This window comes from Acomys minous, assembly GCF_964271855.1.
Source record: "Acomys minous genome assembly, chromosome: 20".
NCBI classification, from domain to species: Eukaryota; Metazoa; Chordata; class Mammalia; order Rodentia; family Muridae; genus Acomys; species Acomys minous.
The window spans coordinates 22,896,251-23,032,030 of NC_140502.1; the positions used below are offsets into that span (position 1 = coordinate 22,896,251).

Here is a 135,780-nt window from a genome sequence, read left to right on the forward strand (position 1 = left end):
CGCTCAGAAATCCTGCATCTGCTTCTACAAAGCTCAGGGCCGAGGGTGGCCCCATTCGTTTCTCGGATCTCAGCAACGACCTATCTCTTGGAACCCTAAATGGAGTCTGTGACCCCCCACTTTACAAGTCCCTGGGACTTTGCAGCGTGGAAACCCGAGTTTGTGGTGGGGGGGGGGGGAGGACAAACCATCTTCCAGAATGGAGAGACAGCTCAGCAGTTAAGAGCACTGATTGCTCTTCCATAGGACCCAGGTTGGATCCCCCAGCGTCCTCAGAGCAACTCTCACAACCTCAGGTCCAGGAGACCAGCCGCCAATGCGCGCGCGCGCGCGCACACACACACACACACACACACACACACGCATACATGCTGGCGAGCGCTCACACACATGAAATAAGAATTCTTTTTTAAAGTCCTCCGTGAGTCGACATCATTGACTCTGCCTCCTCACCCACCCAGGGCACAGACGTCATCACACTTCTTAACACGGTGCACTACGACTCCGACCAGTTCAAGACGCCTCAGGAGTTCAACCCCGAGCATTTTCTGGACGCCAACCAATCCTTCAAGAAGAGCCCCGCCTTCATGCCGTTTTCGGCTGGTGAGAGACGAAGCCGCTCTTTTGAACCGTGTTTCTAACATTGCTTTCCAAACCCTCTCCATCTATCCCATCCCATCCCATCCTTAACTCCATCCATGGTTTGGCATGCAGAATTTTCCCTTTTCCAGTTTGGTTCCTTTAAGGTGGAAACCAATTACTCTAAGAATGACCATGATCAGACTTTCCACTAGGTGGCGCTGCTGGTCCTGGTTTTTCTTAACTCTACCTTGCCAGGCTGGCTCCCGCCCCCTGCCCACCCCACCCCCGACACCCCCATGTCCCCACCTCACTCCCCGCCCCACACTCCTCCAAGGAAGGGGGCAGGGAAGCGAGGAGTGGGGCGGGAATCCTAGTAACTCAGTCCTGGGAGGAGGAAACGAAGAATAAAGTCGGATACGTTGCCTTTTGTGGGCCAGATTCTGCCTCTGAGAAGGGACAGTGCCTGAGAGTTGGGTTCCGTACCCAGATCACACTGGGTTGCACCCCAGCTCCGCCCCAGCTGTGGTAACGTTCTGATATAGGATTTGACCCAGGCAGGTCGCACTCGTAATTGGCAGCTGCCTGGGCTTCGTTCCCCTCAAAAACTTTAGCTGCCTGGTGTCGGACCCACATATTTTCCTCTGTGAATACGGGGGGTGGGGGGTTGCAGCCCACACACCCTCTTACCCCACCGCCCCTCTCGGCCCCTCCCACTCACACAGGCCGCCGACTGTGTCTTGGGGAGCCGCTGGCGCGCATGGAACTCTTCCTGTACCTCACCTCCATCCTGCAGAACTTCACGCTGCATCCGCTGGTGGAGCCTGAGGACATCGACCTGACCCCGCTCAGCTCCGGGCTGGGCAATTTGCCAAGGCCTTTCCAGCTGAGTATGCGCGTTCGCTGAGTCCCTCTTCCAACAACGGCTCTGTCGCGTGCCCTTCCATCCCCAAGCCCTGGGCCCGCCACATACCTGTGGATCCTAGCTCGTATTCATAGAAAGAACAGCACAACGGAGGCGAAATGCCCGCCTTTACACCCGCGGAACCTGCTCAGTAATGCACCCTTTTCCAGGCTTTTTGTATCATTTCCTGGTTTAAAAAAATTTTTTTTTCTTGATAGTAGATTTGTATCTGACTTGGCTGAATTAAATAATGCGAGAGGAAAAATCCTTTATGGCAGTGGTTTTCAACCTGTGGGTGGTGGCAACCCCTTTGGGGGTCGAATGACCCTTTCACATGGGGGTTTTAATATCAGATAGTCACATTATGATTCATAGCAGCAAAACCGCAGTTATGAAGTAGCAACAAAAATCATTTTATGGGCTGGAGAGATGGCTCAGCAGTTAAGACCACTGGCTGCTCTTCCAGAGGTCCTGAGTTCAATTCCCAGCAACCACGCGGTGGCTCACAACCATCTATAGTGAGATCTGATGCTCTCTTCTGTCATGCAAGTGTACATGCAGATAGAGCACTCATATAAATAAATAATAATAATTTTTTTTGTTTTGTGTTTTGAGACAGGGTCTCTCTGTTTAGCCGTGGCTATCCTGGAACTCTTTTTGTAGACCAGGCTGGTCTCCAACTCACAGCGATCCACCTGCCTCTGCCTCTCGAGTGCTGGGATTAAAGGCGTGCGCCACCACTGCCCGGCAATAATAATTTTATGTTTGGGGTCACCACAACATAAGGAACTGTATTAAGGAACTACATCAGGCAGGTTAAGAGCCGCAGCTTTATAGTGACCGGAAGAGGAAGTCTGGATGCAGAGGGTGGGTGGAACATCATCCTAGGTCCCGCCCATCCTAAGCCGCTCCTGGAGTGACCCACGCAAAGTCAAAGACCTGCCTGGGCTACAGAATCAGTTAAAAAGCCAGTGTAATTAGGCCTTGTCTCATAGTTAATTTTTGGTTAAGTGTTGAAGCTATGTCTCACTGACAGAAATCTTACCAGCATGGATGACGACGTCCTTGGTCCAGTCTCCAGAACTGGAAACGAAGATGCTGGGGAGGGGGCGGGGCCAATGTTTTCTGGAGACCAGCTGGAAAGGGAAAGATGGGGGGCGGGGCCTAAAGACAGAGGCAGAGAAACCAAGAAAGAGGGGGAAGGTCACCAGGAGCGATACCAAGCAGGGGCTTGTGGGATTGAAGCTGGAGATCCCGAGAGGCTGAGGAAGAGAAACGATTACAACCGCTCATGCGGGGCCTCCTAAGGATGCTTCTAAACGATTCCGTCAACTCTCTCTATGGAACAAAGAAGTATTGTTATTACACATTTGCCGGGGCAAACGGAGACTCGGAAAGGTGAGGTGGTCTGCCCAACATCACACAGTCAGAAACGAGCAGAGCTGGGATCTGAACACTGATTACGGCCACAGAGACTGGCGTTCTAGCCACCGCCTTTGTGATTAACCGGAAGATGCAGAGGGACAGAAGAAAGTACTGCCAGAGATGAGAGGACGTAGGGAGATAAAGATAGATGGGGACTAGAGAGTTGGCTCCGCAATTAAAAGCATTTGCTGCTCTTCCCAAGGACCCCGGTTCAAGTCCCAGTACCCACATGGCCGCTCACAACTGTTCACTCCAATTCCAGGCGCTCTGACATCCTCTTCTGGCCTCCACAGGCACTAGCCATACATGTGGAACACAGACAAAAATTCAGGCAAGACAGCCATACATATAAAAAAAATCTTAAGGCCCTGTGGTGGTGGCACACGCACTGGGGAGGCAGAGGCAGGTGGATCACTGTGAGTTCGAGGCCAGCCTGGTCTACAGAGTGAGTCCAGACAGCCAAGGCTACACAGAGAGACCTTGTCTTGAAAAACAAAAACAAAAACAAAAAGACAAAAAAAAAATTTAAGAAAGAAAGAGAATGGGGAAGAGGGAAGAGAGAGAGAGAAAGAAGGAGAGAGAGAGGGAAGGAAGGCGAGGGAGGAAAGAAGAGAGGAAGGCAGAGAGGGAGAAGCAGCCATGTGGTGGTACCCAGTGGCCCATGGTGGTACCCAGTGGCCCATGGTGGTACCCAGTGGCCCGTGGTGGTACACAGTGGCACGTGGTGGTACACAGTGGCCAGTGGTGGTACACAGTGGCCAGTGGTGGTACACAGTGGCCAGTGGTGGTACACAGTGGCCCGTGGTGGTACCCAGTGGCCCGTGGTGGTACACAGTGGCACGTGGTGGTACACAGTGGCACGTGGTGGTACACAGTGGCACGTGGTGGTACACAGTGGCCAGTGGTGGTACACAGTGGCCCGTGGTGGTACACAGTGGCCCATGGTGGTACCCAGTGGCCCGTGGTGGTACCCAGTGGCACGTGGTGGTACACAGTGGCACGTGGTGGTACACAGTGGCCAGTGGTGGTACACAGTGGCACGTGGTGGTACACAGTGGCCAGTGGTGGTACACAGTGGCCCGTGGTGGTACACAGTGGCCCGTGGTGGTACACAGTGGCACGTGGTGGTACACAGTGGCCCGTGGTGGTACACAGTGGCACGTGGTGGTACACAGTGGCCAGTGGTGGTACACAGTGGCCCGTGGTGGTACCCAGTGGCCCGTGGTGGTACACAGTGGCACGTGGTGGTACACAGTGGCACGTGGTGGTACACAGTGGCACGTGGTGGTACACAGTGGCCAGTGGTGGTACACAGTGGCCCATGGTGGTACACAGTGGCCCATGGTGGTACCCAGTGGCCCGTGGTGGTACACAGTGGCACGTGGTGGTACACAGTGGCCAGTGGTGGTACACAGTGGCCAGTGGTGGTACACAGTGGCCCATGGTGGTACACAGTGGCACGTGGTGGTACACAGTGGCACGTGGTGGTACACAGTGGCACGTGGTGGTACACAGTGGCCAGTGGTGGTACACAGTGGCCCATGGTGGTACACAGTGGCCCATGGTGGTACCCAGTGGCCCGTGGTGGTACACAGTGGCACGTGGTGGTACACAGTGGCACGTGGTGGTACACAGTGGCACGTGGTGGTACACAGTGGCACGTGGTGGTACACAGTGGCCAGTGGTGGTACACAGTGGCCCGTGGTGGTACACAGTGGCACGTGGTGGTACACAGTGGCACGTGGTGGTACACAGTGGCAAGACAGCTGGGATAAGCTAGGTAGGTGGCTAGGATTCTGCTCAGCCGAACCATCTAAGGTTTAAAATATTAAAAGGCCTCTGTGTCTTTATTTGTACAGCCGGTGGCTATGGAAGTCCCGCTATACAGGAGGATCACTAATTCAAAACCTGCTTGGCTACAGAGTAACTTCAAAAGCCGTCCTGGACAACGTAGTGAGATCTTGTCTCAAAAAAAATAAATAAAAGGGTCTGGAGACTAGGTGTGGTGGCCCATGTCTTTAAACCCAGAATTCAGGAGGCAGAGGCAGGCAGATAGCTGTGAGTTCAAGGTCAGCCTGGTCTACATAGTGAGTTCCAGACCAACCAAGCCTACATAATGAACACCTGCCTCCCACCCACCCCCTACCCCCGGGTTAAAAAAAAAAAAGGCTTGAAATGTTGTTCAACAGCACAGACCTTGCCCAGAATCCACCAGGGTTAGGGGCTGGTGATGTGGCTCAGTGGTCGAACACTTGCCTAGTTCTAAATCCAATTCCTAGAACTGAAGGGAAAAAAAAAACAAACACCACCAACGAAAAGATAAGGAGAAAAGAGAAGACCACGTGTGAGAGACTGGACAGACAAACACAAACCGTGCATGGGTGTAAGTGGAGTCTTCAGCATATGTGTCACGGTTGCGTGGCTTGGTGTTCCGTGGCTTGGTGTTCTGTGGCTTGGTGTTCCGTGGCTTGGTGTTCTGTGGGACGCCCAGCAGTGGGAGTTGTGGGTAGGGGAGTGACTCTTTTGCCTGTGCTTGGGACCCTTTTCCATCCTACTGGGTTGCCTCATCCAGCCTTGAAATGGGGGCTTGTGCCTAGTCTTATTGTAACCTGTTATGCTGTGTTTGGTTGATATCACTGGGAGGCCTGCTCCGTTTTGTTTTGTTTTGTTTTGTTTTGTTTTGTTTTGTTTTAAGGGAAATGGAAGAGGAGTGGACCTTGGGGAGAGAGGAGTTGGGGAGAAGGACTGGGAAGGGTGGAGGGAGGAGAAACTGAGGCAACACATGAGAGGACAAAAGGAAAGAAAAAAACCACACGTGGAGGTGGTGAGATGCAGGAAGAGAGCCTCCCGCTCCCCACCCCCTCACAGGCCAATTCCTTTGCGTTGTGATTCGTCCCTGTAGGGGTGGGGGAGACAGTCTCAGGCATGAAGCTTCACAGCTTGGTACTGACCCTAACAACCCGACACCTTGCTGATGACAGCATCTCTCCTCCCAAGCTGCAGGCACAGAGGCATCTGGCTCCCAGCCACAGGCAGCCACGGAGGCAGAGAGGCCTACCTTGAAGAGAGTCTCCCAAAAGCCAATCAGGAGTCCGGGGGACATGGCCTGCAGAGCCTGAGGCCAACCTAGGCGAGGGCTGTAGATAATCCTGACAGGGGCATTGATTTCCTAAGCCCTATAGGGAGATCACAGGATCTAGCTCAGAACTTGAACAGGCATGAAGCGGCCCGAGGAGAGATGACAGAGGAAGAAGACAGAGATGACATACGGAGATGCTAAAAGAAAAAATAGAGAGAACAAGGCGTGATGGTACACATCTGAAATCTCAGCACTCGAGAGGCAGAAGCAAGTGGTTCTGATCTCAAGGCCAGTGTGGGCTACAATAGTGAGTGAGGCTTAGTCTCAGAAGCCAGCTTTGCTGGTACAGGCCTACAACCCCAGATACTTGGGAGGCTGAGGCAGGATCACAGCCAGTTCACAACCGAACTGGGCAACTTAGTGAGACCTTGTCTCAAAACAAAAAGTGAAGGGAAATTTTTAAAAAGCTGAGCCCATGCCTAGAATTCCCCAGTGAGGGGCTTGGGGGTGTGGCTCAGTGGTAGAGCCTCCACCTACAATCCCCTAGTGAGGGCCTGGGGATGTGGCTCAATGGTAGAACCCCTGCCTAGAATCCCCCAGTGAGGGGCTGGGATGTGGCTCAGTGGCAGAGCCCCTGCCTAGAATCCCCCGGTGAAGGGCTGGGATGTGGCTCAGTGGCAGAGCCCCTGTCTAGAATCCCCCAGTGAGGGGCTGGGGCGTGGCTCAGTGGTAGAGCCCCTGCCTAGAATCCCCCAGTGAGGGGCTGGGGGTGTGGCTCAGTGGTAGAGTCCCTGCCTAGAATCCCCCAGGGAGGGGCTGGGGGCGTGGCTCAATGGTAGAGTCCCTGCCTAGAATCCCCCAGGGAGGGGCTGGGGGCGTGGCTCAGTGGTAGAGCCCCTGCCTAGAATCCCCCAGTGAGGGGCTGGGGGTGTGGCTCAGTGGTAGAGCCCCTGCCTAGAATCACCCAGTGAAGGGCTGGGGTGTGGCTCAGTGGTAGAGCTCCTGCCTAGAATCCCCCAGTGAGGGGCTGGGGGTGTGGCTCAGTGATAGAGCCCCTGCCTGGAATCCCCCAGTGAGGGGCTGGGGCGTGGCTCAGTAGTAGAGCCCCTGCCTAGAATCCCCCAGTGAGGGGCTGGGATGTGGCTCAGTGGCAGAGCCCCTGCCTAGAATCCCCCAGTGAGGGGCTGGGGGTGTGGCTCAGTGATAGAGCCCCTGCCTAGAATCCCCCAGTGAGGGGCTGGGGGTATGGCTCAGTGGTAGAGCCCCTGCCTAGAATCCCCCAGTGAGGGGCTGGGATGTGGCTCAGTGGCAGAGCCCCTGCCTAGAATCCCCCAGTGAGGGGCTGGGGTGTGGCTCAGTGGTAGAGTCCCTGCCTAGAATCCCCCAGTGAGGAGCTGGGGTGTGGCTCAGTGGTAGAGTCCCTGCCTAGAATCCCCCAGTGAGGGGCTGGGATGTGGCTCAGTGGCAGAGCCCCTGCCTAGAATCCCCCAGTGAGGGGCTGGGATGTGGCTCAGTGGCAGAGCCCCTGCCTAGAATCCCCCAGTGAGGGGCTGGGATGTGGCTCAGTGGTAGAGCCCCTGCCTAGAATCCCCCAGTGAGGAGCTGGGGTGTGGCTCAGTGGTAGAGTCCCTGCCTAGAATCCCCCAGTGAGGGGCTGGGATGTGGCTCAGTGGCAGAGCCCCTGCCTAGAATCCCCCAGTGAGGGGCTGGGATGTGGCTCAGTGGCAGAGCCCCTGTCTAGAATCCCCCAGTGAGGGGCTGGGGCGTGGCTCAGTGGCAGAGCCCCTGCCTAGAATCCCCCAGTGAGGGGCTGGGGGTGTGGCTCAGTGGTAGAGTCCCTGCCTAGAATCACCCAGGGAGGGGCTGGGGGCGTGGCTCAATGGTAGAGTCCCTGCCTAGAATCCCCCAGGGAGGGGCTGGGGGCGTGGCTCAGTGGTAGAGTCCCTGCCTAGAATCCCCCAGGGAGGGGCTGGGGGCGTGGCTCAGTGGTAGAGCCCCTGCCTAGAATCCCCCAGTGAGGGGCTGGGGGTGTGGCTCAGTGGTAGAGCCCCTGCCTAGAATCACCCAGTGAAGGGCTGGGGTGTGGCTCAGTGGTAGAGCTCCTGCCTAGAATCCCCCAGTGAGGGGCTGGGGGTGTGGCTCAGTGATAGAGCCCCTGCCTGGAATCCCCCAGTGAGGGGCTGGGGCGTGGCTCAGTAGTAGAGCCCCTGCCTAGAATCCCCCAGTGAGGGGCTGGGATGTGGCTCAGTGGCAGAGCCCCTGCCTAGAATCCCCCAGTGAGGGGCTGGGGGTGTGGCTCAGTGATAGAGCCCCTGCCTAGAATCCCCCAGTGAGGGGCTGGGGGTATGGCTCAGTGGTAGAGCCCCTGCCTAGAATCCCCCAGTGAGGGGCTGGGATGTGGCTCAGTGGCAGAGCCCCTGCCTAGAATCCCCCAGTGAGGGGCTGGGGTGTGGCTCAGTGGTAGAGCCCCTGCCTAGAATCCCCCAGTGAGGAGCTGGGGTGTGGCTCAGTGGTAGAGTCCCTGCCTAGAATCCCCCAGTGAGGAGCTGGGGCGTGGCTCAGTGGTAGAGCCCCTGCCTAGAATCCCCCAGTGAGGGGCTGGGGTGTGGCTCAGTGGTAGAGCCCCTGCCTAGAATCCCCCAGTGAGGGGCTGGGGTGTGGCTCAGTGGCAGAGCCCCTGCCTAGAATCCCCCAGTGAGGGGCTGGGGCGTGGCTCAGTGGTAGAGCCCCTGCCTAGAATCCCCCAGTGAGGGGCTGGGATGTGGCTCAGTGGCAGAGCCCCTGCCTAGAATCCCCCAGTGAGGGGCTGGGGGTGTGGCTCAGTGGTAGAACCCCTGCCTAGAATCACCCAGTGAGGGGCTGGGGTGTGGCTCAGTGGTAGAGCCCCTGCCTAGAATCCCCCAGTGAGGGGCTGGGGCGTGGCTCAGTGGTAGAGCCCCTGCCTAGAATCCCCCAGTGAGGGGCTGGGATGTGGCTCAGTGGTAGAGCCCCTGCCTAGAATCCCCCAGGGAGGGGCTGGGGTGTGGCTCAGTGGTAGAGCCCCTGCCTAGAATCCCCCAGTGAGGGGCTGGGGCGTGGCTCAGTGGTAGAGCCCCTGCCTAGAATCCCCCAGTGAGGGGCTGGGGGTGTGGCTCAGTGATAGAGCCCCTGCCTAGAATCCCCCAGTGAGGGGCTGGGGCGTGGCTCAGTGGTAGAGCCCCTGCCTAGAATCCCCCGTGAGGGGCTGGGGGCGTGGCTCAGTGGTAGAGCCCCTGCCTAGAAGCCCCCAGGGAGGGGCTGGGGACGTGGCTCAGTGGTAGAGCCCCTGCCTAGAATCCCCCAGTGAGGGGCTGGGATGTGGCTCAGTGGCAGAGCCCCTGCCTAGAATCCCCCAGTGAGGGGCTGGGGTGTGGCTCAGTGGTAGAGCCCCTGCCTAGAATCCCCCAGTGAGGGGCTGGGTGTGGCTCAGTGGTAGAGCCCCTGCCTAGAATCCCCCAGTGAGGGGCCGAGTGTGGCTCAGTGGTAGAGTCCCTGCCTAGAGTTTACCAATGAGGGGCTGGGTGACTAAGTCATAAAACCTTTGTCTACATTATGCGGGCTCTAGGTTCAATGCCTAGTACTGGGGGGGCACTAAAAAGATGGAGACAAGAAGTCACAGGAGCCAGGCAGTGGTGGCGCACGCCTTTAATCCCAGCACTCAGGAGGCAGAGGCAGGCGGATCGCTGTGAGTTCGAGGCCAGCCTGGTCTACAAAGCGAGTCCAGGGCAGCCAAGGTTACACAGAGAGACCCTGTCTCGTGGAAAAAAAAGACAGAAAGAAAGAAAGAAAGGTCCTATAACCTTCCCACGCAGCACCACCAGCTGGAGGCCAAGTAGTCAAACACTTAAGCCTCTGAGGTGCGTTTGATATTCAACTTGGTGAGATGTATGGTCACTTAGGAGACATCCAGAGATTAGCCAAGGCCCGAATGTGATAGGTGTCCCCACAGGCTGAGCTCCTACACTGAGTAAAGGGGGAAAGAAAGTGACAGAGCACCAGCATTCATGTTGTCCCCCTCCCCCTTCTCCCTCTCCGCGGCTGCTAGCATCATGTCCCCCACCACCAGGCGCTGCATCTCGGTCACGCCCCTGTGGCTAACAAGCCTGGTCTGAGACGGAAACACACTCTGTGCGAAGGAAATGTTAAATCAGAACACGGCTGCTCTGGCAAGAGACCACACCCAAAGACCTTCTAGGTCTGTGGGATCCTGCTGGAATGCAAGCACGCCTTTCATCCAGGAGGCGGAGGCAAGCAGATCTGAGTTCGAGGCCAGCCTGGTATGTAGAGCAAGTATCAGGTAAAGAAAAGCTTAGGTCAAGGCGTGGTGGTACAGGCCTTTAATCCCAAAAGAAGGTAAAGTTAGTTTAAAAGGAAACACCCATGTTTGGAAGTGATGTCTAATTGAGTAGCAGAAAAGGTGATGAGTCAGAGAAGATTTGACAGACTAGGACACGCCCAACCCTCACAGGAAGAGAGAGGAAAGGGAAGCTACTTAAGAGGCAGGTCTTTTGTTTTGTTTTTAAGATTTTGTTTATTTTATGTATGAGCACTCTGTCTGCATCTGCAGGCCAGAAGAGAGCACTAGATTCCAGTGTAGATGGCTGTGAGCCACCATGTGGTTGCTGGGAATTGAACTCAGGACCTCTGGGAGAATAGATAATGTTCTTACCCACTGAGCCATCTCTCCAGCCCCAAGAGGTAGTTTTATAAAGAGAGGAGGCAGTTTTTACCAGGACAGTAATAGAGAGATGGGTTGCAGAGAGAGAGAACTCAGGTGAAGATAGAACAGGCCAGAAAAATGAGAAGAAGCCAGGAGATAAGAGCACATTGCCGAGTTAGTTTGAGGCCAAGCTGAACAATTCTGGGCCAAATGAGAATCCAGATTAAATAAATCAGCTGGGAGAAGAGTTGGAGCCAGAACAGCTGAGTTGAAGCAGCCAGCCCAGAGCTCAGAAAGAAGAAAAGGTGAGCTTATTAAGCAGGAAGTCTCAGAGGGTGAAAACATTCTAGGCCTAAGTTAGATTGTACAGGGGCTAGAAGCTTCCAGATCTACGCCTAGGTTAGCAGAAGGAGGCAGTTTGCCTCCCAGACAACAACTGAGCTAGGAGAATAAAAGTTACTGTTAAAGCTCTGCATCTAAGATCACTCAGACTGTTGACACACGAAGGCCAGAAGAAAACGATCCACCCAAAAGCTATTTCCCACTCTAGGAAGCTGCGGGGGAGGGGGGCCTTTTTTTTGTTTTGTTTTGAGTTGGTTTTTGTTTTGTTTTGTTTTGTTTCGAGATTGGGTCTCTCTGTGCAGCCTTGGCTGTCCCTGGACTCGCTTTGTAGACCAGGCTGGCCTCGAACTCACAGCAATCCTCCTGCCTCTGCCTCCCAAGTGCTGCCATTAAAGGCATTAAAGGTGTGCGCCACCACTGCCCAGCCAGTTTCTGTTTTTTTTCGAGACAGGGTTTCTCTGTGTAGCCCTGGCTGTCCTGGAATTTGCTCTGAAACCCAGGCTGGCCTTTAACTCAGAGATCGGCCTGCCTCTGCCTCCCAAGTGCTGGGATTAAAGGCGTGCGCCACCATTGCCTGGCTTGTGCTAATTACTTCTTAAGATCTGAAGGCTCATTTTGTTCCTGTCTGCTTCCCCCCAGCCACCCACCCACCCCCGCCACCCATACGTCCTTGTCACTCTGTTGAGGTAAATCCATTTCTTCCTTAGCTTGCTTCTTCCCAGATGTTTGGTCACAGGAACAGGAAACCTAATACAGAAAGTCAGTCCCAAGGAGCAGCGTTGACGCCATGACAAACTGCGACCTGTGGCTCAAGCGCCTTGAACTGGTTTGTGGGAGAAATATGGAGCTGGGCCACCCCAGCGGGGGGGGGGGGGGCAAGGAGTTGGAAAGACCAAAATGCTGAGAGAAATGCAGACAGTAATGGGGGCTGAGCTGACAGAGTTTTGTTACCAAGTTATGGTGTGGGGGTGTTGTTTGGTGTAATAAGCCTGGCATGGTGGCACACACCTGTAATCCCAGCACTCGGGAGGCGGAGGCAGGCAGATCTCTGTGAGTTCGAGGCCAGCCTGGTCTACAAAGTGAGTCCAGGACAGCCAAGGCTACACAGAGAGACCCTGTCTCAGAAAGAAAGAAAGAAAGAAAGAAAGAAAGAAATGTATATAAATATGTATATATGTATTATGTATATGTGTGTATATATGTATGTGTTTATATATAATATAATATACATATATATAATATATAATATATATGTATATATATTAGTGGTAGTGATAGGTTTACTCAGTGTGTCCGCATATGGAAAGAGGAACAAATAAAGGCATCAAATCCCCCGAGTCCAACAAGAAAAAAGGTGAGGGAGGCAAAATGTTGGCGCAGTTAGCACAGCTAATGGGGCCAAGGTGTGGTCTAGTTCATTGCCGTGTCAGCTCTCACTCTCTGAGGCGGCCCTACAGAGGTCCGTGCCACCGGCATGCTTGACAGGAGGGCTTGCCGGCTCCTGCTCCAGGCGCAGCCTCGCCCTCGGGAATGATCACTGTTGTTTGAAGGAGGATGATCCTGGTGGCAGGGACGCCAAGGTGACCCGTGAGAAAAGGTGAAGGGAAAACGACATCTCTGCGTGTCAGGCAAAGCAAAGGAGGCAGGCACGGCACGGAGGCGGCCAGGTCAAGCTCCCTCCCTGTTTTTACTCCCCTTGTAAGCCAACCTGGAGAGCAGATGCTCTTTAGCAGAAAGCGGTTTCTCAAGGTCTGTTTTGTATGCTTCAGAGGGCAAGAGAGGATCTGTGGGGGGTTGGGCTAGGAGCCGTTTGCATTACATTCTGTCCTGGTTAGTTTTTTTTTTTTTAAGATTTATTTATTATGTATACAGTGCGCTGCCGCCGTGTACACCTGCAGGCCAGAAGAGGGCGCCAGATCTCACTATAGATGGTTGTGAGCCACCATGTGGCTGCTGGGAATTGAACTCAGGACCTCCGGAAGAGCAGTCAGCGCTCTTAACCTCTGAGCCACCTCTCCAGCCCAACACTTGTTCTTAGAGAGGGCTCAGGTTTCATTCCCAGCCTTCACATGGCAGCTTACAACTGTCCACAACTACTGTTCAGTGGGATACAGTGCCCTCTTCTGACCCAACTCCCAGACACCAAGCGCACACATGGTTCACAGGGATACACGCAAGCAAACACTCACACACAGATAAAGCAAATGTCCAAAAATAAAACTGAGCCAGGCGGTGGTGGCGCGCGCCTTTAATCCCAGCACTCGGGGAGGCGGAGGCAGGCGGATCGCTGTGAGTTCGAGGCCAGCCTGGTCTACAAAGCGAGTCCAGGACAGCCAAGGCTACACAGAGAAACCATATCTTGAAAAACCAAAAAGTAAAATAAAATAAATAAAACTGGAGAGATCCAGAAAGGGAAAGAGAAATGTTGGGGGGCGGGGTGAAAGAGAAGAAGAGAGAATTAAGACAGAGGCAGAGGCGGATAGAGATAAGCAAGGGGGAGACACAGAGATTAGAGGGAGACTGGAAAATGAAACAAAGCCGCCGCAGAGACACTCCCGGAAACCAGCCAGCCGCAGCCCCCTACCTTACCCCCAGGTCTGGGCTCTCTGCCAGGCAGGAAGACTGGATCCAACAGGCCCGGGGAGGGGCAGGAAGGTAGACCACATTCCCGGACAGCCTGTCCTTAAGAACCGACGGCCCCACCCAGGGGCTGCTGCGGACCTGAGTGGGTCTCCCCCTGCAGCTCTTGTGGCCCCTAGAGCTGCTATGTTGATGTGGTCTCAGAGTTGGGGGGGGGGTCTCTCGGGAGGGCTCTGGAGACCAGGTGATGTGCTGACAGACTTGCGACCTTGACAGGGCATGACAACCATAGCCTGGTGATAGAGTTGAGCCCAGGGCTAGGGACTAGGTATAAGCAGAGGTGAGAAGGCGATCAGAAGCTACAAGGTTGGTAGGGAGCAGGAGCCTAGGGAATGGCAGCACGCTCCGGAGGTGGGGGGCGGGGTGTGAGGTGGGGGGGGGGGGAACACAGGGACGACATGACACAGATAGGAACAGCACACGGGCTTCCCAGAGCAATGGAAAGAGGCAGGCATGGTGGGCAGGGCACTTTATTTTTTACTTTATTTTATTTTTTCCCTTCAAGACAGGGTTTCTCTGTGCAGCCCTTGCTCTCCTGGAACTCACTCCGTAGACTAGGCTGGCCTCGAACTCAAGAGATTTCCCCCTGCCTCTGCCTCCCGAGTGTTGGCATTAAAGAAGGTGTGCGCCACCACCTGACAAGAGCCAATCTTTTTAAGGAGGAGGGGAGAGCGGCTTGGTGGCTAAAGACCACTGGGTGCTCTTCCAGAGGACCCCGGTTCAATTCCCAACACCCGCATTCGTTGGTACCGCCAGTTCCAGAGGGCTCTGATGGTGGAACACACGCGGTGCCTAGACATACAGGTAGGCAAAGCACCCATACAATCAAATAAAATAAGTTCTTTATAAGACATGAAGAAAAGCAACAGATGTGATTTAAAACAAAACAAAACAAAACAAAACAAAAAACTCCCAGGTACGAGTTCAGGAGCCGCCGACACAGGCGCGCCAGGCCAGTGACGTTAGTGGTGCTTTCAGAAAACCAGGAGTGTGTCTAGGAAGCGGGAGGTGCCCCTGTCTGGCATTTGAGGGTATGGTTCAGAAATGGCTAGGGAACTGAAGAGAACACATAGCCCTACAGGTATTGGGGGGGAGGGGGGAGGGGGGGAGGGGGGTGTTGGGAGGATGTACCTGGCTGAGTATCTACATGAAAATGGCAGGCTGGAGCAAACACACACACACACACACACACACACACACACACGTATTCCTAGGGGCAGGGTGGGGGACGTGGGCTTAGGCGTTCAAGGAACAGAGTAGAGCCCCAGACTCTTGCACCTCCCACACTGGTCTCCGCCCTGCTATTCCCCGCCCCCCGCTCCCCACCTTAAAATTGCCTGCAAATTAAACCGCTGCCAAGGGCTCCATGCATAGATCTTGGGCACGATGGTGCCCTGTGTGGCCGCGCTGCTACTGCTGTTGCTGCTGCTGCTGCTGCTGCTGTTTGTGTGGTGGGGCCGGGTGCTCCGCCGATCCCCCACGCGGAAAGGCTTACCCCCTGGGCCCGCGCCGCTCCCATTGCTGGGGAACTTGCTGCAGCTACAGTCTGGACGCTTGGACCATACACTCATGCAGGTAGCGTCTACTGTGGGTTTGGCTGAGCAGAACTCTGCATTTGTAAAGTTGCGACTGTGCCCAGAAGAGGCGAGTTAGAAATCCTGGGTCACTGAAAGTGGAGAGCCAAAGAGGATGGGGGGAGGGGGCTTGACTCCTATGTCTGACGGAGGAGGGTGGGGCCTGGACCCCCATATCTGAGAGAAGAGGCCTAGACCCCCAGTGTCTGAAAGCTGAGGCCTAAACTCCAGGGTCTGAAAAGGAAAGAAGGGGTTTAAGAGCTCCTGGACCTGTGGAATGAGAGGCTGAAAGGGGAAATTTTGGGGTCTGCGGAAAATCAGAAGCCTGGACCACTTCCTATAGCTCTCCAGCCGCTGGGGCCCAGTGTTCACCGTGTGGCTGGGTCCGCGCCCTGCAGTGGTGCTGTGCGGCTACGGGGCGCTGAGGGACGCATTGGTACTGCAGGCAGATGCATTCTCCGGCCGCGGGGCCATGGCTGTCTTCGAACGCTTCACCCAGGGAAATGGTGAGGCCCAGGTTGGGTGGAAGTGAGTCCCCTAGACCAGCTAATTGGATCTAAGGGGCGCGGGGGGGGGGCGGGGGGAGCAAAGTGGGAGGGGCCTAATAGAGAATACGGCTAATGAGCTAATGAGGGGGAACCGTTAGGCGTGGGGTTCATTGCAGGTTCGCAAGGCAACCAACAGAGGGCTAACTTGGTAAGTTCTAGAGAGCAAGCACTGGTCAGGAATCAGGCCGACAAAGGCGGGGCTCGGGCTGTGTGCACTCAGCTGAGGTGGCTGGCACGTGGTCTGGGATAAGAGCAAAGCTATTAAGAAGTGGTCCTGAGAGGAGCCAACTCTGAGTTTTGGTTCCCACTGTAGGCATAGTGTTTTCTAACGGGCCGCGCTGGCGCACGCTGCGCAGCTTTGCACTTGGAATGCTGAGGGAGCTTGGCGTGGGTACCAGGACCATCGAGGATCGCATCCTGGAGGAGGCGGCGTGTGTGCTGGATGAATTTCAAGCCACCATGGGTGGGGCCTGGCAGGGAAAGCATAATACCTGATGGGGGGGGGGGAGACGACCCATGGACTGCCAAAGCGCTTCCGGTGTAATGCAGATCCAAGGGAGCTAGGTGGGGGAGGGGCCACAGCTTCTGTGTGAGGGCGTCAAAAACCATCTTCTTCAGAAGTTTGAGGGAGGTGGGCCCGCTGGCGCAGGCCTGTTAATTCCAGCATTGGGGGGAGGTAGAGGCCGGTGGATCTCTGTGAGTTCGAGACCAGCCTGGTCTACAAAGCTAGTCCAGAGAAACACTGTCTCAAAAAACAAAAACAGAAACAGAGGTGTGGGGGTGAGGGTCTCTGCTGCAGATCTTACTGGCCTCCCCTGTCCCTTTTAGGGGACCACGGTTTTATTACCCAGAACTGCTCTCACCTCCCCAGGAGCTCCATTTGACCCCCGACAGCTACTGGACAATGCTGTATCCAATGTCATTTGTTCTGTGGTCTTCGGAAAGCGCTATAACTATGGGGACCCAGAGTTCCTGAGGCTCCTGGACCTCTTCAGTGACAACTTCTTTCTCATGAGTTCCCGATGGGGTGAGGTGAGGCGATGGGCTCTAATTTCTCCCTTTTGGGCAGAGCCTTGTGCAGAACCCCGAGGGTATAGCCCTACCCACAGTGGTTGTAGACTTAATGACGAAGTGCTACAATTTCTCCACGAGGAAACCACGGCCTTGTCCAAAGCCCTACTAAGACTTTCAGCACTGAGTGGGGCGTGGTGGTGCACGCCTTTAATCCCAGCACTCGAGAGGCAGAGGCAGGTGGATTGCTGTGAGTTCGAGGCCAGCCTGGTCGACAAATCGAGTCCAGGACAGCCAAGGCTGCACAGAGAAACCCTGTCGGGGGGTGGGGTGTGGGGGGGGGGAGACTTTCAGCAGGGTGTGGCAGAACATGCCTTTAACCCCACTACTCTGGAGGCAGAGACAGGAGGCTAATTTGAGGCCAGCCTGGTCTACATATAGAGATCCATGCTAGCCAAAGCTACATAGTAAGGCCATCTTTAAAAAAAGAAAGACCCCCGTCTCTCCAGATGTACAATATGCTCCCATCCTTCATGGACTGGGTCCCCGGCCCCCACCACTGAATCTTCAAAAACTTCCAAGAGCTCAGACTCTTCATCTCGGAGCAAATCCAGTGGCATCGGCAGTCACGACAGGCAGGGGAACCCCGGGACTTCATTGACCGGTTCCTCGACCAAATGGATAAGGTACGAGTCCCTGCTGCCTTGAATCCTGCCCATGCTGCCAAGTAGCAGGCATCAGAGCGCCTGCCTCTGTCCTCAGAAACAGCAGGACCCGGAAAGCCATTTCCAGGAGGAGACGCTGGTGATGACCGCGCACAATCTTTTCTTTGGTGGAACCGAGACCACAAGCACCACTCTGCGTTATGGGCTCCTCATTATGCTCAAGTACCCTGAGGTGGCAGGTCCGGGAACTGGGTCCATGCGCCCTATCACCCCCACCCCACTCTACCCCACCCCACCCCACCCCGCCATAAGCCTGAGTGAGGAGAGGGTGGCTGGGGTGGGATCTCAGTAAAGCAGCACACTCAGTTTCTGATGACCCCAGCCAAGGTACAGGGGGAGCTGGATGCCACCGTAGGTTGGGCTTGTGCCCCGAGGCTGGAGGACCGTGCCCGCCTGCCCTACACCAATGCGGTGCTGCATGAGATCCAGCGCTTTATCAGCGTGCTACCACTGGGGCTGCCACGGGCTGTCACCCGAGACGTACACCTCAGGAACCATCTCCTGACCAAGGTGCACAGGGAGCCTGGGAATTCTGCACCCGGGGAAGGGACATAGTGTCCATTCGGAGATAAAGGTTCAGGGAGGCCTGACAGAGTCCAGTGGGCTCCTCTCCCAGGCTCTTAGTGTCACCTTAGGTGTGCAGCTATGTGAGAGCAGCTGCAAGACCTTGAGTTGGGTGCCAATCACAACACAAAGGGTCTGGGTGGGCACTCAGAGTCTGTGGCTAACAGTGACCGTGTGTACCCAGGTGGGTAGGCAGTCAGTCTGTGGCTAACGGTGACTGTGTGTACCCAGGTGAGTGGGCGCTCACAGTCTATGGCTAACAGTGACCATGTGTACCCAGGTGGGTGGGCACTCAGTCTGTGGCTAACGGTGACTGTATGTACCCAGGTGGGTGGACGCTCAGCCTGTGGCTGACAGCGACCGTGTGTACCCAGGTGGGTGGGCGCTCAGTCTGTGGCTAACGGTGACCATGTGTACCCAGGTGGGTGGGCGCTCAGTCTGTGGCTAACGGTGACTGTGTGTACCCAGGTGGGTGGGCACTCAGCCTGTGGCTAATGGTTACTGTGTGTACCCAGGTGGGTGGGCACTCAGCCTGTGGCTGACAGCGACCGTGTGTACCCAGGTGGGTGGGCGCTCAGTCTGTGGCTGACAGCGACCGTGTGTACCCAGGTGGGTGGGCACTCAGCCTGTGGCTAATGGTGACTGTGTGTACCCAGGTGGGTGGGCACTCAGCCTGTGGTTAATGGTGACTGTGTGTACCCAGGTGGGTGGGCACTCAGCCTGTGGCTAATGGTGACTGTGTGTACCCAGGTGGGTGGGCACTCAGCCTGTGGCTGACAGCGACCGTGTGTACCCAGGTGGGTGGGCGCTCAGTCTGTGGCTAACGGTGACCATGTGTACCCAGGTGGGTGGGCGCTCAGTCTGTGGCTAACGGTGACTGTGTGTACCCAGGTGGGTGGGCACTCAGCCTGTGGCTAATGGTGACTGTGTGTACCCAGGTGGGTGGGCACTCAGCCTGTGGCTGACAGCGACCGTGTGTACCCAGGTGGGTGGGCGCTCAGTCTGTGGCTGACAGCGACCGTGTGTACCCAGGTGGGTGGGCGCTCAGTCTGTGGCTGACAGCGACCGTGTGTACCCAGGTGGGTGGGCGCTCAGTCTGTGGCTAACAGTGACCGTGTGTACCCAGGTGGGTGGGCACTCAGCCTGTGGCTAATGGTGACTGTGTGTACCCAGGTGGGTGGGCACTCAGCCTGTGGCTGACAGCGACCGTGTGTACCCAGGTGGGTGGGCGCTCAGTCTGTGGCTGACAGCGACCGTGTGTACCCAGGTGGGTGGGCGCTCAGTCTGTGGCTGACAGCGACCGTGTGTACCCAGGTGGGTGGGCGCTCAGTCTGTGGCTAACAGTGACCGTGTGTACCCAGGTGGGTGGGCACTCAGCCTGTGGCTAATGGTGACTGTGTGTACCCAGGTGGGTGGGCGCTCAGCCTGTGGCTAACGGTGACCATGTGTACCCAGGTGGGTGGGCGCGCTCAGTCTGTGGCTAACGGTGACCATGTGTACCCAGGTGGGTGGGCGCTCAGTCTGTGGCTAACGGTGACCGTGTGTACCCAGGTGGGTGGGCGCTCAGCCTGTGGCTAATGGTGACTGTGTGTACCCAGGTGGGTGGGCACTCAGCCTGTGGCTGACAGCGACCGTGTGTACCCAGGTGGGTGGGCGCTCAGTCTGTGGCTGACAGCGACCGTGTGTACCCAGGTGGGTGGGCGCTCAGTCTGTGGCTAACGGTGACCATGTGTACCCAGGTGGGTGGGCGCTCAGTCTGTGGCTAACGGTGACTGTGTGTACCCAGGTGGGTGGGCACTCAGCCTGTGGCTAACGGTGACCGTGTGTACCCAGGTGGGTGGGCGCTCAGTCTGTGGCTAACGGTGACCGTGTGTACCCAGGTGGGTGGGCGCTCAGTCTGTGGCTAACGGTGACCGTGTGTACCCAGGTGGGTGGGCGCTCAGTCTGTGGCTAACGGTGACCATGTGTACCCAGGTGGGTGGGCGCTCAGTCTGTGGCTAACGGTGACCATGTGTACCCAGGTGGGTGGGCGCTCAGTCTGTGGCTAACGGTGACCGTGTGTACCCAGGTGGGTGGGCGCTCAGTCTGTGGCTAACGGTGACTGTGTGTACCCAGGTGGGTGGGCACTCAGCCTGTGGCTAACGGTGACCGTGTGTACCCAGGTGGGTGGGCGCTCAGTCTGTGGCTAACGGTGACCATGTGTACCCAGGTGGGTGGGCGCTCAGTCTGTGGCTAACGGTGACCATGTGTACCCAGGTGGGTGGGCGCTCAGTCTGTGGCTAACGGTGACCATGTGTACCCAGGTGGGTGGGCGCTCAGTCTGTGGCTAACGGTGACCATGTGTACCCAGGTGGGTGGGCGCTCAGTCTGTGGCTAACGGTGACTGTGTGTACCCAGGTGGGTGGGCACTCAGCCTGTGGCTAATGGTGACTGTGTGTACCCAGGTGGGTGGGCACTCAGCCTGTGGCTGACAGCGACCGTGTGTACCCAGGTGGGTGGGCGCTCAGTCTGTGGCTAACGGTGACCATGTGTACCCAGGTGGGTGGGCGCTCAGTCTGTGGCTAACGGTGACTGTGTGTACCCAGGTGGGTGGGCACTCAGCCTGTGGCTAATGGTGACTGTGTGTACCCAGGTGGGTGGGCACTCAGCCTGTGGCTGACAGCGACCGTGTGTACCCAGGTGGGTGGGCGCTCAGTCTGTGGCTGACAGCGACCGTGTGTACCCAGGTGGGTGGGCGCTCAGTCTGTGGCTGACAGCGACCGTGTGTACCCAGGTGGGTGGGCGCTCAGTCTGTGGCTAACAGTGACCGTGTGTACCCAGGTGGGTGGGCACTCAGCCTGTGGCTAACGGTGACTGTGTGTACCCAGGTGGGTGGGCACTCAGCCTGTGGCTGACAGCGACCGTGTGTACCCAGGTGGGTGGGCGCTCAGTCTGTGGCTGACAGCGACCGTGTGTACCCAGGTGGGTGGGCGCTCAGTCTGTGGCTGACAGCGACCGTGTGTACCCAGGTGGGTGGGCGCTCAGTCTGTGGCTAACAGTGACCGTGTGTACCCAGGTGGGTGGGCACTCAGCCTGTGGCTAATGGTGACCGTGTGTACCCAGGTGGGTGGGCGCTCAGCCTGTGGCTAATGGTGACTGTGTGTACCCAGGTGGGTGGGCACTCAGCCTGTGGCTAATGGTGACTGTGTGTACCCAGGTGGGTGGGCGCTCAGTCTGTGGCTAACAGTGACCGTGTGTACCCAGGTGGGTGGGCACTCAGCCTGTGGCTAATGGTGACTGTGTGTACCCAGGTGGGTGGGCGCTCAGCCTGTGGCTAACGGTGACCATGTGTACCCAGGTGGGTGGGCGCTCAGTCTGTGGCTAACGGTGACCATGTGTACCCAGGTGGGTGGGCGCTCAGTCTGTGGCTAACGGTGACCATGTGTACCCAGGTGGGTGGGCGCTCAGTCTGTGGCTAACGGTGACTGTGTGTACCCAGGTGGGTGGGCGCTCAGCCTGTGGCTAATGGTGACTGTGTGTACCCAGGTGGGTGGGCGCTCAGTCTGTGGCTAACGGTGACCATGTGTACCCAGGTGGGTGGGCGCTCAGTCTGTGGCTAACGGTGACCATGTGTACCCAGGTGGGTGGGCGCTCAGTCTGTGGCTAACGGTGACCATGTGTACCCAGGTGGGTGGGCGCTCAGTCTGTGGCTAACGGTGACTGTGTGTACCCAGGTGGGTGGGCGCTCAGCCTGTGGCTAATGGTGACTGTGTGTACCCAGGTGGGTGGGCACTCAGCCTGTGGCTGACAGCGACCGTGTGTACCCAGGTGGGTGGGCGCTCAGTCTGTGGCTGACAGCGACCGTGTGTACCCAGGTGGGTGGGCGCTCAGTCTGTGGCTAACGGTGACCATGTGTACCCAGGTGGGTGGGCGCTCAGTCTGTGGCTAACGGTGACTGTGTGTACCCAGGTGGGTGGGCACTCAGCCTGTGGCTAACGGTGACCGTGTGTACCCAGGTGGGTGGGCGCTCAGTCTGTGGCTAACGGTGACCATGTGTACCCAGGTGGGTGGGCGCTCAGTCTGTGGCTAACGGTGACCATGTGTACCCAGGTGGGTGGGCGCTCAGTCTGTGGCTAACGGTGACCATGTGTACCCAGGTGGGTGGGCGCTCAGTCTGTGGCTAACGGTGACTGTGTGTACCCAGGTGGGTGGGCGCTCAGTCTGTGGCTAACGGTGACCGTGTGTACCCAGGTGGGTGGGCGCTCAGTCTGTGGCTAACGGTGACTGTGTGTACCCAGGTGGGTGGGCACTCAGCCTGTGGCTAACGGTGACTGTGTGTACCCAGGTGGGTGGGCGCTCAGTCTGTGGCTAACGGTGACCATGTGTACCCAGGTGGGTGGGCGCTCAGTCTGTGGCTAACGGTGACCATGTGTACCCAGGTGGGTGGGCGCTCAGTCTGTGGCTAACGGTGACCATGTGTACCCAGGTGGGTGGGCGCTCAGTCTGTGGCTAACGGTGACCATGTGTACCCAGGTGGGTGGGCGCTCAGTCTGTGGCTAACGGTGACTGTGTGTACCCAGGTGGGTGGGCACTCAGCCTGTGGCTAATGGTGACTGTGTGTACCCAGGTGGGTGGGCACTCAGCCTGTGGCTGACAGCGACCGTGTGTACCCAGGTGGGTGGGCACTCAGTCTGTGGCTGACAGCGACCGTGTGTACCCAGGTGGGTGGGCACTCAGCCTGTGGTTAATGGTGACTGTGTGTACCCAGGTGGGTGGGCGCTCAGTCTGTGGCTGACAGCGACCGTGTGTACCCAGGTGGGTGGGCGCTCAGTCTGTGGCTGACAGCGACCGTGTGTACCCAGGTGGGTGGGCGCTCAGTCTGTGGCTAACAGTGACCGTGTGTACCCAGGTGGGTGGGCACTCAGCCTGTGGCTAATGGTGACTGTGTGTACCCAGGTGGGTGGGCACTCAGCCTGTGGCTGACAGCGACCGTGTGTACCCAGGTGGGTGGGCGCTCAGTCTGTGGCTGACAGCGACCGTGTGTACCCAGGTGGGTGGGCGCTCAGTCTGTGGCTGACAGCGACCGTGTGTACCCAGGTGGGTGGGCGCTCAGTCTGTGGCTAACAGTGACCGTGTGTACCCAGGTGGGTGGGCACTCAGCCTGTGGCTAATGGTGACCGTGTGTACCCAGGTGGGTGGGCGCTCAGCCTGTGGCTAATGGTGACTGTGTGTACCCAGGTGGGTGGGCACTCAGCCTGTGGCTAATGGTGACTGTGTGTACCCAGGTAGGTGGGCACTCAGTCTGTGGCTAACGGTGACTGTGTGTACCCAGGTGGGTGGGCGCTCAGCCTGTGGCTGACGGTGACCGTGTGTACCCAGGTGGGTGGGCGCTCAGTCTGTGGCTGACGGTGACTGTGTGTACCCAGGTGGGTGGGCGCTCACAGTCTATGGCTAACAGTGACTGTGTGTACCCAGGTGGGTGGGCGCTCAGCCTGTGGCTGATGGTGACTGTGTGTACCCAGGTGGGTGGGCACTCAGCCTGTGGCTAATGGTGACTGTGTGTACCCAGGTAGGTGGGCACTCAGTCTGTGGCTAACGGTGACTGTGTGTACCCAGGTGGGTGGGCGCTCAGCCTGTGGCTGACGGTGACCGTGTGTACCCAGGTGGGTGGGCGCTCAGTCTGTGGCTGACGGTGACTGTGTGTACCCAGGTGGGTGGGCGCTCACAGTCTATGGCTAACAGTGACTGTGTGTACCCAGGTGGGTGGGCGCTCAGCCTGTGGCTGATGGTGACTGTGTGTACCCAGGTGGGTGGGCGCTCAGCCTGTGGCTGACGGCGACCGTGTCCCCTCCCAGGGCACATTTATCATTCCCCTGCTTGTGTCTGCACACCGGGATCCCACCCAATTCAAGGACCCTGACCACTTCAACCCCACCAACTTCCTGGATGCCCATGGCAAGTTCCAGAACAGTGATGCCTTCATGCCCTTCGCCCCAGGTCTGGGCCAGGAGGGAGGGGATCCAAGAGGCAAGCACTGGGGGACTGGCAGGAAGCACTCGCTCATCCCACACCTGCACCCACATCCACAGGAAAGCGCATGTGCCTGGGTGCTGGCCTGGCCCGCTCAGAGATCTTCCTCTTCCTCACTGCTATCCTGCACAAGTTCTCCCTGCTCCCCGTGGGAAGTCCTGCCAACATCAACCTTACTCCACAGTGCACTGGTCTGGGCAACGTGCCCCCGACCTTCCAGCTCCGCCTGGTGGCCCGCTGAGGTGGGGCTCCACTAGTGTCACCTCCGTGCCCTGATCTCCTTACCTGCCCTAACTGTAGCATAAATCTCTTTACAGAGACAATACAGCGTGTGCAGCTCTGAGGTAAACGTTTATTCCTTGGCTGGCAGGACCTCCATACCCATGCTCTTCACTACATTTACTCTGCCCGAGCGGTGGCAGCCCAGTCCATAAAGTGCCACAGCTGAAGGGGTGGGGAGTCACTTCACATTCCAGGCTGGAGGAGTGGGGAGGGGGTGATGTGCCCCCCACAGACCTCGGCCAGCAAGAGGCCGTGACTCACCTCAACCCCAAATCCTGCCTCCTCTCATCATGCAATGGACCAGACACGGCAGGCCACAGGCCACAGCCATACTGACCACCGCCTAGATGCACCCCAGCCCCACTCATGGGGAGCAGAGGTCTCTCCTTGTTGCTGTTCGGATGACACTTAGCACCTTCCACAGCACACAGTACAGAGGCAAGCCAGAAGCAGCAGCAGTGGCAGGGAAGGAGCGGGCACTGAGGCAGGAGCTGCTGGTCCGTGCAGCTCTGGGGCTGGCCATTAGGTGGGTGTAGTCGGCTGTGACACAGGTACTTGGACACCTTTCTGTCCCGATGCTGAGGGTGAGAAGACAAGAAACTGTGAGTCACTAGGCAGGGACAGAGAAACCCGGGAAGATGAGGAGAGCGCTAAGGAGAGAATGGGGCTCAGGTTGGAGGCAAAGTAGGCAAGACCTGGGGGCGGGGGCTGATGGGAGGGCTGTGGGCGGGGGCTGATGGGAGGGCTGTGGGCGGGGGCTGATGGGAGGGCTGTGGGCGGGGGCTGATGGGAGGGCTGTGGGCGGGGGCTGATGGGAGGGCTGTGGGCGGGGGCTGATGGGAGGGCTGTGGGTGGGGCTGATGGGAGGGCTGTGGGTGTGGGCTGCTGGCAGTGCCTGCCTGCTGTGGCAAAGGCCCTGGGTACCACTCAGTACCGGGGGCAGCACACAGGGACCTGGAATGACAAAGGAAGGCAGGTACCTAGCTGATACTTGTCTCTGGCTGCTGCCCGCTCCTTGGCATCAAAATACCAGACAGTGATGGCGTACCTGGGAAATTGGGCAGTCAAAGATCAGTTTACTGCAATTCTAGTTGCCCCTTCCGGCGACACATCCACCCTCGCACGTCACTTGATTCTGGTTCCCACTCAGGCCCTCTCAGCACCTCACTGCTCCCCTGCCAACTCTGGGGGTTGAGGAGAGTCTGAGAAACTTTTGGCACAGGGGAAGCAGCTGGGCACATCCCTAAAGGTACAGGTCATACCTGGTGGCATAGGCTGGTTTCACCTCATGTGGGTTCCGTCGGTCAGACCAGAAAATGAGCAACCGGTCAAAGAGTGGCTCGATGTTGGCTACCACTGGCCGACCCTCAGGGAAGATCTGCAGCAGGCCGCCATGCACCTGGGGGCAGGCCAGATGAGGCTGCAGTGAAGCCTGCAGCCACTGCCTTAGACGGCACACACGCGGCCACCAGGGGGCGCAGCGCCAGCACACATCACTCCCTCCCACCACTCAGGCACTCCAAATGAATGACAGCCCAGAGTCTACATTACCATGGAGATGGGCAGGAAGCTACTAAAGACAGGAAAAGGGGGAGAGTGTACAAGTCTGGGTGGGGCTAAGCAGGCGGCACCATTCCCGGAAAAGAGGGAGGGCCCACAGTCAGCTAAAGAGGAGCATGCAGACCTCACAGCCCTGTGAGCTAAGAGGAGCTAGACAAAATCCAGCGGGAACGTGAGCACACCGTCCCAACCCCACACCCTACCTTAACATCCCAGTTCTGATTCAGGTAATAGATACAGGTGATGCAGCGCCCATCGCCGTGGGGATTGTCAACATGCCTCACGTACCCAAGCCCGTTGCCTGGGTAGCACGCCACCATGGCCTGGGAGAAATGGAGGGAGGTGGTTTACTGAGACCAGGGGCACCTTGACGAAGCAGGCTCACCATTCCTGTCCCTGGTCTGTCCTTTATCATCTTAGGTTCCGGGAGCCACACTCCATCCTCAAGTTCACCAGAAACCTCAGCTCCCACCTCCATCCCCACCCCAGAACCAGAGCGACTCAATGTATAAATGATGGATGGTGGTTTTTAGAGTGATCTAACCCTAGCCAGCTGACTCGGTGCACAGTGCACACCTGTGATCCCAGCACTTAGCAGGCAGAGGGAGGAGGACACAGGTTCAAGGCCAGCTTCAACTACTCCATGACAACACAGGCTCTCTTGCTGCATTTTGGGATATGGGGCAATCCTAATGTGAAGTCATGCTGACTTGACTACACTTGACTTCAGAGGCTCCAGCCGCACAGTCTGTCCCATACACCCTCGTCAGGAGCCTGACCTACAATTCCAGCTCCAAGTGTGCTGCACTCTGCTGGCAACCTCAGTGCTTGAGGAGGCCTCAACTACCCCACTGTAATACGGAATTGATAAACACCTTCCATTCCCAGCAGTAAGTCCTCTGAGAACACAGTGTTCTGACATCTCAGAGGCAGGCTCCCATCGCCGCCGGGCTTGGTCTCTGTGGGCACAGGTCTGGCTAGAGTTCCAGATTTCCCAGCCTCTCAACCAGGCAGCCAGGGCCCGAGGATATCTGTTACCAGGGAGCTCACAGGGGCCAGGTCTCAGTGTGGCCGAGTGAGCTGTGGCACTGGGGAGGTAAGTCAAGTTCCCCACTCCAGGTAGCACCACCTGACAGGATGATGTGGGACATCTGCAGTGACACTGTGCCTGTTGCCACAGAAACAAGAACTGAAGCACAAGCTGAAATGACCCTTAGAGAAAGAGTCCCGTGCCACCCCACTAGAGTTAAGAGTGCATAGTAAGCAAAGTGGAGTGGTTAGCACGAGAGCCCTTTGGCTTTTGCCTAGTCAGCCACCATCTTGACCCTGTCACCCTAGTAACTACTCTGCAAGCTAGAGCTCCTTAGCAAAGGCTCAGCTCTACTTTTGGGTCTAGCCTAGCCCAGCAAGACAAGTGTAGAAAAACAACCACACACAGCAGTGTCTGCTGCCAAAACAGAAGGCTTACCCAGCACCGCACACGCGTCAGGTTGGCTCAGTCCTACATCCTCCTCCCAAGGTTCTTCTCAACTAATGCCAAGGTCACCACCATGGATGTCAGAGCCCTCTGTGCATCCCATCTATATACCAGATCCAGCACAGCCCCACCTGGGGAAGCAGACCATCTAGGGGTGCACGGCAGTAGTGAGCTTCAGTCCAGGGGAACAGTAGGAGAAGGCCCCAGGGAAAACCTGCCCTCTAAGCTCAGGAGGGCACGTCTTCTCTGCCTGGCTCCCGCACCTGGGATGGCACTCTAAGCAACCACTCACTGGGAGGAAACAATGTGGCTATGGCTCTGGTGGCTTGGAATCAATGAGTCACTGATTAGCGATGGGCAAGGCCTCCTGAGCTGGGAATCCAACCAGGGCTCACGCAGGTTCTGCACACTGACGGGGACGGCAGGCAGTGCTGTACTCCCTCTAATCACCACACAGCACCACATACCCAAAGCAGGACACTTTCCCACCACAGGTGCCAGGACCGCCAACCTGCAGGCCCTGAGCCTCCCTCTGCTCTAAGCCTCAACACACCCACCTCCTCCCCATCTCAACGCCTGCAATCCTGCCTACACTACCATGACAGGTCCCAGAGCTTAGCACAACTGACGCCATGTTAGAGGCACCATTCTGACCACACAACCTAGCACACAGGCCCCAATACCTGCAAAACAGGAACAAAGATGCAGTCCAGAGTTGCAGGCAAGTCTCTAAAAGTGCTAACCTTGCTCTTTTGTTTTGGCCTCTGCAGCTCTGCCTCTCGCTAACTGACGTGTGCCAGCCAGGAAACGTGTGTTGTGCACAAAAGACAAAGAGCCGTAAGGCTCAGGGCTGCATGATCTGGGCAAGTTCCTCATGCAGCTGCCAGCTGCAATAAAGACTGCCTGTGGGGCTCTAAGAGCGTCTGTGTGGTGGGCATCTCACTACACTAGCGCCCAGGATTCAAGCATCTAGCTGACTGTCCAAGAAGCCCTGGGCCAAGCCAGGGTACCCAGGCTGCTGCCTGCCATACCAAAATGCTGCTCTCAACTGCACCCCTGAGGAAAAGCGTCAACCACAGGGACAGCAGTAAAGTGACAAAGGAACTTACTCTCCATCCTTCTCCCCTCAAAGGCAGGGAGAAAGGATCACTCCAGGATGCTGGAGTTACTGCTTCTGGTAATAATGTGCCAAGGACCCTACCACTGCCACACACACCACAGCAGAACCCAGTGACTCGACCAGGGGCAGGCCATGCTTCCAAGGGGCAAACCAAAGCAGCTGGACCCTCCCTGGGGTCCCTTCTGCTCATCCTTGATACCAGAGAGTCAATGCCACCAGCTACAAGTCCACAAGAAGAAACAGGGACAGAAGGGAAGCAGAAAGAGAGGAGCTCCACTCAGGGTGACCTAGGCCACTGCCTCACATCAGCACCTCAACACCCTTCACTCTACGACACAAGCAGGGAGCACGTATGTGGCCTTTACCCCGAACCTAGGAGAGCACGGAGCTGCTGTGTAGAGACTGGGCTAGCCCCCTCCTCCCACCAGCCTGACCTGTTCTTACGTCCCCACGGGAAAGGGCCACTTAGAAGAAGCTGACTCTTCCCTGTCCCCAATCCCAGCTCAGGTCATGTCACCGACCACATGCAGATGGGAGGAGGAGACACTGGAGATAAAACAACCTATCCTTTCAAGCCCTTCCCACAATGCTCAGGGAGCCAGGCTTTCCCAGCCTCTGGGGCTGCAGAGCTCCGTCCGGCTCCTGGGGCACTCAGCTCTCCTGGCCTCCCCACTGACTTCCCTCCTGAGGGTGGATACCAGGTTACGGCTCCTGAGCCAGGGAAGCAACACTGATCCTGCCCACAGAGGCCACAGCAGGGAGGGGCCAGCGCTGGCTCCTCAGCTATCAAGTAACGGGAGGGAGAGGGAAGTAGGACAAGTTCCAGCTGGGGTGGGGAGGAAACAGGCCTGGGCCCTGGGGGGGAAACCCTGGCCCCCGAGCCAGCTCCAGTCTGAAAAGAAAGCTGGCCTGAGAGGCAGAACTCAAGAAAGGACCCCAGAGACAAGGGAGGGGACCATTAGGAGCACAGCCTCCCGCTCACAGGGCAGAACACAGCCTACAAGATCACCAGCCAGGAACCACGGCTGGCCAGCAGCAGGTACTCTCAACAGACTGTATCCAAATGACACCCAGCCTCAGACTTACACACTCTTCCGTGAAGAGAATGGTTATGTCAACAGACCAGAAACGCCATGGAGGTCACTGGCCAGTCAGGGCTCCTGACCCCTGGTTCTTGAGCTGACAGCTGGAGGCCTGTGAGGCCCTGACGACTACCCACAAACTCCAACCGAATGTACACTTTCCCTGAGAAGGTCTGTGGCCTTTGGCAGAATTATCTGAAAAGCCTTGACTCCAAAAACATCAAGGACTACTTACTGTTCTGCAACAAGGAGGATTGGAGAAGGAAAATATAAAGGCAGAGGGTCAAGGAAAGAGATCAGAGAAAAGCAGGCAGGAGGTGACGGCCGGTCAGAGGGTGAAGAGCAGGGACTAGGGCAGGGAGGAGTGGGAAAGCTGGGACCAGTGCTCTACCTGGGCCAGCACACTGTCACCCACTGTCACCTCCAGGAAGCTGCTCCTGATGCAGATGCCAAGAGTAGGCTCACAGAGCAGAAGGGAGGCCAGGCCAGGTGCTCCACGGGACACGCAGCACCCCATCCTTGGCCGAGGCTACCTCAACTCTGCCACCCTTCCCTTCACCTTCCGGTGCCACCGTCTGCATGCCAGCAGACAGAAACAGGCAAAAGCCCGTGGGCCTTAACTACCTTTAGTCTAAGACAGGTTAGTGGCTCTTGGTCTCCTAAGGTCGAGGACCGCTGCCACTCGAGGCTGAACTTCTTTTTCAAAAGTCAAAAGTCAAAGCCCAGTGGGAGGAGACTTGAATCCCCAGAGACAGCCCCTCTGGTGGGGCTGTCTAGACCCCCCCCCCTTTTTTTTTCTCTTCAGGGTTTTTCTGTATAGCCTTGGCCATCCTGTACTCACTTTGTAGACCAGGCTGGCCTCGAACTCACAGCGATCCACCTGCCTCAGCCTCCCAAGTGCTGGGAATTAAAGGCAGGTGCCACCACGCCCAGCTTCTGCCTACACCCTTCTACATAACCCCAGAAGCTTGTCTCCAAACCCACATGCCAAAGCATTAGGCACTCACCAAAAAAGTGCCTTACCTTGGTGCGCCCATTGATGACGTAGTTGCCCAGACGCCCCGCACAGTGGCGGATTACTGAGTCCACATGAGCCATGAGGGCACCGATGCTGCGGCAGCCTGGCTCGTGGCCTTCTACCCAGGCAATCTGGTCCCCGCGGATGCTGCGCGGTGGAATCGCCCGCTGGCTCACTAGCTGCCCATCACGCAGACGCCCGCCCCACTTCAGGGCCTCCACCTCGGCCAGCACACGGCTGCCCAGTGTCACCCCCAAGAAGTTGTCCTTGACGCAGATACCATAGTACCGCATGCAAGGCACAATATAGTCCAGGGCCAGGCGCTCAGGTGCAGAGGGCTGGGCTTCGTCCCTCAGCCTAGCACTTGCCTCGCCACTGCTACTGGTCGTGCCGCTGCCACCGCCATCGCAGCCCACACCACTTTCCCCCCTGGCCTCCTGGTTCTCTTGCCTGGCCCACGGCCGCTTGCTGGGTGAAGGGGCATCCCCACCATCCTTGGCCCACTTCCGTTTGGGGGCCTCAGGCCGGGCACCCTGGGCCGCCAGTCGCTGGCACTCCTTGGTGACCAGTGCAGCGGCACCTTCACTCTGCAGTGCCCACAGCTCACCACCATCCTGCCCACCAAAGCCCTCCCGCAGGGGGCTGGCAGTGGTAGTGGTAGCGGTGGCTGTGGTTCTGGGGGTCCCATTGCCAGCCGAGGCCTCACCAGATGCTCCTGGACGGTGGTAGGAGGGCAGCAGAGGGCAGGGTAGGTAACCCTCCACCCCCATTCTGGCTCGGCTAGGCTCCAAGGACTCTGACACAGACCCCGGCAACTGAGGGAGAGCCTGACTCAGGGCCTTCGGCTGGCACGGGCTGTCCATGGCAGCAGTGTCTTCATCCCCCGGGCATGGAGGGCACGGCCCGGGCCCATGGTGCCACCCTCCTCCACCTCCTCCTCCTCCTCCACTTGATGCAGCCGGAGGCCGCTGGGCCTGGTGTGGGGCAGGGTGAGGCAGGGCAGGTGGCAGGGGCTCCTCTAGTGCCCCAGGGGTGCTCGCTGGTCCCCAAGTCCACAGCGGTCCCTAGGAGCTTGAGAAGGGATTGACGGGGGTGGCTGGAAGAGAGAAAAAGAAGAACTTAAGAGGTGGTAAGAAACAAGCAGGTGTACACACACACACACACACACACACTCACGCTGAGGCAAGATAGGGCACAGAACTTGTTAATTTTGAGAGGGTACAGCTGACAGAATAACAGAGGCAAAGTGCAGAGGACGCTGCACGGATGGCCACAGGGAAACCAGAGAGCTGAGGAAGCAAAGCAACGGTTTTGCGAGGTGGGAAATAAGAGGTACCCTGCCTGAGGGGGTTCTGTGGAGACTCAGAGAGACGAAGACAGGAGGATGACACAGAAAACGAGAATGAGGAATCTAGGGGAAAGTCCGGGCTGTGCGGAGCCGGCGGCGGGCAATGCCACCGCGCCAACACTCGCGGGAAGCGGGTCGCCTGGGTGGGAGGCCACGAGCCCGGGCAGGCGAGGAAACCCGGGAGTCCAGGGACAAAGAGAACAGGGAGGAAAACAAGACGTCGGGGCGGGAGGGTTGGTGGGGTCGACCTGCGCCCCACGGGAGGAAGCCTTCTGGGGCCGGGACACACACCCAGACGGAAGGGAGGTCCTTGCCAGACAGACGGACTGACGGAAGGGAGCCCGGGAGGAGGGTCGGACCTGACTCCCTCCCTCCCCTCCTCCCCCTCTCCCCCCTCCGCCGCGACCCCGGGGGCCGCCGGACGCCCCGGGGCAACTGAGGCGGGGCGGCGTCGGCCGGGCCCCTCCCCTCCGCGGCTGCCGCGCGCTCCCCCGCCCTTGATGGTCCGCCCCGCGGCGCCGGGCGCGCGCCGCCCTCCCCACCCCCACCCTCCCGGCGCGGGGTCGCGGCCGCCCGCGCGCGCTCCCGCCGCCTCCAGCCTCCCGCCCCGCCGCCCTCGCCAGGCCCGGCCGCCCTCGGGCTCTTCCTCATCCCCCGGGTGTTTCCCTCCTCGCGGCCTCCTCACCGAGCTTTTTCCTCCGGCCTCGGCGCCGCCGTCTGTGCCAGCCGCCCTGCGCCTCGCAGCGCGCCATACCCCGCCCCCCACCGCCCGCGACGCCCCGCCCCCCCGCCTCGCCCGGGTGGGCACGTGACCGCGGCCCGGACGGACGGACTGCGCGTGCGCGAACCGCACGTTGACAGGAGGCTTGGGGCACCCGGCTGGGAACAGGAGCGAGCAGGTCCGGGACGCGAGGTTCATTTGCATATCTGCCCCGCCCCTTCCACGCGAAAGCAAAAAAAAAAAAAAAAAAAAAAGCGAAGGTTCAGGAGAAGGAGTTCTGTGAGTTTATAAAGACAACTCCTTGGGGGAAGGGGGGCTGCAAACGAGGTGTTTCACACAGGAAGGCCCACACGGAGGAGCCGAAAGTGCCAGTGAACGGCCGGCCGCTGGGCTGTTGGCATTTGCTATGCAAATGTCTCATTTACATGGGCCGCCCCTCCGCACGAGCCAAGAGGATATTGAGAAATGACTGCGCAGTTAGTTGGAAAGTGTATGTAAATTCCTACGTCAGTAATTTACAAACGCACTGTAAAAAAAAAATAATAAATAACGGTGAGTACGGGATGTCCTCAGAGAAGCCAAGCCGGGTAGAACAAATGAGCAAATATGTACTATTTGCATGACCCTCTCCGCTGGGCTTCCCCCCTCAGGGCAACTGTGGGAATCAGATTAAAGCAATTTGGGGCAGACTCACAGAGAAGACATTTGCAAAACCCGGCTCCACCTAGCCCAGGCGGACTTTTTTTTTGTTTATGCAGTCCTGCGGACCGAATCCAGAGCTTCCCAATGAAAGCGCTGCAAGCGCTCCCCCACGGAGCTGCCCGTGACATCTGTACCAGCATTCCTGGAAGGGCTAAGTGAATGAGGGTCTTTGAATGCCCCACCCTGTTCACCAGCCTGGGCCTACCTGGTGGGCAATCAGTGGGGTTGGGAGAGCAACTGAAGCTGCCCAGAGGCGGCTGCACCTGTCTCCAGAAGGCCATATATAGACCTCAAGGAAGAGAGAGGGAGAAGAGAGAAAAAAGAAAACAATTTTAAAATGAAAAAAAAAAAAAAAAAAAGACCTCAAGGAAACAAATCCACATGGAAGCACACACAATTCTCAGAAGCACAAACTGAGCCAGTGCCCTAGGTTGCAGACATCAGACATACAGTAGTGGTTAAACCACGCAGGGACTCAAGGTCCCCGTACATTCTTAATTCCTTGGTCTCGGTGTTGCACACAGCATCAGCCTCTCCGACACCAGCACCAGGCTGGAGTCCACAGTCCACTCACGTGCCACACCGTCGTCACATGTTCCTACTGACGCTGTCTCATACACAAGTCCTGGAAACACTCATACATGTCACACACACACAGGGATGTCATTGCTGCACACAGCACTTCCATCGATCATGTACTGCTATTTAGTGTGTACACAAACTGGGCACACTGGTACTCCCAGCACGTGGGAGGCTGAGGAAGGGAGGCCTCGAAATCCAGGTTAGTCTAGGCTATAGCAAGGCCCTGTGTCCAGAAAAAAACAAAAAACAAAAACAAAAAAACGGGTGTGTGTGTGTGTGTGTGTGTGGAAGGGTTGTAGGAAAAACCAAAGAAAAGACACGTGTACAATGACAAACTCTGGCCTCGATGAATGTGTGAGCCAGGATGTACCCCAATATATCCACAGCCCGAGTCCCACCCAGGAACATGGTTCCCAACACGAAGGCCCATTCGAAACTCCCATCAGGGACCTCTTCTGTTTCCTCAGAATGATGGAGGCCACAACACAGGTGTAAACAACGCTTTATGGAGGACCGGGACAGGATGAAGCAGGCCTCCAGGTAATAAATAACAGACTTGCAACAACAGCAGGCCAGGCAGGAAGATGGGGCCAAGTGGCCCTGGTCTCAAGCTTTGGGAGTTCTTCAGGTTCGGTTAGGGGCTCAGGGGGAACGAGTTAGCCGAGACGGAGGAAGCAGCAGCAGGGGTGGGTTCCCCCCTTCCCCTGTGGCTCAGTCTTGCCCCAAAGCCAGGCCCCAGCAGGCCAGGGAGGGGGACTAGGTGAAAGGGCAGCGTTTCGGGGACTAGGGCAGATTGGGGCCTGGCCTCTTGGGGCCTGGTTCCGGGCGCCAGCCTTCGGGCAGGGCTGGTCCAGGAGAACTGGTGAGCTGAAAGAGAAGGGTATCATGACCTGGCGGGGTCCGGGCTCTGCCTAGCTAGAAGCTCATCACATTACTGAGTACCTTCCTGAGCTGTGACTGCTTGTATGCCCTTTTTTCTTCCCATCTGTGCCCCGTCTGACTTTGTTGCCCCTCTGCAGGTAATGTGGGGGACTCGTTCTCTGAACATCTCCTTATTTGTCCACATCAGTAAAGGAGAGTCTCAGTATCTACCTGCCAGGTAAGGGTCACACATGTAATCCTGAACTCAAGAGGAACAGGCGGGAGGGGGTTGCGTGTAAGGCCAACCTGAGCTACATAATGAGATCCTGTCTTAAAAACACAAATCATTAAAAAAAAAAAAAGAAAAGAAAAGAAAAAAGAAAACACAAAGCATTGAAAAAAAAATGTCAATTTCTGTGTCCCTTTTTATCCCTAATGGTCCAGCCTAGGCCTCATTCTGGTGCTTTTCAAAAAGGAAAGATAGACCAGATTAGTGGCCACTGCTTTGACTGCCTACAGACGGTTCTAGGTGTTCTAGAAATTACCTAAGGCAAATCCTGGGCATCCATATGTTGTAAAGCTTCCCAGCTTATTCTTTTTTTTTTTTTTTTAGTATTTTATTTAATTTTAATCTATGTGCATTGGTGTGAAAGTGTCAGATCTTGGAGTTATAGACAGTTGTGAGCTGCCATGTGGATGCTGGGAATTGAACCTGGGTCCTTTGGAAGAGCAGGCAGTGCTCTTAACCACTGAGCCATCTCTCCAGCCTGTTCCCGGCTTATTCTAGTATGCCTTATTTCGAGAGAGGGCAGTGGTGGTAGAGCCCAGACTAACTTTCTGTCTGAAGTGAAACCACGGGGTATGGTGGTTCATATCTGTAATCCCAGCACTTAGGAAGTAAATTAGAGGCCTCGAGTTATGAGCATGAGTCTCAAAAAAAAAAAAAAGCAGTTCAGTTGGCAGTGGCTGCCTAGCCTGCACGGGCCCTGGTTCTATCCTCAGCACCCCATAAAGGCAGTGGGGTAGCACTTCGGAGGTGAAAGCCAAAGGATCAAAAGTTCAAGGTCACCCCTGGCTACACAGTAAGCCCAAGGCCAGCCTGGGATATGTGTCTCTGAGTTAAAAAAAAAAAAAAAAAACGGGGGAAAGGGAGAGAAGGGTTACTCATAAACTTCTTTAGAAAAAAAGGTATCAGGCTGGCCCTGGTCCTATACCTTTAATCCCAGTGTCTCTCCCGGGAGGCATAGGCAGGTGGATGGCTATGAGGTCCAGGCAGCCAGGGCCATGGAGAGAGACCCTGTCTCAAACATAATAAAAGATGTGTTGATAACTGGGGATGGTGTTAGAAATTTATAATCTCAGCACTTAAAAGGCGAGAGGATTGATGCAAGTCTAAGGCTGTCCTAGGCAAGTTCCAAATTAGCCTGAGCTACAGAGCAAGAACCGCCCCCTCAAAAAAGAAAAAAACCAAAGGGTTGTTTGGTTGGTTTTTGGTTTTGGTTTTTTGAGACAGGGTTTCTCTGTGTAGCCTTGGATGTCCTGGACTCACTTTGTGGACCAGGCTGGCCTCGAACTCACATCGATCAATCTGCCTCTGCCTCCCGAGTGCTGGGACTAAAGGCGTGCGCCACCACATCCAGCTCTGTGTGTGTGTTTGTGTTTTAACAATTGTGTTTTCTCTACAGATATGACTCTGTTGGATAATACGTGACATAGTGGTCAATGGAGTCTGTACAAGCACTGGTTACATGTGACCCACTGAGGGCAAACTCTGAAAAAGACTCTGCGCTAAGTTTGGAGGCACCAACCTACTGAGATATTCCTTTTAGAATTGTGTGGTGCCGGGACTGTACCCGGGAAGGCCACCTGCATGTGAGGCAGGCACCCTACCACAGCGCCACAGAAGCAGCACACAAACCCTCACGGTCCTAATGGACTGCCCTGGGGATCGAGCTGCCCGCAAATGTCAGGCCCCGCGCTCAACACGCTCAAATTTGTTCATTCATCCTCCACACCCACTAGGGACTGGGTGACTGACCTCCCCCCACCCCCATTCTACGGAGAAGAAAACAGGCTGAGAGCAGCAAGTGCAGAGGCCAGAAAGGAAGAACACTGTCTAAGGGGCTTGCCCTGGACTTTTCTCTTTCAAACCCCATAGGCATTCCATCCGGAACATGCTGTCTCTGCCTGCAAAACAGATCCAAGCCAAAGGACTTTACCCCACAGCCACGCGAGACTTGCCAGGGGCGAGGCTTCCTGAAGTACATAGGGGGGAAAGGCAGCAAGGACACCCACAGCCACAGAGGTGAGGAAGGGACCAAAACCTGCAGGGTCCTGCAGGTCTTTCAAGGAATCTGGACCATGCATGGAAAAGCCAACAAAGTTTCTGGGAGGCGGTTTCCCAGGGCAAAGGGCAAGAAAACATGGCCTGAAAAGAAGACCCAAAGAAACAGAACTCTCTGAACTCCTTGACTCCTTTGACTAAAGGAGCAGTGAAAGGTGTGAGAGCCCCTGGGGGCAGGGTGACAGGGCCGCCCAGACCCTGCAGAGGGTCAGCCAGCAGGCCCAGCAGCTTCTACAGAGTGCCACAGGCCCTAGGAGCCATGGACAGATCTGAGCTTTGCACAGAGCCTCTGACTGCCACTAAAGGGAAAGAGACTGGAGAGCGAGAAGAGGGGAGAGAGAAAGCACCACTTCTCGGTGGCCCCTGACTGGCCTCCAGCCTGGCTGTCTACTCCTCCCTACCACCTGCAGGGTCTTCTGTATCCCAGGCTGGGCTCCAGCCCTGTGATGCACCAAGGCTGCCGCCTCCCTCTCTGCTCAGGAGTCTCCTGCAGCTGCTACAGCATCCGGGGAATAGACAGAGACTTCCCAGGGCCTTCACTTCTTACTGGCCAGGTCCCCACCTCCTGCTGCACACACACACACACACACACACACACACACACACACACACACACACACACACCACGCGTGACCCTACACCAGGGCCTCTGCACTTCCTGTTTTCACCTGCCCTCTCTGAGTTTATGCTCCTATGTCCCCTTCTTAGATAATGCTGTTTAACAGGGCATTCCTCACCCTGTCCGCCTTAGCAGACTGTTTCTCTCCACAGCTCTTTCCCTCCCTAACTACTATATAATTTATCTTAAGTATCTCATCTATGTTCTGTCTTCTCGTAAGACAGTGTCGGTACCATACAAACAAGAATTTTTGTTTGGTTGGTTCTGGTCTGCTTTGCCCACTGTTGTCCCCCCAGAGGCGACACCGGGTCTTAGCACATAACAGAGGTGAGCACCACGGGTGAAGGCTGAGGTGCAGGCTGAGGCTGGTACAGGCCTGGGGTGCAGAGGGCCCAAGGGTATCCTGGGGCTGGGAGGATGGCTCCTTTGCTTCATGGGCTTTTATGTCTTTGTCACTGTTTCTCTTGTCATGTTTTTTCCAAGTCTTGATGGCTGTTGTGCGCCCCGCCCCGCCCCCGCACTGGAAGCCCTCTTGCCTCTTGGGCCCCCAGCATCCCACCTGGCTCTGCAGGTCTCAGCAGCCGCAAGGCTGAGGGGCCACGGCCTGGGCACTGCGAGGCTGCCGCAGCTGGCGGAGGGATACGTCACCGTACTGAATGCCTGAGCCCATCCTCTCCGGGTCTAGTTCACCTGTGGAAGGGGAGACGTCAGGCTTGTTCCTCAGAGCCCCCCGAGGCCCTCCCTGCCTTTCACCATACCCCCATCTCTCACACGAAGCAGGCGGGCCTCACCTGAGTCGATCTTGTTGAGGATGGTGCGCGCACACTTCAGGAAAGCTTCTTCCACGTTCTCTCCTGTGAGAGCGCTGGTCTCCAGGAACATCAGCTCTGGAGGGGCAGGGCCGCCGTCAGTTCCCCGCCCTCTGCTCGGACCCCAGGGTCATCAAAAGCTCTATCCGCCCGTGCCCTCACCTTGGGCACTGTGCAAGATTGCCGCCCTGCTGGGAATGATGGCTCCCTACCCACCCTCTCACCCGGCTCTTCCTTCCCAATTCAGCTCCCTTCCCGTCGGTCCCCAGAAGGGCCGCCCTGATGTCCTAGCTTGAGTCAGGAGGCCCCTCCGGGCTCCATCAGCTTCCAGTGCCTCCCCGTCCTAGCAGATGTCACTATCAGCATCCTGTCCCCAAGACTCACTGAGCGCAGCCCCAAGCCAGCCAGTGCTACCCAGAGGTCACATGACAGGGTAAGATACACTTGGGATTCAAACCCACGTCTGCCTGGCAGCAAACCTCCCCTAAACTTGGGGGTCTGAAAACAGGAGGCCAGCCAGGCAGTGGTGGCTGGCCTCAAACTCACAGAGATCCGCCTGCCTCTGCTTCATGAGTGCTGGGACTAAAGGCGTGCGCCACCACACTGGGCCCATGTATTCAAATGGATTAATACTAACCTTTTCCTTCATGCTCCTGGCCTTGTCTCTACCTTCACCTAGCATTCTGGTGCTGAGAACTGAAAACGGAGCCTCAGCCATGCCAGGATAAGCCACCCGCCTCCTCAGCCCTCCAAGGTGGATTCTGAGTAAGTGAGCTACCACAGAGCATGTCCCCAGCCAGGCTTGCGGAAACTTGTGACAGGGCAGGTCAGTTTTCCTTGTCTCCTAAGCATCAGTGCCTGTCTGCTTGGGTCCCGGCCGCCCTGGTTCAGCTCCTTTATTCACAAAGGTATCTATCTTTATAGCCACCTGAGTATGCAGTATCTACCTTAACCACTGCTCTGTGCTGCCTCCCCACTGTGGGAAAGTTTATCAGCAGCCACTCTGTACCAGGAGGAGCTAAGGGCGTGTGGTGGTGGGCAGGCAGGGCCCTTGGCCAGCAGACTGTTCCTCCCCAAGACCACAGCAGTCACAGGACTCAGCCTGCTGAAGTCTCCATGTTTAAGATACAAGCATCCATCAAAAGCTGAGGAGACGCATGGCGCACAGGGGGCTGGCCACCCCTCCACCCCTCACGGGGGCCCACGCATGGCGCACAGGGGGCTGCCACCCCTCCACCCCTCACGGGGGCCCACGCATGGCGCACAGGGGGCTGGCCACCCCTCCACCCCTCACGGGGGCCCACGCATGGCGCACAGGGGGCTGGCCACCCCTCCACCCCTCACGGGGGCCCACGCATGGCGCACAGGGGGCTGGCCACCCCTCCACCCCTCACGGGGGCCCACGCATGACGCACAGGGGGCTGGCCACCCCTCCACCCCTCACGGGGGCCCACGCATGGCGCACAGGGGGCTGGCCACCCCTCCACCCCTCACGGGGGCCCACGCATGGCGCACAGGGGGCTGGCCACCCCTCCACCCCTCACGGGGGCCCACGCATGGCGCACAGGGGGCTGGCCACCCCTCCACCCCTCACAGGGCCCACGTCGCAGCCGCTCACCATTCTCCTGAGCAAAGCGGGAGGCCTCTAAGAAAGTGACCTCCCGCTCAGGGCCCAGGTCCCTCTTGTTGCCGCACAGGATGACCACAATGTTGGGGCTGGCGAGCGTTCGGGCGTCAGTCAGCCATGCGGCTAGCGAGTTGTATGTCTCCCGGCTGTGAAGAACGGACGGAAGAGGGAGGCAGCATGGGAGTGGGGCCATCCGTGCCCAGCTCTCCCCCGTGTCACCCACACCCTGCACCCACCTGGTGATGTCGTACACCAGCAGGGCTCCTGCTGCCCCTCGGTAATAACTCCGCGTCACCGACCTGTGGGGCCAGGGGGACCCAGTCACCCCCAAGGCTGGGATCTGCCCCGGGACTGCCCCTCAAGAGAGAGAGGCTAGTAGTCCGGAAGCCCCCCTGTACTGGGGGCCCATCCCCTAAACCTTGGTCTTCCTGAGACACAGCGTTTCTGCCTCACAGTCTAGCTCAATTGTTGTGGTTATCTGGTTAGCGTTTGCAGAGAGTCTCACTCTACAGTCCAAGCTCGCCTGAAACCAAGTAGCCCTACCTGGCCTCAGGATTAAGGCAACTCCCCTGCCTCAGGTACCTAGAGGGGCTTTGGACTGGAACCAGGGCCTGGCACACGCTAGTGCTCTACACAGAGCTACACCCCAACCCTTCTAGTCTAATGGGGGTGGGGCGGTGTACATGAACCCCACAGTACATGTGTGGAGGTCAGAGGACTCTGGGAGGAACTGATCTTTCCTTTCCCCGTGTGGGTTCACTCAGGTCCTCAGGCGGGCAGCACTCTCACCCGCCGAGCCTTCTTGCAAGACCATGTCACAAGCTTCCAATGCTCGCGCCTTAGCCTTTCAAGGAGCTGCGGTCACAGGACTGTACCACCACACCAGCTCACTTTCCTTTTCTTTCACGTCTCTCTCTCTTACTGTCTCCCCCGCGCTCACTTTTGCCTTCCCTCTTTCGTTGTCAGCATTTCCTGAGCATCTCCCATCTGCTTCTACCTGTCCCTCCCTGCTGTCTGGCGCAGGCCCCTTTCCTGGGTGGATCCCTCTGGAAAGCACGCACTAACTGCAAGCCCTGCCTGTCTCCTTCGCCCTCTCTCAGCCTCTGGGTTCTACATAGCTCATGCAGTCAGTATACATGTGACTTCATGAGCAGCCGCTCCTCCGTGAGTTGAATATATCCCCCCCCTTCTCTGTCCCTCTCTCCCGCCCTCCCTCCTGCTCTGTTTCTCACTCTCAGGGTTTCTGTTTCTGCAGACCTACTAGGTGCCCCAGCCTGCACATTTCCTGTTCTCCAGCACACTCACTCACCTCTCCTTTTCCTCACCTCCCTGTCCACCTCTGCCCACCACTGTGCTTCCGGGGTGTTCCTTCCACACCTATTCCCTCCCTGAGTGCGCGTGTCATCTTTATCTCTCTGTCTCTCCTGACCCCTGAGGTTGTAGCTCCATAAGGTTTCCCTGCCTGATTGTTTTAAGATCCCCCTTTAAGGGCTGGAGGGATGGCTCAGCGGTTCAAAGCACTGACTGCTCTTCCAGAGGTCCTGAGTTCAATTCCCAGCAACCACATGGTGGCTCACAACCATCTATAACATGATCTGATATGCACTGTATACATAATAAATAAACAAATCTTTAAAAAAAAAAAAGATCCCCCTTTAAATGGTACTCCTTGGGGCTGGAGAGAGGGCTCAGCTGTTGATTACTAGCACTTCCTGCTTTTGTAGAGGACATGGGTTCCATCCCCAGTGCCCAAATGGCAGTTCACAACGACTGTAACTGCAGTCCCAGGGTATCTGATAGCCTGTTCTGATCTCTGGGGCCTCCTGCACTTACAGGTGCCCATACATGTACTCAGGCACACACACACACACACACTTAATTAATCAAAAAATAAAATTCTACTCCTTTTCACACCCTTAAGCCTTTCCCCCCTTCTTTTTTTTTTTTTCCCCCGAGAAAAGGTTTCTCTGTTTAGCCTTGGCTGTCCTAGACTCACTTTGTAGACCAGGCTGGCCTCGAACTCACAGCAATCCGCCTACCTCTGCCTCCCTAGTGCTGGGATTAAAGGCGTGCGCCACCACACCCGGCTCCCCCCTTCTTCTTTCTGGTCCTGAGGATGACATCAAAGGTCTTGCACAAGCTAGGTGAGAGCTCTGCACTGAGCCACGCCCCCAGCCCCTCACTGGGGGATTCTAGGCAGGGGCTCTACCACTGAGCCACGCCCCCAGCCCCTCACTGGGGCATTCTAGGCAGGGGCTCTACCACTGAGCCACACCCCAGCCCCTCACTGAGGGATTCTAGGCAGGGGCTGTAGCTCTGAGCCACGCCCCCAGCCCCTCACTGGGGGATTCTAGGCAGGGGCTCTACCACTGAGCCACACCCCAGCCCCTCACTGGGGGATTCTAGGCAAGGGATCTACCACTGAGCCACACCCCAGCCCCTCACTGGGGGATTCTAGGCAGGGGCTCTAGCTCTGAGCCACACCCCAGCCCCTCACTGGGGGATTCTAGGCAGGGGCTCTAGCTCTGAGCCACACCCCAGCCCCTCACTGGGGGATTCTAGGCAGGGGCTCTAGCTCTGAGCACTACCATATGCCAAGCTTCCCTTCTCTCTCTTTTTTCTTTCTCTCTCTGTGTCTTCTGAATTGGTACTCAAACCTAGGCGCTTACACTATTTAGACTAGTGCTCTCCCTCTAAGCTACAACTCCCATCCTGATTTGCACTTGAGCGCAGACTGGCCTACAAGTAACTCACAACACTCCTGCTGCAGCCTCCTGTGTGTCTGGGAGCACAGACTCGAACCACCGCATTCAGCCCTTTCTCACCAGGGCTTCCTCTCTCCTCAGATACGCCCTGTGAGCAGTGGTCCTGTCTCTCTCCACCTGCCTGCCCTGCTCAGCATCTCCTCGCTCTTATTTCATCCCTGAGGGGCTCTACACACCTTCCTCTATTGCCCCCTCCCCTCCATGAGAACCCCAGACACCTACCGAAACCGCTCCTGGCCAGCAGTGTCCCAAATCTGTAGCTTCACAGTCTTCCCCCCAACGTTGACCACCCTGGATCCAAACTCCACGCCGATGGTGTGGTTGGAGTCCTGTTTGACTGGGAGTAGGAGGGGAACAGGAGGCAGTGCAGGGGTTCCTGGAGCTCCCCGATCCTGGAGGCTTCCTCCTCCTCCTCCTCCTCCATTTCTGCAACCCAATTCTCACTGCTGGGTTGGCAGAGAACTTAGCAAAGACTGTCCACCAAGGCTAGAGCCCAACCTACAGCACTAGCTAAATGCCAGTAGTGGCCTGCTACCTACCCCATCTACTGCCCAGTGACCCACACCACGGCCACGGCCACGTTTCCCACACCTTGGCCATGGCCACGTTTCCCACACCATGGCCACAGCCACATTTCTGGGGTCCTGCCAGAAACTCACACTTATTTTCAATGAACTGATGGAGGAGACATGACTTGCCAGTTCCAGCACTGCCAATCACCAGGAATTTGAAGAGGAAGTCTAAGCAGATGGCGCCAGGATCAAGGATACCCACAGGGAGAGAAAAACAAAGGGAGTAAGAGGAGAAAACCAGGAAATCAGAAGGAAAGATGCAAACAAACAAAAGCAGAAACAGAGCTATACATAACCAACCATGAAACAGTGTGGGTTTTGTTTGTTTGTTTGCTTTTAAACATCTAGAGTGCTGTCGGTAGAACTTAGGACATCCTACATGCTAGGCAAATGTTTTTCCATGTTTACCTACCATACAGCCCAAGACGATTCTTCTCCCCCCCCCTTTGTTTGTTTCTCAAGACAGAATTTCTCTGTATAGCCTTGGTTGTCCTGGACTCACTTTGTAGACCAGGCTGGCCTCGAACTCTCCAACTCACAGTGATCCGCCTGCCTCTGCCTCCCGTGTGCTGGGATTAAAGGCCTGCCTGGCTCAAGATGACTCTCTTGTCATTAGTTTTGTCATTACTTTTGATGTTTGAAACAGAGTTTCACTATGTATTCCATGACCTAGCTATGCTCAAACTCTAAGCAATCCTCCTGCCTCAGCGTCTAAAGGAGTGACGGGATTACAGGTATGTGTCTCCATACACTGCAGTCTTTCATTTTTCTTTTTCCGCAGTCAGGGACTCATTGTGTAGCACTGTCGGGCCTTGAATTTCAATCCTCCCTGCCTCAGTCTCCCCGCTCCTGGGTTAGCAGGACATGCCAGCACACTCCCCTTTTCTTTATTTAAGAGTATTAATCTGGGAGCTGGAGAGGTGGCTCAGAGGTTAAGAGCACTGTCTGTTCTTCCAAAGGTCCTGAGTTCAATTCCCAGCACCCACATGGCATCTATAATAAGATCTGGTGCCCTCTTCTGGTGTGCAGGTGTGCATGCAGGCATAATACTGTATAAATAATAAATAAATAAATAAATCTTTTATAAAAAAAGAGTATTATTCTGGGGGCTGGAGAGATGGCTCAGAGGTTAAGCACACTGACTGTTCCTCCAGAGGTCCTAAGTTCAATTCCCAGCAACCACATGGTGGCTCAAAACCATCTATAATGTGATCTGATGCCCTCTTCTGGAGGGCAGGTATACATGCAGGCAAAGCACTGTACACATAATAATAAATAAATAAATTTCAAAAAAAAAAAGAGTATTACTTTGTAGTCCAAGCTGGCCTCAAAGTGGAAGCGGCCCTCCTGCCTCACTCTCCCAAATGTGAAGATTATAGCATACAAGATTATTATATATATTATAAATATATAAATATCTTCACCACAGTCCTAAAAATTGTTATGTTATGTATGTCAACAGCTCATATAATCCCAAATAAAGCTCTAAAGAGAGAAATATACGAAATATCCCTACCTTGCTGACTAGGAGAATGTGGCCAGAGAGGTTAACTGACTTGCCCGAGGCCACACAGCTAGGGAAGAGCTAAAATTCAAACCCAGACTAATGGTCTCCACAATGCAAGACCTTAGCTGATGCATTTCAAAAGCCACTTCCGCAAGGGTTAAATCTGGCCTCGACTTCCCCATCCTTCCAACCCTCTTTATTCACTCAGTCTGTCCAGGCCTCTGACATTTGGGCCTATTTCCTAAACGGGTTCCCTCCTCCGGGTCCTTGCACCAAAGTCTTTGGCTTTTCCATATGTGCTGAGTGAACGGAGCTGCCTCTGGTTCTGGTCGGAGCTCTCTACTACCTACCCTCCAGCCTCCCTCTACCCACCTGCCACACGCTACATCCATACTGACTGCCCAACTCTGAACCTGCTCTGCCCATCCTCTGCCCAGAACCCTTGGCCTCTACCCTTAAACTTAAGCCGCATCCCTTGACACTAAGTTTCAAGTCTAGAACTCAAGGACACCACCTCTCCAGACCTCTCAAACCAGACCAGCCCCACCACAGGGTGTGCGGGGTCCACAGCAGGTGTCCCAGGTCCTCTCTCTAGTCGGGGACCCTTGCAATAGAGTCACCGTCAGCCCCGCCCTACTCACTCACGCTCCGCCCATGAAGGCTCGCTTCCCTCCTCAGGGCCTACCCCGTACCCTAATTCACCGTGACCAGCTCCTTCAAATCCCGCCCTAGATTTTTTTATCCCCTAACAACAGTCTCTCAAGCTCCACCCAAATCCATTAAGCTCAGCCCCAGACCCACTTAGCCCTGCCCCGTATCTCGGCAGACCCCGCCCCCTGAACAGAAAAGCCCCGCCCCACTTCTACATCCGCATCCACTACGGGCCTAGCCCCCCCCCCCCAGCCCCCCGCCCCCCGCCCCGGCCCACCAGCCTCACCGTAGGTCTCGGCCATGGCTCGGCGGCGACCGCTAGGGCCGCAATATGGCGCCGCGGCCGCGCCTGCTCCTCGGCCGGCAGCCGCTCCACTCGGGCTGCAGCCTCAGCTCCTTTCCACTCCCGGACCCGGCGCCGCCACTTCCGCCTTCACTACCCCCCCCCCTCCGCCCCCCACTCCCGCGCGAGCCTCCAGAGCTGCGGATGCCAGGCCACGCTCGCCCAACACGGGGATTGGTGGATTCAGCAAGCGGTGGGCGGGACGAGCGGCGCGGATTGGCGGCACGAGAGGGGCCGAGCCGAAAGGGGCGTGGCCAAGACGAACGATTGGCGGAACAAGTGGGAAAGGGCGGAGGCAGAGAGGCTGCGCCCGGTGGAGGAACGGATTTGGTCAGGAGTCCCCCGGAGCAGAGACGAGACTCCGGATTGGTTAGACGTAAGCCTGGGGGGCGGGGACACGAGTGCCAAGAAGGGGCAAGGGCAGGATGGACGGAGTTGGAGGAGCGGACTGCTGGGTGCGATTTCTAACCCCACAGGCCGGAAGGAAGAAAGCTCATTGCTCCCCATCTGCAAGAAAACCTCTTCTGGTCGGACATGGTGGCGCAAGCCTTCAACCCCAGCACTCGGCCCCAGCGGAGGCAGATGCCGTTTTTTGTTTTTTTGTTGTTTTTTTTTTTAATGAATCCCACGCCAGCCTGGTCTACATAGTGAGTTCCAGGACAGCTAGAGCCACACAGAGACCTTGTCTTGAATTTTAAAAGAGGGAGGAAAAAGTCTTTTGTGTGATCTATGCCCTTCTCAAGATCCAACTGGCTCATTGCCGGAGTCTGGAGCGCGCCTAGACCTTACCTTGGAGCAAAGGACTTGCACATTGAAGCTACCTAGCAACCACTGACGTTACCACGTTCAGGGCGTTAACTGGCTAGATTCAGGGACCTGAGAAACATTTTCTATGTAAATTTCCATCCAATCCCCAAAAAAAACAGACACAAAACAGTTTGTAGTTGGCTGCTGTATTTACGTTTTGCATAGAGCCTGAAGGGTAAACCGGAGGGACAGCCGTAGGCTGAGTTCACTGGCAGTAGAAATCCCATTTCTGGAAAAAAAAAAAAAAAGAAAGAAAGAAAGAAAGAAAAGAAAAGAAAAGGTAAAAATAGGAAACCGGTGATCACATTGCAATTCATCTAGTGGTTCTAGCAAAAGCTGTAGCGGCAAGGACCAGGTTTGACTACCCAAAAATAAACAAATTAGATTCAAGCCCTGTAACCTCTGCCGTTTTCCAATTAGAAATCACTTGGGAGCCCGGCATGGTGGTGCGCGCCTTCAATCCCAGTATCCTGGGAGGCAGAGGCAGGCAGATCTCTGTGAGTTCAAGGCCAGCCTGGTCTACAAAACAAGTCCAGGACAGCCAGGGCTCTGGTACACAGAGTAGCCCTGTCTCAAAAAGAAACAAAAAATAAAAATCACTTGACATTGAGAAGCAGGTCCTGGTGGCACATGCCTGTAAACTCAGAAGAAGCCCTCAGGAGGCTCAAGCTGCAGGCTAATGATTTTGAAGCCAGCCTGGGTACATACTGTCTCAAGAACACACACACACACACACACACATACACACACACACACACATACACACACACAGACACACACATACACATACACACACATACACACACACACACCACACACATACACACACACACATATACACACACATACACACACACATACACACATACACACACACATACACACACACACACACACATACACACACACACACACATACACACACATACACACACACATACACACACACACATATACACACACATACACACACACATACACACATACACACACATACACACACACACATACACACACACACATACACACATACACACACATACACACACACATACACACACACACATACACACACACATACACACACACACACATATATATATTACTAATAACAACAAAAACAATTACTCATCATGTACAGGTAAGACAATGAGCCAGGTGTGGTGGTGCACTCCTTTAATCCCAGCACTGGGGAAACAGAGGCAGGTGGATTGCTGTGAGTTCGAAGCCAGCTTGGTCTACCGAGTGAGTGCAGGACAGCCAAGGCTACACAGAGAAACCCTGTCTCAAAAAAACCAAAAGAAGAAGAAGAAGAAAGAGGAGGAGGAGGAGGAGGAAGGAGAAGAAAAGAGAAAAAAGAAAGAAGGAGCCATCACCCTCCCGCTCCAACCTCCATTCCCAGACACTCACGTCTGTCTTCAGATCAACTTTGCCAGGTTTCAGAGTCAGGTCCTCCCGAACAATGCTACTGGGGAAATAGCCCAGGCGGGCAGCCGCGTCTCCATAGTATTCTCCCTGGACCTGAGGAAGTTAAAAAGTCCACCTGGAAAAATGGCGCTCATGCCTGCGGAATGCCAGGGCACAGTCTTCTCTCCGCCTTGAACCTCAGCTTAAATGCCATTTGCTTGTGGGTAGAATGCAGCCACCATAACTAATCCTCAACAAAGTCATGTTTGCTGAGGCGTTGATGGCTTGCTGGTTGCCTGCCTACGCCTCCTAGAATTATCGTTCACTGTGGTGTCTGAGGTCAGGAAAAGAGCTTGGCACCAAGCTGCTCTGAAATTGTTAAGGTGAAAACGCAGTAGTAATAAAATGTCTTCCAAAAACAATAAAAATAAATAAATAAAATGTCTTCCTCCCCAGCCCCTCCCCAACCTTGTTTTTCCCCCTTCCCCTCTGAGGGAAAACAAAATCTTTCCATCCCTCCATCACTCTCTGAAGACTCACACTGCCTCCCCAGAAGAGCCGCCCACGGCCCTTCAGCTTGGAGAAGACATACACCACTTGGCCCCTGTATATGGTCAAGAAGCGGCAATCAGGGGCCACGTAATCCTGAAGGGCCACGGCCATGGAGATAGGATCTGCGGAAGGAGAGGGGAAAGGCAGCAACTTCAAAACGGACCAGCAGTGTAAGCCCTCGGCCCCCTGCCCTTGTCCCCCAACGCTTACGGCTGCACTCCTCATCCGCACACAGCTTCCGGTCAGCCAGCTTGGGCATGGCACGATCAGCCCCGCTAAGCCCTGGGAAAACAGACAAGACCAGGATGCCAAGGAGCACTGGGGACCACGCCATCATGGACCGAGAATGGCCGAGTGAAGGACGGGGTCTCCAGGCTCCTCCTGCCCTCCCTCTGTGCTGAGACTCAAGGAAACCTGTGTTCTCGATCCTGTCTCCACCCTGGACCAGGTTTCACCCCCACTCGCTCCCCAAGGTTGTTACCCAGGCAAGAACCATTTCACAGACAGGGTAAGGGCTCTGGGCCAAAGAAAATGCCTACTTGAGCCCAAAGCAATCCAGGTCACTCCAAGTAGCAGCTACCCCCTGGCCCCAGATAATCAGAGACCCAGAGAGGCAGGCTGGGACTATCTGATTCCACCATCGAGCCATTTTAGGTAGAGAAGGCGGTATAGAAAACCACCTTGGAATTTCCTGTGCTGAGGGCGCTGAGAACAAGGCAGTTCTTTGATTAGCAGCCACAGGCACAGTTCCCAGGTACTGAACAAACACTGAATGTCCAGCTTCAGGCGCGGCGCGGCGCTGTCCCACTGTGCAGCCTCACAGGCTATTTCCTCACTGGTAGGCTGAACTATTCTAGCCTCAGAGCTCCAACTGCCTCATCTGTAAAGAAAGTGATGAAAGCAAACAACGACCAGCAAGTGTTGTTATTGGTGGGTTTTGGTTTTTTGTTTTTGTTTTCTGTCGTTGTTGTTTAATGTGTATAATTGTGTTGTTGCATGTATGTCTATCTACTTGAAGGCCAGAAAAGGTCATTGCAGTATCTATTGCGGGGAAACAGAGCTACACAGCTGGGAGATGGAGACGCTGTGTGGGTGTTAGGAATCAAACCCGGGTCTTCTGGAAGAGCAGCCAGTGTTCTGCTCTTACCTGCTGAGCCATCATTCCAGCCCACTCTTTTTCCTTTTTCCAAAAAGATTTATTTATTTATTATGTATAGAGTGTTCTGACTGCATGTACACCTGCACGCCAGAAGAGGGCGTCAGATCCCATTGCAGATGGGTGTGAGCCACCATGTGGTTGCTGGGAATTGAACTCAGGACCTCTGGAGGAGCAGTCAGTGCTCTTAACCACTGAGCCATCTCTCTAGCCCTTCTTTTTCCTTTTTTGAGACAGGGTTTCACTATGTAGTCCTGGCTGGCCTAAAACTCCCTACATAGATCAGGCTGGCCCCAAACTCACGAGAGATCCACCTACCTCTGCCTTTCCAGTGCTGGATAAGGCATGTGCCAGCACACAGGGTAAGGATTACCTTAGGAGGGGCTCTAACAAGCCCAGTTAACAAAGAAATTGATGCATATAAAGCTAAGGATCACATGTCTAAGGTAACTAAGACAGGAAAGGGGGACAAGATGTGTCCCCAGGTTTTCCGAGGATCACTGTTACCTGACCTGACACAGTTCTCAAAAGGAACACCCCATAAGCAGATATGCAGGGAGCAGAGGACCAAAGAGCATGTGACCTCACAAGGATGCAATCAACAGACTCAGGCTGAAACCATAGCTCAACTGCTGTGGCGGTTTACATGAAAATGATCACTATTGGCTAGTATATTTGAGTGTTTGGTTCCTAGTTGGTGGAACACTTTAGGAAGGATTGGGAGGTGTGGCCTTGTTGGAAGAGGTGTGTCACCGAGGATGAGGTCTAAGGTTTCTTTCTTTTTTTGGTTTTTTGAGACAGAGTTTCTCTGTGTAGCCTTGGCTGTCCTGGACTCGCTTTGTAGACCAGGCTGGCCTCGAACTTACAATGATCCGCCTGCCTCTGCCTCCCGAGTGCTGGGATTAAAGGCGTGCGTGCGCTGCCACCACACCCGGCAAACTCTGAGGTTTCAAAAGCCAAGCCCAGACACAACCCACCCGCACCCCACCCCAGCATCTTGCAGATTCGATTTAAACTCGCAGATACTGCTCCAGTGCCACGCCTGCCTACTGCCACGCTCTCTGCTCTAATGGCCCCAAGTAGATGCTTTCCTTTTAAATTGCTTTAGTCATGATGTCTCTTCAGGCAATAGAATATCTAAGACAGTGGCCAAATGCCTGTTAGTGTTGACTTCAATCCCCAATCCAGTAGTAACATAATTTAGAACTAAAATATATGAGAAGGGGCCCGGATGGAGCTTAGCCTGGGATGCAAAGCCCTAGATTCAATGCCCAGCACCACAAAAATAAAAACAGCAAGGCCAGTGTGAAATAAGAGCGCAGGAAGTGAAGATTTACTTGAAAAGTTTTGGTCACAATTTGGTAGTTGAAGCCGGTAGCAGAAAACATGAGATGACATGTTGTCTCTGTGTTTAAAACTTAAAACTTGCAAAAGTGAGCAGGATTTGGTGGCGCACACCTTTAATCCCAGCACTCGGGGAGGCAGAGCCAGGAGGATGTCTGAGGGTTACAGGACAGCGAAGACTACACAGAGAAACCCTGTGGGGTGGGGTGGGGGGGCATGTTAAAGGGTTTATTTGTGCAATAGATACTGCACTGTAAATACTGTACTAGTGCCACATCTTAGCAACTTTGTCTGTTTGTCAGGACGGGGTCTCTCTGATAGCCCTGGCTGTCATGGACTCACTTTGTAGACCAGGGTGACCTTGAACTCAGAGCTCCCTGCCTCCAACTGGTTGTGGTGTACCACCTGTAATCCCAGCTCTGGCGATGCAGAAGAGGGCAGAAGTTCTGAGCCACCCTCCATCACGCAATGACTGCAGGATCGCATGGTGTCTCAAAAAATTCAGGGGCTGCAGAGATGGCTGAGTGGTTAAGAACACTTACTGCTCTTGTAGAGGACCCAGAGAAAGTTCCTAGCACCAACATGGTGGCTCAAACCATCCAAAACTCCAGTTCTAGGGAATCTGGCACATTTCTAACCTCTATGAACGCCAGGCTTGCATGTGGTACCTATCCATCCATGAAGGCAAAACACTCATACAGATAAATCTAAAAGTAAGCCGGGCGTTGGTGGCGCACGCGTTTAATCCCAGCACTCGGGAGGCAGAGGCAGGCGGATCGCTGTGAGTTCGAGGCCAGCCTGGTCTACAAAGCGAGTCCAGGACAGCCAAGGCTACACAGAGAGACCCTGTCTCGAAAAACCAAAAAATAAAAATAAATAAAAATAAAAGAAAAATCTAAAAGTAAAAAGCAAAACAAGCCGGGCATGGTGGCACATGCCTTTATTCCCAGTACTCAGGAGGCAGAGGCAGGCAGATCGCTGTTTGAGGCCAGCCTAGTCTAAGCAAGTCCAGGACAGCCAAAGCTAAGACAGAGAACCCGTCTCAAAAAACCAAAAACAAACCAAAAAAACCTTCCAATATAAGGAAGTGTATGTTCAGTTTTAAAAATGATTTGCGGGTACAAAGTATGTAGCTCAGTGGCAGAACATGTGCATAAGCACATGTAAAGCTGGGAATTAAGACCCAGACAAAATAAACAGGCAGGTATTTAGAAAGCATTTACCATACTGGCATACTGTAGAAACGACTCCACTTCCCGAAGGCCAACTTACTCAAACACTGTAGCATTAGTTACTCCAAATGAGTGGACCTGAGCCCAGTCAGTGCTTCCAATGCACTCAGTGTCAAAATCCTTACCGGATATGCGTGAGGATATACAGCAAAAAACAACCAATTACCACTAGGTTTTTTGTGGGTCAGAAATGCTGGCACTTCATGTGAGGGTTGGACTTGGAGAGAGCCCGCCTCCTGGCCCAGACGACTGTGGAAGGATCCAATCTCTTCTAAGGATTGGACTGTGGATGGACATCTGCAGTGACTGTTGGGAAGGGGGGCTGACACAGACCTCTTCCAGGCTTTTTATTCTTTTTTGTTGGTTTGGCTTGGTTTGTTTGTTTGTTTTAAAGATTTATTTATTACGTATACAGATTTTGTTATAGATGGTTGTGAGCCAACATGTGGTTGCTGGGAATTAAACTCATGACCTTTGGAAGAGCAGACAGTGCTTTTAACCTCTGAGCCATCTCTCCAGCCGTTGGTTTGGTTTTTTGAGACAGGGTTTCTCTGTATAGCCTTGACTGTCCTGGACTCACTTCGTAAAACAGGCTGGCCTTGAACTCACAGAGATCCCCCTGCCTCTGCTTCCCCAGTGCTGGGATTAAAAGCGTGCGCCACCACACCTGGCCTGGCCTTTTATTCTTTATGTGTATGTGTTTTGTCTGAATGCATGCTGTATATGAGGGTGTGCCCCTGATGCCCTTGGAGTAACACAGTTGTGAACTGACCTGTGAAGACACCAGTGTTCCCAAGCACTGAGACATTGGTGCCCTGGCTGTCCTGGACTCACTTTGTAGACCAGGCTGTCCTCAAACTCAGAGATCCGCCTGCCTCTGCCTCCCGAGTGCTGGGACTATAGGCATGCACCACCAGGCCCAGCAAGTAATTTCGTAACTCTAAATGACATGCCATTTTGAAGACTGCAACGAAGTCTCACTCAGTTCCAGGTCAGCATGCCAGTGATGTGAACGGCATTTGCCAGGGACAGCCACAGTGTGTAACCTCCTATTATTCATGTAAGCAGACCACGGCTGTCTCACTGCTGTGCCCGAGTCACCCCTACCGTACTTCTCAGTGGACCCAAGGCATGTATGCCGAAGAACCAATCGCGCTGACATTTACCTCTAGTCTCAACATCTGGGAGTCTGGGGCAGGAAGACTCGGATTCTGAAGTCAATCTGGAACGCATAGACCAACCGCACCAGAAAAAACATGTAAGTGTATTTATTTATGTGCATGTAGGGGTAGGTCTGTGTGCATGTGAGTGCGGGTGCCTGTGGAGAAGAGGGTCAGATCCCCCTTGGGCTGGTGCTATTGATGTTTATGAACTGAAGTGGAAGCTGGGAACAAACCTGGAGCCCCTGAAGGAGCAGCAAGTGGCTGTAACTGCTGAGTCACCTTCCCCCCACCACCCTGGAGGAGGGGGTGGAGGCGGTAAGAGGGAAAAGGATCTACGGAAATAACAGATTCTGTCAAATTGTGAAAAAAAAAAAAAAGGTTGCTAGCTTTACTGTCACACCTCAAAAGTGCCAAAGTTACAGCCATTAGATGTGATGAGGGCTTAGCTGAGACGAGACGGAAGAGGAGGGATGGGATGGGAGATACTCATCAGCGTCTCCAGGCAACGGAGGCCACGGGCTACAGTGGGAAGTGGGACCACGTAGATGGCCTAGGTCCCACCCCAGCTCCATCTCAAAAAAAAGGGAAAAGACAGAAAAAAACTATGTTAGGATTCTGAACTCTGGACTCAGTCAGACTTGCTCTGCTTGGGGGTGGGGTTTCCGAAGCAGGACACCAGTTCAAACACACAATTTTGATTTTCACTTCCAAGTTTTCCTCAGCATCTACTAGGTATTCACCAAGCATACCCTGAATCTGCTGGGTGCTGGCTATATGCCGGTGTCTATTTGTGGGACACTGGGAACAAACATTATCATAGTATTAACAGAGGATCCCTTTTCACACAGGGGGAAAAACAAAGCTCACAGTGGGGACATTACCTGACATTGGGTGGCAGCTAGGGATGTCCCAAACTGCATACTAGATGGGCTGACCACAGAACCCATGTGACACGGCCATTAGGCCAATGTGGAGAGAAGCTTCCTCTTGCCTGTGTGCAGGAACATCGGAGCCCCTTAATGATGTAAGTGACAGCTTTGTCCTCCTTGTCCAAATGCCACAGGGTCAAAGTCCTCCCTGAGCCATTCGTCTTCCATGCAGCAGCAGGTGGACGACGCGCTCTTGAAGCACAGTCCCCTCTTGCAGGACCCACCTGCCCAACTGGACTTGGTAGTCTTGGTTCCCGCCCTCAATGATATAACATGAGAAAACTGACAAAGCTGTCAATGGACCTTAAGTGTGGTTAATATTGTTATACTTCTGTGTTTTCCAAGACTGTGAACTCAGAGGCCATAAGATCCAAACTCTTGATGGGGAGGGAACCAAGGAAGGCAAAAAAACAAGACAGACAACAGTGGTGAAAAAACAAACCTCAAAAAAGCCACTTTAATCACAACCTAACAGCGCCAGGTGCAATGTCTGGGGACAGACTCTGGGTACAATGCTGTGTGGCAACCACACACTCACTCGCGGCTCTGAGGAGGCCCCCAAGGGGGACTTACCTTCAGGGACTGAGCCAAGGGCAGGGAGGGAGGGGCAGACCCCGAGCGGGAACGGGGGCACCCTGTGGGGAAAGGCACTACTTCTTGGCAAAAGAGATCTTCATGGCGTTGTTTTGTGTGATCTTAAAGCCTTGCAGGGCATCTCGTGCTGCCCCAGCCTGAACTTCGTTGTCAAACTCCACAAAGGCGATGTCGTGCCGCCCAGGGACCAGGCGCACCTCCTTGAAGCCAGGGAACCTGAGGGGAGGGAACAGCAGACCTCAAGAGACACACCTCAGCACTGCCATAAAATTCTGGCACCAAAGTGGCAGAGGCCAGAGAGGCTAAGCTGCCCATAATGCACAGCACAGACCCCATATCAAAAGATTACCTGGACAAAATACATGCAGAACCCCATCCATTTTAAAGTCTTAACAGTCTAGCACCCCTTCCTTCTCCCCAAGTCCACCCCCGCTCTCAGAAACCCCTCGCGGCTCTCAGGCTCTTGTTTTCGCTTTGTTGAGACAGGGTCACTCTAAATAGCTCAGGCTGGCCTTCTGATCCTCAGCCTGAGATGCCACGCGCCTGCTCAACTCCCCGCCTCCCTGCCTCCTGTTCAGTTGCCATCCTTTCCCGTGAGCACTCTCACTAATATGCACTGTTTGGTGGAGACCGCACACCAGCTGCACTGGTTCCAGCTTTATTTGGTTTCTCAAAATTTCCTTCAGCATAATTCTGAAGAATGACTCGAACTGAGCGTGATGGCGCACACCTTTATAATCGCAGCACTCGGGAGGCAGAGGCAGGTGGATCGCTGTGAGTTCGAGGCCAGCCTGGTCTACAAAGCGAGTCCAGGACAGCCAAGGCTACACAGAGAGACCCTGTCTCAAAAAAAGAAAAAAAAGAAAAAAAAAAAGGAAAGAAAAAAAAAGCGTGTGTGTGTGTGTGTGTGTGTGTGTGTGTGTGTGTGTGTGTGTATGTATGTATGTATGTATATATAACATTTTTGCATATGGCTGTACATTCACATGCAACAGCAGGGGAGGTCAGCGAACAACTTGTAGAAGTCAACTACACAAAGAAACCCTGTCTCGAAAAACGGGGGAAAGAAAAAGAAAAAAAAAAACAGTAAAACAAACAAAAGAGCGACTCGAGCCAGGTACGGCGGGTCACACCTGGGAGGTGGAGGCAGAAGGACCCACAGCTCCTGGCTAGCCTGAGGTACACATCTAGACCAGGCCTGTGCTCTCCTAAGAATCGGTCTCTGATAAGGCAGAGGGGGGCCTGGGATGTGCCCAGCAGCTGCTTTCAGGACCCAAGTTTGGTTCCTAGCACCAATGTCAGGCAGCTCAAAACTGACTAAAACTCCAACTCGGGAATACTGACACTTCTAGCACAGACACATGCACAATTAAAAATAAAATTAAGGTGCTTGCTTCGGCAGCACATATACTAAAATTGGAACGATACAGAGAAGATGAGCATGGCCCCTGAGCAAGGATGATACTCAAATTCGTGAAGTGTTCTATATTTTTCAATTGAGATGTAATATGAATAAAGTAATAAAATATATTAAATAAAAACAAAAATAAAATAAAATTAAGAAGGAAAAAAAATGGTGGGCAGGGAATCTTCAAATAAAACCTTCCAGCCGGGTATGGTAAGGTACGCCTTTAATCTGGGGGTGGGGGCCTCCCATGCTCCATGGCTGACTATCTCTGAAAGCTGTCAGGTGGATATTGGGCACCACCCCCTCCGCCCCTCCAGGCCCCTGAACTCGCCATCCTGCTTCAGCCTTCCCATGGTGAGATGACATGCACACCCCAGCCCACCCCAGGCCTGATAGACAGTTTTGTAAGAGGTGTGCTTGGAAACACGACAACTAGGGAAACCCAGCCCTATTCCACTCGCCAGCCCCTCCACCGAGGTGCACGGCCCATCGCACTGGCAAGCGCCAGAGTTCTAGTGGCCCCGCAGCCCTTGCAGGCCCCAGCGCTCCTCGGAGGCTCAGCATTTTGCTGCTCTTTACTTTCCCCTTGTTCTGCACCTCTCAACAGGTTCACGCTCGTGTAACGCAGCCCAGGATGTAAACTACTGGCACAGCAGTGCCCACAGCATGGGAGCCCTCCCTGCCCACCGGCCACTTACTGGTTGAAAAGCATGGAGAGCATGAGCTCGTTGGTCTCCTCAGGCAGGTTGGTGAGGAACAGGATGTGATTGGGCGGATTCTCGGAGAGCTGTGAGGGGAGATGGCGCCGGTAAGCAGAGGGACCTTCAGAGAAGGCCTAGCACTGCGCTTTGCTCACCACCTCATTTAGTCTTTCTCACATGTCCCCTAATGCACACACTGCCACCCATCACCCCACAGCCAGTGCCCCCAGAGGGCAAGAAGCAGTGACCTCTCAGCTTCTGTCACTTCTGTGGCTGGGGCTAGGACAGGACATGGTACCTGGCCAGTGCCCTAGTGCAAACACTACACCTCCATGCAGCCTTAGCTCGGCCTCATCCTGCTCCCCCAGAACAGCCAACTTCTCTCTGTCCCAGGATGGCCTGGCACACACAGCGCTCAAGCCCAGTGCCACCCCCAGTGCCCTAAGAGCCCCACGTAACGCTCCACTTCTGTTGGCAGATTATGCTTGAGACCTCAGGGTGGGGTGGGGCCACTTACAGGCTGGGCAGGCGGCATCTGGCCAGGCATGAGCTGCTGTGGGGGCATGGCCCCAGGGGGGATCTGGCCAGGAGCGAGGCCCGGTGGTGGGATCATGCCAGGCGGTGGCATGTAAGGAGGCTGGCCTGGCATGTGGTGCATGATCCGGGGCGCCTGAGTCATCGGTGGCATTCCCTGTGGACAAAGAGTAGGAGTGATGGGCCACAGGTCACAGAAGCCAAGGCCACAGTGCCACAACACAGAGGAGCAGAGCTATCTGAGATAGAAAGACTGAAAAGATGAAAACAATACCCAATAAGCCCTAAAGGCAGAAAACTGACAACTTAGGTTCAAGGAGAAATGCTAAACCAGAAACAGCTTAATGAAAAAGTGTGTGTGTGTTGTATGTATTAAATTATATGTATAGGCCGGGCGTGGTGGCGCATGCCTTTAATACCAGCACTCGGGAGGCAGAGGCAGGCGGATCGCTGTGAGTTCGAGGCCAGCCTGGTCTACAAAGTGAGTCCAGGATGGCCAAGGCTACATAGAGAAACCCTGTCTCGAAAAACAAAACAAAACAAAACAAAACAAAAAAAAAAATTATATGTATATAAACCGAGCATGGTGGCATATGCCTTTAATCCCAGCATTCAGGAGGCAGAGGCAGGCGGATCGCTGTGAGTTTGAGGCCAGCCTGGTCTACAAAGTGAATCCAAGACAGTCAAAGATACACAGAGAAACCTTGCCACAAGATGGCCCAGCAGGCTCTCAACCTGAACTCAGTCTCCAGGATCCACACAGTAGAAGGGAACTGGCCACGGGAAGGTGTCTCTGGCCTCCACTCACGTCCCATGGCGTGAACACTCAGAAACACACAGTGAGGAAAATGTCATTTAAAAACAAAAAATAAATCAAAGGTGAGGTGCAGAGGTTGAGAAAGGAGGAAATGATCAACAGGACAAACGAGACGCAGACGCCACCACCAGCTGCCAACCGCGTGCGACACAGCCAGAGAACCTGAGACCAGACGACAGAGACGGAGGGAGGGGCACAAGCCCACCATCTTTGCTTTCTGGTGTCCTGCACAGTGACATTCCACTCTATCGGGTCAGCTGTCCCACTCAGGCTCTATCACCTTTCATTGCTAGCGCAGGGATCAGTACCGGGCAGCTTTTAGACTGTCATGCCTCACTGCTACCTTTCTAGCCACAGGCCTATGGCAAGTCATCTTGAAGGCCGCAGCTCTAGAGGCCGTCGTCAGTGCTGAGCAACTCTCCTCCTAGCCCTGGGCTTGCTTGGCTAGCATGAACAGCAGCAGCGGCGGCAGCAGCGCGGCCATGGCCTGAGGTGACTGTGCAGGCATCCATCTCTAACAGCACCTCAGGAAACCTCCTACCCAGCAATGGTGGTTTCACCTTTGGACTGACTTCTATGTGCGACTTTCCAGTGTGACATCTTTGCTTATTAACACAGGGAAACAAGTGATTCCTCTTTACTCCTCCTGTCTGCAGGACTGAGGATTGAAGGTAGGCTCCCACTGGCCAAGTAGAATTTTTTTTGGAGGAGGAGGGGGGGATTTGAGACAGGGTCTCTCTGTGTAGCCTTGGCTGTCCTGACTCACTTTGTAGACCAGGCTGGCCTCGAACTCACAGCGATTACAGGCATGCACCACCATGGCTGGCCTAAGTAGGTATTTTTTACTTTAAATTTGCCAATTATTTCAAACATCAGGCTGATAAATTTTGACTTTCTACAAAGACACGAAAGCACGCACACAACACACTGAAGTAAAGACAGACAAAACAAAACCTAGACCAAGGAAGGAAGCTAGAAGGCAGACCTACAAACCCACCACACGCATACGGGGACAGGCATTCAAAAGATCCTTCATCCACATGGCTCTCCTGCCCTCCCTCTATCCCCACAGAAAGCTGCACGGCTGAGGAAGGCCTGGCAGTGAGGGGCACTGCTCTGCGCGCTGGCTTACCGGCACAGGCTGGACGGCCCCCACCACAGGGGCGGCCGCCCCGCCCTGCACAGCCTTCTTGGCAGCTGGCGTCTCCTGGCTCTTGGGCTTCCTCTTCTCTCGCTTGCGGTCCCTCTCCACAAAGGTGCCCTTCATCTTGGCTATGATGTCTGAGTCCGTCTTGGCGTACTGGATGCGCTGCCAATCAAAGCAAAAGGCCAAGGGTGCGACAATCAGAGGGGAACTGCTAGAGTTCCAAATGACCCTCCACCGCCCAGCTAGTAACTTTAATTTTTAAGACCTGTGCTCAGAAGATGGCCTGGTGTGTTGCCCAGGGAACTCTTCAGATACAATGGCCAAGCTGAAACACAAAGGGATGGGAAGCAAACCCCACGGACCAGCCAGGAATCTAAGGGAAGAGAAAGCTCGGCCTGCGGGGCTAGCTGAAGAGACAAGGCACAGTGACACTAGGTTCTACTTCTGCCAGCCACACCGAGGAGGACTGGAGGAGAAAGGTCACAAGGACAAAAGGCGACCCTTTGTGCTTTTCTAGGAAGCTGAGTGTTATGTGATGAGCCCTCTCAAAAGATCCCGTGGTGTGGAGCCACGCTGGGGGAGGATGGAGGAGCACGTGGAGCCAAGGGAAGGTGATGGTTAGGACAAGGGTCAGCACAGAGCTGGCTGATACAGGGCAGCAACGACAGAACCTTCTGCAGGGATGGAAGACAGGCAGTGCTTCAAGAATCCTTTGGTCACTTTGGTTTGGGCCTGTTTTCAGTTTTAGGCAGGCTCCCACTCTGTAGTCTAGGCTGGGTTGGAACTCTTGGCAATCCTCCTGCCTCAGCCTCCCACCATGCTCAGCTTCTCGATCACTTTGTGTCCCCACAGCTCCAATATAGAGACACTACAGGCCACAGCAGGTCCACACCCACCCAGTCCCCCACAGCACACAAACACATAAACGTGCACGTGTACACACAAACACACAAGCTCCTCACCCAGGAGGCTCACCATGGGCTTGTCATAGAAGGGGAAGCCCTGCATGGAGCGCAGGGCGTTGGTGGCGCTGCTGACCTCCTTGAAGATGACGAAGGCCTGGCCCCTCATCTTCAGGCTCCGAGACACCAGGATATCCAGGATCTGGCCAAACTGGGAGAAGATGGCGTACAGGGACTTCTTGAGCTCTGCATTCGGGGGAGACAGGGCATACTGTGACGCAAGGCACACCGCGACGCAAGGCCTGGGCACTGTGTCCCGGCACGTGCACGAGCCTTAGACTATAGACAGCCCAAGTAAGGAGCCACCAGGCAACTGACAGGATACCCAGAATACTAGCTCAAGAACCCAAATAAAGCAACGGGCAAAAGCCACTCAAACGACACGTCGACCCGTCCCTACAAGATACGGACAGCCACACACTTGTGCATGTACTATTCAAAGGACAAACACTCCTTTTCACCAACAGGTCTCCAGCTAAGCTAGCCTTCCAGGCCTTTCTTACGCCTGACATGCCATGTACATTCATTTTGAGGGAGGGTCTGATTCTACAGCGCGAAAACTCTGAGCAACCCTCCTTTTTCACCCTCTGAATCACAAGCACGCTCTCCTAGTCTCTGATGCACCTCAGCACTCACACTCTGCTCATGCGATGTCATTTTCCTGACATTTCCACGACTGTCCTCTTCTGGACACTTAAGTCTCAGCATCCACCCATCGCCTCCAGGAGGCCCTCTCCTCACCCTGCCTGTCTTCTCCTGTCAAAGCCAGAAGAGGGTGTCATGCGCCCTGCAACTGGAGTGGCAGGCAGCTGTGATCCTCCCTTAGGTGCTGGGAGGCAACCCAGATGCTCTGGATGACCAGGCAGTGCTCTTTTGCTGCTGAGGCTTAAACCCCAGAGCCTTCCTCACACTAGGCAAGACTAACAGCAGCTACATTCTTCAATCCTTTTGGAGACAGGGTCTTGCTATGTCGCCTAGGCTGGTCTGGAGCTCAAGACCTTCCTGCCTCCAGCCTGAGTGCTGGGATCACAGGCCCACACCACCACACCCTAAGAGAGACGAGTTGTCTTTGGTTTCTTTCTTACTTGTCCTGACCACGTTGCCCAAACCGGCTTCAATCTTCCACTCTTCCTGAGTAACAGATCTACAGCCGTCTGTCAATCAGGCCCGCCTAAGAATTTGCTTAAGCAGAATTCCACACTTGTGTCCCATTTTTCCTGCTATTTGACCTCAGGCAAGTTATTCCACCCAACTTCAAATTTCTTTTCTTTTCTTTTTTTTTTTTTTGGTTTTTCGAGACGGGGTCTCTCTGTGTAGCCTTGGCTGTACTGGACTCGCTCTGTAGACCAGGCTGGCCTCGAACTCACAGCGATCCGCCTGCCTCTGCCTTCCCGAGTGGCTGGGACCTCCCGTGCGCCACAGCCACCACCACCCAGAGAGGCCAGTGGTCAGTCTCAAAATAACCGACTGATAGAAAGATCCTGAAAGGCTTCCTCCTAGAAAGAAGGGATCCGTTGGCTAAAACGCACAGACCATCAACAACGCAGAGATTAAAGGGCAGGGTGTAAAACGGTTAAGTAAGGGTGTGCCGCAAACCAAGGCAGCAGCACAAAGGCCGACATTAACTTTGGACAGAGTGAATGGGGGAAGGCTGAGAAAGAAAAGTGGGTGCTACAGGTAAAAAAGGGGGTCAGCGCAACGTGAGATCTCGTAGAGCCCAGGCTACCCCGAGAACTCACCATCTTTCTTGATCTTCTCGTTGAGATTGTTGATATAAATAGTGTGGTTGGGACGAGTCTCGGGAACTGCCATGGTGTGAGACGTTCAGGTACACTTTAAGAGGGGGTTAAAAAAAAAAAAAGGCGACTTCAGCGCAACGTTTCCCCCAAATTCTTTGTTCCAAAGGGCTGATGGGGGTCTGTGCAGGGATCCGTCTCCCAAAAGGAAGTAGGCTAAGACCGGAACGGGGGAAGGATGGCACAGCTTGGCAACAAAGCCAGCGTCGGACTCCGCTTTTCCAGCCCCGCGTGCTAAGGGACGTCTAGAGAGGTTAACTACAAATCCCAGAATGCTCTACGAGTCCCGGCAGGCGGAGCATACCAAGCGGCGATTGCCATTAGTCCACGCGCGCGAAAGGCGTCCCGGGAGGGGAAAAAAAAAAAAAAAAGGACCCGGATGTGGGAGCCAGTTAAGAAAAGTAGGGACCGATTTGGGACACCCTGGTCTTTCAGAGAGCGGCCTCCCGACGTGACGCTCCCGAAGGCCCGACGCCAGGTGCTCTCCACCCGCCTCCCCGGGGCCGAGGGCCGTCCACACACCGCGGGAATCCACCACCTGAGTCGCCGCTCCCGCCGACGGCGCCCGGGCCACGCTCCTCTGCTCACACACGCTCGCCTTCCCTCCTCGCAGGCTCCGGCTTCCCCTCCCGCGAGCTAATCACGCGCAAACGCAGATCCTTGCGAACGAAAGGAACGCTGGGCTTCCCGCCTTTAGCGGGAGACCCCGCCCCCTTTGCCCAGAGCGAACGGACCAATCAGAGAAGGTCTTTCCGAAGCCACGCCTCTCTCTCCTTTCCGTGGGCGGGGCCCGGGCCACGTGATCACCCAGTAGCGGTGTCCTGGCCGCCAGACCTCCTCCCCCCCCCGCCCCCCCCCCCGCTACCACGTGGGCGGAAGGAGGACAGATGGCGGCCGGCAAGGTGACGCCGCTTGCTCCGGGAGAGGAGCGTGTAAGTTCCTGGCTTCTGTTCTCTAGTCTAGCGGTGTATATAGCACGGCAGTCGGCCCTTGAACGCGGAGTTGCTGCGACTCTCCTACCTCCCGGCTGATTCCGCTACGCTGCCCACCCGCCACTAGGCTGTTTTCCCAGCCACGGTCCCCATTTTTAACCTCTAGTTATTTTTTTTAAGCCTTTATTTTATTTTATATTTAAATATTTATTTATTTACTTTATGTATCTGAGTGCTCTATCTGCATGCACACCCGCAGGCCGGAAGAGGGCATCAGATCACATGATAAATGGGCGTGAGCCACCGTGTGGTTGCTGGGAGTTGAACTCAGGACCTCTGGAACAGATAGCGCTCATAACCACTGAGCCGTCTCTCCAGCCCGTGACCTCTAGTTCTTAAGGTCAACCACAAGGTTCCAAATTCTGGCCTGGGATGTGGAGGTGGGTAAGTCTCTTCCTCACAACACATCTGAACTTCAGAAGTGACCAAAACGAGCTTAGTTCCAGCAGATGATATGACACCTACAAAATTTCCCCCGACACAGCCCTAGCACAAACTACCCTTTGGAATCCTTCATTATTTGATTTAGCCCAGTTTCTCTTTCCGCTGTTTCAAATACTAAACCAGGTTCCCCCAGACCAACTGGGCAGGCAGCATAGTCTACAATTCAATTCTAATTTTACTTTTTTTTTTTTTAAACACAGGTCTCAATGTGCAGGCCTGACTATCACATCCTGTTATTTTAATACAACGCCTCTAATCCCAGCACTCGGGGAGGCAGAGACAGGCCGGTCTCTGTGAGTTCGAGGACCGCCAAGACTACACAGAGAAACCCTGTCTGGGAAAAGAAAGGAAGAAAGCAACTGAAAATCTCTATCCTTGAGATTTGGGGAGATCTTTCTCTTTCTGGATTCAGGTCTTCCCGAAGACCCCAAAATGACTTCTCCGTGCTCTTTCCCCCTAAAACCCACAGTCCCCCCAATAATTCACGAGACCCAAGACCCCAACGCTTCGCCTCCTTTACCCCCAAGTCCCCTGGACTTAGCTTTGCCACCCCCTGCCTGTGGTCCCCAGGCTTCTGTCCCGACCCCACCCCCTCCCCCTCCCCCTCCCCCCTCGGCTGTGGAGGCTGGTCTCCCTCACGTCTACGGCCTGGAGAGCAGCCGGCTCCTGAAGGAGGCCTTGGAGAAGGCTGGCCCAGTTCCCAAAGGCAAAGAAGATGTGAAGAGGCTCCTGAAGCTGCAGCGAGACCGGTAGGTGGGGTCTCCCACCCCCAGGTCGCGGAGTCCAACCACCTGTCTTAGGCCACCCCGTTCTTGGGGGTCCCCCGTTTCCTTGATCTCAAACAGCCAGGTGCCTCATGTCTCCTACTTAGCTCTTTGGTGGTTGGCTTCTGGCAATAGAAGAACTCTGAGGCAGAGGCCAGTGGTTCTGTCCCCCAGACAGTGCCGCCCAGAGTAGCCAGGGCTATGGTCACGGGGCCCAGAGGATGTGTGTTAACTCAGTGGCGGCCTCTGGAAGAGACACAACTCCAAATGCTAATGAACAAGTTGTGTAGGCCGATGGCTTGAGAGCAGACAGCATTAGCGCAGGTCTGCAGGAAGGACACTGTGCCCTGGTGTCAAAGAACTAGGAAGCAAGAGCTGGGCCAGCTAGGCCAGCAGCCGCCCACGCAGTGTGAGGGCTGGGCGAAGGGAGTTGCTGTCCTGAGCTCTCTGGTGAGCCAGGGGAAGGCTTCGCTCTGAGAGGAAAGCTGCTTTGAGGAGTGGAGATCTTTTTATTTTTTGGTTTTTCAAGACAGGGTCTCTCTGTGTAGCCTGGGCTGTCCTGGAGTCGCATTGTAGACCAGGCTGGCCTTGAACTCACAGAGATCCTCCTGCCTCTGCCTCCCGAGTGCTGGGATTAAAGGCCACCACACCCGGCGAGGAGTGGAGATCTTGAGTCCAGCGTCCCAGGGAGAAAGTGATGAATCCAGGGACACAGCAGTGAGGGAAGAGGATAGAGAAGAGACCACGGGCCCTTGTCCAGATTGATAAGGAAACTCCTAGTGGCTGGCATAGTGGTGCAGCTAGTAACCCCAGAGCCCAGGAAGCTGAGCCGGAGTCGCGTTCCAGGCCAGCCTGAACTTCATATTGAGACTCTGACTTGGAAGGAAGGAAACCGGATTCTTAAACCTCTCCAAACACATTTATAAGCTACGCCAGGTACCCGCGGCCACTATTATGCAAACTGAATGCAGATACCCATCACACCACATAGGTAGTGCCCGCCAGACCCTAAAGGGTTCACTTTGCTTGTTTGGTTTTTTTGTGTGTTTGTTTTGTTTTGAGACAGGATTTTTCTGTGTTAGCCTTGGCTATCTTGGACTCTCTTTGTAGACCAGGCTGGCCTTGAACTCACAGAGATCCACCTGCCTCTGCCTCCTGAGTGCTGGGATTAAAGGCGTGCGCCACCACTCCCAGCATGTTTTTGGTTTTTTGAGATAGGGTTTCTCTGTGTGGCCTTGACTGTCCTGGAACTCCATAAACCAGCTGGCTTGGAACTCAAAGAGATCTGCCTGCCTCTGTCTCCTGAGCAGGAAGATTAAAGGCATGCACCACCGCCACCCGGCTTGGTTGGATTTTTTGGCTTTGGGTTTTGAGCATTTGTTTGTTTTGTTTTGTTTTTGAGATAGGATCTCATGTAGCTCTGGCTAACCTCAAACTTACTATGTAGCTGAGAGCACTGTGTTCCTCCACTTTAGGAGATTATAGATAGGCACTCCCATCCCCGCTGATTGGTGTGGTGGTATGAGACAGGGTCTGTCTATGTAGCCCTGGCTAGCCTGGAACTCACTTTGGAGACTAGGCTGGCCTTGAACTCACAGACATTCACATGTCTTTACCTCCAAAGTACTGGAAATAAAGGCGTGTGTGCCACCACACTGGCCTGTTGTTTTATTTTTGACCCAGTGTCACACTAGCCCAGGCTGGCCTGAACTCATGGCGGTTCTGCCTTTGCTTCCGAAGTGCTGATATTGCAGACGTGAGTCACCATGGCTGGCTGAGTCTTTAAATATCTGTTGCTCTCAGCATCTTGATGTTGTCCTGTTGAGAAAGACCAGACTCTTCGAGGCATAGGAAGAAGGCTCAGCGGTTGAGAACATCTGCTGGTTCAGGTCCCAGCACCCAACGGTGTGGCTTACAGCCATCCTGCCAGCTCCAGAGGATCTAGCACTTCTCCTCCTCCGAGGACCTCAGGGGAAAAAGCTGCAGCTCCCACTCAGCCACAGCGCAAAGGAAGGAGAGGTCGCCATTTGAACTCAAATAGGGGGTGACTGAAATGGCAGAATGAGCTAAGTTATTATTCATAAGTGCAGGGCCACCATGGAGGTGTGAGGGGAGGGACACAGAGAGGAGAGGGAGCCAGGAACCAAAATGGATAATAGAGTGAGGGCCTCGGCAAGAGGGGGAGCGCCTTGCCCCTGCCTCTGCCTCCGCCCCCGCCCCTGCCTCCAGCCCGGCCCCGCCCCCGCATCCGGCCCCACCCCACCCCCATCCTCATCCCCCCCCACCCCCACTCCCCGGGCTAGGTAGTTAAGGGTAGAGGGCAGGGTATGCCAGCCATGCTCTGCAGCGGGTTGGGACCTAGGGATGCCTGAAACTAACCAGGGGACTCCATTCAGCTACCCTGCTATAGCCAGGAGCTGTCTCACCCCGAGAACCTCAAGCATTATGTGTTCTTCCGTGTGAGCATCCCCATCACCACCCCTGGCCTTGCTCTCTCACTGGCCTTGGAATAGGAAAAACAAGCATATGGCTTCAGGGAACCAGATCACTGGAACCACGTGGCTACCTCAGGCCTGCTGAGATTCAGCTAGGTGTCTCTTGGACCTCAAGCATATTGCCACTCTGTTTTTTTTCAAGGCTGTTAGAGCTATTTATGTAGTGTGTGTGTGTGTGGGGGTTGTGTCTCCTTCTACCATGTGAGTCCCAGGAATCGAACCCAGGCTGTCAGGCTTAGCAGCAGGCACCTTCTTCCACTGAGCTATGCTATACCCTCTATGTCTGATGGGGAGAATAATCAGGCCTTGGTCAGAGTAGCACACCTTTAATCCCAACACTGGGGAAACTGAGGCAGAAAAGTTGCCATTGGATGGAGGCTAGCCTAGGCTACATTTGGAGCTAATGTCTACAAAAAGCAAAAACAAAACCTTAGCATTTGGGTATAAACCATGCCACCTTCTAGAAATGTCTTCGGGTAAAGCTTCATGCCTCCTGGTTACATAGGCTCTGCGTCTGCTCTTTGTCTTTCAAGACCTGAAAGAAGCAACAGAAAAAATAATGCCTTCCCCCCACCAGATGAGGAAACTGAGGCTTGGCGGGGGTAAGGGTGCTGCCTCAGCAAGGGAGAAGACAGGAGCTGCTGCCCACCCAGGAGGAGCCCTGAGGCCTTAGCACAGCTGGGTCGCCAGGGCGTCTCAGAACTGTCCCCTGTGACTTATCTTTGTTGCTCTGCTTCAGGTTTCGAAGTGACTTGCAGTGGATCCTCTTCTGTGCTGACCTGCCATCACTCATCCAAGAAGGCCCTCAGTGAGAGCCTGTTCCCGCCATGGGGGGTGGGGGTGGGGGGCTGGCCCTGCCGGTGTTTTAAGGCCAAGCTGGCACTGTGGGACAAGTGCTTCCCCCAGGCATCCTGGGGAGGGAGAGAGGTTCTACAGTGTGTGTGTGAGGGGGGGACGGGTGTGTGTGTGTGTGTGTGTAACACAGGAGGACCAATCAGAAGAGCAAATGCATGAACACCATTCCAGTGAGTGCACGATGAGGGTTGTCTGGCTCTTTCCCTCCACTTTGGTTTCTGTTCCCCAACTGCCCAAGTTTGTCCCCACCTTCCAGCCTGTTTTCCTGACCTGGCGTGAGCAGGAAGGCAAGTCCCCTCACAGCAACACCTCTCCCCTCCCCTGTGGTCAGGCGAGCTCGGTAAAGACAGGGCATGTGCTACAGAGCAGGCGCTCTCTCTCCCAGGTGTGGACTGGTGGCCTTGTGGATGGCAGCAGCTCTCCTGTCCACCCCCGGCAGTGTCTCTCTGGAAAGACTGGTGCAGGTGGCCACGGAGAGAGGCTACACAGCGCAGGGAGAGATGTTCTCTGGTGAGTTGGCTGGGAAAGACTGAGTTCCACTGGCTCTTCCCTAGAAGGGGTAAAAGGGGCCAGCTGAGGCGCATGAGGGGGCGTCATCCTTCTCCTGGCCTAGGGCTGTCAGGAGAAGTCAAGCCAGGCAGCCTAAGTTGTAAGCCCAACTCTTACCATCTGTGGCTAAGTGTTTAATCAACAGATCGTCTATCTTAATGCCTCTTTTGTTTGTTTTTGTTTTGTTTTGTTTTTTAAGACAGGGTTTCTCTGTGTAGCCTTGGCTGTCCTGGACTCACTTTGGAGACCAGGCTGGCCTCGAACTCACAGAGATCTGCCTGCCTCTGCCTCCCAATGCTGGGTTTAAAGGCGTGCGCCACCACTCCCAGCACTATGCCTCACGTTTTTGGTTGTTTGGTTTGGGGTTTTTGTTTTTGTTTTTATTTGGGGGGTTGTTTGTTTGTTTTTCTTTTGTAGTATTGGGATTTGTACTCAACAGCCATAATGCTTGCTAAGCAGAGGCTCTATCACTGAGCTGCACCCAGCCCCTCACTGGGGGATTCTAGGCAGGGGCTCTCCCACTGTGCTCTATTTCCAGCTATGTTTTTATTTTATTTTATTTATTTTATTTTATTTCTTTTGAGACATGGGCTCACTAAATTGCATAGCCTGGTCTTGAATTCACTGGGTAGCCCAGGCAGGCTTTGAACATCTGATAGTCCTAATTCAACCTCTGAAATAGCTGGGATTACAGGTCCATGCCGTCAGGCCCAGCTTGTGCCTCATTTCTAATTTAGATAAATGATAAGCCCTTTTGAAAGGATTCTCATCCATACATTTATTGACTTATTTATTTTTCACTTTCCCTCCTTCTTTCTCTTCCTTCTCCAGTGGCTGACATGGCCAAACTGGCCCAGGAGACTTTGGGCTGCCAGGCTGAGGTGCTCTTTGGTGGCCTGGGTGGTCCCAACAGAGATCGGGTCCTGCAACACCTCATCACCGGACATCCCCTGCTCGTCCCGCATCCCAGGGCCTGGGAGGGAGTAGGGCAAGGGTGGTGAAGGGTGGGACCCAGGGCCACGCCACAGCTTGGACCTTAACACCAGCTCCAGCTACGATGAAGATTTCAACCACGAGCCGTGTCAGAGGCAAGGCCATAAGGCGCACTGGGCAGTGAGCGCAGGTGGGTCCCCAACCTTTGCCCCTGCAAGCTGCTCCCTAGAGCGCTCCATCCATTGTTAACTGTTCATATTGTATCGTCACCGCTGGTGCTGGCCAGGCACAGAGTGTGAACTACAGCTTGGTCACCACTTTCCCATACGGTGCTGAGTAAAACACCCAGCAGGCATCAGGTCCCTCGAGTCTCTGCCAGTTAAGATTCCCTCACACAGGCTCAGAGCACAGGGAGTGAGGGGCTCCAGGCACAGCCCAGCCCCTGCCTCTTCGGACTCCGTAGTTCTGCCTACGTTTCTTTCTCTGGGCTTCTTGCCCACCTGGAAAATGAGGAGGTGGGGGAGGGGCGTCAGCTTCTCTCACAGAAGCAATAGCTTACAGAAACAGGTTAACGGGGTCCAAGGGAGACCTCATGAAAGGGAAGGCATGACAGCCCGTGGCTCTGCCTGTAGCTTGTCTTTGCTACTTTGTGGGTGCTTTTCTTCCCCATCTTTTATCACCCAGTTTCAGCCCTATCACTAGATAGAACAGAAAGAAGGAAAGAGAGAGCAGCCTGAGTCTGAGATCTTTCTTCTAGTTTCTTCTTTGAGCACGGCTGACAAACCGCAGCCAACCCTCTGACTGACCAACCACTACCCACTCCACTCTCTGGGTGCCCTAGCATTTATATACCCTCTGGAAAATTCCCAGCATTCCTATCTGCAGCTGGCAAAACCACGCTTCCGCTAGAGCAGGAGGCCGATCACAGCTGCTGTGGCCGGTCCAGAGCAGCCCCACATCCCTACACCTGGGATTAAGACAAAAACGTATTCTTAGATATCTTTGTTTTTTAAAGAAATTCCAGAATTCTCACATTAGCCAAAGATAGCAGGAGCCTGAGGTACAGCTCACTAGTTCTTGGCTGACCAGGAAGTAGAGAGCTCCACCTGGAAATGGAGATGGGACTATAACCCTGCACTTGCACTTGAGCCCCACCTCAGTGATGCTCGTCCTCTAGCAAGGTCCCCCCACCTACAGCCCAGAGCCCCCAGCGTTTACACATCAGTGGGCGTTGCACGTGCAGGCAGGAATGGAGGTGACGCTGCCTCCTCTTAGAGCTGCCTGGTCAGCAGGTGACTCCCCTAGACCACATCTCTGTCAGCAGCACACTCACTTGCCTGGAAGAAGGGTGCATTTGTGTGCATCAGGCCAGACGGAGGCCCTGTGTGCTCAGTCTCTGCATGGGCGTCTGGCCTTGAGTGCTGCCCTCTGTGGGTCTCTCTGGGGCAGCCGGGGATGCTGGGGTTTTCTTAGCTCCAGTGCTGTCTCTACCTTCAGTGTGCTGCAAGAGGCAGGACTTAAGGTACCAGAGGGCCGGCGGCCCTGCTCAATACCCACAGAGCCCGAGCCCAGCTAACGTTTTGATAGCAGGGCAGCCCCTGGCTGTAGCCTATGCAGCTCACATCCTCTTCCTGTCCCCCAGGGGTCCTGATAGGTGTGCAGAGTGTGCCAAGCCCTGGCTACATTGAAGACTCTGAGTTGCCAGGCCTCTTCCACCCAGTGCCTGGGGCACCCCGCCAGCCACCATCCTTCCCAGAGGACAGCTCCCCAGGTGCCATCTATCTTCTCTGCAAGCAGGGCAAGAGTTGGCATTACCAGCTGTGGGACTACAACCAAGTCCGGGACAGCAACCTGCAGCTGACAGACTTCTCACCTGCAAGGGCCGCTGACGGGCGGGTGTATGTGGTGCCTGCTGGTGGGGTGCAGGCTGGCCTCTGTGGCCAGGCGCTGTTGCTCAGACCACAGGAGCAGAGCCATTGAACTTGTCCTCATCACCATTGGAGTGCCTCAACTTCATCCCGTGTGACACTTGACCTCCTGCCTGGAAAGTGTTCACAGGATCACCCTGTCTCTGGAGCCAAAAGCTTGAGCACTGTCCAGAGTCTAAACAGGTTCTTCCAGGATCAAGCATTCATTTGCTTAAGGGAGACTTGTTTTTATGGAGGATTTGCTTTGTTTGGTTTTGGTTTTGGTCTTTTGAGACAGGGTTTCAACTGTGTAGCCTTGGCTGCCCTGGACTCTTGGCAGACCAGGCTGGCCTCGAACTCACATCAATCCGCCTGCCTTTGCCTCCCAGGTGCTGGGATTAAAGGCGTGTGCCACCACACCCGGCAAATTTTTGTTTTTTGTCTTTTTTTTTTTTTTTTCCAGAGCTGAGGACCGAACCCAGGGCCTTGCGCTTGCTAGGCAAGCGCTCTACCACTGAGCTAAATCCCCAACCCCAAATTTTTGTTTTTTAAAGCACAATCTCTGCCTTGGGGTGGTGGCACTTGCTTCTAAATGCAGCACTCTGAAGGAAGACCAGCAGTTCTTAACCTGTGGGTCATGACCCCTTTTAGGGGTATCAAATGACCCTTTCACAGGGATCGCCTAAGACCATCAGAAAACACATTTACCTTATGACTCGTAACATTAGCAAGGTGATAGTTATGGTAGCAATGAAAATCATTTTATAGTGGGGGGTCACAGCATCAGGAAGGTAAAGAACCACTGAGGTGGGCTGGAGAGATGGCTCAGCAGTTAAGAGCACTGACTGCTCTTCCAGAGGACCTGGGTTCAAGTCTCAGCACCCACATGGCAGCTCACAACCTTCTGTAACTCCAAGATCTGACATAGACACACATGCAAGCTAAATGCCAATGCACAAAAAAATAAATTATATATGTGTGTGTGTGTGTATAACCACTGAGGTAGCGGTAGGCAGGTCTCTGAGTTTGGGATCAGCGTGATTGACATAGCTAGTTCTAGGCCAGCCAGGGTCACACAGTGAGACTGTCTCAAAAAGCAAACACAGGGTCTCACTATGCACCCTGGATGGCCTAGAAGTCCCTATGTAGTACATGAGGTTGACCTCAACCTCACAGAGATTGACCTATCTTTGCTTCCGGCATGTTCCTCCCTACCCAGCCTAGAGGAAAATTCGTTTGGGGTTTTGTTTATTTGTTTTGAGACAGGGTTTCTGTGTTGCTCTGGCTGTCCTGTTTCTCGCTCCGTGGGCCAGTTTGGCCTCAAACTCAAAGAGACTCACCTGCCTCTGCCTCTGAGTGCTGGGATTAAAGGCGTGCGCCACTGCCACCTGGTTTAGAGGAAGATTCTTGATAACTCAGACCCTAGTTGTGGCCCTCCCACCTGAATGTGACATCCATTGGTCTCTCTTTTGGAGCCCCCGTTAAGGCTGCCAGCTCTGTGGGCATCTTCAGGAGCCTGGCCCTGCTGTGTGCTCACAGGGCAGCAGTTAATCCAGCTCTCTTCCTGGCACACTCGCCACTGTTGCTCACCTGCCTGGCAGCTGCCTACACCAGCCCTGAGATGAGGGCGGTGCTCATGCTGCCTGAGCTGGCAGGACAGCTCAACGGGTAGAGGTGCTTGTGGAGCTTCATGAACCAGGGACCCGTGTGGTGGGACAAGACTGGTGCCTACAAGCTGCCCCCTCACCTCCACTTGCTTGCTGTGCACACAAACTCAAATGTAAGGGGACTGCAAAGATGGCTCAGAGATTAAGAGCACTGGCTGCTCTTCCAGAGGTCCTGAGTTCAATTCCCAGCAACCACATGGTGGCTCACAGCCATCAATAGTGAGATCTGGCGCCCTCTCTGGCCTGCAAACATACACGTGTGTAGAATACTGTACAAATAATCTTTTTTTTTTTTAATTCACTTTTTTCCCCCTTGACACTGCTCCTAACTTATCTATCTTGGTTCCAATATTATTTCCTCTTCAAAGAGTCCCCAGGACTCTAACATATAATGAGGAGAGGAATATGTTTGGTTTCTTTTAGACAGGTTTTGTTATGTTTGCTATGCAGTCCAGGTTATAGCCTTGAATATGCGACATCCTGCCAGAGGCCTGTGATGGTAAGCTCAGGGCCGTCTTGACTATATAAGACTTTTCTTCCCCAAGATTCTATTTATTTTATGTATATGAGTGCTCTATCTGCATGTATATCTGCACACCAGAAGAGGGCATTAGAAGGTATAGATGGTTGTGAGCCACCATGTGGTTGCTGGGAATTGAACTCAGGACCTCTGGAAGAGCAGACAGTGCCCTTAACCACTGAGCCGTCTCTCCAGCCTATATAAGACTCTTACACAAATCACACAGGCAGCTATGGCACCTACTCTGCCCATTCTAACACATCAACTCTTCAGCACTATGAGGAAATAGGCACCTGTACTCACTCAGGAGGGGAAGCAGTCTGGGGAGCCGTCTGCTACAGTGTGTGGTAGCCGTGAGTGGGGTCATCAGCCGTCTTACCTTGAACCTGCCCCTGATATTTTGTTGGCATTGTACTGGAGCTCAAAGGGCTGGCTGAGGAGCCCTGGATTTCTGCATGGTTTGTCACAGACCCAGACCCAGGAGAATGGCAATTCAGGTTGGGGTGGTGGCACATGCAATCTCTATTTAAAAGGCAGAGTCCAGTGGGTCATGGAGAGTTTAAAGCAAGCCTGGGCTACATGGTGAGTACCAGGCAGTTTGGGCTAAAGAGCAAGACCCTGTCTTAAAAAAAAACAAAAACTGAGTGCCATCCCAGCACTCTGGAGGCTAAACAAGAGGGCCTTGAGTTCCAGGCTAGCCGGAGCTACACAGTGAGACCAGCCTCAAAAACAGGAAAGAGGCTGGGGAGGCGCCTCAGCAATTAAGGCCGCTCTCTGCTCCTGCAGACAGTTTAGATCCCAGAACCCACATCTGGCAGCTCAAAACCACTTGTAACACTAGCTTCAGGGGTGGGGGTGGGGGGCCGGGAAGGGGGGGCAGTGCCCTCTTCTGGCCTCCTTAGACACCTGAGTACGTGTAACACAGACAAAATACAATCGTGTGTGTGTGTGTGTGTGTGTTTTTGGCTGTCCTGAAACTCAGTTTGTAGACCAGGCTGCCTCTGCCTCCCAAATACTGAGATGAAAGGTATGTGCCACTACTGCCCAACAATAAATCCTTTTCTTAAATCTAAAAAACAAAACTAATGGCATTTCTGAGTCTTGAATGAGTAGTGAGCCTCCTCAGCCTGCACACTTTCCCCAGGGTGATCACTACCACATAATCCCACCCCAGCATGAAGGCCCAGAGTATGAATCTCAGCCGACACACCCAGATGCCAAGAAATATCCACAATACTGACTTTATCCCGTTTATTGGGGTGCTACTGTGGGCGGGAGGCACAATAAAGCCATTTTGCCTCGATTCCCTGACACCACCCCAGCTAACTACCTCATATATAAATATATATATAAAGTCAGTCAGTAGAAAAGGAAGACGTGTCTGCCCTGAAGGACATTAGGGCTTCAGCTTAAAGAGGTAGGTTCCTGTCCTTGCCAGGCCCATCTGTGTGGGCCAGGAAGCCACGGCTCTGCAGCACAGAGGGACAGAGTGGCCTCTGTCCCACCCGAGTCCTGCAGTCTTTGGTTAGAGCCAGGCGGTCCATGGTTAGGGCCAGAGCCCCACCCACTTGTGCTTCTGGGGAGCCTGGCACTTGATTCTGTGTGAGGGTTGGGGCACTCACACAGTGAGGCAAGGTGGCGCTGGTTCCCAAGGAGAAACCTCCTCCCTTGCCTCAGAAACACCTTCCCATCAGTCACTGGACTGGAGATGAGAGAGCCCTGGGGCCAGGGGCAGGAGGAGGGAGCCCTGAGGCTGGAGCTGGTGCACCAAGGAAGGAAGGTGGTCACAGTGCTGGCGCAGTGGCTGTGGTCTGGGTCTGCAGCCGCTCAGAGTCCACAGAGGAACACAGGCAGGGAGAGGGTAAACGGTGCCCCCCCCCCCAGGAGCATCAGGCCTCAGGTGGCATCAGCAGTGTCCCATGATGTCACACGCTCCTCTCAGCACACGGATGGCCTTCAGGTGGCGCTGTCACTGGCCCAGGTGGACATGTCGTCCTGGAGGTCTTCTCACTGATGCCTGGTCCTCTGGGCTCAGAGAGCCAGCTCAGGGAAGGGCCCCGCCATTCTCCCGGCTGTGGCCTCTGATACTCCCTCCGAAGCTTTCCTAGCTGGTCAGGATGCCCCGTTCATGTTGTGCGAACTCTGTGCCAACACCTGTCTTGTCCCCGCTATCGTAAGGGAACCCAGTGCTGCTGGGAACCCCTGAAGCTCCTCAGAGGACACTCGTCTGGTGACAGCTGGAAGCCCCTCATCTCCCATCAGCAGGCTCCACATCTTTGGGCTCCTCCAGCCAGACACAGGCTCTCCCGCAAGCGAGCCTAGCATCGGCCGATGAGGTCAGCTCCGGGCCAGGCCCTGAAGGAGGCGGATCAGATTGTCCAGACCCCAGAGGTACCCATCCTCACGGTTGCCCTCGGCCCAAGGCAGCCTGTGACTGAGTGTCTGGTGGTCAGGCAGGGCCACTGTCTTGCCGAAGTCAATCATCCAGACGTTGGCCAGGCCGGTGTGGTCATGCACAAAGAGAAGAGAACTGCCCACTACCTGCAGCAGGTAGAGAGAAGCAGTTAGGGAGAAGCAGGCACCCGTCAGTCTGTTCCCTGGTGAGCAGTAAAGCAGAGTGGTAGGCAGCAGAAATTCTGGAACAAGGCTGCCTGAGTTCAAATCCTGCCTCTGCTACTTCTGGGCTCTGCAGCCTTGAGCAAGTATTGTACCCTCTCTGGCTCTGCTTCCACAGATACAAACTGAGAGCAACTGTGTAATTTAGAGACATAAAGCATTTCAAATGGTTCCTGGAACACAACGGAAGTCACAATTATCTTGTGTGTGTATTCTAACGATGGCCCAGAGCCTCCAGTAAGCTAAGCAGGAGTTCATAGGCTGAGCTGCATCCCAAGTCCCTGTGTGATTTTCTTTCTTTTGTCTTTTGTTTGTTTGTTTTTGAGACAGGGTTTCTCTGTGTAGCCCTGGCTGTCCTGGGCTCACTTTGTAGACCAGGCTGGCCTCGAACTCACAGCGATCCACCTGTCTCTGCCTCCCAAGTGCTGGGATTAAAGGCGTGCGCCACCACTGCCCGGTTCCCATTTTATTCTCTCCCTCTCCCTCTCTCTCTCTCTCTCTCTCTCTCTCTCTCTCTCTCTCTCTCTCATTTCTTGATTGTTTGACTGGGTCTTGTATACTTGCAGAAGGCCCTGAGCTATCTACACCGCCAAGGAGACCCCTGAACTCCAGGGTCCCCCTGCCTCCACCTTCCATGTGCCAGGGTTACAGACATGCACCAAGATGCCTGGCTTCTCTTTTGGTTTTTTGCTGGTTTGGTTTTTGAACTAGGACTCCTACAGCCAGGCTGGCCTAAACCATCAGCCCTCCTGCTTCCTCACCTAGGATCAACGTGAGCCAGCACACTGGGCTGTTTGCGGTCATCAGTGTTTTGTTTGTTTTTTAAGACTCATTTACTTATTATGTATAGTGTTTCATCTGCATGTCAGAAGAGGGCATCAGATCTTAGTGTAGTTGCTGGGAATTGAACTCAGGGCCTTTAGAAGAGCAGCCAGTGCTCTTAACTTCTGAGCCATCTCTCCAGCCCGTCAGTTTTTTTAAGGCACAGCACAAACTCAAATGGCGTCACGGTACTGACTGGGTCTAGGAACTAAGTCAGACAGGACAGAAGAAGTGGAGAATTTTCTCCAGATTAGGGCAGTGGCTTCTTAGGCCTAGTGGACTGTGGCTGATGACATTAGGCAAGTGGCTTCCTTCCTCTGACCTCGATGTCCTGTCTGTAGAATGGGGAAGTTGGTAACACTCTGCCTCCTGGGGGTCACCAGAAGTGCCCTACAAGCCACAGGCTCCTAAAGTGCCTCCCAGCTTGTGCCTCCAAGTCGTCCTCAGTGGGTGCTTCCACTTGCTTGTTTTAGAGAAGGTCACTGGTGAGCAGGTGTGGTGACACGTGTCCACAACTCAAGCATCTGGGAGGCAAATGCAGGGCAGCCACAAGTTTGAGGTCAACCCAGGCTATGCAGTGAGTTCCAGGCCTGCCAAAGCTAACAGTAAATGTGTCTCAAAAAAAGGTCACTAAGCAGCCACGGTGGGACACACCTTTAATCCTTTAATGTCTAAGAGCTCAAGGCCAGCCTCGGCTACAGAGTGAACCAATAGGCTGGTGAGATGGCTTAGCTCTAAATCTGATAACCTAAGTTTGATTCCTGGGATCCGTATGTGGAAGGACATGGGCTGTTTTCTAACTGCCACAAGAGTACTGCGGCACATATACGCCCCATCCAACATTCGCATACTCCACAACTGGGGAGATGCCTCAGCGCTTATGAACATGGCCTGTTCTAGCAGAGAACCAGAGAACTGAGTTCGAGTCCCAGTGTCCACACGGCTTCCCACAAGGATCTGTAAGCCCGGCTTCAGTGGATGCAATCTCTCAGAAATCCAGGGGGGGGAACCCCAAAAAACAATGTACAGAAAAGGAACACCAACACTCACATATTCTAAATACAATTTTGAAAATTAAAATAACATGGAGTTACTTTTTCCTGTAAACAAACAGCAGTAAGTAGTTACTGCCTTTCCTTCCTCTAACTCCAGGTCTACCAGCCCCTCTCCGTCAGCCCTACCCAGGCTTCAACACCGCCCTGCTCCCCGACCCCAGCTCCCACACAGTGCACAGCTGCCTGCCTGAAGAGCCACACCTCACCAGGCCTCGTGATGACCGACCTTCATCCAAGCCTTAGGCAGCTCAGGCGGGAGGAGCCTGGGCTACGTAGAGAATGAGCTCGAGGGCAGCTTGGGCAACTTAATCCTGTCCCAAAATATAACCTAAAGGCGCTCAGGAGGCAGAGGCAGGCGGGTCGCTGTGAGTTCGAGGCCAGCCTGGTCTACAAAGCGAGTCCAGGATAGCAAGGGCTACACAGAGAAACCCTGTCTCAAAAAAACTAAAAAAAACAAAACAAAAAAAAAAAAACAAAAACCCTAAAGAGGCTAACCTAGTCTACATAGTGAGTTCCAAACCAGCCATAGATACACAGTAAGACCCTGTCTAAAAAAGCAAAATAAGGGGTGAAAAGTTGGGGATATAGCTCAGTTAGTAGCGTGTTGGGGATGTAGCTCAGTTAGTAGCGTGTTGGGGATGTAGCTCAGTTAGTAGCGTGTTGGGGATGTAGCTCAGTTAGTAGCGTGTTGGGGATGTAGCTCAGTTAGTAGCGTGTTGGGGATGTAGCTCAGTTAGTAGCGTGTTGGGGATATAGCTCAGTTAGTAGCCCGTCTGCCCTAAACATGGCAAGGCACACCCATAATATTCCACACTCAGGAACAGAGGCAGGAGGACCAAAGGGGAAGTCACCCTCAGCCACACAGCAAGCTGCAGGTCAGGCCGGGCTACGTGCAGGGTGTGAGGAAGGAACGTAGTTCAGTGGTAGAACACCTGCCCGGCAGACACGAGACCCTAAGCTCAAATCCCATACCAAACAGAAAAAAGAGACGGACCCCAGCCAGTTCCAGATGCTGTCACCACACGGCAAGCATCCAGGACTGCGATGTCTCGCTAGTTGTCAAGGGAAACTGCCAATGCCGACTTCTATGTGAAATTTCATACTTTAACTGGAGGTGAGACCCCAGGCAAGCAGCACCTAACACGCGGAGAGAGGAGACCTCTGCTTCCACATAAAGTCTGAAGATAGTGAGAGCGACGGCGGTGACGTCCAACCAAAGCAAACATGACAATGACAGCTGGCACTCACTGCTGGATTATCCTGGGCTGGGTGCTAATATATTAGCCTATTTAACCTTCAGCACTGCCCACGTGGCTGTTGCTGTCACACAAACTACAGGTGCCAGGGACACTGACTGAGGCCCCCTGGGATGGCCGCTTGGGCGTAGGAGGCCGAGGAGGAGTAGGGCTGGGATTGAGACTTACAGCTCAGGGACCCCACGGAGAAGAGGGAACGGGGCTGAGAGGCAGAGGGAGGGGCTTAAGGAAGAGATCATGCAGTCACTTCTGTGACTTGCAAACAGCCTCAGACGATCCAAGTCTCCTAAGAAGACGGTGTGGCAACGAACGCAGTGACATAAAACCATAATCCTAGCACTTGTGAAGGTTAAGGCAGGAGGATCAGGAGTCCTAGGCCAACACAGACAACACAGCAAGTTTCAGGCCAACCCAGGCTACATGAAATCCATAAAACAAAACGGAAAAGCCGGGCCTGGTGGCGCACGCCTTTAATCCCAGCACTCGGGAGGCAGAGGCAGGCGGATCGCTGTGAGTTCGTCTACAAAGTGAGTCCAGGATGGCCAAAGCTACACAGAGAAACCCTGTCTCGAAAAACCAAAAACAAAAAACCAAAAAACAAAACAAAACAAAAAACCGGAAAAGCCTGTGGTCTCCAGGAATGGCGCGGTGGGTAGGGCGCCTGCTGCCAAGCCTGGTGACCGGAGTCTGATTTTCCAGACCCACAAGTAAGGAGGAGAAAACAGACTCTCAAGCTGCCCTCAGTCTTCCAAGTGTGCACAAGCCCACACACATTACAAACAAATTAAAACATTAAGACAAAACACACCAATGAGAAAACCGACCCTGAGGAGCAAGCACACAGGAAAAGGCTAGAGCCGCCCAACGTGGGAGGCACTCAGAAACACACAATTACAGTCATAAACTAATCCTAAGGGCCTGGAGTAAAGAGTGTGCATGCCTCTGGATGCCCCAAAGGTTGCCTTCTATCCTCAGCAGCCCTAGAAGTGGGTCCCACCACCCTTGTCCCTGCCAGAGCAGGGGAAACTGGCTGGGTGTGGTGGTGTTCCTTATAGTCCAGACATGTGGGAGGCCAAGGCAGGAAGAGCCACCCTAGGCTACATGAGACGGTGTCTCAGAAAACATGCCTCTCAGCCAGGCATGGTGGCGCACACCTGTAATCCCAGGACGGGGTGGCAGAGGCAGGCGGATCGCTGTGAGTTGGAGGCCAGCCTGGTCTACAAAGCCAGACCAGGGCAGCCAGGGCTACACAGAGAGACCCTGTCTGGAGGGGGTGGCAGGGAACCACAACCACGCCTCTCTCCCAAAGACAAAACAAGGATTGAAGGTGTGCTCAGGGCAGTGAACGAGACCCTGTTTTCACTCCCACCCCTGGAAATAAAAAAGGAAACTGAGGCCAAGAAGGTCAGTCCAAGGCCACACAGCAGAGCCAGCCTTCACCCCGGAGCACCTGGCCTGAATTCGCGCTCCTCCTTCCTCCCTCCTTCCTCCCCTCTGCTAAGCCCTAACCGGAGCCCACATACACCTGCGGGCGCCCGGGGCTCGCACCTCATGGGTCTTGAAGAAGGGAGAGTTCTCCAGAGCCTCGCGGAGGTCCTCCAGCCGCGCCACGTACTTTCCCTGGGCGTGAGAGGGAGGAGGATGTCTCGTTAGCACAGGAACACAGAAAGCCCTTTCGCCTACCCTGAGACCGCGCCTCACGCTGTCACTCTGGATGCAGTCAGGATGGGAGAAAGGAGACCAAGGGAATGCTGGCAAGACAGAGGACCTGAACCCCCACCTGTCCCCGCAGCGCCCCCATGAGAGGCAGAGGCAGGTTCCCCTACGCCTCAGCTGGGCTTGGTCTCATGACAGGACCCACTCTGCCCACCAGAATGTGGGCACACTGTGCCTAACACCAGGAGGCCTCCGACTTGTGCCTGCTGTCTTAGCTCCCTGTTCCCACGGTGGGAACAGCACAGGCTACCCACGACAGGCACCCCAAGTCCTGAACAAGGCTGTGAGCCATGATAGACACATAAGCCAGGCTACTCAGGACCAGGCGTGGCCAAGCCACCGGCTGACAGCCGACTCAGCAAAGCTAACGAGGAGCAGCGCATCCCAGCCCAGAGCCGAGGAGCAGGACTCGGAAGCAACGCTAAACCGTGGTAGTCTTTAGTGGCTGCCGTTTGGGATACCGTGTCCCACTTACCAGGATCCCAAGGTCCCCATCCACAAAGTCTTCCAGCACCTTCGTCACCTGCTCCAGCGCCTGTGTCTTCTTGAAGTTGGTGTTGCAGGTCCCATCAGCCTTCTGCAAATCCACATAGGAAGTGCTGTCATGTGTACTGTTTCACCCTCAAACACTGGGCAACCTCAGGTACCTCTAGGGTACCCCACCAATCATGATGACCCCTATCAGGGGTAACAGCCCCCCTGCCTGGCCCAACTCAATGCACGGCCCCTCACACTTTTACATAACCTGCCCTTCCACGTCTAACAAAACCGTCGTGGCTGAGCCCAGCCAGCAAAACAGGCTGTTAGGTAGGGGGCCGGGAGCTGGCTTCAGGCATGACCCGGCTACTGCCTAGCAGAGTGGCCAAAGCAAGTTCATCTCCCCCTGACACAGGGTCCCCCATGTCTGAGGCTCATCAAAGACTCACTATGTAGCTGAGGCTGTCCTCGAACTCCTGATCCTCCTGCCTCCATTCCCCAGTGTCCCCTCCTAGTTAGCTTAGACACATCCTATTGCCTGCCTCAGCCTCTGAGGCATCATCTGGAAAATGGGAACCATGCCACACTTCTTCCAGCTGCCCTGAGGGCCACCTGAGACCCGGAAGCAGTTCTCGGTGCTTCAGCTGAGCCCCGCTGTAGCCTCCCAAAGGCACCACACCCAGCTGTTCTGACTCACGGTGTGATTAGTGGGGTTATGTGTTTGTTCAGTGCTGCTGAGAATGGGACCTGACGCCTCTGACGTGCTCAGCGAGCCCTTGGACACCGAGCTACGCACCCCCGCCACCCAGGCCTTTTTCTGAGACAAAGGTATTTCTGAGTTGCCCAGGCTGGTCCTGAACTCGGATTGGATCTGCAGTCCTCCTTGTGGGAACAAAAGATCTAAGCTACCACATCCAGCTTTCCCGAGTATGTTTCATCTATGAAATGAAAATGTGAAAGATTCCTCCAGCTACCGCCCTCCATGGCGGAGAGGGGAGGCGCAGGTTTGGGAGGCCAGGGAGGCTGGGACAGGGAAGAGGCTGGACTCACGCAAGAGTGGAAGGCACCCGGGAAGATGCTCCAGGACAGATAAACAAAGCTTGCCCCTGCTAGGCGCAGGGATGAGACGCGGGGCCCTCCCCACACCCGGCTGTCTGGACTCTGCTTCCTTCTAGCATCTCCTGACACCCACTGTGCCTGGTCCTCACCTTGATGCCCTCGATCCGGAAGCCCAGGGTGGAGGTGGAGCTCAGGGTCTCCCTCCACTGCATGTATCGGGGCTTGGTGACCGCACCCTGCGCATGCTCGTCTGGGGTGGGAGCCCCCGGGTCCACCGCCACCATCTTCTCGTACATGTCTGTCCGGGGCTTGGGCCGCTCTCGCGCCTTCACCAGCTCCTCTTCCAGGTAGGTCCTGGGCACACAGATGGTTTTGGTTTTGTTTTTTTGATTTTCGAGACAAGGTTTTTCTGTGTAGCCTTGGCTGTCCTGGACTCGCTTAGTAGACCAGGCTGGCCTCGAACTCACAATGATGCATCTGCCTCTGCCTCCCGAGTGCTGGGATTAAAGGCGTGCGCCACCACCGCCCGGCTCCTGGGCACACAGATGTAACAGGAAGTCACTAAGGGTAGAACTGAAGGACTCCCGCCTCCTCATAGTAAGGCCTATGTTGCTGGCGGTGCAGGTACAGGCATAGGCGTAGGATGCCAGCACGTGGGAGGGCAGAGGCTGGCTGAGCTCTGTGAGTTCAAGGTCAGCCAGGGTTACACAGTGCGACTCTGTTTCAAAACAACCCACCAAACAAAAGCCCAGTAAACTATAAACGTTGAAACGATAAAACTTATAGGAGAAAACAACATTTGACAAAATACTAAGTAACTTCTGCTCATCCCTGCTTGGGTCACCCCTTATCTAAAACACTTGGGGCCAGGAACTGGAGAGACGGCTTTAGTGGTTAAGAGAGCTGTGAGCTCTCTCAGAGGCGTTAAGCTCCGACCCTAGCATCATAAAGTGGCTCATAAGTACCTGTGAATGCCAGTCGCAAAGATTCTAACACCGTCTTCTGCCTTCCTCGGGCATTAAGCACACACATATATGTACAGGCACAACACTTGCACACATAATTAAAAAACAAAAAATCCCAGCGCCCGCATGGCAGTTTACAACTATCTGTAATCCCAGTCCCAGAGGACCTAATGCCCTCTTCCGGACTCCTTGGCCACTAGGTACACACATGGTGCACAGATAAGCATCAGGCAAAACACCCCTACACATAAAAATTTTAGAGCAAATAAAGGTAAACTAGGGACCAAAAGTGCTTCCAATTTTTGAAGTTTTCCAATTTTTATTGCATGAATTTCTGATTTTTTAAGAACATGTGTTTATGTATTGGCAGAACTTGGTTGTTTTTCCACCATAGGGGTCATGGGGGTGGAACTCAGGGTGGACAGTGTGAACTTTGACCCAATGAGCCACATCACCAGCCTCAGATTTTTTTTTAAATTTAACTTTGAAACAGGGTCTCACTGTGTAGCCTTCCTGGTCTGGAACTCACTATACAGACCAGGCTGTCCTCAAATTCAGAGATCCACTTGCTTCTGCCTCCCGAATGCTGGGAATAAAGGCATATGCCACCACGCCCAGCTTTATTAGTGTTGTTTAATTGTATTAAGAGAGTGAAATGGAAAACGCAAGGGCATAGGTTTGGTCCTCAGTTACAGAAAAAAGAGAGAGAGGAGAAATGGGAAAGTTAGAAAATACACATACATCACTGCCTAACATGCACAAAGCCTTTGCGGCTTGATCTTTGGCATAAGCCACAGATGGCGTCGTATGTCTTGGCACTTGGGAGGTGGTGGAGAGTGCAGGACCTAAACTCAAGGTTATAGCCAGATTGAGGCCAGCCTGGGATACAGGAGACTCTCTCAAAAAAAAAAAACAAAAAACAAAAACAAAAAAAAAAAGCCACAAAAAATATACATAGTGAAATGCAGAGATACATATCTCTATCCATCCATCCATCCATCCATCCATCCATCCATCCATCAAGGTGGTTTAAATTAACGAAACAGGTGATAGCAAGATAAATGCAAGACCACCAAGGAACAGCAGGCCGGCACCCCTGTTACCCTCACAGCAGGCCAGCACCCCTGTTACCCTCACAGCAGGCCAGCACCCCTGTTACCCTCACAGCAGGCCAGCACCCCTGTTACCCTCACAGCAGGCCAGCACATCTGGAGCCCTCACAGCAGGCCAGTACATCTGGAACCCTCACAGCAGGCCAGCACATCTGGAACCCTCATGCACCACTGGCAGGAACACACACTGATGCACGGACTCTGAACTGACTTGGCCCTATTTTCAAAAATGTTCCCCACCTGCCCTGCCTGCCCCATGACTACTCCCGTCTTACCTGCTGCCCATCTTGCAGTCCATGATAGAGGGGCCCTCAAAGTCAGCCAGGAGGTCTTCCATCTGGTTGAAGGCCTGGCCATCCTGCTGCACCATACCATAATAAGCAGGCACGAAAGGCCGCAGGGGGTCTCCCATCAGCAGCTCCAGGCTGCGCTGCTCACACTGACAGAAACGTTTCAGGATGCGGCCATCCTCACCAGCCTGGAAGTTCCCTGCAGGAAGCAAGACCCAGGAGAGGTTCAGAGACCCAGGAGAGGTTCAGAGACTTCCGCAGAGGAGGTCTGCCACACCCTGTCTCCCTGTATGCACCATGCAGCAGCCGTCAGCATCCTGCTCCACAGTCCAGAAATGCTGTGGGCTGTGTTGTTCTGAGTCAGGGCATCTTGTTTGTTTGTTTGTTTGTTTGTAGACAGCTGGCCTTGAACTCATACAGACCCACCTGCCTCTGGCCACCACCCACGCTCAGCTTACACCTGGCTTTAAATGGGCTTATTTCTAATCTCTCTTATGTATACATGGTCCTGTTTACAGCACAGTATACCGTGATTTCTTTTGTAATTTGTTCTGTTTTGGTTTTTTGAGACAGGGTCTCTCTGTGTAGCCTTGGCTGTCCTGGACTCACCTTGTAAACCAGGCTGGCCTCGAACTCACAGCGATCCACCTGCCTCTGCCTCCCTACTGCTAGGATTAAAGGCGTGCGCCACCACGCCCGGCCTTTATTTTGTAATTTTTTTTTTTAAGTATATGTGCTGCCGAAGCGAACACTTATTTTGTAATTTTTATTTTTTTGTTTTGTTTTTTGAGACAGGGTTTCTTTGTGTAGCCTTGGCTGTCCTGGACTCACTTTTTAGACCAGGCTGGCCTCGAACTCAGTGATCTGCCTGCCTCTGCCTCCTGAGTGCTGGGATTAAAGGCGTGCGCCACCACGCCCGGCTTATTGTGTAATTTTTAAAGGTAGTTATTTTACTCTCATTTGTATGTATGTGAGTAGCCACAAAGGCCCGGAGAAGGCATCAGATCTCCTGGAGCTGGGGTTGCAGGCACGTCTATTACTTCCTTTGTTCTGTCTCTGGGTCTTTGTTCTACCTAAGCTATTTGCCGAGTGAAGAGAAGCAACACAGAGGCTGTATCATAAGCCCTGTTTTTCTTTCAACTGAGTCATGGGGAAAAAACGTTTGGCTTTGGTTTACTGAGGGTCTGCTAAGCAGGAGACATAAGGAGAGTCCAGGCACTGGGCACTGCGTTTCTCGTCGGCCTGTGTCCCACTCGCTCAATGTTTTGCTCTCAACTCTCCAGTTAATCCTGCAAGGGCAGTAAGATTTGTTCTAGGGGCTGGAGAGATGGCTCAGAGGTTAGGAGCTCTGTCTGCTCTTCCAGAGGTCCTGAGTTCAATTCCCAGCAGCCACATGGTGGCTCACAGCCATCTATAGTGAGGTCTTGTGGAGAGTCACACATGCAGGCAGAACATTGTATACATAATAAATAAATAAAATTTAAAAAGATTTGTTCTATATTAATGTGGGAAACTGGGTCCCGGGAGGGGTATGGGCTGGGAGCAGAAACAGGACGTGAATCAGCACCGGTCACTACCAAAGCTGCGACTCAACCGACCCACCGACCAGGCCTAGGCAGGCCTGCTGGTGCTGCAGCCCTTGATCCCCGCGCTCAGGACGCAGAGGCAGGTGGATCTCCGAGCTGGAGGCCAGCCTGGTCTAGAAAGTGAGTTCTAGGCTAGCAAGGGCTACACAGACCTTTTTTTTTTTTTTTTTGGTTTTTCGAGACAGGGTCTCTCTGTAGCCTTGGCTGTCCTGGACTCACTTTGTCGACCAGGCTGGCCTCGAACTCACAGTGATCCGCCCGCCTCTGCCTCCTGAGTGCTGGGATTAAAGGCGTGTGCCACCACGCCCGGCTACACAGACCTTATTTCAAAATAAATAAATAAAATAATCTCTAGGCCTCAATGTTTCTCAGAGCAGTCTCCTAGAGTGGGGGGCTGGCACCAAGCCGGTATTAAAGGCAGTGGAACCATACACCATGCCCAGCCGTGCTTTCCGGAGCCTGCACACCTACGTGGAGCCTGGCCGTCTGTCTGTCTGTCTGTCCACCAGTCCCCCCAGTCTCACCAGCATGTCCGGAGAGCTGGACCCAGGGGTAGCAGTGCTTGTGGAAGGAGACCACAAAGGGCGAGTACTTCAGAGCTGTCTTCAGCTTCTTCCAGGGCTTGCTCTGTGGGAGGGTGAGCCAGAGGATTACTGTCGCGGTCACTTCCTGGGATCATGGTCCCCAACCTTGTTACTTAAGTCGGGTGATGACGAGCGCACCTCATGGGGACGAGTCTACGTCAATTCACTTCCTTTGTTCTGTCTCTGGGTCTTTGTTGGAGGGGGCAGATGGGCGAGGTTTGGTTAGTGAGGCCCGTAGTCACAGACCATGGAAGGCCGGTGTGTGCGCCACCACACCCGGCACAAAAGTCAACTTTCGCTGATGCTCTACGTCATTCGTATGTAGGGGCAATTTGGTACTTGAGTAGATCTTTAAAAAAGATCTGGGGCCCACGGAGGTCAGACCTGAAACTGGAGTTTATGGATGGTTGTGCGTGGGTGCGGGGACCCCAATCCAGGTCCCCTGGGAAGAACCAGTGACCTGAAACCTGAGCCATCTCTCTTGCCCCACTCACTGTACCGGACCCTCATCTACTTTGAGTGACAGGGAGACACCAAAAGAGACCCTTAAAGAAGCATAGAGGGAGCCGGGCGTGGTGGCGCATGCCTTTAATCCCAGCACTCGGGAGGCAGAGGCAGGCGGATCGCTGTGAGTTCGAGGCCAGCCTGGTCTACAAAGTGAGTCCAGGATGGCCAAGGCTACATAGAGAAACCCTGTCTCGAAAAACCAAAAAAAAAAAAAAAAAAAAGAAGCATAGAGGGGCTAGGGAGATGGTTCAGAGCTCAGATGTGTACTGGGTACTGTTCTGACAGAGAACCCCAGTTGCCCACATTGGGTGCCCCCTGGGGCAGTTCACAACTGCCTGTAACGCCTGCCCCAGGGGATCCTGTTTGACACCCTTTCCTGGCCTCCATAAGCACTAGATTCATGTACAACTCACACCCCTACGCACACACATCATTTTTAAAAATACAATCTTATGTGAGGCACTGTGGCGCACGCCTAATCCCAGCACTTGGGAGGCTGAGGCAGGCGGATCACTGTGAGTTCAAGGCCAGCCTGGCCTACAGAGCTTCCAGCTTGGCTAGAGTGACACAGTGACACTCTGCCTCAAAAATAAATGAATAAATAAATAATCAATCTTAATTTTTTCAAAAAATGACCAAGTACAGTGGCCCACGCCTATAACTGCCACATTTGGGGAGGCAAGGGAAGGAGATCTCTGTGAGTTCGAAGTCAGCCTGGTCTACAAAGCAAGTCCAGGACACACAAGGTTATACAGAGAAACCTTATCTCAAAACAAACAAACAAACAAACAAACACAAAAAGGAAAGGCAGGCAGTCATACTTGGGAAGTTGAGGTCATTCTCAACTATATAGCTACATGGAGCCTGGGCTACACGATCTTGTTTGTTTGTTTGTTTGTTTGTTTGTTTGTTTTGTTGAGACAAGGACTCGATGGCTCTGGCTGTCCCAGAACTCACTATGTAGACCAGGCTGGCCTCAAACCCACAGGCCCACCTGCCTCTCCCTCCTGAGAGCTGGGATTACAGGAGTACACCTGGCTGAGATCCTATTTCAAAAATAACAAAAGCGAGGGGCGGGCAAGATGGCTCAGGGTGTACGAAGGGCTCCAGGCCAATCAATCTCCAGAAGCTGCCTGGTGGGAAGGGAGGACCAAGCCCCAGGAGCCACCACCGCACCTGAGCGGTGAAAAGACTGTAGAAGAAGAGCGGAGAGAGGAAGCTACCTGGGAGAGGAGGGAAAGAGCTGGGGCCTGAGGCAGGGGACAGAAACCAGAGAAAGGCTGAGGAGGAGCTCGGCAGAAGTGTCAGGCCCCGGCGACACAGGCTGAGGACCTGATGCCAGCCCCTGCTCAAAAAGAGACGAGCACCAAGCAGGGTGTAATCAGTTGTGTCATGGTACTTCACGTCTGACTCAGGCATGCGTGCGTGCCTGCACACACACACACACACTCACCTCAGGCACACAGTGGCCCTTAGCATGAACTGGGAGAGTAGGTCACACGCAGGGGAGGAAGCTGTGTGCTTACCCTGCGTTGCCCCCAGGGTCAAGGGCATGTTTCCTCCCAGCTCCCCAGCAGGGAGCAAACTGGAGGCAGCCAGATGCTAAGCAGAAAGTCAGGGTGTTGGACAACATGGGATCCAGGAAGGGCTATTTTCTCCCATGGGGAGGAGATGATTAATCAAGGTTCCTGTTTACCAAGTACCTGGAACATTCCAGGCACCATGACAAACACTTTGTGTGCCATACCCTATTTAATCCTAAAAACAGCCCAGGGAAGATGGTTGTCTGTGTCACAGGGGAGGAAGTGGGCTCAGAGGTGCAGCAGTACTAGAGATGGTACCCAGACCTTCTGCATGCTACACAAGGTCACCCCAAGTGCTCTACCACTGAGCCACACCCCAGCCCCTCACTGGTGGACTCCAGGCAGGGGCTCTACCACTGAGCCACGCCCCCAGCCCCTCACTGGGGGATTCTAGGCAGGAGCTCTACCACTGAGCCACGCCCCAGCCCCTCACTGGGGGATTCTAGGCAGGGGCTCTACCACTGAGCCACGCCCCAGCCCCTCACTGGGGAATTCTAGGCAGGGGCTCTACCACTGAGCCACACCCCAGCCCCTCACTGGTGGACTCCAGGCAGGGGCTCTACCACTGAGCCACGCCCCCAGCCCCTCACTGGGGGATTCTAGGCAGGAGCTCTACCACTGAGCCACGCCCCAGCCCCTCACTGGGGGATTCTAGGCAGGGGCTCTACCACTGAGCCACGCCCCAGCCCCTCACTGGGGAATTCTAGGCAGGGGCTCTACCACTGAGCCACGCCCCCAGCCCCTCACTGGGGGATTCTAGGCAGGGGCTCTACCACTGAGCCACATCCCAGCCCCTCACTGGGGGATTTGAGGCAGGGGCTCTACCACTGAGCCACACCACAGCCCCTCACTGGGGGATTCTAGGCAGGGGCTCTACCACTGAGCCACATCCCAGCCCCTCACTGGGGGATTTGAGGCAGGGGCTCTACCACTGAGCCACACCCCCCAGCCCCTCACTGGGGGATTCTAGGCAGGGGCTCTACCACTGAGCCACACCCCAGCCCCTCACTGGGGGATTCTAGGCAGGGGCTCTACCACTGAGCCACACCCCAGCCCCTCACTGGGGCACTCTAGGCAGGGGCTCTACCCCACGCCCTTTCTCTTTTAAGTTTACCTTTGAGTTAATCTGGGCTTCCTAGGTATGGTTTATCATGGTCTCAGCTCACATGCCCTCTCCTCCTGGAAGTCCTCTCTGCTACCCTAGATCTGACTAACTCTATACTCAGGACTCCCACAATCCCCTAAGCTTCTCTCACCCCAGCCCTGCTCACTCAAGCTGCTAGTGTCTGGAGATCCATCTGTGTCCCCACCAGCCTTGGGGGAGTTCCCCAAGAATAGTGACTTGAGGGAGGCGGATCTCTGTCAGGACTACCTAGTGAGAGCCTGTCTCCGAAGATAGAAGGTGAAGAAGGAGGAAGGGGAGGGAGAGGAGGGGAGGAGGAGGGGGGAGGGGGAGGAAGAGCAGGAGGCAGAAAGAAAGAAAGAAAGAAAGAAAGAAAGAACAAAGAGGAAGGAGGGAAGATCTTGCCTTGATCACCAGTATCCCCAGAAAAGGTCAGAAGCTTAGGAAACAATCACCTTCTACTTAGAACAGGATGACGAGAAGGAAGGAAAGAAGAAGGAAGGCCAGTGAACGGTGCGTACTGTAAGTCTGTAAGTAACAGAATTAGGAGTTCAAGGCTACCTTCCGCCACATACTGCAGTTCAAGACCAGCCTGAGCTACGAGGCCTTGCTCGAAAAACAAACAGGAGGAAGGGCGCAGAGCTAGGCCACTGTGCTCAGATGTGATTTCAAAATTAAAGAGGAGGGAGCAGGGGACTCTCAGCAGAGGGAACATGTGGAGGGGGTGATTTGGTGGGGGGGGGATGGGGAGGGGGGGGACAGTGGGCAGCTGGGCCTGGCTGCAGGACAGTCAGGACAGCAGAGGGTGGCCGACCAAGCCCAAAATATGAGACAGGAGGCTGCGAACACAGCCTTGAGTTCCTGAAGCTTCAGGAAGGCAGAGGACTTACTTGACTACGTATAATGTAGCTACTGAGGCAGCTTCTGGAAAGACAAAGAATTGGAGGCCTAGGAGGCGTAGGAGGAAGGCAAGTTAGGGACAGACGCACAGGCCAAAGGGGCTAAAATAAAAGTTAAAAACTCAGCAAGAACGAAGTCAAGGGGGTGTGAGGGAGGGAGGGTAGGTCCAGGAGATGAGGGAGGGGGCTACAATCAAGACGTATAGTGAATAAATTAAGAAAAAAAAAAAAAGAAAGAACCAAATAAAAAAATTGACTTGATTTAGCCAATACTAAGCACAAGATGTGTTTTTGTGCCTCAGTTTGTCCATCTACAAAACAAAGATGAGAAGGGAATGCTAATCTGACAATACTGCTCATATGCAAAGACACGCACCAATAGGGAGGCAGAGGCAGGAAGACTGAGGTGGCCCATGCTAGGCTATACAGTAGACCGAATGCCAAAACGAGTGGACCTTTAATCCCATCACTAGGGAGACAGAGGCAAGTGATCTCTGAGTTTAAGGCCAGCCAGGTCTACAGAGTGAGTTCCAGGACAGCCAGGGGCTACACAGAGAAACCCTGCCTTGAAAAACCAAACCAACCAAACAAAAACAAAAAAACAAAAAAAATGTACAGGGTTGTAATCCCAGGTCCTTGGGAAGCTGACTGAGATAGGACAATGGTAAATTCAAACCTGCCAGGAATACATACCAAGTTCAAGGCCTGGGCAATATCAGACACCCTGTCTCAAAGTAAACACTAAAAAAAAAAAAAAAAGGTTCTGAGACAATAGTTCAGTAGCATACTGTACTGACCACCCTATCTTACACACGGTCCTAGGTTCATTCAATTCCTCAGGTTCAGTAACACACACACACACACACACACACACACACACACACACGAGAGAGAGAGAGAGAGAGAGAGAGAGAGAGAGAGAGAGAGAGAGAGCGCGCGCGCGCTCACACGCACATGCTCACACGTGCATGCGCAGGCAACAGAAACAGAAACCCGGCCAGTGAGATGGCTCAGCAGGCAAATGTACTTGCTGCCAGACCAGACAACCTGTGCTTGTGATCCCTGGATCCCACACAGTAAAAGGAGAGAAATGACTTCCCCAAGTGGTCATGTGACCATCATGAGCACGCTGTGGCAAGTGCACATCCACACACTAAACAAACAGAATAATAAATAAAAATAAAAGAAACAAAACAGCAAAGCAAAGAAGTGTAACGTAGGCTGGTTGGTGGTGGTGCACACCTTTAATCCCAGCACTCGGGAGGCAGAGGCAGGCGGACAGCCAAGGCTACACAGAGAAACCTTGTCTCGAAAAACCAAAAAAAGAAAAAAGAAGAAGTGTCATGTACCCTGAGCTGGGCATTATGGACTACAGTTGTAATCCAAGCACTGAAGGGAGACAAGACTACGGCCGTAAGTTCAAGACCAGCCAAGGCTATATCCACAGAGCAAGTTCCAGGTTACTTAACAAGACTACCTAGCAAGTCTCATAGACAGACAGACAGGCAGACAGACAGAGGAGATGGAAAAGAAGAGGGGAGGTTGGGAAGGGAGGCCGGCAGTTACAGTTTCTGGTATACAAAAAGGATGTGTGTGTGTGTGTGTACTTCATTCTGCAGCTTAGGCACATTTCTTTTGCTTCAGCCTCCCAACTGATAGGACTATAGGTGTGAGCCACAGCACTGGGCCTAGTGGTTACACTTTTTGTTTGTTTGTTTGTTTGTTTTTTGAGTCAGGGTTTCCCTGTGCAGCCTTGGCTGTCCTGGACTCGCTTTGTAGACCAGGTTGGCCTCGAACTCAGAGGTCCGCCTGCCTCTGCCTCTCGAGTGCTGGGATTAAAGGCGTGCGCCACCACGCCCGGCCTAGTGGTTACATTTTGTTTATTTATAGACAAGTTCTCCCTATGTTATCACTCTGGCTACCTAGAATTCACTGTGTAGACCAGATCTGCCTTCCTCTGCCTCTGGGATTAAAGGCGTGAACCACGGCTGGGCGTGGTGGCGCACGCCTTTAATCCCAGCACTCGAGAGGCAGAGGCAGGCGGATCACTGTGAGTTCGAGGCCAACCTGGTCTACAAAGTGAGTCCAGGACAGCCAAGGCTACACAGAGAGACCCTGTCTCAAAAAAAAAAAAAAAGGCGTGAACCACCACGTGGCTCCTAGAGATTAAATCTGAAGTGTGTGACCTCCCTGGAGGGAAGGCATGAATGATCTCCTCTCTCCTGCCTCAATTCCTTCATCCGTAAAAAGAGATAAAAACTGTGTGTGTGCGTGTGCGCACGCGCGTGTTCAGACCTGCCGGAGGAGTCAGACTAGCGGGAGTGTGCAGCAGTTTGACAGCCGCAGCATCCATGTTGCTGTTGTTGGTAGTCGCCCAGTCCCAACTCAGCTGTGCAGAGATGTCAAGGAGGTGAGAGAGCAGACAGAGAAGAGCCCTGGCAGAAAGCGCTGGAGGGTTGGCTCTTTTGTGTGGGCGGGCAGGAGCGAGTCTAGGCGGGTCTGCTTCTCACAGCTGGGACCACATGTGTGAACAAGTCTCTGTGGGAGGTACACAGGCTGACGATTCCAGCAGCCCAAGCCCAGTAGGAGGACTCCGCAGACTTAAGCTGGCAAGCAGGTGGACTCTGCCCCGCACCTGAGGCTTTTTTCCACACCTGTATCTGCCCGGCCTCTCCCTCCCTCCCTCCCTCAACCTGCCCTGCTTGCTCCACTGATTCACCAGAGGAGAGCCTCGCCCAAGCTGGGGGCGAAGGTGGAAGAAGTAAATAAAGAGTCTGAAGGGGCCCCCCCCCTGGGGAGCAGAGGCCCACAGGAAACTAGGTGGGTCCCTGGGTAGGCTGAGGATCCCTGCGGGTTTTGCACCTTAGAACAGCTAACGAAAAGCTAGAAGCTAGCCAGCCTGTTGGCTCATGGCCTGTGTGATCGCAGCACTCCGGAGGACGGAGGCAGCAAGATCACTATCACAAGTTCAAGGACAGCCTGGGCCCTTGGTTGGTGCCTGGCTAGGCTGAGGATCCTTGAGCATTTTGCCCTTTGAACTTTAAGATTTTTATGATGATGATGATGATGATGTGTATGTGGGCGTGGGCAGGTACATGTGACCGCAGGTACCCACAGAGGCCAGAGGTATCAGACGCCCTGCAAGTGGAGTTACAGGCAGCTGTGAGCCGCCCCACAGTACCTGCCTGAAACCGAACTCTGGCTCTGCGCAGGAGCGGTATGTGCGCTTAACTGCGGAGCCATCTCTGCAGCCTCTCTTTGAATATTTCATGATAGCTGGAGGCAGATGGGCTTGCTGGCTCATACCAGTTACAGCAGCCTTTGGGAAGCTCAAGGCAGCCAGGCTGCCGCTAGTTCAAGGCTAGCCTGGATACATGTTGGATACCTGGCCATCCCTGGCCCTTCGAGCATCTAATGAAAGCTGGTGGCAGCAGGTTGTGTTGGCTCCTGCCTGAAAGCCAGCCTTGGTATGAAGGAGACAGGAATGATGGCTCAAAATACCTGTTGCTCTTGAAGAGGGCTAGGATTTGATTCCCAGCACTCAAACGGTGGCTCACACCATCTGTGTAACTGCAGCTCCGGGACCCCTTTCTCTGACCTCGCCAGGCAGCAGGTGCCTGTGCACATACATATGAGCAGGCAAAAACAAAACAAAACAAAACCAACAACAACAACAACCAAAAAAAACCCCACTCATACACATAAAGTTAAAAACTCCATCTAAAAAATAAAATTAAATTAAAGAAAAGGCTTAAGGCATCAGGATGGCCACAGGTTCAAAGCCAGCCTCTGGATAGGAGGCAGAGAGAGAGAGAGAGAGAGAGAGAGAGAGAGAGAGAGAGTGTGTGTTGGGGGGAGGGGGGTGCAGCACAGTGGAACATTCTGTAATCCCAGAGGCTGGATACCGTGAGGCTCAGGGCAGCCTCAGGGTAATCAGGAGTTCAAGGCCAGCCTCAGTAATATGGAGGCCAGGGCAGGCGACAGAAGAATGCCCCCCACCCCCCCAAAAAGGACAAAAGTTCACTCAATACATCTGAGTGTGAATGTGCATTCCTTCCTTCCATCTTTTTTTTTTTTTTTTTTTTTTTTTTGGTTTTTTGAGACAGGGTCTCTCTGTGTAGCCTTGGCTGTCCTGGACTTGCTTCGTAGACCAGGCTGGCCTCGAACTCACAGCGATCCTCCTGCCTCTGCCAGCCTTCCTTCTATCTTATGGGTGTTGTTCAGCTTCAGCGTTGGGCATCAGACCCCCCCTCTGGAGGACTCAACAGACATTTCTATATAAAACCATGTGTTCACATCGACTCAGGCAACGGTACAATGTCAGAAGTTCCTGGGCACAATTAAGTCAGTCAGCGACCCTCCGCTCCCCCAAGACTAGTGACAGAGGGGGAAAGGGAATGGCACAGAAATGAGAGAGTAAAGAGTAGGGGGTTCAAGCCGGGCGGTGGTGGCGCACGCCTTTAATCCCAGCACTCGGGAGGCAGAGGCAGGCGGATCGCTGTGAGTTCGAGGCCAGCCTGGTCTACAAAGCGAGTCCAGGGCAGCCGAGATAACATAGAGAAACCCTGTCTCGAAAAAAAAAAAAAAAAGGGAGTTGGGGGTTCATGAAATGTATTCGGAACCTGGCTGTCAGGGGGGGAGGCGGTCGGTGGAGTAACCCTGGAAGAGCAGTTTCTAAGCCAAGGCAGAATGGGAGGATAAGAGATTTGGGGGTCGGGGGGGGGTGTGGGGGGGTGGGGGGGTGGGACACGGCATGTGCTGAGGAAGAACGGTCATACTCACTCCAGATCTGTCCTTAGGATCGCTGGTACCTTCGCCCCCAGCCACCAAGTCATCCTCAGATTCATCGAAAGAGGAGGCAGAAGAGAAGCCGCCAGTGCCCCCTTCAATCCGGGATGGGGGTCCCGCCGGCTGGGCCTCAGGCTCGGGAGTCTCGGGGGTGATGATAAGGCGGGGCACGGGACACGAGGAGCTGCACTCCAGGTAGGACCACAGATTAGACACCAACTCCGCAGCCCCTGGATCCTCTAAGGGATCGTCTCCATTGGACACCCCCAGAGCGCTGTCAGCCCAGGGATCATCAGCGCCAGGTGGAACGCGGGCAACGTCGGTGTCTTGTGTTGAAAAGCCATCACTTCCAGGCTGTCTCCAGGCTGAGTGCTGAGCACTGTGCTGAATGGGGGAGCCATCAGTTTGGGACTCGGTCCAGAAGCCGTCGGGGTCATGTGCTGTCCTGGAACCATCAGCGCTTGGTTCTGGTGAGGAGCAGACCTCGCCTGGGTGAGTTTGGGGTTCGGCTGGGCTATGGTGGGTCCGGAGGTGACCAGCCAGGAGGTCGTCTCTCTCTGGCTGAGTCTGCGGTAGCTCGAATCTTCCCAGTTCGGTCCAGGACTCATCAAGCGCCGGTTGGGTACAGAGGCTGGCTCTCTTGGGCTGAGACTGGAGGTCGGATCTGCGAGGATCAGTTCGAAAGCCGTCTGTCCAGGAACCGGCCGTCTCCATCTGTGCCCAGGGGCTGGTCATTCCTGGATGTGACTGGAGGTTGGACCCGTCTAGCTCTTTATTTGGGGGGAACTTCTCCGACTCGGCTCCCGGGCCAGCTGCTTCGCACTCCGCGCGCCCCTCTCCACTGGGTCCCACCTGGGGACCGTGTGGGCACGGCGCAGGCCCGAGGCCGGTCCTCTCCGCCTCGGAGCGCAGGCTGGACCCCTCAATCCAGGCCCGGGGACCGCCCCCCTCCGGCCGTCCCGCCGGGCCACCTGCTCCCGGCCCAGGTCGCTGCAGTCCCGGCTGTCGCCGCCGCCCACCCCGCAGCGCTTCCAGCCCCATGCGGGCCTCGGCGGGCAGCGCGCAGGCCTCCGCCTCCTCGCTCAGGCTTCCCCGGCACGGGCAGCGCCTCATGCCCGCTCCCTCGGCTCGGGCTTCGGCCCGTCCGGGGGCCCCTCCTTCCCTTTTAAATCCCTGCGAGGGGTGTGGCTAGGGAGCCCCAACTCGTAGGTTCCGGCCCGCAGGGCTCCCGGCCGCCCCGGATATGCAAGGGTTAACCGATACTCCACCTCCCGGAGAAAACCCAAAACTACGCCCTCGCCCGGATGTGACGAACGTGGGGGGGGCGGGACTTCGGCTTGGTACCACGTGTCACACTGGGAAAGAACAGTCAGATCCTGGTGCTGGCCCGGGGCTGGGTCGCGCCCCGAGGCGGGAATCTTTCCCTATCTCGGTTCAGCCTGACTCCAGCCCAGTGTATGACAAGTTCAACCACGCACGCATTCAGGGACAAGATGGACATTTCAAAGACTTTTTTTGTTTTGTTTTGTTTTTTGTTTTTCGAGACAGGGTGTCTCTGTGTAGCCTTGGCTGTCCTGGACTCGCTCTGTAGACTCGGCTGGCCTCGAACTCACAGCGATCCGCCTGCCTCCGCCTCCCGAGTGCTGGGATTAAAGGCGTGCGCCACCACGCCCGGCTGACATTCCAAAGACTTAAGGCATCCATCCCACAGGCGTTAAGTTGCCTCTGCCGTCACCCCCCAGGAGTTACCTTGAGCGAGTGTCTTTCCCCTCTACTAAATTTCCCCGTAAGAAGCCTGATGCCTAGGTGGGCACGGTGGTACAAGCCGCCGTAATCCCAACACTTGGGAGATGGAGGTAGGGGGTTCAGGAGTTCAAGGTCACCCTTAGCTACATAGCCAGCTCCAAGTCTAGGCTACACCCCACACAAGACCGAGACAGACAAGACATGGTGGTGGTGCAGCCTTTCACACCAGCGCTCTGGAGGCAGGAGGCAGGCCATGAAAAGGACTGCATAGAGACCCTATCTCCAACACTGCCTCCCCCACTCCCCAATACGCAGACAAAGGGAAGGGAAATGAAACTGTTCGATCCCAGGACCGCATGGTGGAAACACATTTGCCCTCCATCACGTGTGTTTTATTAATTTTGTAAAGAATTCCCCGGAGCTATGGAGTGGGGGTGGGGGGTGGTGGCTCATGCCTTTAATCCCAGCACCAGGGAAGCAAAGGCAGGCGGAACTCTTGTGAGTTCCAGGCCAACCAGGTCTATAAAACAACAAGCATTCCAAGGCGGGAGAGATGCCCCAACTGTTAAAAGCACTAATTGCTCTTGTAGAGGATTTGAGTTTGGTTTCTAGCAGCCTGCATCACGGTCATCTGTAACTACAGTTCCCGAGGGTTGGACACCCTCTTCCGACTTCCTCAGACATACAAGCAGGCAAAAATCATCCATACACATAAAAATAAAAACAGATCTTCTTAAACCTGGTATGGGGGCTCACGCTTTTAATCCCAGTACTCAGGAGGCAGAGGCAGAGGAGGCAGATGGACTTCTGTGAGTTCCCGCCAGTTCCAGGGAAGCCAGAGCTACATATAGAAACTCTGTTGCAAATAAGTAGATAAAATAGGTAAAAAAAATTTTTTTCAAAGATTTATTTATTATGTATACAGCACTCTGCCTGCATGTATACCTGCAGGCCAGAAGAGGGCACCAGATCTCATGATAGATGGTTGTGAGCCACCATGTGGTTGCTGGGAATTGGACTCAGGAACTTAACCTCTGAGCCACCTCTCCAGCCCCAGGTAAATGTTTTTTTTTTTTACAAAAGGAATTCCGATGTTTAAAACAACAAATAAAGCTCATGTCTAAACCATGGGTGTTGGCACATTCCTGTGGTCACATCACTCTAGAGGTAGCAACAAGATGTTCAGGAGCTCAGCCCCTCAACCTGGCCTACATGGTGGCCAGAGACTTGGGCTGACTCTTGTGGCAGAGCACAGAGCAGATTGTTTTTTTAATAATATATATTAATTTATTATGTATACAGTGTTCTGCCTGCATGTACACCCGCACAGAAGAGGGCATCAGGTGTCATTATAGATGGCTGTGAGCCACCATGTGGTTTCTGGGAATTGAACTCAGGACCTCTGGAAGAGCAGTCAGTGCCCTTAACCTCTGAGCCATCTCTTCAGCCCCAGATTGTTTTGTTTTGTTTTGTTTTTGTTATTTCTCAGTGTAGCCCTGGCTGTCCTGGACTCGCTTTGTAGACCAGGCTGGCCTGGAACTCACAGAGATCCTCCTGCCTCTGCATCCCGAGTGCTGGGATTAAAGGTGTGCGCGACCACCACCTGGCTACAGACCCTTGTTTTTCAATGCTGGAGTTCACACGTGCGCGATCACTGCTGTGTACGCTGGGGGTCACACGCGCGCGGGATCACTGATGTCACCTTCAGCTCCATTGTTCTATTTTGTTTATTCTGACACAGGGTCTTGTGTAGCTCAGGCTGGCCTCAAACCCAAGGAGACCTTCAATTCTTGATCTGCCTCTGTCTTCCAAATACTGGGACCATATACCTGCACCACCAGGGTAGGCTTCCTGGTCCCATTTTACCAGCGGCAGGACTTTTGAGACTTAAAGTTCTACCCGCCTCTAGCCTTTGCTTATGACCTCTGCTGTGAACTCAGGTGTGTGAAACCGCTGTGAGCCATGCTCTGCAGCATTATCGTCTGAGGTGACCTTTTTTTTTTTTTTTCAGCCTGTCCCTTATGGTGAACAGCCTGAGTCAGACCCTTACCTTTGGAGGAGGAGAGGAGGTGCTTTTCAGTCTTGAAATTGAGTCACCCAGGGGAAGGGACATTGAGTACTCACAGGCCCAAGGCTCCAGGATGAGTCATCTCTTCATAGGCTAATAAGGGAGCCGGAGTCGGGAACCCACCTCACACACGACACAAATTAGAGAACAGAAGGTCCAGAGGGGAGGAGGGCTCTTCTGACGTCATATGGCCAAAAAAAAAAAAAAAAAAAAGGGGGGGAGGCCCAGTTCCCGACAACGCGGGTGGAGCTAGACAGACAGTAGGGTGCTGAGCGGAACCAATTTGCACTTCTCCCAGTCTTCGGCGGGTGGGAAAGGCGCCAGCCACCAGCTGCTTCTATTCCAGACAACCAGAAGACTGAGTCAGTTTTCTTCCATGCCAAAGCTCCTGACTCAGCACTGGGAGTCTTGACTGGGTATGTTCTGGGAAACGTTAGGCCTTCAGGAGACAGAGGGCTCCCACGAATAACCACCTCCCAAGTGGGCGGGGGATGGAGAGTAAGGGTGCTGGAGGGAAGGCATGCACGCATGCAGGCATGCACGCATGCAGGCATGCACACGTGCCGTCAAGGGGAGTTATGTCAAAGGCCCGAAGCAAGACACAGTTCATAAGCAAGGCAGTGGATTTCTGTGATGTGGGTGTTGATGCAAAGCGGAGAGGCTCCGTGTGCAAGGGAAAATGTTTGCTTGGAAGAATGTGTGTTTGACAGGATTGCTGGGGGTGTGGCTCAGTGGCAGAGGACCTCGCTTAGTATGCGCAAGGCCCTGAGTTTGTGTATCTACTCCTGGGAGGGGAGCGGGGGTGGGGGTGGGGGGGGGAGAGATCCAAACACATAGGATAGCTTTTGAGCTTGCCAGGAGGAAATGCGGCTGGACGTGATGGTGCAAGCTTGCCCTTTCACCAGAGGCAAGGGTTTACAGGGCGTCCATATTTGGCTGCAAGAGAGAAGGAGGAGGGACAGAGAAAGAGGAAAAAAAGTCGTGAAGACGAGGGAAAAAACGGGGAGGGAAGGGGCAGGGGGGATGCTTTCAAGAAAGATGGGCGGTGTAACCGGGGCTCACGTGCCAGCGGTTACAGTAAGACTTACGGAGCCTTTGCCTGGGTTCCACCCACCCTCCCTTGCCACGCCCCCTCACTCAGCGGGGTGTGCTTTTTGTTTAGGTCAAGATCTGCTGTGCTACCATTGGCTAGCTGATCGGAGGGGGCGGGCGTACAGACGTTCCCGGAAGTTCGAGAGGCCCAGCATGTGCTTGACCTGGAGCCTAAGCCTGGTGGAGTCGGTGCTTAGCAACCGAGGAGGTGTTGCCCCGTAAAGGGGGTGTTTTTCTTTTTTTTTGGAGGTGGGGTGGGTGGGCAACAAGCGAGGAATTGTGGATGCTTAACAGCCCAGGGTAAGGCGGCGCCTAGCAACCAGAGGGGCTCTGAGAAGGGGAGAGTGGTTCCAGGAAGATCTGTGGGTGTCTAGCAAAGGGGGAGAGCCCTAGCAACGGCCAGGCGCGTCTCAGAGGGGAGTTGGGGAGGCGCTTAGGGAAAACACGAGTTCCTACCAACGTGGAGGGCGGTAACCAGGAGAAACTTGGAAATCCGTTAGCAGGGTGGAGGGCCGTTTCAAAGAAGGGCGCAAACCAGGAGGCTGAGTCCTGTAATCCTTACTATTTCTTAGGCAATGTGGCTGGAGCTAGGTGCCATGCTGCGCGGGACCTGTGGACCGCTGGGCAGGACTGTTCGTCCGCCCTGTTGGGGGGCCCTGGGGCCTAGGCCCCACTGGTGGGTAAGAGGCTGGGGAGGGGGCCTCCAAGGGAAAGAAGCAGAGAGGGAGGAGCTTTGATGGGGGTAAACTGATGGAGAGATATCCGAAAAGGAGGACTAGCCCTCCGCCCTACTGAAGCCCACATCTCCGCAGGGGCCACGTAGGAGTTGTTTGGCCCAAAGTGTTCATCAGGACCAGCCTGGAAGAGGCCTAAGTGAGGACGACATTCGCAGGGCACGCGAGGCCCGCCTCAGGAAGGCACCCCGGCCCCAGGTATCCCTGCTCCCTGAGCCCCCACTCACCCCTGCCGACCCCCAACCTAGCCATGATACGCAGGTTGGCAGAGCTTTTCTGCTACCTTAACACCTTTCTCCCCTTTCTCAGCTGAGTGATCGCTCCCGCGAACGCAAGGTGCCTGCCTCCAGAATCAGTCGCTTGGCCAGCTTTGGGGGTAGGTGTGGTTTGGGAGGGGGTAAATTTCTATGTGACCTAGATCAGAAGCAACGTTTGCAGGTAAAGCAAGGGAGAATCAGAGATTTGGGGTGGTGGGGGTGGGGGTGGGGGTGGGGGCGGGAGACAGGGGCACAGTGATAGGGGCCAAGACCTGCACACCCCAAAAAAGCAGGAATGTTAACCTTAACACTTATTGAGAACCTATAACGAGCAAGATCTTGTACACTGTGTGCTTATTTCTTCTACTGATGGAGGGGAGAGGGGGGAGGGGATGGGGGAGGGGCAGGGAGGGGGGGCGACGAGCTGACTGCACTGTAGGACAGTGGCAACATTGTTCAAACATGCAGGAAGTAAAGGAATTGTGTTGCAACCACCTTTTAAAAGAGGAGATGAAGCCAGGTCACCCACCACCCACTCAGCCGTCGGGATGTAGGTTGGAATAGGAGAAAGGTCATCTCTGGCTGCATAGCGAGTCCGAGGCCACCTGGACGCCATGAGACCCCCATCTAAAGGCGGGAAAGGGAGGAAAGGAAGGAGAGGAGACAACGGAGGAGCTGGACATGGTGGCACAGACTTTTGTAATCCCTGCTCTGGAGAGGCAAAGTCTGGAAGATGGAAAAGCCCGGTAGTGCATGCCTGGTGGTCCTGAGAGGGTTACTGTAGGACCCCTTGAATTCAAGACCAGCCTGGCATCACCGACCTTGTCTCAGCAAAGAAAGAAAGCGGGAAAAGGAAACAGCATACGAGAAAATACAAATAAATAACTGAATATAAATACACTGACATTTACACACATGAGACATTGTTTGTTTTGGAGGCAGGGTCTTACCACGCAGCTCTCGCTGGCCTCGAACTCAGCGATCCGCCCAACTCTGTCTCCCAAGTGCTGGGATTAAAGGTGTGCAGCACCACACACTCCCAAGAACCCCCCAACATACAAAAGTTTTTTGCAGTGATGTCTCCTGTAACCCTGTCTGGCCTCCAACCCCCGTCCCTGTTCCACCCTGCAAGGGTTCAGATAACAGATCCTGCTGTCTACAGGTTATCACAGGTCATAGTTCAGGTATTTTTTTTTTAAGTTGTTGGGTTTTTAAAAATATTTATTTATTATTATGTATACAGCTCTTTGCCTGCCTGTACACCTGCATGCCAGAAGGGGGCACCAGACCTCACTGTAGATGGTTGTGAGCCACCGTGTGGTTGCTGGGAATTGAACTCAGGACCTCTGGAAGAGCAGTCAGTGCTCCTAACCTCTGAGCCATCTCTCCAGCCCATAGCTCAGGTGTTAAAGCGCAGTTGAGCTCTCTGGGTAGAGCCTGGGCAATGGTATGCCCAGGATTTCAGGGGAGAGGGACATCTTCATCCCATGATTGGGCAGCTTACTTAACTTCTTTGATCTTCGGTCTCCCTTTCTGCACAGCGTGAGATTTTTTTTTTTTTTTTTTTTTTTTTGGTCAAACACGTGTCACAGGGATGTGAGAACAAAACGACCTAACACAAGGGACACGCTAGCAGCAGTACGTAGCGTGGAGGTGCAGGGGCACACACAGCACACCTGGCAACTGCCAGCCGCAAGCTAGAGACGGCGACATCGAAAGAGGCAAGGGGCCCAGCGTAGCAAGTCTTTTAATGGTGGCGCACGCCTTTAGTCCCAACACTTGGGCAGAGGCAGGCAGGTCTCTGTGAGTTCTAGGCCAGCCTGGTCTACATAGCCGGTTCCAGACCATTGAGGGCTGCACGCTGAGACCTCGTCTCCAAGAGGAGAACGGAAGCAGAAGGGAACATGGGGGGTGGTTGAAGAGGAGGCCTAGGCTGTTGCGCCATGTCGCAGGGAGAGAAAGACATGGAAAATAAGGGTCTTGGGCATAGAGAGAAGGGCTGAGAAGCAACTCCAAGGCTGAGCACATCTGACATCTGGGTTTCAGCCCCAGAACCAAAAATAATACATACGTATAGCGAATTAAAAAAAAAAAATTAAGGCTGAGTGCGGTGGCATATGCCTAAAATCTCAGCACTTGAGACACAGAAGTAGGAGACTCAGGAGTCCTGGTACCATAATGAATATAAGTCTAGCCTGGGCTACATGAGCGTGTCAGAAGAAAGGAAGCTGTAAAAGGAACTTTCATCCACCTGTTTCAGTTGTCATCTCTGAGGACCACTGCCTTCTCCTGCTAACCTAGGCCTAGTTCTGGAAGCTTCTAGCCTCCGTACAATCTAACCTGGGCCTAGAGTGTTTTCAGCCTCTGAGACTTAACTGCTGGATAAGCTCGCCCTTTCTTCTTGTTAAAGCTCTGGGCTGGCTGCTTCAACTCCGCTGTTCGGGCTCAAACTCTCATCCCAGCTGACTTATTTACTCTGGCTTCTCTCTTGGCCTCTGAATTGCTCTGCTTGGCCTCCGACTAAACAAACTCCAGCAGTCTGCTCTAATCTGGCTCCTTCTCATTTTCTGGCTCATTTGGTCTTCACCTGAATTCTCTCTCGCAGCCTGTCTTTATTACTGTCCCAGTAAAACTTCTCTCTCTCTCTCTCTCTCTCTCTCTCTCTCCTCATGAGACTTGGGCTTATCCTATTCTGTCAGATCCTTCTCTGATTTGTTACTTTTTCTGCCACTCAATTAAACATCACTTTCAGACATGGGTGCTTGCTTCTACAAAATAACTCCTGGACCTAAACTTTTCTTTACCTGATACTCGCCCTATACCAGGCTGGCCTTGAACTCAGATCTGCTTGCCTCTATCTCCTGGATTTGTATTTCAGCTAGATCACGTAGACCTAAAAGGTCTTTGGATGTGATCTCTTGCCAGAACAGCCACATTCTGAATTAAAATTCCTCTACAGGAAGGAAGGTAAGTGTGAGTCAGGATTACAGGTTTAAGGCTAGCCTAAACCACATTACCAGATCTAGGCCAGACTGGCCACCTTAGTAAAAACCCTCCCCAAAATGTAGAGTTTTGTTAACATCTGTGAGAGCCTGTGTTCAATACAAAGTACCAAAAGAAAATAAAAAAAACTGGGGACTCAGGAGAGTTGCGTGCCTACTAACTGAGCAAGAAAGCATCCCTAGACGTCCATTAGAGAGGCAGGAGAAAGGGTCTGAGGGAAGATCCCAGGTAAGCAGGCTCTCTGCTTCCTTTCCTGTCTTTCAGGGCTGGCTGTGGGCTTGGGTCTGGGAGCACTGGCTGAAGTGACCAAGAAGTCCCTGCCGGGAGGAAGTCCACAGCATGGTGAGTAAAGCCACACTCAGCCCCTGGCCTGAGGGCCCAGGTTATGGGAGAGTTCTGCTTACTAGTGATGGGCTGTGTGTGTGTGTGTGTGTGTGTGTGTGTGTGTGTGTGTGTGTGTGTGTAGAGCTCAGCTGTAAATTGTTTATCTAGCACACAGAAGCCACACACACTTGACAGGTTCCCAGGTAGCTCACAACTGCCTGTAACTCCAGCTCCAGGAAATCCAGCGCCTTCTTCTGGCTGCTCCAGAATAGTACACAGGTAACACACACACACACACACACACACACACACACACACACACAAATAGGAAACAAATCTTGTTTGTTCATTTTTCAGAACAGGGTTTGTCTGTAGCCCTGACTGTTTTGGAAGTCACTCTGTAGACCAGGCTAGCCTCAAACTCAGAGATCTGCCTGCCTCTGCCTCTTGAGTGCTGAGATTAAAGAAAGGCATTACCATACCTGACTAAAAAGTAAATCTTTTAAAAAGCGAGATATTCTAGACTAAAATGAAATCAAGCCTGGCCTGGCTACAAAGCAAGTTCAAAGGAAGCCTGGGCAACTAGTGAAATCCCAGACAGAAGAGGGAATCAGAGTCCATTACAGATGGTTGTGAGCCATCATGTGGCTGCTGGGAATTGAACTCAGGACCTCTGGGTGAATACCCAGCACTCTTAACCACTGAGCCATCTCTCCAGCCCCAGGTTTGTTATTTTTTTAAAAGATAGGGAAGATTTATTTTTATTTTTTTTTCATTTTGAGCCCTGGCTGTCTAGAACTCACTATGAAGACCAGGGTGGCCTCAAACTCACAACCTGTCCCTCTATTACTATTACTATCTGCCTCTGCCTCCTGAGCGCTGGGATTAAAGGCATGCCCCACTTTGCCTGGCTTGTGAAGAGATTTTTTTTTTTTTAAGTTCTCAGCAAGTCTAAGCATGTAGTTCAGTGGTAGAACACTTAGTTGGCAGGTATGACTTTCTGGGTTCAAACTCCAGCACCACAAAATACAGTGAGCACTATTTTGTGGCTGTGGTTTATTGATACTTTATTAGAGAGATTGTAACTGCAAGTTTAACTTTTTTCTTTTTAATTTATTTTTGTTATTTTATGTGCACTGGTGTGAGGGTGTCAGATCCCCTAGAACTGGACTTACATACAGTTGTGGGCTGCCATGTGGGGGCTGGGAATTGAACCCGGGTCCTTTGGAAGAGCAGACAGGATTCTTAACCACTGAGCCATCTCTCCAGCCCCAAATTTAACTTCTTAAAAATTGATCTGTCATCTGGCTGGCTGTCCATCTGTATGTGGAAGCAGGGTCTCTATGTAGCCCTGACTGTCCCGCACTTGCTATATAGACCAGACGGGTCTCAAACTCACAAAGCTCCCCCTGCCTCTGCCTCCTGAGCTCTAAGATTAAAGGCCGTGAATTTCTGGGCCCTTTGCTCAGGCTACTTAAGTGCTGTACATAGAGGCATCCACCACCGTGGGCAAATCTGACCTCTGTGCATTGACTGTATGCCAGGAGGATGTGCTGTGTGTCGCCTGTATGCCAGGAGGATGTGCTGTGTGTCACCTGTATGCCAGGAGGATGTGCTGTGTGTCACCTGTATGCCAGGAGGATGTGCTGTGCGTCATCTGTATGCCAGGAGGATATGCTGTGTGTCACCTGTATGCCAGGGGGATGTGCTGTGTGTCACCTGTATGCCAGGAGGATGTACTGTGCGTCGACTATATGCCAGGAGGATGTGCTATGCGTCAACTGTATGCCAAGGGGATGTGCTGTGCGTCAACTGTATGCCAGGGGGATGTGCTCCTGCCGCACGGGGTGGTCAGCGGGTGTTCAGAACTGTGTGATGTTCTGCTTCTTTCCATGGAGTGTGCACCTTGAGGAGGAGCTGCACTGCGTGTGGACGTGTGCTTTTCCAGATGCTCACTGCCTGTTGGTCAGAGGGCTGTGCTAGCACGCTCTCATCCAACATGGCTGAGTTCAAGTTGCTGCTCTTTTTTGCCAGTTCTTGGTATTAATATTTTCATTATCTCCTCTGGTGGCTGTGCAGTGGTAGTATAGTGGTTAATAGATTGTTGTTGTTGTTGTTTTTGTTCTTGGTTTTCCCTCTTAAAACAGGGTCTCCTGTAGCCCAGGCTGGCCTCGAACTTGCTGAGATCCTCCTCTGCCTCTTGTCTACTGATTATTGGAAGTGCAGGTGTCAATCCCTATACCTAGGTTTTTAAAAAAAATATTACTTTCCTTTTAATATTTAGTATTAGCACTCAGGAAGCAGAGGCAGGAGGATTTCCATGAGTTTGAGGCTATCCTGGGCTATATTGTATTGTAAAGTTTTTGTTTGATTGTTTGTTTGTTTAATTTTTTGTTTGTTTGTATTGGTTTTTCAAGACAGGATTTCTCTGTGTAGCCTTGGCTGTCCTTGGCTTTGTAGACCAGACTGGCCTTGAACTCACAGAGATCTGCCTGCCTCTGCCTCCCTGAGTTCTGGGATTCCAGGTGTGCACCACTGTGCCCAGCAGTAGGTTTTATTTGTTTATATATTTTATGTCTATGAGTATAACATCTGCATGTACATCTGCACACCAGAAGAGGGCGTCAGATCCCATTACAGATGGTCGTGAGCCACCGCGTGGTTGCTGGGAATTGAACTCGGGATCTCTGGAAGAGCAGTCAGTGCTCTTAACCACTGAACCATCTCTCCAGACTGTACACTGTAAGTTTAAAAAAAAAAAAAGGTTAAATTGGAACTGGTGTCCACTATACATGCACATATTTAACCCCAGCACCCAGAGGCACATGGATTTCTAGGAGTTTGAGGGCAGCCTGGTCTAAGTCAGCCAAGGGAGACTTTTTGTTTTGTTTTGTTTTTGTTGTGTTTTGTTTTGAGACAAGGTTTCTCTGTGTAGCCCTGGACTCACTTTGTAGACCAGGCTGGCCTTGAACTCACAGAGATCCGCCTGCCTCTGCCTCCCAAGTGCTGGGATTAAAGGCGTGCGCCACCACGCCTGGCTGAGAGCTTCCTTTTGTGCACCTAATACTGATGCTCACTTCTCTCCATAGAGGGCGGCTCTGGACTGGGCTCCGGCTCCAGCCCTTTCCTTTCCGAGGCTAACGCTGAGAGGATTGTGCAGACCTTATGTACAGTACGGGGGGCTGCCCTCAAGATCGGCCAAATGCTCAGCATCCAGGGTACAGCGTGACCCTCAACTCCTGACCCGTGACCTCATTTCCACCCACCCCACCCCCCACCCCCAGCAGCAAGCCCTGATTTCGGATGCCCTCCATCTCCCTCACTGTTACCCCTTATCCCACTGTCTCCCCAAGACAATAGCTTCATCAGCCCCCAGCTTCAGCGAATCTTCGAGAGGGTCCGCCAGAGCGCTGACTTCATGCCCCGCTGGCAGATGCTGGTGAGTGTCCAGTTCGGGTGGATGGTGATTGGTAGGTAGCCCATGTCACTAGAGTGCATAGATCCACATGCAGTCTGCAACACATTTAGATTATATTGCGCAAAGCTCTTAGCCTGTCCCTGTCCCACATGAGCGACATGTACGTTTGAGCCGTGATTGGTTAAAGGAGATGACGCTAGGACGTCACGGCACACACCTGTAATCCATGGCACACACCTGTAATCCATGGCACACACCTGTAATCCATGGCACACACCCGTAATCTGTGTCACACACCTGTAATCCGTGGCACATTCCTGTAATCCGTGGCACACACCTGTAATCTGTGGCACACACCTGTAATCTGTGGCACACACCTGTAATCTGTGGCACACACCTGTAATCCGTGGCACACACCTGTAATCCGTGGCACACACCCGTAATCTGTGGCACACACCCGTAATCTGTGGTACACACCTCTAATCCTGACTTGGAGATTGAGCTATGGGATCAGGAGTTCAGGGACATCCTGAGCTACATAGAGAATCCAAGGCTAGCCTTAGACCCCGTCTCAGACAAACAAAACTGAAGACGACTTTATCCTTAAATAGGATAGCATCACGCCTGGTACTAAGTGGAGGCTGGGAGCTGTTCTGTAACTGTGTAAGGGCGTAGGCTCCAGCCCCATGGCTGCCTGCCAGCTGTGTTCTGCTCCCTGCTCTAAACAGGCCAGAACCACAGGAAGTCCCTTTTCATCATCTTACCTCATGACTCTGACAAGGAATGTTAGCAATTTTCATTAAAAGTCTGCCTGGGTGTGGTGGCGCACACCTTTAATCTCAGCACTCAAGAAGCAGAGGCAGAAGGATCTCTCTGTTAGTTTGAGGCCAGACTGGTTCATAGAGTGAGTTCCGGGCCACGCAGGACTTCACAGCAAGACCCTGCCTCAAAACAAAAGAAACAAAACAAAAAAACCCAATGTCGATATTCCTCTCATGAAATTCCTCTGAGTCTTAGGAGTTCCTTCCCACTTTTCTTTCTTTCTTTCTTTCTTTCTTTTTTTTTGTTGTTCTTTTTGTTTTTTGTTTTGCGTGGGTGTGCAGATTTGAGACAGAGTTTCTCTGTGTAATTGTCCTGGCTGTCCTAGAACTCTCTTTATAGACCAGGCTGGCCTTGAACTCACAGAGATCCACCTGCCTCTGCCACCCATGTGCTGGGATTAAAGGTGTGCGCCACCACCTAGCCCATTTTTCTTAATAAATCTACCTTTATCTCCTTGGTTCAAAGACAAAGTGAAACAATAATGCCTGGGCCTCAGTTTCCGCACCTGTAAAATGGTGCATTTGCTAAGAGGGAATGCCAGAGGGAATGCCAGGGTTGCTGACAGAACAAGCTCCCTCACACACGACAGTACAGGGAATGAACTCAGCTGGCTGGGGCCATGACGGCAGCTGTCATGTCTGCACATTTCAGAGAGTTCTAGAAGAGGAGCTGGGCAGGGACTGGCAAGACAAGATGGCCTCTCTTGAGGAAGTGCCATTTGCTGCTGCCTCCATTGGGCAGGTGCACCAAGGCGTGCTGAAGGATGGGACTGAGGTGGCCGTGAAGATCCAGGTGAGCAGGGAGGCTGGGCAGGGTGGGGTGGGCACCGTGCTGTCCCCGGGGCGTGCGTGACTCCCAACCCCCCCCTCTCCCCTCCCGACAGTACCCGGGTGTTGCCCAGAGCATCCAAAGTGACGTGCAGAACCTTCTGTCCCTGCTCAAGATGAGTGTGGGCCTGCCAGAGGGTAAGGTGCTCCCTTCTCCCCCCACCAAGGGAGGGATGCCTGGGGGGGGGGGGGAGCCAGGCTAGACTGAGGGCAGCACTGTGAGTGTACGCATGTCACACGCACCACACGGGTGGCAGGAGGACACCAAGTGGGGAAAGCTCCGGGAGAATGAGTGACAAAGAAACAAGACCAGATCAAATGCACGGATGGCAGAGAGACAGGTGTGCAGGGTGCGAGGGAAACACAGACGCAGAAGAGAGGAGTTTCTGGGCAGCATGCTTGTGTTGGGTCATGCGAGAGTTCACCTGTAGAAGATGGAGCAAGGTGAGTTTGCTGGGAAGAAAGGGAGCAGGAAAATGCAGGCAGGCTTAGACGTGAGGTGAGAGCCCGAGGGCAGTGTGAGGGGGAGGGCAGTGTGAGGGGGAGGGCAATGTGAGGGGGAGGGCAATGTGAGGGGGAGGGCAGTGTGAGGGGGAGGGCAGTGTGCGGGGGAGGGCAGTGTGAGGGGGAGGGCAATGTGAAGGGGAGGGCAGTGTGAGGGGGAGGGCAGTGTGAGGGGGAGGGCAGTGTGAAGGGGAGGGCAGTGTGAAGGGGAGGGCAGTGTGAGGGGGAGGGCAGTGTGAGGGGGAGGGCAGTGTGAGGGGGAGGGCAGTGTGAGGGGGAGGGCAGTGTGAAGGGGAGGGCAGTGTGAGGGGGAGGGCAGTGTGAGGGGGAGGGCAGTGTGAGGGGGAGGGCAGTGTGAAGGGGAGGGCAGTGTGAGGGGGAGGGCAGTGTGAGGGGGAGGGCAGTGTGAGGGGGAGGGCAGTGTGAGGGGGAGGGCAGTGTGAGGGTCAGCGTAAACAAAAGGCAAAGACCGCTGGGGATGGACTTAGCTCAGGAGAGTGCTTGTCTGGCATGTACGATGCCCAGGGTTGGTTGATCTCTGGTACCAAACAGGGGGTGGTGGTACACACAGGACCCCCCACACACACTCAGGAGAGGAAGGTAAGAAGGCCAGAAGTTTAAGGTCATCCTTGGCTAAGTAGCAAGTGAAAAGAACAGTTTCAGGGCTGGGGACAGAGTTCCTGGAACAGAGCCAAACCCAGGAGACAGACATCCACAGAGACCACAGTTGTGGAGGAGGAAGAGGGAAGGTGGGTAAAGTAGGTCTGGTGGCTCACACTTACGTTCTCAGCACTGGGAATCTGAGGCAGGAGGATTGCTGAACGTTGCAGTCAAGCCTAGACTCTATAGAGAGACCCTATCCCAAATGCAGAGCCAAGCATTGTTGTTTTTTTTTTTTTAAGATTTATTTATTATGTATACAGTGCTCTATCAGCTTGTACCCCTGCAGTCCAGAAGAGGGCACCAGATCACATTATAGATGGTTGTGAGCCACCATGTGGTTGTTGGAAATTGAGCTCAGGACCTCTGGAAGAGCAGTCAGTGCTCTTAACCTCTGAGCCACCTCTCCAGCCCAAGCACTGTAGCGTGTCTGTAATCCAGTATTTGGGAGATGGGAACTGGAGGATTAGGACATGAAGGTTAGCATTAGCTGCATATAAACTTGGGGGCCAGCCTGAGTTACATGACAACCTGTCTTTAAAATGGGGGGTGGGGTGGGTAAAGGTGTGAAACAAAAGTTACGTGGACAGTGAGAAACCTGTGAGGGGCCTGAGAAGACGGGGGGGGGGGGGGGGGGGGGGGCGGCAGCCCTGAGGGTTCAGGCAGGGGCCAGGCAGCCATCCTCAGCTGCCATGGCTGGCCCTCTCCCCCAGGCCTGTTTGCCGAGCAGAGCCTGCAGGCCTTGCAGCAAGAGCTGGCTTGGGAGTGTGACTACCGCAGAGAAGCCGCCTGTGCCCAGACCTTCAGGTAAGCTGACACCCGTGCAGGCCCCTGGGAATTCCTTCCCTCCCGTCTGGGCCGGGTTGGACTGGGGATATGGCACTCAGTAGCCTCTGGCAGTCAGCATCCTTCCAAGGGACCACAGACTTCTTTTTCCTTTCTTTGGCGCTTTTATCTGTCCATCCATTCCTTACTCTTGCATGTCCTCTGGGGACCTGAGCTGGTCACTCCTCTCAGTGTGTCAGTTTGGATCTCTGTCAAATGCATAGGCACTGTGTTTACACAAAGGGGCTCGGCTGCACCGTGGGATGCTGCTGATAGACCCGCTAGCTCAGAAAGGGCAAGCAATCCCGCAGCATCAGGGCAGAGCACCAGCGCCAGACTGCACCTTCTACACAGTAGACGGGCAGAAACCCAAAACCCAGTGCTAACATCTGGGAAGCCTGGACTGCGAACTCACAGAGATCCGCCTGCCTCTGCCTCCCAAGTGCTGAGATTAAAGGCGTGCGCCATCAGGCCAGCTCAACCTTATGTATTTTTTAACTTCATGTTAAACCAGGAACGGTGATGCACACCATAATCTTAATACCTGGAAGGCAGAGGCAGGTGGATTTCTGTGAGTTCAAGGCCAGCCTCATCTACATAGGGAGTTCCAGGCCAGCCAGGACTACATAGTGAGACCCTGTTTCAAAACAACCAAACCAAACCAAACTCCTTTTTTTGTTTTGTTTTTCAAGACAGGGTTTCTTTGTGTAGCCTTGGCTGTCCTGGACTCACTCTGTAGACCAGGCTAGCCTTGAACTCACAGAGATCCACCTGCCTCTGCCTCCTGAGTGCTGGGATTACAGGCATGCACCACCATGCCTGACTTTACTTTATTTATTTATTTACTTATTTAGCCAAAATTCCTTTAGGGTGTTTTGTATATGGATTTTTTTGCCTGCATGTATGTCTGTGCACCACATGCATGCAGTATCCACAGAGACCTGAAGAGGGCGTTGGATCTGCTAGAACTGGGGTTACAGATGGCTGTGAGTAGGTGCTGGGAATCGAACCCGAGTCATCACTGCTGCCCCTCTCTTGCTGAACCCAGAACTCCCTGATCTGGCTGGCTACCTGGCCAGCAAACCCTCAGGACCCTGCAGTGTCTATCTCCTCAGTGCTGGGATCACGGGCATACACTGCCACCCGTGGCTGTTTCACATGGCTCTGGGGATCTTGCTACTCTGTGTAGCAAGCAGCTTACCTACTGAGCTGTGTCCTTAGCCCCCGAAAGAACCTCTTTGTCACATACTTACTAACCCAACCATTGGCCTCCTTGATAAATTCTGTGGGTGTTTATACTGTTGCATGCCATCAGAGTTTTCTAGACTGCTCAGAGCCCCAACGTGTACGAGTTCCGACCCGGAAACCCACATCTATCAAATCTGTTCAGCAAGGCGGATAAATAGGCTGTGGTTTTACTTTTGAGTCAGGCTCTCACTGTGTACCCCCAGCTGACCTCGAACTTGCATCAGTCACTCTGCCTCTGCCTCCCAAGCGCTGGGATTACAGCTGTGCCCCACACCTGGCTGTGATGGTGTTTTCAATACTACTGGCTGAATCTTTTTAAAAATTATTTTAAGCCGGGGCGTGGTGGCACACGCCTGTAATCCCAGCACTCGGGAGGCAGAGGCAGGCGGATCGCTGTGAGTTCGAGGCCAGCCTGGTCTACAAAGTGAGTCCAGGACAGCCAAGGCTACACAGAGAAACCCTGTCTGGAAAAACCAAAAAAAAAAAAAAAAAATTATTTTAAGTGTATGTGAGACTTTGGATTCTCCCTGGAGCTGGAATTACAGGCAATTGAGAGCCACCCAATGTGAGTGCTGGAAACAGAACCTGACTCCTCTGGAAAGAACAGCAAATGTGCTTCCATCCATCCCTCTAGCTACACCCCCACCCCACCCCCTGCTGGGCTGGCCTGCACACCCGACCCTGCTGCCTCCACCTCTCCACTGTTAGGATTACATGCACGTGCTACCATATCCGGGTCTCGATGGCAGACTATCTGGTGGCAGGGGAAATGAGCGGACTACGGCTGTAGAGAACAGTGTGGCTACGGCTTGGAATTACGGTCACGCGCAACAGTTAACAGCTCAAGTCCGAGGCTGTAGCTCAATTGGTATCTGCAAAGCTTGCATCATGCTCTGGTCTGATCCCCAGCACCGCGTAACCCAGGTGTGGTGGCTTGTGCCTATAATCCTAGCACCAACAGGGTAGAAGCCGGAAGAAGCTCAAGGTCATCCTCTGACGCATAGCTGAGTGTGAGGCTAGCCTGGGCTACATGAGACACCGTCCCCTAAAGCAAAACAAACAACAAACCCCCAAAACAATAAGCAACAGGCACCTCTGCGGCACGGCTCACAAGTCGGCCATGTCTCCCAGCATGCCAAGCTCAGGACACAGGGTGAGGAGACAGTCGAGACCGTAGTAGTCACACCAGGCGTCTGTCCTGGACCCTGATGGATGCGGGCTTCAGTCTCGGGGCCGCCCTTCCCAGGCTGTGTGGCCTGGTTCTGTTTGGTGGCCTCAGGAGAGCATCGTCATAGGGGAGGTGTGCTGATTAAATGCTTAGCACGGGCCTGGCTCTTGAGAGGTAAAGCCAGTGGCAGAGAGGACAAACTAGGACTAAATACCAAGCCGACATAGGACCCTGTGAAGCCGAGTGACACTGGGCAACAGGCCAGAGCAACCCCATTCTCCCAGGATCCTCCAAGGCCTTGCTCGTACCTCTGGTACCTGCCCATCCGCCTGTTCCCAGCATCCCTCACTTCCTCACCTCCTGGTCGACTTAGACACCTCTCCCTCAGTTTATACCCCGTCAGTCTGTTGGCCGTGGCTTCTGGTGAAGGCTTAGGCCTGAGGCTGGCTCTGTCCTCTATCCGCCCCGGCCAGCACTGTCCAGTGCCAAAACAGACAAGGAAGGACTTTTGTCTTTATCGGAAGGTGACGTATAGACAAGTGTGCTTCTGCATATGCAAGGCGTGCAGAGGCCAGAGAGCAACCTTAGGGCCCATCTGTTTTTTGGGACAGAACCTCTCTCTGGCCCAGAGCCGGAAAAGTAGCCTGGGCCGGCTGGCCATCGAGCCCCAGGGACCCACCTGGTGCTGCTTCCCCATGGCTGGGATTACACGTCTGTGTCCCACACCTAACGTTTTTAGGTTCTGATAAAACCTGGGACCTCATGCCCGTGTGGTAAGCACTTTACCAATGGAGCGATCTCCTTGGCCCTTGTGTTTATATGTTTGGGAGAGAGAATGCCATATGCCCCTGACTGGCCTCAGATTCCCTGCGTGGCTGAGGATACCCTTGAATTCCACCTCTCTGGGTTATGAGCATGTGTCACCACACCTGGGTGTCAGCGGTAGACCAGGGGCAGCGCCACTAATAATATTGCAGCCGTCCACCTGCTGGCCGGCCTAGGCACTGCTGGAAGGAACGCCTGCGCTCTGGTCATACACGGCCTGCCTCCAGCTCCCAGTTGCTGGGCTCTCAGGCGTGCACCACCCCCTGTGGGTCCTTTTATTTACTACTGTTTAGAGCCCAGGGCCCTCCTACGTCTACGGGGGACACGCTCCTAGACCACCACTACCACCCAGTGGATGCCGGAAACCCAGTTAGTCCCAACCCCTGTGTAGATTGGTTCTTTCCTGTGCATAGGTACGGCGAAGTCAAGCTTACATGTTAGGCACACTGTTTACCTGCAGCAACATTCTTGCGTCACTAGGAAGACTTCTGTTCCACCTTTGTTCAGACTGTCATCCTCCTGCCTCAGCCTTCTGTGTGTTGGGATTACAGGCCTGTGCCACTTTATCCACTGTCTCACTCACCTTAGCTAAGCATCTGTCACGAACTGTGCCTGTAACTTTGGCAGCTTGTAGTAAAACTAGTACAATTTTTTTTCCTCCATTACAGTCTCACACGTAGATTTGTCCTCACTGAGATTTTTTTTTTTTCGAGACAGGGTCTCTCTGTGTAGTCTTGGCTGTCCTGGACTCGCTTTGTAGACCAGGCTGGCCTCGAACTCACAGCGATCCGCCTGCCTCTGCCTCCCGAGTGCTGGGATTAAAGGCGTGCGCCACCACGCCTGGCTCTCACTGAGAATTTTTAAAGAAGATTTTATATATATTTATTGCTCTGCCTGCATGTACACCTGCAGGCCAGAAGAGGGCGTCACATCTCATTACAGATGATTGTGAGCCACCATGTGGTTGTTAGGAATTGAACTCAGGACCTCTGGAAGAGCAGTCAGTGATCTTAACCTCTGAGCCATCTCTCCAGCCCAGCATTTTCTTTTCTTTTTGTTGTGTTTTGTTGTTGTTTGGTTGGTTTTTGTTTTTTGAGACAGGGTCTCTCTGTGTTAGCTCTGGCTGTCCTGGACTCACTTTGTAGACCAGGCTGGCCTCGAACTCACAGCGATCCGCCTGCCTCTGCCTCCCTAGTGCTGGGATTACAGGTGTGCGCCACCACGTCCGGCTGCATTTTCTTTTCTTAATTGAGATTCCTTTTTATTTTATGGATATGGGTTTTTTGCTTTGTCTGTGCACCATGTACATGCAGTGCTCACAGAGGCCAGAAGAGGGCATCAGATCCCCTGGAACTGGAGTTACAGCCAAGTGTGAGCCACCTAGCGGTGTTGTCAACTCAGCCTAGCAGCCAGTGAGTGCTCTTAACTACTGAGCCATCTCTCCAGCCCTCTCCTCTTTTTCTCTCTTGATCGCTTTCTGAGGCAGGGTGTCTTCATGTCCCCTGGCTGACCTGGAATGTGCTGTGTCACAGAGGCTGGCTGTCAAGTCCCCACCTCCTGCCTCCGCTCTCCACTGCTAGGGTTACCGACACACACTACCACATCCAGCTCAGAACTCTCCATTTTAGCCCCACGGTTTGCCACAAGTAACTGAAATGTCGGAACGGGAAGCTACAGAGTGGGCAGGGACTCTCTAGTGACCCCAAGGAGTGAGCAGTGACCATAAAGCCATTGACTTTAAAACTTTTTAAAAAAGAATTTGTAATATTTAGTGTGTGTATATGTGGGGGGTGGGGAGAGCCTAGAACAGAACGGCCTAAAGGGTTTCTCAGTAAAACGGCCAGTTCAGACTGAGCCTCTCTCAACCCTCGCCATCTTCCTGCCCCAGGAAGCTCTTGGCCGATGACCCCTTCTTCCGAGTGCCGGCCGTGGTACAGGAGCTGTGCACCACGCGCGTGCTAGTCATGGAGCTGGCTGGGGGAATCCCTCTAGACCAGTGCCAGGGCCTGAGCCAGGACACCCGGAATCAGGTACTTCTCCGCGTGGGTTGGGGCGGGGCCAGGGGGCGGGGCCAGGAGGCCCGGGTAGGACGCCCCACTGAGATGTCTTCTTCCTCCAGATTTGCTTTCAGCTCCTGAGGCTCTGTCTACGGGAGCTATTTGAGTTCAGATTCATGCAGACTGATCCCAACTGGGCCAACTTCCTGTACGATGCCTCCAGCCACCAGGTTGGTTCTCTTTCTTTCTTTCTTTCTTTCTTTTTTTTGAGACAGTTTCTCTGCGTAGCCTTGGCTGTACTGGACTCACTTTGTAGACCAGGCTGGCCTCGAACTCACAGCGATCCACCTGCCTCTGCCTCCCAAGTGCTGGGATTAAAGGCATGCGCCACCACGCCCGACTAACCAGGCTGGCTCTTTATGATATGAATCGGGATACATCGGCTAGGCTGGCTACTTTAAAGAGCATCTCCCCAAGGGCCAGAGGGACGTCTCAGTGGGTAGAGATGCTTGCTACCAAGCCTGATGGCCCTCGAGTCCATCCGCGGGACCACGCGTAAGGAGAGGACGGACTCAGCAAGCTATCCTCTGACCTCCGCGCATGCGCCATACATGATATAACACGCGATCATACAATGCATAGTAACACAACATGTAAAAAGTACAAAAGATGGCTCTGGAGGGATGGTTCAGTGGTGGGAAGCACTGGCTGCTCTTTTTTTTTTTTTTTTTTTTTTCCAGAGCTGAGGACCGAACCCAGGGCCTTGTGCTTGCTAGGCAAGCGCTCTACCACTGAGCTAAATCCTCAACCCTACACTGGCTGCTCTTACAGAGGGACCTGAGTCAGTTCCCAGCACCCCATGGCTGCTCACAGCCATCTGGGACTCCCCGTTCAGGGTGCGGCTCACTGATACAGTGTTTGCCTCTAATCATCCATAACGGTCTCGAGGTGTGGCCAAACAGCAAGAGAGGCAGATGCATCCTGGCTACTTCAGTAGGCAGTGGGGATGTCAACAGCTCCCTGCATTCCCATCATCCCTTGTTCCCAGGTGACTCTGCTGGACTTCGGTGCAAGCCGGGCTTTTGGAACAGAGTTCACGGACCATTACATTGAGGTGAGAACCAGGAACCTCGGCGATTCTGAAGGGTCAGGGCTCAAGCTGGACAGTGAGGTCAGGGCAGAAGGACCAGCGCACTGGAACTAAAAAACATGGGGCTGGCCGGGCAGTGGTGGCGCACGCCTTTAATCCCAGCACTCAGAAGCTGAGACAGCTGGATCGCTGTGAGTTTGAGGCTAGCCTGGTCTACAGAGCGAGTTCCAGGACAGCCAGGGCTACAGGGAGAAACCCTATCTCAAAAAACCAAAATAAAACTGTGAACCACTTAGTATTAGTATTACAAGTAGTATCTGACTGAAAGTGTTCAGGGCCACTCAGAGACCTGTGGTTTTGTTTTTGTTTTTTGTTTTTTGGATTTATTTATTTATCATGTATACAATATTCTGCCTGCATGTGTGCCTGTGACAGAAGAGGGCGCCAGATCTCACTATAGATGGCTGTGAGCCATCATGTGGTTTCTGGGAATTGAACTCAGGACCTTTTGGAAGAGCAACCAGTGCTCTTAACCTCTGAGCCATTTCTCCAGCCCTCAGAGACTCAGAGACTGGTTCTACGGGAGAATTAACTGAGGCTTAGGGAAAGAATGCACAAAACCCCAGTGGGCCTGTGACTGGCAGGTAGTCTAGGTCCGGAGCCCTGTCCCAGCCCCTGCTCACCCCCCTTCTGAGGGAAAGGCTCGCAGCCTGCACCTCACAGGAAGCTGTAGCTCCTTAGGGAATGCGTCCTCACCTGTTCTGTTTCCCTTCCCAGTCAGCCACGGCCAGCGGCTGCACAGGCCATCTCACTCACGTCAACACACGACTTGGGTTCTCCATCCGTCTAGTCGTCACTGTCACTTGAGACATTCTCTGAGAGCCCCTCCGGCCCAGCCCTGTTCTGGAGGATACCGGGGACAGTTGTCTCCCCGTCACAGAGTTCAGTCTGTGTCCCACTACAGTAAGGGCCCAGAGAGCTCAGGGCTAGGCTGAGAAAGTGGGGGGGGGGGGGGAGGGGCCATTCCGGGGATGTAGAGGAACCTGCCCCGGTTTGAGGACTCCAGGAAGGCTTCCTGGAGGAGGAGATTTTGACCTGAGAGCCGAGGGCTGCAAAGGACCAGTCGGGAAGAGGCTAAAAGCATTTCCAGACAAATGTGCAAAGGTCAAGAGGTGTCTTAGTCACTGTTCTGTGGCTGTGAAGAGACACCGTCGCCAAGGCTACACTTTAATTGGGCCTGGCTTACAGTTTCAGGGGCTTAGCCTATTAGCATCATGGCGGGACGTGTGGTGGCAGGCAGGTTTGATGAAGCTACGTCCTGATCCACAGGGAGACAGACAGACAGACTGACTGAACGTGGCATAGGCTTTTGACACCTCAGAGTCCACTCCCCACCTACCCTGTGACTCAATTATTCCAACATGGCCCCACCTCTCAATCTTTCTAATCTTTCAGAGTTCCACTCTCTGGTGACCTAGCATTCAACTATATGAGCCTATGAGGCCACTCTTACTCAGATGACCACAAGAGGAAATTTAGGGAAATCCTTTCTGCACAGTGGCGCTTCTGAACAGAAATGGTCATCCAGGGCCTGGAGAGATGTTTAAGAGTACTTGCTGGGGGTGCTGGAGACGTGGCTCAGAGGTTAAGAGCACTGTCTGCTCTTCCAGAGGTCCTGAGTTCAATTCCCAGCAACCACATGGTGGCTTACAACCATCTATAGTGAGATCTGGTGCCCTCTTCTGGCCTGCAGGTGTACATGCATGCAGAACACTGTAAGCATAATAAATAAATAAATCTTAAAAAGAAAAGAAAAAGGGGCTGGAGAGATGGCTAACAGATGGCCAGACAGCTACAGGCTACAGCAGGCAGTAGTAGCCCCCCAGCTGGAAAGGTACTTCCTCTGCGGGCATCGTGTTGAGCTGCACACGGTGGCCAATGTCCCTTACTTCCAGTCCACAGATTAGAAAGCAGAGGCCCAACTACAATTTGTCTAGCGTCCCCTGAAGCCAAGGGAACTGGTGCGGGAGCCTCCATGCCTCCTCCTGCAGGACTGGACAGGGACCGAGTTGCACACAGGGATAGCCGAGGGCATCCAGGGTGCCATCTCTCATGCCCAGTGCAACTGGACGCAGCTGGGATCCCTACACCCGAGGGGTTCAAAGTCCCAATAGGGGAGGGAGAGATGGCCTCCGGCAACTCAGACACTGTCCCATCCTTGCCTAGTATCTGGACTCAGCAACAGATGCGACGCTGTCCTCAGTGCCACTCACCAAGGCAGCTTCCAGACGGTTCTGCATTCCCAACGGATGGCAGAGCACCTGACCAATTCCACCAGCAGGCTCTCAACAGTCTCGAGGGAGATAGAGCAGGGACAGAATAGGGAGAGAGAAGCTTCTAGGTGAAAGAGGGTCCCTAGGTAGGTGAAAACGGAGGTAGATCTAGGTTGGGCAAAATACTCCCTTTCCACTTCCTCCCCTTCCTCTTTTCCTTTTTAACAGTGGTCCGTGATAGTCCAGGCTGGCTTTGAACTCACAGCCCTGAGCCCGCCTCCTGAGTACTAGGATTGCAAGCACTGCCACATTCCCCTGGCTGGTATTTCCTAATTATCTAGAACCTCCCTTGTAACTTGGTGCAGACCCGTAATCTTTCACTTCCGGTAAGTGGAGGCAGGAAGATCAGGAGTTCACGCTTATCCTCGGCTACAGGGAGTTGAAGGTAGCCCAGGCTGTAGCAGACTCTGCCTCAGAACAAAAACCTCCAGACCCCAGAGCCTCCCTTGACCCACACAGCTGTGCCCTCTCGCACTCCAGGTGGTGAAGGCGGCGGCAGATGGAGACAGAGGCCGAGTCCTGCAGAAGTCCCAGGACCTCAAATTCCTTACAGGCTTTGAAACCAAGGTTGGTTGCCACTGAGCAGCAAGGGGCAGCTTGGCGGCCGCTCTGCTTTCTTTAGGGGGCTAGTGCCTTCGCGGAGGGCGGAAGGAGCCTCCTAGCTCCACTGAGCAGCAAATGGAGAAAGGGTGAGAGGGAGTGGAGACTTCTGTCCTCAGGAGCCCAGAGATGAGCTGGAGGCCAAGTGGTGGTGGTGGAGCACTGTGTGTCTATTCTAGGGGTCCTGGGTTTAAGGGGTGCTGGAGCTACTTGTCTGTAGGAAGCTGGGGGTGCTGTGGATGGGGGGTGACGACTTACTGTCTCTTAGGGTACCTTGGGCTAGCAATGCGAGCCTTCCACCACTGAGCCCCGCCCCGCCCCCAGGCGCTCACTGGTGGATCCTAGGCAAGTGAGTCACGCCCCAGCCCTTGCAGCTCGCCTCTTCTGAAGTAACCAGAGGCCATCCCCACCCTAGGCATTCTCTGACGCCCACGTGGAAGCCGTGATGATCCTGGGGGAGCCCTTTGCTGCCTCAGGCCCCTATGACTTCGGCTCTGGAGAGACTGCTCGCCGAATACAGGGCCTCATTCCGGTGTTGCTTCGGCACCGGCTGCGCCCACCGCCCGAGGAGACCTACGCTCTCCACCGCAAGCTAGCTGGGGCTTTCTTAGCCTGTGCCCGTCTCCACGCCCACATCGCCTGCCGGGACCTCTTCAAAGACACCTACCACCGCTACTGGGCCAGTCGCCAGGCACTGCCACTGCCAGCAGCCTCCTGACTAGCAGGACCTCCCTGCCGACCCCACCATGACAGACTCCATCCGGGGGTGCCAGCGCCACAGCGGGCTCTCCCCTCCCCCTCTGCTCTGGTTCCCGGAGTCTGGCTTCTTGCCTTTCATCTTCGGGCCCCTGGAGTTAGCGCCCTGATCCAAAGTGCGCATCCTGAGGCTGGGTGTCAGCAGATCCCTGCCTGCCCACCATCTAAGTGAGCCCGGGGCCCCGGGTCTATAGCGATCCACAGGCGAAAGAGGAGGTGGTGGCTGGTGGAGGCGGGCCTCACCTTTGCCTCCTTCGTTCCTCTAGCAGCTGCCTTCTTCCCGGGCTCCAGCCTGTGTTTTGGAAGGTGGGGGTGGGTGCTGCTCCTTCCTCTGAATAAAAGCACCCTTTCCCTTCCCCCCAGCTCTTTTCTCTCTGCGCTAGGGGGAGGAGCTCACAGGCGGCCCCAGGTGCAGATGGCCAGACACCCCACACACACACCCTACCCCCGCCGTGTCTGGGGCCATCTGTTGCGGGGAACCTCCTCCGCCCCCCCCCACGTGCTGACCACCTGCTCCAGGGGCTGTGGCAGCTGAGAAGTACCCTCCTATCACACATACTCAACCCCCCCACACCCCACCCCCAGCTTCAGGCTCCCTCCTGTTCCTGACAACCTCGCCTTTGCTAATGGGCCCCAATACCCCTACCAGCTGCTTTGCCAAACCCACAGGATGGGGGGATGGGGGTGCAGCAGAGTCCAGAACTAGGACCCGGTCCTAACCCAGTGCCCTCTCCAAGCCAGAGTGATCATCCATCCCCTCCAGGACGCCAGGGTCTGTTTCTCCCCCGCCTCTCTCCCCTCGCCAGCAAAAAGTGCCTCGTCACCGCTTCTGCCCGCCCCCGCCGGGCTGGGAGAACCGTGGGGTTAAAACAAGATTTGAGGACGTCTAGGCGCCTCCCTAAGCAATTCTTCAGAATCAGAACCACAGGGGATGTGAGGTCAGGGGTTACGGAAGGAAACAGAACCTGCGCCTGAACCTGAGAGCACCCCACCAGGGACGCCTGCCCGCAGGTTCCCGCAAGGCCGGGCCAAGGGGCGGGGTGGGGCGGGACGGCATCTGCATGGGAGGAGACGGGGTAGTATTTGTGTGGGGCGTGGTCTGTGGGAGGGCGGGGCCACCTCTTGCATATGCAGCAGGCGGCCGGCCAATGGGCGGGGCCGGGGCGGGGCGCCGGGGGAGGGATGCTCCCCCGCCCCCGGAACGGAATCCTCCGGGGAGCCGAGCTGGCTCGCGCGCTCGCATCCCGCACCAGCCGCCGGCCCCGGGCCCGGCCCGCGTCAGACCGAGCGGCCGCCGCCGCCACAGCAGCAGCAGCAGCAGCAGCAGCACTCGGGAAGCCGGGCCCAACCGGGGCCTCGGGAGGCGGGGGCGCCCGGGCCCTGGATGTCCCGCAGCGCAGCGGCCAGCGTGAGAAGGGCGGGCGAGGGGGGCTCGGGCCGGGGGCGGCGCCGCTGCTGATGTGGCGGAGGGTGGGAGGCGGCGGCAGCGCCCGGATGGAGAGAAGATGCCAAGGCTGGAGAGGGTGGTCCTGGGTGGGGGTCCGGGAACAGGCTCCCCGCAATCCTAAACCTGCCAGATTGGGGTCTCCAGCACAGGCCGTCTCTGCGAAGGCCCTGGTAATAGAGATCGTGGAATGCAGATTCCTTCCAAATCAAGGACAGGGCTACATAAATTCTAGGTACAACTCCCTCGGCAAGGTTTGGCGTTCAGGGTCCCGGACACAGTCCCCTTCTTAAAGCCAAGGCCTTAACTGAGCCGATTCCCGACAAAACCAGTACTCTTCCCTGACGGAGGGTTTCTTCGAGCACAACAGCCCCCCTGGGCGAGGTCCCTGGATAGAGCTGCCAAGGCCAAGACTCTGGGGTATGGGGGTCGGTTTCCAAGTACTGTCTACTCCCGGGGGTCCTGGATCCAGCCTGCCCCCCCCCACCAAGCCCTTGGGCGGTGTCCCAGGCAAATCCCCTTCTCAAAACAAGGTCCCTGTGTCTAGAACTCCACCCCAGCGTGAATAAAATAGCGAGAATTTGAGGCATTTCCCTAACCCCCCACCTCCACCCCATGCTTAGTCAGGGGTCTCGAGACATTGGTCTCCTAGGCCATCCCCTTTGTCCCTAGGGCTGCTCAGTTGTCTAAGAGAGGCCCCACCCGGAGACAATGCTCAGCCCTCCCTTCCCAGACCTAGTCCCCTCCGCCGCCCCCCCCCCCAACTCCAGGATTCAGCCTGGGCTGGGGGCGGCTCCCCAGAGACTCGGTGGAAACCTGCCTGCAGCTTCTGTGGTGACCAGCGGCTTTGTGTGTGGTATTGGATGTGTGTGTGTGTGCAAGGGTTGGGGAGGTGGCTAGAAGTGTGACCTGGTGTTTGTGTGACTGTGTGTGTGTGTGCGTGTGCGCGTGTGCATGTGCGTGCGTGCTTGCGTTGCAGCTGGCAAGGATAAGGAATCCTGCGCTGGGCATCTGCATGCTTGTGGTTGCATATGTGGTAGTGTCTGTGATGATGTGTGTGTGTGATCCCAGTGTTGTGTGACTGTGGATGTGAGCGGCAGCCCCTCACTGTGCAGGCTCCTCTACTTTTTAGACTGTGTTTAAATAGATATGTCTGCCTTTTGTGACCCTGTGCGTATGTGTACCTTGGTGTGCGTCAACATCTGTGTTGGGTTTGTGGTTGGACTTACCGTGTGGGGCTGACTGAAGATGTGGGTGGAGTTGTGACTGTGTACGTAGAATTGTGACTGTGACTCTGGCCATGTGTGGCACAATGTTGTCCTTATGTCCGATTTTGTACATAGGAGTGACACTGCATTCAGTGCAACTCCGGGTGTGTGGCTGCCATTGTATCTGAAGTCACACTGTGGGACGGGAGTGTGTATGACAGTGGTTGTGTGTCCCTAGCCATGTCTGTGTCTGTGACGAGGGTTGTACAAATGACTGTCCACCTGGCCATGGGATGCCAAGTGTGCACTACAGCCCCCTGTGTGACCTGAGCTGTGAATCTGACTTATCTGAAACTTGTCTATTAGGCAAGGTTACTGTGTGGGACTCAGGTTACGGATGTTACCAGTGTGCACCCCCCGGTATGTATGGGACTGGCTTTTATTTCGTGTGTGTGTGTGTGTGTGTGTGTGTGTGAGAGAGAGAGAGAGAGAGAGAGAGAGAGACAGAGAGAGAGAGAGAGAGAAAGACAGAGAGAGAGAGAGACAGACAGACCCACTTGGCAGTAACCCTGGACGACTCTGTGCTGGTATCCTAGACTATAAACTATGTATGTATATGTATGTGACTGTGGTTTGGTGATGACACGGCTGTGTCCAGGACCGTGTTTCCCATGGAAAGCCAGTTCCTGTGGTGTAGGGGATTTCAACAGTGCATTTTAAGTTTCTGTGTGTGAGATCTTGAGTACCCGTGGGGCCGTGACTTTGTGTATCTGTCCACGTGGGGCAGTGATTGATCATACGTGGGCCACATCCTCGTCTCCTTGACATGGAAGCTCACGGAGGAACCTGTGTATCTGTGATAGGGTGACACGGTACTGCCGCGTATGGGACACTGGCATGACAGATGGCGGCTGGGCACCGTGGGCACTGATGCTGAGTGACTCCATGCACGACTGTTTCTGATATGTGTGTGGCTGTCTGAGAGCAGCCATCCCTCCCCTGCCACCTTTGGATGACTGTATGCTATGTCTGCAATGCTCAGGCTGTGGCCGTCAGCATCTATAGTGTGTGGCTGTATACAAACAGTGATATACATACATGCAAACATACATACATACGTATATATGTATGTATAAAGAGTGGTGTCCATCAATAATGTGTGGCTATATATAAAGAGCAACATATATATATATATGTGTATATATATATATGTACACACACACACACATATATATATACACACATTATACACACACATATGAATGGTTGTCACAGAGGTTGTTATGGATACAATAACCAACTGTTAGCGTGACATTATTAATATGTGACTCTCTAGGTGTGTTGGTGTAACTGATATTGTCTGAGGTTCAGTGGCCCTCGTGCAGGTACAGCTGTGTGTGTTCTGGGGCAGGCGGCCATGGGTGGTTAGGGGGGGCTTTGTAAGACCCATGTGTGCCTCGCTCCGTGTAGGCGCTGGGAGTGTATGCAGATGAGATCGCGTCATTGTGTGACCGAGTGCATATGAGTGACCAAATAGGTGACCACTCCGGATGTGTTTCTGCTAGGATGGTGGGTGCCTGAGGGGACCGGAAGTGTCACGAAGTACGAAGTACAACTGGACATGTGTCACCCTCGCGTGTGTGCCTGACCCAGCTCATTTTGCAGAGCTAAGAGAAAAAAAAAATGAGCAAACAGTATCAGTTGTTGATATGAACAGGGGGCTGGGCTGGGCTGGGGCACACTACATGCATGTGGGCAAATGGCCGTATTAGAACTGTGTGTGCCGGTGATCACAAACATGCAGCCAGATGTTTGCCGGCGGTTGTGTCTGGTAACCAGAGGTACACAGCTGTTGTGGTGTCTATGTGATGGAACGTGATGCGCTGTGACCCAGGGGCTAAGAAAACTGCCGGGTGTCAGGTGTGTGGCTGTATGTTTGTGTATAAGCCTGGGGCATGACACTAGAGGGCCAAGTCACTCATTTCACATCATCCCTTTGGGTACTGAGTGCTCCATTAGTGTCCCCCAACACACCTACTCCTTCCTGGGCCCTTAGAACCAGGTGGCTGATCTCCCTAGTAACAGTTGCTATGACTACCAGGGTTCTTACTAGGGAGCCTGAGTTGGAGAGGGTTGGCTAAGGTCCAAGGTGGGGGGGTTGAGTAGGGGACTGGATCCGCCACCTCAACAAACTTCCCATCTTCTCAATCCCTTGAGCAGGGCGGACCCAGGAGATCTGATCAGCATTTGTCCCCAGCCCCCTGTGGGGCCTCGGGGCCCCCAGAAACCTTCAGGACGGAGTCAGGTGAGTGGCCAGCTTGACAGAGGACAGGGGCTGTACCGTACACGGACCATGGTTGTGACTAGCGTGACCAGAGGAGCTGGCAGCCACTGTCACGTGGGCTTCGTCGCAAACTCAAGTGACCATCAGAGCCCCCTGGGTCACAGACCCACATTCTAAACTCTCACCCGTAGACACCAACAGTCTCCCACAGGCAGTGACTGTGTTCGGGTCAAACCCTCACAGACGCACACACTCACGCCCTCCCACACCCGTAGATTTACAGTCCTGCGTGCGCACACAGATGGCCTCCACCACACGGTTGTCAAAATACACTGACAAGCGAGCACACTTCCAGATGCGCTCAGTAGCTCCTTACTCGCTCTTAACACACAGGCACACGTACTCATGTGCACACACGTACAGACCCTCCCAGATACACACGGGCAGCCGCTGGCACTTGTCACACACCCATTCTTAGATCACACTCAAGCGGTGTACACGGCCAGATAGGATTGCTACAGGCCTGTGATCCCAATGATGGAGAGGCTCAGACGGGAGCATCGGGAGTTCAAGTCTAGCCTCAGCTACATAGCAGGCGTGAGCCCAGCAAGGACTACATGTGATCTCTACAGCTATGAGATGCTGGCGCTCGCCTGTAAACGCCGCAGCCAGGAGGCAGAGGCAGGCAGAACTCTCTCGAGTTTTGTCATCAGCCTGGCCCGCTTTTTTGAAAAAGAAGAGATCCAGAGAGTGATTTGGCGCTCGCCTTTCATCCCATTACTCAGGAGGCAGAGGCAGGTGGATCTCCGTGAGTTCGAGGCCAGCCTGGTCTACAAAGGGAGTTCCAGGACAGCCAGGACTACACAGAAAACTTGTCTTGATGAACCAACAAGAAGCCGGGCGTGGTGGTGGCGCAGGCCTTTAATCCCAGCACTCGGGAGGCAGAGGCAGGTGGATCTCCGTGAGTTCGAGGCCAGCCTGGTCTACAAAGCGAGTCCAGGACAGCCAAGGCTACACAGAGAGACCCTGTCTCGAAAAACCAAAAAAGAAAAAAAAAAGAAAGAGAGAAAGAAAGAAAAACCAACAAGAAAAAGAAGAGAAGGAGGAGGAAGAGGAGAAGAGGAAGGAGAAAGAAATACTCATTTATAGTCCCCAGCCAGTATGTTCAGACCCACAGGTTTTTATCCCTGGATGCCTTTGAACTCGCTCTGTGCCACCACGCCCAGTGGTTTTTAGTTTTTCAAGACAGGCTTTCTCTATGTTAGCCTTGGCTGTCCTAGAAACTCACTCTGTAGACCAGGCTGCCCTTGAACTCAAGGTGATCTGCCCGCCTCCGCCTCCTGAGTGCTGGGATTAAAGGCATGCGCCACCACGCCACCCGTCTCCTGCTTTGGGTTTTGAATGAGTGAGTTTATTAAGTATACAGCAGACCAAAGTGGGACAGTAAATATCGAGTAGTGGAAGAAGTAGACAGTGAAACATCACATGGGTTTCCCACACTATCCAGGCAGACGTGACTGGAGTTGGGTCTAATTGAGAAAGCCGAGGAAAGCACCGACACGCTGACCAAAAGCCACCTCCATACAGTCTCATACACAGCAGACACAGCATCCACAGCAGACATAGGCACCATCTTAGAGATAACTGTCATCGACTCACATCCTCAGAGGCCACAGCCATAAAGGACAGTAGCCACCCCACCCCCACACCGACAGAAGCACTGCTGTATGGAAAACGGCCACAGGCACACCCCCTCAGTCTATCCAAGGCAGCACGCATAGAAAACACAAGCTCTCGCAGACAGTGACTATCCAGAGGCACATAACGTCCGCAAGGCCACTCAGACACACGCATGCCCTTCAGCAAAAACCTCCAGAGATGTACTCACAAGATAACAGCGTACAGACAACACAGACAGTCGTTCAAGGAAGCATTCTTTATACGGCCCACTTTTTTTTTTCCCCCCAAGACAGGGTTTCTCTGTGTAGCCCTGGCTGGGCTCGCTTTGTAGACCAGGCTGGCCTCGAACTCACAGCGATCCGCCTGCCTCTGCCTCCCGAGTGCTGGGATTAAAGGCGTGTGCCACCACCGCCTGGCTCAGCCCACCTCTTTACGCACAGGCACACACCACTGCTGACTGACACATCATCCCTGAGGCCTTGTTTCATCTGCATTCTGTCTGTCTGTCTGTCTGTCTCGCTTTTTCCTTATCCTTGGAGCCGAGGCCCTGGCCTTGCACGCCAGGCAAGCGCTCTGCCACCTCGCTCCGTGTCCTTGCCTCATTAGCTTCTCTGCACCTCATACCCTCAACGCCCCTGACCCTTGACCCCTACACCCTTTACACTTCAGTGCCCTGACTTCCTACCCTTCCCATCTTTATGCATCCACTCACACCCTGAACGTCTGAACCCCCTAAAGCCTGTGACCCACAACTCTTCCCCCCCGCCCCACACCACCACCCCGACCCCGACGCCTCCAGCGCCCTTTGCCACCCGTCTCTGAAGCTCTGAACGCAGAATTCTAGAACACTCCAAAACCAGTCTCCACCGCCTGGAGCTACTGATCTGTTCATCTAGCAAGCCCTTAATGCTTGTGACCACATCCCCCCTAACCTCTGGCCCCCATCCTCCATCCTGACCCTGATCCTGTGTCCGCTAGACGGGGCAGGCACCATGAACAAGTTACGGCAGAGTCTGCGGCGGAGGAAGCCGGCCTATGTGCCTGAGGCATCGCGCCCACACCAGTGGCAGGCAGATGAAGATGCCGTCCGCAAAGGCACCTGCAGCTTTCCTGTTAGGGTGAGTGCAGGGGTGGGGACCACCGGGTTGCCTGCTGTGTGCCTGCTGTGTGCCTGCTGGTCCTGGAGCGATGAGATCGGTGTTGTGCGGATGTGTGTTAGTAGGAGCTGCGTGTGCTGTGACCTCCAGCCTTGCCAATGTCGGAACTGAAACACATATGCCTGGTGGCATGACAGGACATGCTCTGCTCACTCTTGCGGAACTGGACCTTGTGGCCCTGTGTAGAAGCAAGCATTTTAGTCACTGAGCTACACTTCCCACCCCACAGCCCTAGGTTTTGATTTTTGTTTTTGTTTTTGTTTTTGTTTTTGTTTTTTGAGGCTCTGTCTCATTAAATTGCCCAGGCTGGCCTTGAACTTACTCTGTAGTTTAAGCTGGCATGAACTCAAGGCCCGCCTATCTCCCCTACACTGTCAGCACCCCTAATGCCAGCACTCGGGAGGCAGAAGCAGGTGGATCTCTGTGAGTTCAAGGCCCCCCAACCTGGTCTACAAAGCGAGTCCAGGACAGTCAAGGCGACACGGAGAAACCCTGTCTCGAAAAACCAAAAAATAAAAAATAAATAAAATAAATAATAATAATAATTCTGCCTTATACCAGAAAAATATTACTTGGGGCACACTACTGACAGGTGGACAGTTGTCACCCACTTCAGGGGCTCACAGATAACCTGCACTAGAAAGCCACAAAGACTTGGCAGCATTTGCAAAACTCTTCTCCTCTTGTGGGCGTTCATCATATTCCACTCTCCCAAGGGAGACAAGTGGATTTGGGGCCTGAGCTGTGGGATTCAGCCTGTCTTATCTGACAAAGTCATCAGACAGGCTAGGGCATCAGCCCTGATTTTCTCTTCCCTGGAAGTGGACCTAGAATGTGAGCCGTTCATTTGGCAGGCACAGGAAGTGCTGGTGAACGTGGGGGAAAGAATGCCAGCAGACAAAAGGGGGCATCTGTTAAATGGAATGTTCTTACCACCTCTGTACAGCAAGGCTGGGGATATAGCTTAGCAGGAGATACTGGCCTAGAATCCCCCAGTGAGAGGCTGGGGTGTGGCTCAGTGGTAGAGCCCCTGCCTAGAATCCCCCAGTGAGGGGCTGGGGGCGTGGCTCAGTGGTAGAGCCCCTGCCTAGAATCCCCCAGTGAGGGGCTGGGGGCGTGGCTCAGTGGTAGAGCCCCTGCCTAGAATCCCCCAGTGAGGGGTTGGGGGCGTGGCTCAGTGGTAGAGCCCCTGCCTAGAATCCCCCAGTGAGGGGCTGGGGTGTGGCTCAGTGGTAGAGCCCCTGCCTAGAATCCCCCAATGAGGGGCTGGGGTGTGGCTCAGTGGCAGAGCCCCTGCCTAGAATCCCCCAGTGAGGGGCTGGGGGTGTGGCTCAGTGGCAGAGCCTCTGCCTAGAATCCCCCAGTGAGGGGCTGGGGTGTGGCTCAGTGGTAGAGCCCCTGCCTAGGATTTCCCCCTGGAGGCTGAAAGTATGACTCAGTAGAAGAACCATGTGTGAGGCCCTCGGTTTCACCCCTAGAATGAGGAGAGGAGGATATGAGGATACAACCAAAAACATAAAATTTCAACTTTGGGTTATAGAGCTTAGTCTCAGTGGAAACAAATTCTGGGGACAATCATTGCCCCTGCAGGGAGCTCTGATTTCCGTTTGTCAGTGTAAGAGGGAAGATAAGCACTGATCTGTGCTGGCTGTGGTGTGTGTGTGTGTGTGTGTTTTCATGTACGCACCTTAGAGATTAAGTCAATGGCCGTGTGTATGCTAGGTAAGCAGTCTGGCCTGTGCTCTTTCTAACTGATGTCAGAGTAGATAGAGCTGCCTTGAGGCCTGCATCATGTCCTGGGGGATACAGGCTGAGCCTTCCGTGTGGAGACGGCCCAGCGATGGAGGCAGGACACAGATCTCTATATATTTTTCTCAGGCTGTGTGTCTGGGCTGGGAATGGGGGGGTTGCAGAGAGAGTGAATGGATCCATCTGATTGGCTGAGAGCTGTGACCCCCCACCGAGCGTGGGTATGTATGCGCAGTGATGCTGGGAATGATTGATTTACCTGTTGATGTCATTTCCTCCTTTTCCCCCCACCCCCACCCAAGTACCTGGGCCACGTGGAGGTGGAGGAGTCCCGGGGGATGCACGTTTGTGAAGATGCCGTGAAGAAACTGAAGGCGGTGAGTGAGGGGCTGGATCCAGGGAGGGGGCAAGAGCGGATGGAAAAAAAAAAAAAAAAAAACAAGAAAACCCGACAATCCTGACAGGCCCTTCTGCTCCCTGCCCCCCCATCCCAGATGGGCCGGAAGTCCGTGAAGTCTGTCCTGTGGGTGTCAGCTGATGGCCTCCGAGTGGTGGATGACAAGACCAAGGTAGGAGGCCTGTATTCGGGGGCGGAGGAAGGCTTCCCACCAGCCACCCGCGATGGGATGTTTCTCCCAAGGGGGCCTTCTGCAGGCTGCTGTGTGCGCCTCCATCGGCTTGGCTGACTGCACAGTCCTAATTCAGGAATGAGGGCTGTGGTTATTTGCGAGCTGCTCCAGAGCGTGGGTGGGTTGAGTGCGCAGCCTGGAGCAGCCACCTCAGCGCTAATCCCAGCCGCCCCCTCACCAACTGGGAAACCCTGGGCACAAGATTTAACCCCTCTGGGCTCCCGTAGCGTTGCCTTATCCTTTTGTTTTGTTTTGTTCTGTTTGGTTTTTGGTTTGTTTGATTTTATTTTCGAGACAGGGTTCCTCTGTGTAGCCTTGGCTGTCCTAGACTCGCTTTGTAGACCAGGCTGGCCTCGAACTCACAGAGATCCGTCTACCTCCTGAGTACTGGGATTAAAGGTGTCACCACGACCCACTCCGTCGCCTCATCTTAAAAACAAAACCAGGAACTGGTAATAGGCTCTATATCATCAAATCATAAAGTCTGCGAGTGGGGACTGTCTGAAATTGGGCTGCAAGGATTATACAGCGAAACCCACTCGAATGCTAGTGTGGCCCCACCCTAATTCCAGCCCCGGAAGACAGAGGCCAGTCTCCAGAACAAGCAGGCTAGCAAGACTAGCCCAATTGGGGTTGGAGATTTAGCTCAGTGGTAGCTAGCAAGCACAAGGCCCTGGGTTCGGTCCTCAGCCCTGGGGGGGGGGGGGGGGGGAGACTAGCCCAATCAGTGAGCTCTGGGTTTGATTGAGAGACCCTGTCTCAACTGAAGACTGCCTGAGGGTGATTACCACTCGCAGCCTGGGTCCTTCCTATGCGTGTGCACACAGTATGCCCACACACACAGTGGAAAAGGGGGGCCGGGGAAGAGACAAACAAAAAACAAAAACCACCTCTGCCAGGAGCTGGAGTGTGGTGACACAGGTGTGTGGTTCTAGCCCTAAGGAAGTTGAGACAGGAGGTTGAGGCAGGAGGATTACAAATCCAAGGCGAGCTTGGGCTTCATGCTGACCAACAAAAAAAAAAAAAAAAAAAAAAAAAAAGAAGTTGTTCCCTATTTTTGGGTTTTGGTTTTATTGAGACAGAGTCTGGCATAGCCCCAGCTAGCCTCAAACTCACTTTTTTTTTTTTTTTTTTAAACCAAAGATAGTTTTGAACTTTTTTTTTTTTTTAAAGATTTTTTTTGTTCGTTTGTTTGTTTTTCGAGACAGGGTCTCTCTGGGTAGCTTTGGCTGGCCTGGACTGCTTTGTAGACCAGGCTGGCCTCGAACTCACAGAGATCCGCCTGCCTCTGCCTCCCGAGTGCTGGGATTAAAGGCGTGCGCCAGCGACTATTTATTTATTAATATGTATATAGTTCTCTATCTGCAGGCCAGAAGAGGGCGCCAGATCTCACTATAGATGGCTGTGAGCCACCATGTGGTTGCTGGGAATTGAACTCAGGACCTCTGGAAGAGCAGTCAGTGCTCTTAACCTCTGAGCCATCTCTCCAGCCCGGTTTTGAACTTTTGGTCCTCTGGCCTATACCTTTCAAGTGCTGGGGTCACGGGCGTTCCCCCACCACACCTGGGGACACAGCCTAGGGTCTCCTGTATACTAGGAAAGTACACTAACACTTGAGCACGTGTGTCTTAGTTTGGGGTTTATTGCTGTGAAGAGACACCATGGCCCTCTTATAAAGGAAAACATTTCACTGGGGCTGGCTCACAGTTTCAAAGGTTTGGTTCCTTATCATCATGGCGGGAAACATGGCGGCATGCAGGAAGACATGGTGCTGGAGAAGGAGCGCCACCACCGCCCAGCGAAAGTTCTACATCTTTTGTTTTGTTTTGTTTTGTTTTGTTTTTTCGAGACAGGGTCTCTCTGTGTAGCCCTGACTGTCCTGGACTCGCTTTGTAGACCAGGCTGGCCTCGAACTCACTGTGATCCGCCTGCGAGTTCTACATCTGGCTCCACAGGCAGCAGAAGGAGACTGTGGCAACTGGGTGTAGCTTGAGCATATGAGACCTCAAATCCCGCCTCCACCGTGACACGCTTCCTACTCCAGCAAGGCCACGCCTCCTAACAGTCCCACTCCCTCTGGGCCAAGCATTCAAACACAGGAGTCTGTGAGGGCCTGTTCCTGTTCAAACCACCACAGCATCCCCGGCCCTGTTTTTGTGTTTGGATTCAGGGTCTGGGTGTTTTTCTGAGGCAGGGACTGAGGAGGGCACGCGTAGCAGGGCCTTGTGTGTGCTTAAGCAAACAATCGCTGAACTATCACCTGAGCCCCAGGGAATCTGTTTGTCCCCTTTGCCTTCCCTGACTGTAGACACTAACAGACGTTAGTGTTACTGTTAGTGTTAGTGTTAGCCTTGCCCGGGGGTGTGGAGATACCGTAGCCTGAATGCCTGAGGCCCCTTTGCCTCACGGTTCTCTGCCTTCTTGCCTAGTTAATTCTCCCTCTAGAAATCTCTGCGCAGAGCTGGGTTAAGTGCGGCTTCCTGGCTCCTGCAGGCCCTGGAGTCTGGGTCCTTCTAGCCTGGCTGTGCCTCTGGGCCGTCTCTTCCATCTCACGTGGGTCTGAGTCATGGCTCTGGGGCAAGGCTGGCCCGTGGGCAGCTCCATGACAGCTGGGTCCACATTTGATTCAGGATGAGATCGTGCCCTTGCCCGGCGGTGGTGGCGCACACCTTTAATCCCAGGATTCAGGAGGCAGAGGCAGGTGAATGGCTGTGAGTTCGAGGCCAGCCTGGTCTACAAAGCGAGTCCAGGACAGCCAAGGATACACAGAGAGACACTGTCTCCCAGGATTCGGGAGGCAGAGGCAGGTGAATCCCTGTGAGTTCGAGGCCAGCCTGGTCTACAAAGCGAGTCCAGGACAGCCAAGGATACACAGAGAAACCCTGTCTCGGAAAGAGAGAGGGAGAGAGAGAGAGAGAGACAGAGAGAGAGACAGAGAGACACCTTGTCCTGAGTGCAGGCAGCAGAGATGGTCTGCACTGCCTCCTCAACCCTTCCTAGGACCTGCTGGTAGACCAGACCATCGAGAAAGTCTCCTTCTGTGCCCCTGACCGCAACCTGGACAAGGCATTCTCCTACATATGCCGGGACGGCACCACACGCCGCTGGATCTGCCACTGCTTCCTGGCACTCAAGGACTCGGTGAGTGTCA

At 54.1% G+C, this 135,780-nt stretch overlaps 10 protein-coding genes and 2 long non-coding RNA genes across 22 annotated transcripts in view; 7 read left to right on the forward strand and 5 right to left on the reverse strand.

The window, feature by feature from the left end:
- The window catches only part of CYP2F1 (cytochrome P450 family 2 subfamily F member 1), a 12,130-nt gene extending 10,044 nt beyond the window's left edge, over positions 1-2,086 (forward strand). Inside the window, 2 exon segments of the mRNA XM_084771612.1 lie at positions 462-603; positions 1,305-2,086. Of these exon segments, the coding sequence (XP_084627738.1) occupies positions 462-603; positions 1,305-1,486 (324 nt within the window). The 3' untranslated portion in view covers positions 1,487-2,086.
- Positions 2,087-14,661: 12,575 nt separating this feature from the next.
- Positions 14,662-24,611, forward strand: LOC311591705 (cytochrome P450 2F3-like). The gene is given in 11 exon segments (XM_084771616.1): positions 14,662-14,728; positions 15,008-15,222; positions 15,565-15,727; positions 16,083-16,232; positions 16,641-16,801; positions 17,290-17,340; positions 17,344-17,466; positions 17,543-17,684; positions 17,828-18,015; positions 23,904-24,045; positions 24,138-24,611. Coding segments are annotated over 10 exon segments (1,491 nt in total). The 5' UTR covers positions 14,662-14,728; positions 15,008-15,033; the 3' UTR covers positions 24,320-24,611.
- A 130-nt stretch (positions 24,612-24,741) lies between these two features.
- Positions 24,742-32,747, reverse strand: EGLN2 (egl-9 family hypoxia inducible factor 2). 2 transcript variants are annotated; one of them, XM_084771625.1, is made up of 6 exons: positions 32,651-32,747; positions 30,623-31,713; positions 26,124-26,243; positions 25,623-25,759; positions 25,341-25,408; positions 24,742-24,938 (listed from the first exon to the last, which is right to left on the reverse strand). In XM_084771625.1, exons 2-6 carry the CDS (start codon positions 31,478-31,480, stop codon positions 24,883-24,885), a joined length of 1,239 nt encoding a protein of 412 aa, XP_084627751.1. In that variant the 5' UTR covers positions 31,481-31,713; positions 32,651-32,747; the 3' UTR covers positions 24,742-24,882. The 2 variants fall into 2 exon arrangements, with proteins under 2 accessions (XP_084627751.1, XP_084627752.1); XM_084771626.1 differs by lacking the exon at positions 32,651-32,747 and adding an exon at positions 32,257-32,407.
- LOC311591714 lies at positions 31,720-35,136 on the forward strand. 2 transcript variants are annotated; one of them, XR_014777172.1, is made up of 3 exons: positions 31,720-31,935; positions 33,445-33,596; positions 34,357-35,136. It is a non-coding gene; the product is annotated as an uncharacterized lncRNA (long non-coding RNA). The 2 variants fall into 2 exon arrangements; XR_014777173.1 differs by having other exon boundaries at positions 34,438-35,136.
- Positions 34,456-46,180, reverse strand: RAB4B (RAB4B, member RAS oncogene family). Of its 2 annotated transcripts, XM_084771628.1 has the most exons (8): positions 46,012-46,178; positions 43,655-43,735; positions 43,218-43,332; positions 40,467-40,529; positions 40,222-40,376; positions 38,586-38,681; positions 38,354-38,484; positions 34,456-34,837 (listed from the first exon to the last, which is right to left on the reverse strand). In XM_084771628.1, exons 1-7 carry the CDS (start codon positions 46,025-46,027, stop codon positions 38,369-38,371), a joined length of 642 nt encoding a protein of 213 aa, XP_084627754.1. In that variant the 5' UTR covers positions 46,028-46,178; the 3' UTR covers positions 34,456-34,837; positions 38,354-38,368. The 2 variants fall into 2 exon arrangements, with proteins under 2 accessions (XP_084627754.1, XP_084627755.1); XM_084771629.1 differs by lacking the exon at positions 40,467-40,529 and having other exon boundaries at positions 46,012-46,180.
- Positions 46,181-47,005: 825 nt separating this feature from the next.
- On the reverse strand, positions 47,006-54,944 carry MIA (MIA SH3 domain containing). Of its 3 annotated transcripts, XM_084771631.1 has the most exons (6): positions 53,733-54,944; positions 49,515-49,714; positions 49,045-49,116; positions 48,823-48,956; positions 48,286-48,396; positions 47,006-47,104 (listed from the first exon to the last, which is right to left on the reverse strand). In XM_084771631.1, exons 3-6 carry the CDS (start codon positions 49,091-49,093, stop codon positions 47,081-47,083), a joined length of 318 nt encoding a protein of 105 aa, XP_084627757.1. In that variant the 5' UTR covers positions 49,094-49,116; positions 49,515-49,714; positions 53,733-54,944; the 3' UTR covers positions 47,006-47,080. The 3 variants fall into 3 exon arrangements, with proteins under 3 accessions (XP_084627757.1, XP_084627758.1, XP_084627756.1); XM_084771632.1 differs by lacking the exons at positions 49,515-49,714; positions 53,733-54,944 and adding an exon at positions 49,374-49,487; XM_084771630.1 differs by lacking the exons at positions 49,515-49,714; positions 53,733-54,944 and having other exon boundaries at positions 49,045-49,311.
- Positions 54,945-55,087: 143 nt separating this feature from the next.
- Positions 55,088-63,306, reverse strand: SNRPA (small nuclear ribonucleoprotein polypeptide A). The gene is made up of 7 exons (XM_084771627.1): positions 63,156-63,306; positions 62,561-62,654; positions 60,835-61,007; positions 59,845-60,021; positions 57,879-58,052; positions 57,359-57,447; positions 55,088-55,468 (listed from the first exon to the last, which is right to left on the reverse strand). The coding sequence occupies exons 2-7, from the start codon at positions 62,631-62,633 to the stop codon at positions 55,309-55,311; spliced, it is 846 nt and encodes a 281-aa protein (XP_084627753.1). The 5' UTR covers positions 62,634-62,654; positions 63,156-63,306; the 3' UTR covers positions 55,088-55,308.
- A 130-nt stretch (positions 63,307-63,436) lies between these two features.
- Positions 63,437-71,973, forward strand: ACTMAP (actin maturation protease). The gene is made up of 7 exons (XM_084771633.1): positions 63,437-63,549; positions 64,254-64,802; positions 68,052-68,120; positions 68,553-68,677; positions 69,548-69,710; positions 69,769-69,839; positions 71,292-71,973. Exons 2-7 carry the CDS (start codon positions 64,486-64,488, stop codon positions 71,627-71,629), a joined length of 1,083 nt encoding a protein of 360 aa, XP_084627759.1. The 5' UTR covers positions 63,437-63,549; positions 64,254-64,485; the 3' UTR covers positions 71,630-71,973.
- A 3,007-nt stretch (positions 71,974-74,980) lies between these two features.
- On the reverse strand, positions 74,981-97,670 carry ITPKC (inositol-trisphosphate 3-kinase C). Its single transcript, XM_084771607.1, has 7 exons — positions 96,176-97,670; positions 87,222-87,324; positions 85,097-85,310; positions 82,894-83,098; positions 81,684-81,785; positions 81,041-81,112; positions 74,981-76,284 (listed from the first exon to the last, which is right to left on the reverse strand). Exons 1-7 carry the CDS (start codon positions 97,292-97,294, stop codon positions 76,081-76,083), a joined length of 2,019 nt encoding a protein of 672 aa, XP_084627733.1. The 5' UTR covers positions 97,295-97,670; the 3' UTR covers positions 74,981-76,080.
- LOC311591195 lies at positions 91,262-92,211 on the forward strand. Its single transcript, XR_014777034.1, has 2 exons — positions 91,262-91,779; positions 91,871-92,211. It is a non-coding gene; the product is annotated as an uncharacterized lncRNA (long non-coding RNA).
- A 3,487-nt stretch (positions 97,671-101,157) lies between the features above and the next one.
- Positions 101,158-122,834, forward strand: COQ8B (coenzyme Q8B). 3 transcript variants are annotated; one of them, XM_084771613.1, is made up of 15 exons: positions 101,158-101,387; positions 101,660-101,767; positions 101,900-102,019; positions 102,131-102,197; positions 105,346-105,423; positions 108,495-108,623; positions 108,759-108,844; positions 110,297-110,437; positions 110,529-110,610; positions 112,350-112,443; positions 117,591-117,732; positions 117,822-117,929; positions 118,748-118,813; positions 121,603-121,689; positions 122,138-122,834. In XM_084771613.1, exons 2-15 carry the CDS (start codon positions 101,663-101,665, stop codon positions 122,438-122,440), a joined length of 1,608 nt encoding a protein of 535 aa, XP_084627739.1. In that variant the 5' UTR covers positions 101,158-101,387; positions 101,660-101,662; the 3' UTR covers positions 122,441-122,834. The 3 variants fall into 3 exon arrangements, with proteins under 3 accessions (XP_084627739.1, XP_084627741.1, XP_084627740.1); XM_084771615.1 differs by having other exon boundaries at positions 101,158-101,314; XM_084771614.1 differs by having other exon boundaries at positions 101,158-101,295.
- Positions 122,835-123,667: 833 nt separating this feature from the next.
- The window catches only part of NUMBL (NUMB like endocytic adaptor protein), a 26,030-nt gene continuing 13,917 nt past the window's right edge, over positions 123,668-135,780 (forward strand). For 3 of the 4 annotated variants that reach the window (XM_084771608.1, XM_084771610.1, XM_084771611.1), the window contains exons 1-6: positions 123,669-123,886; positions 127,351-127,435; positions 130,073-130,212; positions 132,303-132,377; positions 132,495-132,569; positions 135,630-135,770. In XM_084771608.1, the coding sequence (XP_084627734.1) occupies positions 123,863-123,886; positions 127,351-127,435; positions 130,073-130,212; positions 132,303-132,377; positions 132,495-132,569; positions 135,630-135,770 (540 nt within the window). In that variant the 5' untranslated portion in view covers positions 123,669-123,862. Of the gene's footprint in view, positions 123,887-127,350; positions 127,436-130,072; positions 130,213-132,302; positions 132,378-132,494; positions 132,570-135,629; positions 135,771-135,780 lie in introns of all 4 variants that reach the window. The other variant, XM_084771609.1, reaches the window with a different exon arrangement.

What these genes read in the sequence shown, in the direction of transcription:
- COQ8B (XM_084771613.1), top strand. Translation starts at nt 101,663, where the DNA reads ATGTGGCTGGAGCTAGGTGCCATGCTGCGCGGGACCTGTGGACCGCTG. An exon ending in TCGCTTGGCCAGCTTTGGGG is followed by an intron (nt 102,198 to 105,345) that starts GTAGGTGTGGTT and finishes CCTGTCTTTCAG; the next exon opens with GGCTGGCTGTGGGCTTGGGT. An exon ending in GCCAGGACACCCGGAATCAG is followed by an intron (nt 117,733 to 117,821) that starts GTACTTCTCCGC and finishes TTCTTCCTCCAG; the next exon opens with ATTTGCTTTCAGCTCCTGAG.
- ITPKC (XM_084771607.1), bottom strand. Translation starts at nt 97,294, where the DNA reads ATGAGGCGCTGCCCGTGCCGGGGAAGCCTGAGCGAGGAGGCGGAGGCC. An exon ending in TCCGGATCGAGGGCATCAAG is followed by an intron (nt 81,786 to 82,893) that starts GTGAGGACCAGG and finishes GTGGATTTGCAG; the next exon opens with AAGGCTGATGGGACCTGCAA. An exon ending in CCTTCTTCAAGACCCATGAG is followed by an intron (nt 76,285 to 81,040) that starts GTGCGAGCCCCG and finishes TACCTGCTGCAG; the next exon opens with GTAGTGGGCAGTTCTCTTCT.
- MIA (XM_084771630.1), bottom strand. Translation starts at nt 49,171, where the DNA reads ATGATGGCGTGGTCCCCAGTGCTCCTTGGCATCCTGGTCTTGTCTGTT. An exon ending in TGCGGATGAGGAGTGCAGCC is followed by an intron (nt 48,957 to 49,044) that starts GTAAGCGTTGGG and finishes CTCCTTCCGCAG; the next exon opens with ATCCTATCTCCATGGCCGTG. An exon ending in GGCTCTTCTGGGGAGGCAGT is followed by an intron (nt 48,397 to 48,822) that starts GTGAGTCTTCAG and finishes TAACTTCCTCAG; the next exon opens with GTCCAGGGAGAATACTATGG.
- ACTMAP (XM_084771633.1), top strand. Translation starts at nt 64,486, where the DNA reads ATGACTTCTCCGTGCTCTTTCCCCCTAAAACCCACAGTCCCCCCAATA. An exon ending in TGGGAGGGAGTAGGGCAAGG is followed by an intron (nt 69,711 to 69,768) that starts GTGGTGAAGGGT and finishes CACCAGCTCCAG; the next exon opens with CTACGATGAAGATTTCAACC. An exon ending in GCACTGGGCAGTGAGCGCAG is followed by an intron (nt 69,840 to 71,291) that starts GTGGGTCCCCAA and finishes CCTGTCCCCCAG; the next exon opens with GGGTCCTGATAGGTGTGCAG.
- EGLN2 (XM_084771625.1), bottom strand. Translation starts at nt 31,480, where the DNA reads ATGGACAGCCCGTGCCAGCCGAAGGCCCTGAGTCAGGCTCTCCCTCAG. An exon ending in TCATCAATGGGCGCACCAAG is followed by an intron (nt 26,244 to 30,622) that starts GTAAGGCACTTT and finishes CATTTCTCCCAG; the next exon opens with GCCATGGTGGCGTGCTACCC. An exon ending in CAGAGACAAGTATCAGCTAG is followed by an intron (nt 24,939 to 25,340) that starts GTACCTGCCTTC and finishes TCTCACCCTCAG; the next exon opens with CATCGGGACAGAAAGGTGTC.
- SNRPA (XM_084771627.1), bottom strand. Translation starts at nt 62,633, where the DNA reads ATGGCAGTTCCCGAGACTCGTCCCAACCACACTATTTATATCAACAAT. An exon ending in CGAGAAGATCAAGAAAGATG is followed by an intron (nt 61,008 to 62,560) that starts GTGAGTTCTCGG and finishes CCCCGAATGCAG; the next exon opens with AGCTCAAGAAGTCCCTGTAC. An exon ending in CTCTCCATGCTTTTCAACCA is followed by an intron (nt 55,469 to 57,358) that starts GTAAGTGGCCGG and finishes CCCTCCCCTCAG; the next exon opens with GTTCCCTGGCTTCAAGGAGG.
- RAB4B (XM_084771628.1), bottom strand. An exon ending in CCGCTTTGCTCAGGAGAATG is followed by an intron (nt 38,682 to 40,221) that starts GTGAGCGGCTGC and finishes CTGCCCCTCCAG; the next exon opens with AGCTGATGTTCCTGGAGACC. An exon ending in CCTCAACAAGATCGACTCAG is followed by an intron (nt 38,485 to 38,585) that starts GTGAGGCCCGCC and finishes CCCCTTCCACAG; the next exon opens with GTGAACTAGACCCGGAGAGG.